This window comes from Peromyscus maniculatus, chromosome 7, assembly GCF_049852395.1.
Source record: "Peromyscus maniculatus bairdii isolate BWxNUB_F1_BW_parent chromosome 7, HU_Pman_BW_mat_3.1, whole genome shotgun sequence".
Lineage (NCBI taxonomy): Eukaryota > Metazoa > Chordata > Mammalia > Rodentia > Cricetidae > Peromyscus > Peromyscus maniculatus.
This window is the reverse complement of record NC_134858.1, coordinates 35,912,085-36,056,263: the sequence shown is the minus strand read 5'-3', so window position 1 is coordinate 36,056,263 and position 144,179 is coordinate 35,912,085. Positions and strand designations below refer to the sequence as shown.

The 144,179-nt window shown below is 36.9% G+C and overlaps 7 protein-coding genes and 2 pseudogenes across 8 annotated transcripts; 1 reads left to right on the top strand and 8 right to left on the bottom strand.

The window, feature by feature from the left end:
- Positions 1-8,747: 8,747 nt before the first annotated feature.
- On the bottom strand, positions 8,748-9,686 carry LOC102913555 (olfactory receptor 8D2-like). The gene has a single exon (XM_006992566.2). It carries the CDS (start codon positions 9,672-9,674, stop codon positions 8,748-8,750), a length of 927 nt encoding a protein of 308 aa, XP_006992628.1. The 5' UTR covers positions 9,675-9,686.
- An 8,483-nt stretch (positions 9,687-18,169) lies between these two features.
- LOC102913247 (olfactory receptor 8B3-like) lies at positions 18,170-20,999 on the bottom strand. Its single transcript, XM_076577458.1, has 2 exons — positions 20,048-20,999; positions 18,170-18,243 (listed from the first exon to the last, which is right to left on the bottom strand). Exons 1-2 carry the CDS (start codon positions 20,997-20,999, stop codon positions 18,170-18,172), a joined length of 1,026 nt encoding a protein of 341 aa, XP_076433573.1.
- Positions 21,000-28,728: 7,729 nt separating this feature from the next.
- Positions 28,729-31,688, bottom strand: LOC102912934 (olfactory receptor 8B8-like). Its single transcript, XM_076575575.1, has 2 exons — positions 31,394-31,688; positions 28,729-30,988 (listed from the first exon to the last, which is right to left on the bottom strand). Exon 2 carries the CDS (start codon positions 30,970-30,972, stop codon positions 30,037-30,039), a length of 936 nt encoding a protein of 311 aa, XP_076431690.1. The 5' UTR covers positions 30,973-30,988; positions 31,394-31,688; the 3' UTR covers positions 28,729-30,036.
- A 34,246-nt stretch (positions 31,689-65,934) lies between these two features.
- Positions 65,935-66,882, bottom strand: LOC102912625 (olfactory receptor 8B3-like). The gene has a single exon (XM_006992563.3). It carries the CDS (start codon positions 66,871-66,873, stop codon positions 65,935-65,937), a length of 939 nt encoding a protein of 312 aa, XP_006992625.3. The 5' UTR covers positions 66,874-66,882.
- A 19,095-nt stretch (positions 66,883-85,977) lies between these two features.
- On the bottom strand, positions 85,978-86,910 carry LOC121831084 (olfactory receptor 8B8-like). Its single transcript, XM_042282107.2, has one exon. It carries the CDS (start codon positions 86,908-86,910, stop codon positions 85,978-85,980), a length of 933 nt encoding a protein of 310 aa, XP_042138041.1.
- Positions 86,911-94,654: 7,744 nt separating this feature from the next.
- LOC102923141 (olfactory receptor 8B8-like) lies at positions 94,655-99,975 on the bottom strand (annotated as a pseudogene).
- A 6,489-nt stretch (positions 99,976-106,464) lies between these two features.
- On the bottom strand, positions 106,465-113,670 carry LOC102922826 (von Willebrand factor A domain-containing protein 5A-like; annotated as a pseudogene).
- A 7,342-nt stretch (positions 113,671-121,012) lies between these two features.
- On the top strand, positions 121,013-126,058 carry LOC102922517 (olfactory receptor 8G50-like). Of its 2 annotated transcripts, XM_015986233.3 has the most exons (2): positions 121,013-121,023; positions 125,131-126,058. In XM_015986233.3, exons 1-2 carry the CDS (start codon positions 121,013-121,015, stop codon positions 126,056-126,058), a joined length of 939 nt encoding a protein of 312 aa, XP_015841719.2. The 2 variants fall into 2 exon arrangements, with proteins under 2 accessions (XP_015841719.2, XP_006992654.2); XM_006992592.4 differs by lacking the exon at positions 121,013-121,023 and having other exon boundaries at positions 125,114-126,058.
- A 15,390-nt stretch (positions 126,059-141,448) lies between these two features.
- Positions 141,449-142,387, bottom strand: LOC102912308 (olfactory receptor 8B8-like). Its single transcript, XM_006992562.3, has one exon. The coding sequence runs from the start codon at positions 142,379-142,381 to the stop codon at positions 141,449-141,451; it is 933 nt and encodes a 310-aa protein (XP_006992624.2). The 5' UTR covers positions 142,382-142,387.
- Positions 142,388-144,179: the final 1,792 nt, after the last annotated feature.

The following is a 144,179-nucleotide window of genomic DNA, read 5'->3' as shown; positions in this document are numbered from 1 at the left end:
TTGGTTGCATAGGGTGTAGCATCAACTTGGGTTTTAGTGTTAAACTCTTTCTGAAAAACAAAGAAACAAACAACAAAAAACAAGCCAAGTGATTCAACCAAACATAATTTCAATAAAACAAATCAAGCAGGAATAAAAAGTTGACAAGATTATGGAAAATTCTAACACTGTTTCTCTGGTGTCTTTATACAGAGATTTCTTCAACATACTCACAAACAAAAAGGAAAGGTTGAATCCCCAATCCCACTGCACTGGAAACAAATTTTATATTCAGCTGGATGGAAGGTAGATATGGACATATGTAAAAATGATTAAGTTACTCCAAGAAGGAACATGACTCTAACCTGGAGTACTCAAGCAAATCCTCCTGGATCCCTACAGTGTTGGTAATGCCTTAAGATACTGCTCTTTTTGCACTGCACTAGGACATTGTTTCTTCCCCCAAGGTTATCAAGGAGAGTTTTCTCCTGCTCAACCATTCTCAAAAACATCAGCTGTTCATTTAGTACCCTAGTCATAAGCAAAGAAGCCATCACTTATAACCTTTAAAACAGATAGACAATCATTATAAGACAGGAGCATTTGCTGCTGAACATGCTAGGAAGAATTTTATTACTATAAACTTGACTCTTCTAGTAATTGATTCACACAGTGCTTTTGACCCTGGATCTGAACAAAAAAAAATCCTATGGTACATTTCTTCCCTTAAGAAACATCAAAATCCAGTGGGTTCACCCTTTTTGAGTGTGAAATGTTTTACTGATGGAGCCTTATTGAATGACAGAGTGTGTTTTTGGAGTACAGTTAAAAAAAGGCAGCTGGAGGTAATGATTAACCTCCTCCAGTCTCTCTTCTTCCTTTCCCTCTTTCCTGCCTCTTTCTTCCTCACACATTACCTGTTGTTTCCATGTGTTTTACCTACATTATGACATTGAATTCTTGGGAAAAAAAACCAATGGAAGGGTTTAGCACTTCTGTTGTAGAAATCCAAGATCAAATAATTTAAGTAGATTTGGGATTTGAGCCCTGAGTATATGTCTCCAAAACAATCATTTCACCAAATAATATAAGTCATGGTTGATATTTTACTGGCAATTGTCATTTAAATCATGACAAACCTGGGAGGATGAGTGATTGCCAATGTGAGTCATTTCAGATGTCAAAGGATGCGCCAGATTTTTAAAGCTTCCCACCAAGGGGAATTCTAGATGATGTGCATGAGGAGGCGCAAAGAGTCCCTTTGTAGTGAACTACTTGAGGATGGAGCTCATCCTAGATAACTTAACACATCTAGAGAATAATTGCAACAATGACCACTCTGTCCAAGAATTTTATCTAATTTGGAGAAAATTTGGTTTGGGGAAAACAGAAAAGGGAAAATAGATGTTTCCAGCTTTAACAAAGCTTATCAAAAGGGATATTAAATATTGGGAAAAATGAAATAATTCTCTCCCAAAGCATCTCTCAAAGGGAAGAACTACTTGTAATAAACAGCTTTGAGATACATGTTCTGCACTATAGTCTCAAGATGATCTGTGAAGACAAAGACAAAACAAGCAAGCAGATACTCAAGATTTCAAATGAGCCTTTCCATATTCCTTCAACAGCCAGAGTGAACATGTGTTTTTTGAAATCATTGAATAGTCCAACTGTAAACAAATCTGTCCAATTTCATAACCTTGGTATTTGACATATCTTTTGGAAAACAAAAAAGGCTGAAATTCGGATAGATTCAGATTCAGCAGAGGCTTAAATTCAAAGGGTGATCAGTTTGATTCTTTGGACAAATCATTTAATGAATTTTAATAAGAAGTGAGACTAACAATACAAATTTCTAAGAATCCTTAAGAAAAAACAAAGCCAGCAATGCAAACATTCAACATACAAAACAGTAATCAATATTTTCTATACAATACAAATTTGAACATTCTCATATAATGTGGAGAGGTGAAAATATACCAGCTTGAAATGAGGACTATAGATTTGTGTATCTCTCCTTCATCCTAAACTTTTCACCTAAATGAGTATGATGAAACTACACTAACTCTTTAGATTGTATAGATTTTATACATTTCCTAATTTTGGAAGTTCAGAAAATATCAGAAATATCAAGAAGTATTCTGGAGGCCTGAGAGAAATTGTTACATTGAACAATCTTTACCTCACAAGGGTACACTTCGGCTAGAGTTTCTGAAACCAGGAGGAAACAAAGGACAGTTTGGGGTGGGTGAATTAATGATCTCTCTTCACATGGTCTGAGATGACTGCTTCAACATTAACAAGGAATCAGGTATTCATGTTTAGCAAGGGATGATGTATTTAAGGTTGACTTTAGCCTTGCTTGCTTGTTCTGGGAGCTATGTGTAGGTTAATGAGCATGATACAGAGGCTCTAGTAAATACATGCTGTGGAAGGGCTGGGCACTTACCTAGGTCCTGCACAGCAAGCGAAGTTCTTAGAAATTGCTTGGTTTCTTTTTCATATAACAGATGATTATTATGATGTTCCAAGAAATGCCTCCTGCTTTCTTACACACGCTAGTGTTATGGGATGAATTAATATTTTGGCTCAAGTAAATTATCAATATTCATCTAATGGAATAAAGTATCAGTGTCCTGAAGCAGAGGATATCTAGCTTCCCAGGACCCATAATCATGTGTGCCGTGAGATATGCAGCTTTTATGTGATGCTTCTGACACTTGGTACTTACTGGGAATAGAAAACACTCATACCTACCCCAATGCCCTAGAGTCTCCAGCATTTAAGAAGAGACTGTTAAGAATGACTTCTGGGCCTCATATTACCATTTGTCCCAAGAGTAATGACGGTTGGAAAGAAAGCCATTATTATGTACTTACAAGTTATCTATAAAATGCAAAATTAAATATGATATGAATAGCTGGTTTTTTGACTAAGATTTTATTTTTTTATACAGAAGATAATTTCTTTTGTTTTGCTTTGAGAAACTTAAACAAAACAAAACAAACTGTTGTCTTAGTTAGGGTTTGTTTTGCTGCAACAAAACACCATGACCAAAAGCTGGGGAAGAAAGGGTTTATTTGGCTTACACTTCTTATTGCTGTTCATCACTGACGGAAGTCAGAACAGGAATTCAAACAGGTCAGGATCCTTGAGAAGGGAGCTGATGTAGAGGTCATGGCGGAGATCTGCTTACTGGCTTGCTTCCCCTGGATTGATCAGCCCAATTTCTTAGAGAACCCAGGACCATCTGCCCAGGGATGGCACCACCCACCATGAGCAGGACACTCCCCATTGATAACTAAAAGACTAAATACCTTACAGCTGCATCTTAAAGGGGCATTTCATCAACTAAGGCTCCTTCCTCTATGATGACTCTAGCTTATGCCAAGTTGACACACAAAACCAGCCAGAACAACTGTGAAGAGTTTATTTCAGTAGTCTTAAGCAAGGAGCTTTGTTCTTTAGGAGTAAGTAAACAAGGTCTTAGACACTCAAGGAATCATTAACATGTGGCTGGGGCTGAAACATGCAGGCTCTCCCATTGTCTCAAGAGCAGATACCCTGAGATTTTGAAAATTTTCCCTCAAGAGCATATTTTTGAGATTTGTCATACTGCCATTATACACAGATTCTTCTCCTTACCTCATTTTCTCATATTTGTAGCTTGTTGTGGTTGCTGTTGAGGAAGAATCTTGCTGTGTAGCCCAAAGACTCAGCTTGAAAATTATCTTTCCTCAGCATCCAAGCAATTGGATCACACACAGGCCTGGCTGATTTTGTTCTTGTTAATTTCACTTCCTAGAAATATATTTTTCCCATCTAATAGATCCTGATTAGGGTTCTCCTTCCCTCTACTCCTAACAATTCCTCCCCATTTCTCATCCTGTCTGGATTCACCCACTTGCTACCTCACATTAGAAAACAGGCTTCTAAGGGATAACAATAACAGGAGATAAGATTTTAAAAAATCAAATAAGACAAATTAAACAGAAGGGAAAGAGCACAAGAAAGGGAACAAGAAACAGATAAGAGATGCAGAGACCCACTCATTTACATACTCAGGAATCCCAGAAAAAAACACTAAACTGGAAGCCATTTTATATATATATATATATATATACCAATGACCTGTATATCTGTATGATATAAATTAAAAACTAAGTTTTAAAAGCCCCGGCACAGCATTATGAGATAAGACTGCCCAAAGATACAATTGAGTTCATTTTCTGTTAGCATTACTGCTGGGAAAGGGGCCTATATTCAAGAGTAGTTTGTTTCCCAGTGAGACTCCCTTGCCAAGACCAAATTTTCAAATTCAAGTGGTTGTCAACTGTAGATAGCTTTTAGGCTAGGGTGGGGCATGTGTCTACTTCTCCTTTCAGCTCTAGGATACCATCTGTTGCAGACTCCAACAGGCCTTGATCTTGCTACCTCAGGCTCTATGAGTTCATATGGGAGCTGATCCTGTTGATACAGAGGGCCTGATTTTCCTGGAGTTCTCCATCCCCTTGGGCTTTTCTGCTCTTTCTGCCTCCTCTTCCACTTCCAGGATGCTTTCCTAATACAGTGTTCTATTCAGTGTAAAGAGACAATTTACAAATACAGCTTTTACTTAGTTAACTTGTAGAATCCTTTAGTCTTAAATATTTTTTTTATTTTTAAGAAAACTTACTTAATTTAACCACACTATACATGTACTTTTCCATTTGAAACACAATTTGATGAGATTGAAAAGCTACAACATACACAACTCAAGGTAAACATGAAGGCTAAAAAACAACAGATGGCAGATGGGCTGCAGAAAACAATATCAGTTTTTCTCAATTTAATATGTGTAGGTGTAGCCATATAAACAAACTCAAAGGAAAAAACCACATGATCATCTCACTAGATGCAGAAAAGGCATTTGACAAAATCCAAAATCCCTTCATGATAAAAGTCTTGGAACGATCAGGAATACAGGGAACATACCTAAGCATAATAAGGGGAATTTACAGCAAGCCAACAGCCAACATCAAATTAAATGGAAAGAAACTCAAAGCAATTCCAGAGCAATAAGACAACATAAGGAGATTAAGGGGATGCAAACTGGAAAGGAAGAAGTCAAGCTTTCCCTATTTGCAGATGACATGATAGTATACTTGAGTGACCCCAAAGATTCCACCCAGGAACTGATAAAGCTTATAAACACCTTCAGCAACATAGCAGGATACAAGATCAACTCAAAAAAATCAGTAGCCCTCCTATATACACTGGACAAAGAAGCTGAGAAGGCAATTAGAGATGCATCACCCTTTACAATAGCCACAAATGACATAAAATACCTTGGGGTAACACTAACCAAGCAAGTGAAGGACCTATATGACAAGAACTTTAAGTCCCTGAAAAAGAAATTGAAGAAGATGTCAGAAAATGGAAAGATCTCCCATGCTCATGGATAGGCAGTGTTAACATAGTAAAAATGGCAATCTTACCAAAAGCAATCTACAGATTCAATGCAATCCCCATCAAAATACCAACACAATTCTTCACAGACCTGGAAAGAATAATACTCAACTTCATATAAAAAAAAAAAAAAGGATAGCCCAAAGAATCCTGTACAATAAAACAACCTCTGGAGGCATCACAATCCCTGACTTCAAGCTCTACTATAGAGCTACAGTAATAAAAACAGCTTGTTATTGGCATAAAAACCGACATGTGGACCAATGGAATTGAATTGAAGACCCTGACATTATCCCACACACATATGAACATAAAATTTTTGACAAAGAAGCCAAAAGGGTACAATAGAAAAAAGAAAGCATCTTTAATAAATGGTGCTGGCATAACTGGATATCATCATGTAGAAGACTGCATATAGATCCATATCTGTCACCATGCACAAAACTTAAGTCCAAGTGGATCAAGGACCTCAGCATAAATCCAGCTACTCTGAACCTCCTAGAAGAGAAAGTAGGAAGTAGTCTTGAACGCATTGGCATAGGAAATCACTTCCTAAATATAACACCAGTAGCACAGACACTGAGAGAAACAATCAATCAATGGGACCTCTTGAAACTGAGAAGCTTTTGTAGAGCAAAGGATACAGTCAACAAGGCAAAGCGACAGCCTACAGAATGGGAAAAGATCTTCACCAACCCCACATGTGACAGAGGACTGATATCCAGAATATATAAGGAACTCAAGAAATTAGACATCAAAACGATCAACAGTCCAATTGAGAAATGGGCTTTAGATCTAAACAGAGAATTCTCAACAGAGGAAACTCAAATGGCTGAAAGACATTTAAGGAATTGCTCAACATCCCTAATCATCAGGGAAATGCAAATCAAACAACTCTGAGATACCACCTTATGCCTGTCAGAATGGCTAAGATCAAAAACACTGAAGACACTTTATGCTGGAGAGGATGTGGAACTAGGGGAACTCTCCTCCACTGCTGGTGGGAATGCAAGCTTGTACAACCACTTTGGAAAACAATATGGCGCTTTCTTAGAAAATTGGGAATCAATCTCCCCCAAGATCCAGCTATGCCACTCCTGGGCATATACCCAAGAAATGCTCAATCATACCACAAGAGCACTTGCTCAGCTATGTTCATATCAGCATTGTTTGTAATAGCCAAAACCTGGAAACAGCCTAGATGCCCTTCAACTGAAGAATGGATAAATAAATTGTAACACATATGCACTCATTAGAGAAAAACAATGACATCATGAGGTTTGCAGGCAAATGAATGGATCTGGAAAAAATCATCCTGAGTGAGGTAACCCAGACTCAGAAAGACAAATATGGTATGTATTAACTCATAGGAGGATGCTAGATGTGGAACAATGATGACTGGACTGCTACTCATATCACCAGTGAGGCTACCTGAAAAACAGGACCCCAAGAAAGACACGGAGAAATGGATGAGATCTATGCACACAGCCTGGACATGAATGGGAGCAATGAAGGGCAAGGGTCAAGGGAAAGAGAGTGGGAGATCCTAGCTGGATCAAGAAAAGAGAGGGAGAACAAGGAATAGGAGATCATGGTAATTGAAGACCGCATGAGAAAAGGAAGAAACAAAGAGCTAAAGAGGCCAACAGAAATCCACAAAGATACCCCCACAAAAGACTGCTGGCAATGGTCGAGAGACAGCCAGGACTGACCTACTCTGGTGATGGGATGGCCAAACACCCTAATAGTTGTGCCATAAACCCCATCCAAAGACTGAGGAATCTGGATGCAGATATCCACAGCTAGGCCCCGGGTAGAGCGCTGGGAGTCTAATTAGTGAGAAAGAGGAGGGTTTACATGAGCGAGAATTGTTGAAACCAAGGTTGGATAAAGCACAGGGACAAATAACCAAACGAATGAAAACACATGAATTATGAACCAAAGGCTGAGGGGCCCCCAACTGGATCAGGCCCTCTGAATAGGTGAGACAGTTGATTGGCTTGATCTATTTGGGAGGCATCTAGGCAGTGGTACCGGGTCCTGGGCTCATTGCATGAGTTAGCTGTTTGAAACCTGGGACTTATGCAGGGACGCTTGGCTCAGTCTGGGAGGAGGGGAATGGATCTGCCTGGACTGAGTCTATCAGGTCGATCCCAGTCCTCGGGGGAGACCTTGATCTGGAGGAGGTGGGAATGGAGGGTGTGCTGGGGGGAAGGGGAGGGGGCAGGAGGGCGAGAATAAGGGAATCTGTGGCTATTATGTAGAACTGAATAGTATTGTAAAATAAAAAAAAAAAGAGAGAGAGAAAAATATGTGTAGGTGTAGAACATGCTTTCATATTAAGGACACCAAGGCTTTTTCCCACAATTCCCACTTCTATGTCATCATCTAGTACATTCTGTGATATTTCTTCAATCACTGTAACCCTTTTTGATTGCACAAAGCTTATATTGTGATGTGAAATGTGACAGAAACCACTCTTCATAAGAAAGTAATATCAAGCCGGGTGGTGGAGTATGCCTTTAATCCCAGCACTCGGAAGGCAGAGGCAGGCGGGTCTCTGTGAGTTCAAGGCCAGCCTGGTCTCCAAAGCAAGTTCCAGGAAAGACGCAAAGCTACAAAAACAAACCCTGTCTCAAAAAACCAAAAAAAAAAAAAAAAAAAAAGAAAAGAAAAGAAAAAAGAAAGAAAGTAATATCAAAATGACAAAGCATTGCCCTAAAGTCTGCAATGAATTTTTACAGTTCCTGTAATGATTTCCTTATATGTGGTGGCTTAAATTTACATGAAATTCTTAAGTTACAGTTCTAGAGACATGTTTAAAATTAAAATTAACTGATCCAAACTGGTGCTTATACTGCCCTTCACTCTTCAAACAGGTAACAAGGTAAGAGATATACAAATAGCTCTGGGCTTCTAGAAGATGCTGGGATGCCTTGCTGTGTGTTTGCATCACTCAAGCCTCTACAAGAAAGTATATGAATTGGTTCATTTGCCCAACACTCAGAAAGACATTTCTTCAAATATAGCAATGATATCTTTACTTTCCAGCCAGTGAGAGCACTATTTTTATTATAATCAAAATATTACAATGTCCCAACCCTTCCTCTTACGTCAATTTCTATTCCATTTCAACATTTACAAAGATTACACTATCCATTAGTAAATTATATTACTTGATAATGCACAAATTTGTCTCATACTCTCAAACATGAAATAATCGTTTCTCAAATAATGATGACTATTTTCTCTGGAGGAAAGAAAAATATACAAAGAAATGCCAAGGATATCTCATCTTTCATTGTTTTCATCTCTCAATTTTAGGATGACTGCCTTCCCCCAACCATCTTTTTCAATGCATTCTTTACATCCTTGTTCCGCAGGCTGTATATTAGGGGATTCAGCATTGGGATCACTGTGGTATAGAACACAGAAGACACTTTCTCCTCTTCCATATTATTACTGGAAGGTGGCTTGAAATACATGAATGTTATAGACCCAAAGAAGATCCCCACAGCCATAATATGGGAGCTACAGGTACCAAAGGCTTTGGAACGTCCTTCAGTGGAGCGGATGCGAAGAATACTATTTAGGATGAAAGCATAAGAGATGATGACAGCCAGTGTAGGAGCTAGGGTATTAATTCCACCAATAATAAATAGCAGTATCTCATTGATATGGGTACTGGAACAAGACAGAGACAACAAGGGCAAGATGTCACAAAAATAATGACTGACAAGATGAGACCCACAAAAGGACAACATTGTCATGCGTGTGGTATGGACAGTAGCCCCAAAGAAACCCAGTGAGTACACCACTGTCATCATTATGGAACAGACCCTTTGGGACATGACAATGTTGTAAAGCAGTGGGCTACAGATGGCAACATAGCGGTCATAGGCCATGGCTGTCAGGAGGTAGCCTTCTGCAATGGCTAAAAGGAGGAAGAAGTAAAGCTGAGTCATGCACTCCAAAAAGGATATGATGTTCTTCTCAGACACAAAGTTCACCAACATCTTAGGTGTAATGACAGAGGAGTAGCAGAGGTCAATGAAGGATAAATGACTAAGAAAATAATACATTGGAGAGTGAAGTTGAGAACTGATGGTGATTAGAATGATCATGCCCAAATTTCCCACCACTGTGATCACATATATTACAAGAAACAGGAGGAACAGAGGGACCTGAAGCTCTGGACGTTTTGTTAGCCCTTCAAGGATGAAGTCAGTCACTGAAGAGTCATTCATTGTAGCCAGTACTTATAAAATATTATCTATAAGGAGAAGGGAGAGAAAAGGTTGATTGTAACTATTAATTTCTGATTCTTACTGATAGATTGCATCTCCGATAACCTCATTTTCCCCATACTTTTTTGTAATTCAAAGAACAATTTTAGAAATTACTTTTTATTTTATGAAATTATAATATATTTAGAAAATTTCCTTTTCCATTTTCTTCTTGAAAGCCCACCCATATACTTCTCCTTGTTCTATTTAAAATTCATAGCCCCCATTTCATTAATTATTGGTACAAGATTGTATGGATATAACATAAACACAGTCACTAAACAAAAGAAAGGGTGTGTCTAAAGCTGGGAACACAGATACAATAGAAGAGGTTCTGGGTTTAAAAGCAATGATTATAAAAATTGCTCAATTCACCCTAGACTTTCAGTCTTTCACATCTCTTCTCAGAATCAAAAGCTGGAAAAGGTTAACTCATTCTCCTTGGTATGGCTGTAAGAAAGGAAAGTATGTTGCTACTGTTTTACAATAAAGTATAGTTGAGGCCAGTCCTGCCCTTGAGAGAGCCAAGTAGAGCTGACTTCCAGGTGTAATATCTGAAACACCAATAAATCAGTGTTTCCTCCTTGTATTTTCTTTCCTTGCACCATTTGAAGCCAACTTCTCACTGAAATTCTTTCAAATTCATTAGATCAGATTTCCATGCTTTTTTATTTAGTATCTCCTAAAGGTCAAACATAAATGAAATATGTGCTTCTTAAAAATTAACGTTGATAATTTTTATTGAGTAATTTTGCATTGAAATTGTTCCTGCAATCAGTTGAGTTGGCACAACATTTAAGAGTGCTCACTTTTCTTCACAAGGACCAGGGTTCATTTCCTTGTACCAACCCGCAAGCTTACATCCATTTGTGCTCCAGTTCAAGAGTTTTTTCTTCCAGCCTCTGTAGGCACCAGGCATGCATATCATGTATTGACATACATGCAGACAAAATACCTATTCACATAAATTACTATAATAAGTAATATAATATAGTAATGTTAGTAATATATACTAATAATATTACTATAAATAAAAGTTTCCAATTTTACGACAAAGGAAAATGTCATGAAATTGATGTGGTGAGATATCGTGTCACCCAATATATTGTGCACCTTAATAAACTTATCTGGGGTCAGAAAACAGTACAGCCACTAGATAGGCATAGAGGCCAGAAAACGGTGGCACTCACACATTTAATCCTAGCCTTCTGCAGGCAGAGATCCATCTGGATCTCTGTGAATTCAGAGCCACACTGGAAACAGCCAGGCATGGTTACATACACGTTTAAACCTAGCAAGTAATAGCAGGAAGCAGAAAAGGTATATAAGGCATGAAAACCAGGAACTAGAGTCTGTTAACTTTTATGCTTTTGAGCAGCAGTTCAGCTGAGTTCCATTCAGATGAAGACTGAGAGGCTTCCAGTTTGAGGAAACAGGATCGATCAGCTGAGGAATTGGCAAGGTGATGTTAGCTGTGACTGGTTCCATTCCTCTGATCTTTCTGTGTTCACACCAATACCTGGCCCTAAGTTTGTTTTTATTAATAAGACCTTTTAAGATTTGTGCTACAAATTGATGTGGTTTTAAAACACATTTTTTAAAAAAAAACGAGAAGAGTAAATTGAGAAAAATTTAATGCATACAATAAATAAACTACTTTTATTTTGTATAAAAACATTCTTAAAATCCAAGTAGTAGAGAAATGTGTTTCAATATATTTAAAGGCCTTCTACAACTTCTTAAGTGTATTCACTGTATCTGTGTATTTTAGAAAAAGGTTTGATGAGATATTAATGCACAGGATACAATAGGATATTATTTTCAAGAATAGAGTAATGAATCTGAATCATGAAAAAAAAAATGAATCTCTAGTCTGGGCTGCATAGCGAAAGCCTGTCCCAGAAAACAAAACAAAAAGGACCATACTTTTAGGATAATTTCAGAGTTACTAAGGTGTTCAGTCCTGTTAAGAGTGGAGTATCTTCAGATGGATGCTCTGAACTTGATCAGTTAACCATGTGAATGAGATTGAGAGTTTTTTAATCTATACCAATTGAAAGGCCATTACACCATGCAGCACAGCAGAAAGAAGCATACAGCAGTTTGTGGCACTTAATAGGTACCACAGTTTTGATTAGGTGCAAACATCACTGGCTGGATTTCCTTTTGTAAGGAAGAGTCATCCAGATAAACTACAGATGATTTTGAGGTTTCAATTGAGCATCTGATGGAGCAAACAAACCCATCACTGCATGTTTTGGCAGAGCTCAATAGAAGATGATCAGGAATATCTCCCTTATCTGGAGATGCTTATTTAGTGAGTTAAAAAACTCAGGGTTAGAAAACATTATCAGAAAATATCTATACAAAACCAATATAGAGATCATAACATCCATGTACTAAGATTCATTCTCTGAAGCATTCAAGCTTGTTCACTCTTAGCATTCTGCTTTCTTAGGAAATACTTTTGTTGCAAATGCAAGAGGTCAAAATAAAAGAGCAAACTTAGAAAGATTTAGGGAGACATGTGAAAGTACTTAAGCCCACCTGAGTATTGTAAGAAGGGCAGCTAAACAACAATGCAAAGGGGCTACTAAATCAATTGAAAAATCAGTAAAATCGTAAGTCCTCAACCTGCAAATTTATCTAGATATCAGAAATTTTGGTCCTGTTAGAGTACACAGAGGTATTTCCAAATAGTTCATGTAAATATAATTTATATGAATGTGTTTTGACATTGTCATCTCAAAGAGGTAGGAGAGATTGACACAATATTTAAACTTCCTACCTAAATAAACCATAGTGGAAGTCACAGATGAGCAGAGATAAGATATTATATATGCAATCTTTGATTGGCAATAAAATATTATATACAATGAAAATGAAAATGAGCAACTTCCATTTGCATAGGGCATGTGCTCTCTGTAGGCAGAAAATGAGATATTGATTTTTGGCTCTTATTTTTTCCTCCCCTGTTTGGGCACCCACAGTTCTCCTGTCTTTGTAGTTTAATAATATGAAATGCTATTAGACAGAACACTTGTCTGCTGCAATTCTTTATATACATGATGAGTATCCAAGAAAAGTAAGTGATATTCAATATGTTAGACTACAGATGCTCACGAGTTCTAATAAGTTATCCATGAAATAATCAACATTTATACATTTATATGATAGAGAAAGAGAGAGTAGGAAATATGTGTGTGACTAAAATGAAAACAAAAGTTGATGTTTTGTTTCTCTGTCTAAAATAAAATATGGAATCCATTTCTATAAATACCTAATCTTTAAACATATGACTAGCAGAGTGTATATTCAGGCAGACAATGAGCAAGTGAGAATATATTAAATCCTTGATTTCACTTTTCTACACTGTGTCTTTAGAGCAGTTTTTTTCTTATGCAATTGTGGTATTTTAAATCATGTAAAAACAAGTGAATATATCCTAATGAACAAATGCTACATCAGAAGTGATGTAACATAGTGTTAAAATTTTTAACATCACCGTGGAACTATACTATATGGCATCAAATTTTTGAGTTACTTCATTTTAGTCATTAACTACATATTAGTTACCTCAGTAGTAAATTTATTGTGTGGAATTCCTTTTAGATAATTAAATGAGACAATGTAGGTTTGAAATTAATTTTCAAAGTTTAGAATGCACAGTGTTATGATTAGCAGCATAAATCTACAGTATTGATGAAGTAATTATTGTTAAGACTATTTGAACGGTACCACTCAGATATCATTCATGACTTTTTGAACCTTCTGAGAAATTTGAATCTACTTACCTTAGGATGTTTGTTTGCTTCAATCACAGAGAACTTACATTGTTTGAAAATGTTGATCTTGGATTTAGAAATATACCAGTAATTCATTCCCAAAGGTGCACAGACTCACTGAAGATTTGGCCCCTGTGTAACACAATTAATAAAGAAAGCAAACAAGGGTTTTAATGATCTCAGTAACATTTCACTACCCCAAGGATTCAACACTATTAACAAAACTCAATAATATATCCCATGCTATCTTCATATAATAATCTAGAATTTACAAAATATTTGTATTTTATTCTTTTTTTTGTTATCTGCTTTCTACTCTAGTAGATTTCAGTCAGTCTTAAAGGGATTTACTCTCTCAGGAAATAATAGATTTTCCTATTCCCTGGTCTATATTTTTTTCTATCACAGCATCTGTGAAGATACACAGTGCCTCAAATACTATTGCCTAAAGACTAAATGCAATTAGAATATCCTTTCCTGTGAGACAAGACTTGCCTCAGGAATTTCATGTAGTTTAAATTGCTTGTTCAAATCCCAACTTTCTGCTTTATGACCTAGATCCACATAATCCTTAACGTTGTGTTAAAGCATTGGTTACTGAAAATATGTGAGATCTTGCTCCTAGTGTCCCTTTCTCATATTTTCTTACTTGGTTGAAACAAAGTAAAATCTGAGCCAGAATTTTATTTTATCCAAGCTCACCTGAAACTTACATTCCTTGCCCATCCTCCAAAGAAGGCATATACCACCATACTTAGCTTAAATTAAAAAAAAATTAGTTCTTTGAGATTGTTTTGGTCATAAACACACACCCCAAAAAATCTTTCGAATTGGAGTCCTCATTTCCTATTGACAAAACTTTGTGTCAGGTTTATTTATATTTATTTATTTATTTATTTATTTATTTATTTATTTATTTTAGCTTCAAGATTAATTGGTGATGTACAAATATTCTTGTGTGTTGCCTGCTATTCATACCAGGTGTTACATTCTTAGAGAAAACTGTCTCTCCCTCCCTGGCAGCTAACAATTGCCAATAGTTCCAAGGCTAGGGGTAGGAGTTTGAGTTTAGCTCCCCTCTCCAAGCTAGGATGTGGTCTGGCTTGGGTTTGCACAAGTCTTGCACATGCTTTCATAATCACTGTGACTCCCAGTGTGCAACTGTCCTCTCAACAGTTTTGTATTTTTATTTTTATTTTTTCATTTAAAATGTTATTATACCATTTCCCATTCCCTTTTCTCACTCCAAAATTTACCATGTATTTCCATTTTCTTCTTTCTTTAATTCATGGCATCTTTTTCTTTAATTATTGAATAGATATACAAACAGAAAGACAGACAGACACACACACAATATATATATATTCCTAAATTTATACATGAAATTGCTTGGTCCACCTAATGTTACTTGTGTATTTATATATGATTTCTGAGTTGATGATATTGGTAAATTTATTTTAAAAATTCAAGATAGCCAACATTTTTTAAACACATGAACTAATATTACTTTATAGTTATTTAGAAGTTCAATATAAGACTATGCATAGCATATGAGGCTAAGATCTAGGGATTATAAACCATCTATTTCTTTGTTGATTAGAAGTTTATTCAGATCATTTAAAATCATAGTTTGATAAGTAATGGTTTATTAAAACTTTTACATCTCATCTATGTTTTCCAATTTCAGAATATCCTAAAGAAATATGATGCAAATCTTTAATTCTGAATATGTTTCCCTTTTCAATTTTAATGTATATTAAAATCTGCTCAATTATTACTTGAATAATTTGGTTTTGTTTTTTCTTTCATTAGTTATTTTAATTATCAATTTTTTATTTTGTTTTTCCTATGTTTGACTTTTTATTATTCATATATGTATATACATATATGTATGCATGTATATTTATTTACACACACACACATACACACACACACATATACATACATACATACACCCATTTTACATCTGCTTGACCACACTGGGGATTGAATGTAGATCAGATATGTTCTGCCATTGACTATATACATACTGAGGTTTGTTTTTACTTTTTATTTTGAAGATGTAAATAAATTGCTGAAGTTGACCTTAAACTCACTTTGTATCCTTGGCTGTCCTCTACCTCCACCTCTCCAGGAACTGAGAGTACCACTTGGCTCAGCTTCTCCTAAATATTTATCCTTTAAATTATATAGCACATTTACTATTACATTGTTATTAAAGTATTATTATTAAAATATTAATACTATATTATTATTTTAGGATTATTTGATTTTATACTGATGTTTAAAATCCATGATTAACATATTAAAGTCAGAATTTTTTCTTAAATTATGAAGTTAACTCAAGGCTATAGTGACCTTGTCTTAGTTAGGGTTCCTTATTGCTGTAAAAACACACTGTGACCGCAGCAACTCTTATATAGAAATCATTTAAATTAAGGGGGCTCATTTACAGTTTCAGAGGTTCAGTCAATTATCGTTATGGCAAGGAGCATGGTAGCATGCAGGCAGAGGTGGGGCTGGAATTGAGACTGCTACATCTTGCAGGCAACAGGAACTCAATTGACTGTCACACTGAGGGTAACTTGAGAAAAAGAGACCACAAAGCCCGCCCCCATAGTGACACACTTCTTCCAACAAGGACACACCTCCTAACACTCCCTTTCAAACCCCCACATGCGCCAAGCACTACTTTAGCTGTGTCAAACAGTTTTGTCTCCCATGCCAGTTAGTTCTAAATATATTCTAATTTTCCTCTTTTATTGTAATATTTATTTGTCCTGTATTTTTCCCCCATTATTTATATTGGTATACTCCTGTTTTATGGTGAAGCTTTAGTTTTGTGACTCTTAGAGTTGTTTCATTCATTTTGTCACTGTTATTCATGTATCTTAGGTTCTAATAATATTGTGTTTTCTTTATGGTACTTTCTGTTTAGCAACCTTTTTTCACTTTTGTTCCTCTTATTAAATTAAATATGGCTTGTTTGTATCTCCTTTTTCATTTCACATTTGAAATTCTCACATTTCAGAGGGCTCCCCTGAATTTTTGTAACTGCTCTTGAATTAGCAATACTAAAAGCAATCTATGCATAACTTCCTCTCAAATAATTAAAGGGTTAGAAACTACTATGTCACTAATCTACCTCCTTTTGTGTGTTCTTGCTTTCTGAAAATGAATGTCACATTGTTGTGAAATATGCTTGGTGTTTCTGTTATTTTCTTGGGAAAATGCCTCTTGAAACTGACCTACATGTTCATCAAGTTCATCCCAAGTTTTGTCATTTTACCTTCCTTTCATTCCTAGCTCCTACTTGTAAAGTGTGCTTATCTGTTCACTGTTTCAGCAAGAAGGCCTTGTTAGTGAATAAATGCCCTAGTTTATGTATTAGAATGTCTATATTTCATGATTATTAATGAGTGTCAGCTTACCTGTGTGCAGGATTCTAGGTTGATACTCCTGTGAACAACCTAATTAAGTTCATTATATCAATAAAACAAATAACCAAAGAAAGAAATGAAAGTAGAAGGAAGAAGAAGGGAGACTAACTGGGAAGGGAAAATGATCCTTTGGAGCAAGAGGGGCAAACAAGAGTGTAGCAGGTCAGTAAATGTAATCATACAGAACATCCATGTATGAATGAGATGGTGTTTTCTTTCTAAACATTATAATTTTTATGATATCTATATAGCCTCATATAATTGAGGTTTATTTTTAACATGTGTAAGATCTATGTCTTTTTTTAATGTTTGGAACGACTCTTCATCATTACAGATCATGACTTGCCAATTTTCTCTGTATGGAGTTTTCAGATCTCTCTCTCTCCCTCTCTCTCTGTCGCTCTGTCTGTCTCTCTCTCTCTCTCTCTCTCTCTCTCTCTCTCTCTCTCTCTCTCTCTCTCTCTCTCTCTCTCTCTCTCATACATTCATGCAGGCACAAACACAGACACACAGACACACACTTTCATGCAGGCACAGACACACACACACACACACACACACACACACACACACACACACACACACCCTACTGTCATTTTGTTATTTTCGATACTCTGTCTGATTTCATTCTCTGGCCACTATATGCTCCTTAGATCCATGTTAAATTTTCCTATCTGCCTTTGAATTTCAATGATTACACATTTCTTACAACTTTCCATTTAGTTCTAATATCAACATATGTCACCTTTATATAGTACCTTGGTATTTTTATTGTCTAAGTATCTTTTTTATAATCATGATGATTTTAAACATTTTTCAGAGTGTAGCAGGCATTCAAGAACATTATGAATTATTTTTTCCTCAGATATGAAATGTGAGTCATAAGATACATTAAACACAAAATAGCACCTTTCAAAACAAATTCGGTGGTAATGATACTAACCTATCTTCAAAAGACTTTCTCAATCTTCCAATTACATGGGTAATAGTTACCGATCTCATGACCCATTCTCACCTCTTCCTAGTGCTAGATATAAGTGTGCTTTAACAGAGTAAATTCTACAAAAAGTAAACATTGTGCCTATTGTGGTATAAACTAGAGAATGGCCAACTGTTCGCACAGTGAAGGTAAGGCGAAGACCAGGGTTGGATTTGATTCATTTGATGCTCAAATATCCTTTGTAAATCCATAATCTATTAACAAAGACCCTTGGTGCCCTGATATCTTCCCTTATTGCATATACTTTTTACCACAGGTGGAAAATAATTTTCTGGTTTTAAAAATGATTTCTATATTTCTGAGGCAAAGCTCTGGATTTGGATTTATGCTAAGGCTTCTTAGAGAGAACTTTGGAATTTTTCATGCAACCTGTGTTATGTAGCGTGCAGAAACAATTGAGTTGCACAAAAATGAATGACAGGACAAAGACACATCGGAGAGGTGTGGGAGGCTCAGAACACGTATTCTTCGGGCCCTCCAAGGGGGTGCCCCACCATGAAAAAAATGTGAGAGTTTTGAAAGACACCAGATCCTACTGGCATTGCTCTCAATGTGCTTTCACACTGACCAAAGTTGAAAATGTTTTCCATGTTATTTTATTCTGTCAGTTATTAGTCTCCACACAAATATTATTAATTTGTTTGTTTTAAACAAGTGCAAGACTTTAAATTAGTAAAATAAAATGAAATGTTACATTCTCAAATAAGAAAGCAGAAGTGTTATTACTTTGGATGTGTTTTTCCTACTTGGTGAATGATAACATAGTTTAGACTTACAAATTATTTCTTCATGCCACAAAGATTTCCATTGAAACTCACTATGAGTATAATAAAGCATACTCCTTCAGTATCATTTACTTGAAGGAAATATCTTTACTCAGCATTACATTGCATATCTTCTTTTGATAAAACAAACTAATCATAGGATCACATTCCTATATTTACAAAAAAAAAAACAAACCTACTTTTAATTTCAAACCAACCCCTAAGGGAAAAAAGGCATTTTTCTACCATATAGATCAAAATAGAATTGTCTGTTTTTGTAAGTTAAACATTCTCATATTTTACATGTGCTGATATGCCACAGTAGCAATTTGAAAATGATTTCTAAAGGTTTTTTGTCATAAATCCATAAAATAACGTATCTACTCATGATTTACAATTTCTGAAAATTTTTAATTAAGGTACTCATTAAGACCATACATAAGAATAGACATAGCAGAAATTTTATAAACATTTATACCATTTACAGTAAGTAAATTTTCATTCTTGACAATAATGCCTCTTACAAAAGCAAAACAAACAGAAAATGAGTACTATGCCATGCAGTTTATCTTATGTTACCAAGTTCAGAACAAAGAGACTCATGATCTAGTAGTGGAAACAGAAATAATTTTTAATTAATGCCAACTACATCAACTGATAACTATAACAAAAAAATGTAAAGAACAGTAAGGAAAAAAATCTTGATGTTTCAGAGACTGTTTGAGATCAAATGTCGGAAGGCAATGTTCCCTGTGGTATTCACCTTGAGCACATGTTTACACTGGCTAACATTTATGTTTGTCATTAACGATCTCTTGAGGTAGTGGAAATTGGTGCAGATTTTGCAGCTTCTGCTAAAAACATAAAAGAATAATTGAAACATATTTTTCGAAAATGCTCACCAATTTTGTTCATTAGGTTTGTCTTTATGAGAACATCTGCGTCTGTGTCTGTGTCATATGAATTCTACCGACACCAAAGACACACACTGCTGAGTAGGGTGCAGAGACATAACCAACCTCCTACCTCACGTTGTAAGGCAACGATGTGCAATGTCATTCGATTAATTGCTTATCAAATCAATTGTATTTGTACAAGCAAATAAACATATTTCCATATAAAATAATTTTAAAGTAATATGTTTTAATTGGTTCTCAATGTCTCAGTTATATAATTATCTATGTAAAAGTTGAGAAAAGGGGCAAGGAAAATGGGTAAGCGTTGAGTAAAGCAAACATGGCTCTAAATTAACAGAGATGCTGAGTTGTGTTTGATTAATGTTAGGATCTAGTCATGATAAATACCTCAAAATAATCAAAATTCCTACCATTTCACTATATCTAATTAAGAAAAAGTTTTCTTTTCAGGGTTTTCTTCAGAGCAAGCTTGACATCCTTATTCCTTAAGCTGTAGATCAGGGGGTTCAGCATGGGTCCAACGTTTGTGTAGAATACTGAGGCCACTTTTCCTTTATCCATAGATTCTACATCTGATGGTTGCATGTACATGAATGCTGCTGCTCCAAAAAATAGTGAGACAGTCATTATGTGGGAGCTGCAGGTGTTGAAGGCTTTAGCTCTGCCCTGTGTGGAGCTGATGCGGAGGATGTTGGCAATGATGAAACCATAGGAGATAAAAGTGGTACTGGTAGACACCACAATGTTCATGCCAACCAGAACAAAGACCACAACCTCATTGTCATAAGTGCTGGTGCAGGAAAGCTGGAGCACTGGAAGGATATCACACAAATAATGATTGACAAGGTTTGCATCACAGAAGGTCAGTCTTGCCATGCAAAGAGTATGGGCCAGGGAACCCCAGCATCCCATCACATATGCACCAAGTACGAACACAGCACATATCCGTGGGGACAATATAACATTATACAGCAGCGGCTTGCAAATAGCAACATAACGGTCATATGCCATGGCAGTCAGTATATAACATTCTGTGATGACGAAGAAGCAAAAGAAGTAGAGCTGGGTCAAACAGCCTGCGTAGGAGATGGTGTTTTTCTCCACCACAAAATTCATTAGCATTTTTGGGGTAAAGACAGAAGAGTAGCAAATATCTACAAATGACAAATTAAAGAGGAAATAATACATGGGTGTGTGAAGGTGTGAATTCAATGAAATCAGTGTAATCAAGCCCAGATTGGCCACTATAGTAACCATATAGATTCCTAGAAACAGGAAAAACAGAGGCATTTGCAGTTCTGGCTGGTTAGTTAAGCCCTCCAGGATAAATTCTGTCACCAGGGAGTAATTTCCATCTGTCATTCTTCTGTAGATCTTCATCTACAGAGGTAAAGAGAGAGCCAATTAACAGAAAAATTGAACTTGCCTAAGATATTTCCCATCCATTTTCTGGACTCTGGGGTTCTCACTCAGACCCTTAGATGGGCTGCAACATCATCTAGTTTGAAGAAATTCTTTGCAGCAAGAAATTGTCCAAGACTGCCTGAATCCTATTTCACCTCTTAGTGTCTTTGTAGGTACAGTTCCCTTCCTCTCTACAGAGGTAGCCGTACACATTTCAAAAGTGGCTGAAAAATGTGTTATCACAAACATGTACCTTGCTGAGGGTAAAATATTTAGAATCCCATCAAGTAGATTGCTTACATAGGAAAACTTAAAAATACCGAGGATCCATCTTATTAAATGGTAACTAATCTTCCTGCATCATTTTCTGTGTGCCACCATCTCAGCAGATCTTGCAATGAGCAAACACTCAAACTTGGGATTCATAAAACAATTCCTGAAAAAGGTGCTGGTGAGAAATGGATAATTCATTTTATTCAAATGAATGGAACTGGAAATATCAACCACACTCCAAGGCAGACCTTATTCTCAAGAGCAGATAGCCAAGACAAACTAGACTCCATGAATTTCAGTGCCTTTTTTCCTCTCTTACTTTATTTTAAAGAGAGTCAGAGAACATGATATTTGGTGGATATAAAGGGGAAGAGGATCTGAGAAAAGTTGGGTAATGGGAAACACTATCCTAAAAATATACTGCATTTAAGTCCCAGAGAATAAATGAAACAAGTTTAAAAAAGACTTAAGAAATGCAAACTAACCAGTTAAATTTCTAAAGGTGTTAAATTAATATACTCACAGAAATGTTTCTGAGAACCCACTTTTACTCCTTATTTTATTTGATTAACAAGTGATTTTCATGAAAATAATTCCAAAACTTGAGATGGAAAGAGTGCTACTACAGAGTTGTCAGGATTCTGTAATGCTGGCAGTGTCAGGATATAGCTTGTAGCCAGGAGTGGTCCTGGGACTCCTCCAGAGAAGAAAATAAATTGTGCATTTTTCTGGCCTTCTGCAAGAAGCCCACTGCAGTCATAGAGAGGAAAGTTGACCATTTATGATCACACGAACAACCCAGGGATTCAACACAGATGATGTTGTCATGTTTTGACAACACCAATATCCTGAGACAGATTTTCCCCGGAAACTGATAAACTGTTTACATCTGAAAAGTAATGAGCCCAGAATCTCCTTAGAGACACCATCTTCCTCTCAGAATGCATCTCCATGCTCATTACTTCATACTCTAATTTGCATGCAGGGGGAGTTATCTGCAGTTACCTCTCTAGATACTCTTAGGCCTTGCCTTAGAAGTCAAGTGGCCTCAGGGCCAGTCACTTGCTAAATTATCATGTGCTGTATTTTATATTAAAGTAGAAAACTGTGAAGCTAGATATACAGAATCAAGATTCCCTAAGCATGCCCCATATGCAGATCAGCCCCATTCTGTTCATGGGCTGTTTAGCACAGCACATCTCATATCTTCACTGATTGCACTGGGATGAAATGTCTGCCCCTCGAGAATGCTTTGATTAGCTGTAGCCTCAATATTTCCACTTGAGAAGTCAAACTTAATTAAAAATTCCTCTTACTGAACCTAAATAACAATCACACAATTCTTTTCGAATGTCTAAATGTTCTTAGAAAAAAACAAAAACAAAAACAATGCAGTACTTTGCAGATATGTGAATCTTTCTGGTTAACAGTATAAAATAAAACTCATATAAATCTCAATGAATTACCATAACATTAAAAGCACCTGCAGTTGTTTTCTCACTAGGAGTGAAGTTTGGGATAGTTGGCAGGGGCATACAGGGAATGAAGCTCAGTAGGGTGACAAAGGCATACAGAAAGGCTGTTTTCCCCTTTTCAGTGTTCTACAAAGCAGTGCTCAACAATACAGAAATAGCTTGAATAACTATTGGAGTAATAGTGAGCAGTTATAAAACACCCAGTAAAAGGAATCTTAATAATATGCTGTTGTACTAAATTGCATTACCCATAACATTGCCTCAATGGGCGTACTATAGAAAGACAGACACACTTTTCAGGTTTGTTCTCATGATCCCTGTAATATCTGATGTCAGTTTTATAATTATAGAGTGGTTCTGCTTGAATTTATCAACATTACATTGTTCTCTAGTGAGCACAAGGGCTCGTATGGACACCATAGCTTTAGAATCAACCTAATAAAATGGTAGGAATTAAAATAAATTTTCCCTAGCTTAGAGAAGGAGGAATAACTTATGTCCACTTGCAAAATTCTAGATGAAACTTTACATTTAACACACATATTCATTTATCCAGATTTCTTGAAATATAATTGGTATTCAAAAATTATATAACGTTTATGTATATAATTTTGTGAGCTGGGATTTCTGTATATATTATGCCATCCCCACAATTAAGGTGATAACTCATCATCTTCCAAAATTTCTATGACTTTTTGGATTTGTTTTGCTTAGTTGTACGTGTTTTGTAAGAATATGTAGAATTAGACACACCTTCTTGTAAAAGTTTGAAATGAATATTTCCATATTGTCAACTAAATGTACAATGTTGCACAGTTGACAACTAGAAGCCATTGACTTTTGACTAACTTTATATTCATCCCCTTGCTTGTCCTCTGTTTTCCACTATTCTATTGTCTACTTCTTGTGTTCAGCTATCCTCAATGCCTTCTGGAAGAGAATCCATGCAGTATTTATACTGAAAATGATTTTTTTCACTTACCATGGTATTTTATAGGACCATCTGTGTTACCAATAGAATTTCTTCCTTTTTAAGCCTTCATTATATTCCTTGAATGACTATGCCATTCTTGGTTCATGTTTTTCATGATTAAACATCTGGTCACTTCAACATTTTGACTATGATGAAGGGTGCCTTCATTAACAGAGAATATAGGTATATTTTCTAGATTTAGATGCTTTTTGATTTTGTTTTATTTTTGTTGCATTTATAGGGGTGGAGTTGTGGGATAATAATAGCTGTATTTAACGATTTTTAGACAAGTTGTTTTTAATGTACTTACCCAATGGAGAGGATAATATGCAAATCCTATTAGCTGTATTGCCAAGCTGTGTACTGAAAAGAATACAAAACTGCATATCTTAGTCTCAACAGAATTTACAAAAACTTCATTAATTTTGAAGACATACAACTTGAAAAAATAATAAAAATATAATCTCTAATGTGCATAAAGATGTATAGCACACAAATTTAAAATGTACTGGTGGCGAGGGGATAGCCAATCCATTTTACCCAAGTCCTAGAGTACATGTAAAGAAAGCTGAAAATTCACAAAACTATTAGAAAAATTTCCCAGAGATTTTTTCATACTCATTTTCAAATATGGGCCTGAGTGCTATGAGGAGTCAACAGAAACAATGATGTGATTTGGGGATCAAAGAAAAGTTCATATGGAAAACAGGAATGAGAGAAAATAAAAACATATTTGGGGACCTTCAAACATAGGAAAAATGACATGGCATTGACAAAAATGTTAAGATACCCACAGGAACTACTCTATGAGGTTAAGTTAATGAATTTGCTCCCATTAATGGAAAATAGATAAACTTAAGTCATTTGTCACTTTTCATGCATAGACAGACACATGAAGATGCAGGTACAGAGTTCTACCCTTCCTATCCAACCATCTTTATGACTTTTCTTCATAATTAGATAAGCCTTTGCTTCATGCAGGTATCTGCATATTATCTATTATCTTCTTCAAGAAGCCTCCTATGTTTCCCATTAATATACTTGGATCCTTCTCCCTGTACCTCCATGCTTCTCACTGCTTGTAGAACTTACCACAATGCATTGAATTTTCTGGGGACATCTTCTAATGATTTTTATTTCTATACTAAAAGCTCCTTAATAAATGGAAACATGCCATTGTTCAAAGAATCTTAGGTAGCATTTTTCAAACCTGGGAAGCTTACTAAAAGAATACGATGGTGATGATTGTAGTGAAATTGTTTGTGGATATGGGAAAGTACAGTACCAGCAAAAAAAAGAATGAACAGTTTGCTTTGAGATGAGATCCCCATAGCCCAAATTGCCCTCGACTAATGCTTCAAGCTTCTAAGTGTTGGAAGTAGCCACGTGTACCAATGTGATCAGCGATATTTACTATAATAGAAGTTAATCTTTTTTGTTTGTTTGTTTGTTTGTTTTGTTTTGTTTTTCGAGACAGAGTTTCTCCACGTAGTTTTGGTGCCTGTCCTAGATCTCACTCTGTAGACCAGGCTGGCCTCGAACTCACAGAGATTCACCTGGCTCTGCCTCCCAAGTGCTGGGCTTAAAGGCATGTGCCACCACTGCCCCACTTAAGTTATCCTTAAAGGTAGGTGAGGCAAATAAGGTCATTTCAGGGGATATAAAAAGGACAAATGAATGGCCAGCAGAAATTGAGATCGGACCTATTTTGTAAGAGAATAAAATGCCCACTTTAACTTCCTGGTTACTTTTGGAAGTCCCATTTCTCTTCTTCATACAAAACCTTACCCATTGGAGAGGTTTAAGGTCTATTTGAGAAACCATGTACTTGATACAAGATTTAAGGCATGGACAAAGACTATTAAGAGAAACAACAAATAGTACTGTCTGTAATAAGTCATCAGGATAAGTACAATATGTACTCATAAGATGTTATTTCTAACTACAGTAGAAGATTGACATGAATTAGCTGTTTAATATGTGGAATTTCAAAACAAGTATTGGGTATGTCTGTTTCCATAATAAAAAATTGAAAAAAATGAATCTTAAAACATATATGTTTCCTAGGCACAGCAGAATTAAAAATAATTTACTAGGCAGACCTTTGAAAAGTTTGACCAATAATTACCAGCAGGTAAACTTGAAGGCCAAAAAAGGTACTAGCTTATTCATCATAATGTTTTAAAAACTGAGATTGTGTAATATATGAATATATATTGAGGAGTCTTGAGTAATTCTTTCTTGACAAACTAAATGAGTATACTTCAGAATCCTGATTTATTGAGATAATTTGCTTTAAAATGCTTTTTATAGATAAAATGATGGATTGATTATTTGTTGTTGTTGCCTTTTGAACCAAGCTATTCTTTCAAAAATATTTAGGCTACACCATCATACTCATAAAATTTAAGAATCTTTAGTTTGTTGCCAGACTATATATATATTTTTTTGAGTTTGGACTTACTAAATAAGAAGGAAAAGGTGATTAATTTTAATTAGAAAATTTACACTAGGTACTGACAGCTTAAAAGCATAATATGAAAAGACAAGAAAAAGTGGCATGTTCTCTAATACTCAATGCGCAAATGTGTAACTGTAGATTAGAAGTCCTCCAGAGCTTCAGGGTATCTTTCAAATCCCAAGGCTAATTCCCTACACTACTGAACAGAAGGAAACCCATAATTCCTCAATATGAAGACAAGAGAAGTCCCACCAGGTAAGCTTGCTTTTTGTCCTGAAGGAGATGAATTCTTCATGGGCTTATTAAAAATCCGTGTTTCCTTTTCGGGCTTTTGAGAATTCATATATAAATAACACAAAATATGGAGATAATTTAGTTTATCCCTCAAACCTCTCAAGGGATTTCTTCTTCAAGCAATCCAGTTAGAATCAAAAACTTCCAATTCTAAAGTTCAAATGATGTGAAAACTACTGTATTTTCTAGTTACTGATTCTATTCATTTTTGTTTTAGTTTAATTTTATAATTTTCAAAATTTCTTGGAGGAAGGATTTTGAATATACTTCCCATAAATAAATGATAGCTATTAAAGGTGGTGACTTCCTACCCCTTCTGTTCCTTCCTCCAAAAGGGCCGAGATTCTCTCTCAGTCCCACCTTACTACTTCCTGTCTCCTATCTGTCTACAGTCCTCCAAACCTCTATAGTTAATTTTAGTCAGCTTGTGTCTAGCTCTGCCCTTTGACTCCAAGCAAGCTATATTTGTCATAACAACATATCACACAATAGACCTCGACTGTGTACTTCAGCAAAAGTCCAGGAGGTGGAGAATGCCTTTCCATCTTCAAGAGTATTTTCATGGTGGGCAATGTTTCAGTGTCTGTTTATAGTTGTAGGTCTGATACGTTCTTTATCAATACATTAAAGAGTGTAAAAGGCTCACAGATATAAGAACCTAAGGATAAGTTAATATTTTCATTAGGGAATATAGCTGCTTTGTTACAAAGCTTTGTATCATAAATAATGTAATAAAATCATTGAGAAAAAAAAAAGACTAACCAAGTCCCCACATCTGAAGGGGTTTAGGATCTTCAGAGTATCGGCAATTATAGCAAATTCTGCTCTTACATTCCTCCCTGGTGTCTTGACCTATTTTGTATATAAAATAGTATTTCAGTTTTAATAAAGTATTCAAGATGTCATTTGGTTTACATTAAATGTTGTAATTATTGGTTGTCTTTAAATCACACTTATGTGATCCTTGTAGACTGTGTATTTAGAAAACAAAAATGAATCTGTGTTTCATGTTGGAAATGATGCGAGGGTAATTAATTATCTACTGAAAAGCAAAAGCCAACCACTCTATACTTATTGAATTTTTTAAACTATGTTCTACATTTAAAAATATTCTTTAACCTTTTCTTCTTAATGTTGTCATTGACTAAAAAACTGAGACATGATTTTAAACTATGCTTAATGTATATCAGAGACTAATGCTGTCCTGAATGTAGTAGTGTCCTACCACAGAAATACAGCGGGTATAACATGATGGAGGTTTATGTCAGTTCTGCAAATCCCATCAGTTGTAAATATTAGATGCCAAAGCATTATGTTTGTGGAAATGCTGAGTAGGTTATGACAGTTTGTATAAATATATGCATTTGTTGTATACTATATTGCCTTTATAGTCTTTTTATTTTACCAGGAAAATTCTGTATCTTTTTCTCTTGGAGATACAGTAGAAATTCATTGTTAGGTTTTAGAAAAACACTAGGAGCTCTAGGCTCTCTCTCTCTCTCTCTCTCTCTCTCTCTCTCTCTCTCTCTCTCTGTGTGTGTGTGTGTGTATTTTTCTGAACTTTTAGAAATATGATCTTAATTGCATCGGCAACAAAAGCAATGGTGTAGCCTATGCAATCACATCAAATGTAAAAGCTCTTCCCAGAAAAGGAAAATTCAGCAAGATGACAAGATAGCTTGCAGAAATTAAGAAAATATACACAAACAATACACACGATGAAGGATCGGTATTCAAACTTGGTTAAAAACTTAAGTGGTCACAGGCATGTGAGAAAAATACAGCACCATGAATCATAAAACAGATCAATGTAAAACCAATATTACATGCCACATTATAACTGTTAGATTAACTATTACTCACAAGGGAAATAAAGCAAGTGTTTGAGAGGATATCAGAGAAAAGGAATCCTTATATGTTGTGGGATTCTAAGTATATAGAGACATTATGCAGTACATATTTGTTTGATTTCTTTAGAGAGAGAGAGAGGGTATGGAGTGGGGAGGTGGGGAGGTGGGATAATCCAGAATGAGTTGGAAGACTGGAAAAACATGATCAGATCATATTATATAAAGAAAATTTCAATAAAAAGAACATTAATGAAACTACTATGTGAACTAACTGTGTGCATCTGCTAAGTATATACACAAAGGAAGGGAAATCTTTCTGTTAAAAAGACACTGCACTCCCCATGATATGTATAGAATTATTCACCTCAATCAACAAGTGCCATCAACTTTGATTTATTAACAAAAGATGAAGGATTACAAAACTTACATGGTATGACCACAAAATTGAAGTTAGTTAGCCTAAAATTACACAATATGGATGAACCTAGAGGAAATTATACTGAAAGAAAATGGTAATTCCAGAAAGCCAAACAGCCTAAGATAACAATTATATGTGAATTCTGAAAACATGGAAATCATATGGAATACAATAGTGGTTCCTAAAGGATCAAGATAGGTAGGAATGGGGGAAGTGTGGATCAAAAGACACAACGTTCAGTTACAGAACAGAAAAATAGTTAAAGACAAGTTACCCAAGAAGGTAAGTACAGTTAATGACACTCCAAGACAGGCCCAGGCCCAGAAAGACTTGATCAGCACCAAATGCACTACATGTTTGTTGTGGCATTTTTTGGTCTTGTTTGATTTTTTTCTTTGCTTTGATTTTTTTTGAGACAGAGAAATAAATAACAAAAAGGTGGGAGGGTAGGGAGGTGGGAAGGATCTAGGAGAATTGGAGAAACAGAAAATGCATGATTATAGCTTATTAAACAAAAACATTTTAATGTATTACATACCTGAAAAATCTATTCAGATATTTCATATATTATAAACAAAAAAGATTAATTACATGAAGTCATTATTATCATCATTAATTTTATTTGGCTACCCTACACTGAATATGTATTTCAAAATATCATTTTATGTACTATGAATATATACTATGGTATATAAAATGTTTTGCCAACATGAAAATAATAATAGTAAATGTTTACAAAATAATACATATTTTAAATATTATTTTTCATGTGTTGAGTTCAGATACCTAGAAAGAATTCAGCTTTGCAGCAATGAAACTTATATGTATGCAGTATATATAAAATTATTTGTCTCACAAGGGATTCTCTACATGGTAATAATATTTTAAACTATAATTAACTGGTAATAATGCTTTAAAAGATACGTAAACGTCCAGAAAATGTATGTAGGAAACACTGAGAACATAAGATATAATAAAAGAAAAATCACCAGGCATGGTGTATCATGAGTATAATCCCTTCTTTCAAGAGGCTGAGGTAGGAGGATTACCATGAGTATAAAAAGAAGAAAAAGGAAAAGAGAAAGGAGAAATAAGTCCCACAACCAATATGACCTAGTATTAACTTATTTTTCTAATAACTTTGTCAGATGATAGGATATCCTTACATTTCCAAAGTTTCAGACCAGGTCAACTCCAAGCCCACTGCTGTTTCTTTCCATATTTTAAGAGAAGCCAGTGTTTTCTTTAATAACTAATACTACTGTCAACTCAGGAGAATATTTTCTTACTCAAGGTTTTTCTCAGGGCAACCTTGACCTCCTTGTTCCTGAAGCTGTAGATCAAAGGATTGAGCATGGGCACCACAATGGTATAGAATACAGTGGACACTTTCCCTTGATCCATGGACAAGATGGAGGAAGGATGGAGGTACATGAATGCCCCTGATCCAAAGAAAACAGATACCACAATTATATGTGAGCTACAAGTGCTGAAGGCCTTGGATCTTCCTTCAGTGGAATGAATCTGAAGTATGTTAGAAAGAATGAATGTGTAGGAAACAATGATGGTGATGCTGGGCACACCTACATCAAAACCTACAACAATGAATACTACCAGCTCATTGATGTAAGTGTTGGTGCAGGAAAGCTCTAGCAGTGGAAGGATGTCACACATGTAGTGATTGATGATGTTGTCCTTACAGAAGGTCAATCTCAGCATGCACCCTGTGTGAGCCCATGCACCAATAAATGCTCCCACATATACAATGAGAGCCAGCAGAGAGCAGACCTGAGGGGACATGGTAACTGTGTACAGCAGGGGCTTACAGATGGCCACGTAGCGATCATACGCCATCACTGTCAACACATAGCACTCTGCACTGACAAAGAAGCAGTAGAAAAAGAGCTGAGTCATGCATCCTTCATAGGAAATTGTGTTCATGTCTGAAACAAAGTTTATCAACAGTTTGGGGGTGATAACGGTAGAGTAACAGAGATCAATGAAAGACAAATTAAAGAGGAAGTAATACATAGGAGTGTGAAGGGGAGAATTCAGTCCAATTAGAGTGAGCAAGCCCAGGTTGCCTGCCACAGTGACAACATAGATACCTAGGAAGAGGAAGAAGAAGGGGAACTGAGTCTCTGAATATTTTGTTAAACCCGCCAGGATAAACTCAGTAATGAAGGAAATATTCTTATTGTCCATTTTCCTCTATCAGGATCTGAAAGACAGAAGAGTCATGTTCAGAATTATGACAGAATGCTGTACACAGTCATTTTGCATCCAGGAGCCCAGAAAGTCTCCACAGAAACTTGCCTATTTTATGGCTTTGTTGCTGCTGATATGAGGGAGACACATGTGGAAGGTTAAGCCTAGTGTAAACACATGTGAGAAATGTGCCAAGAATACACACTTCCTCTGCTTCTATTTGCCTCTAGCATTCTAGTCTATGCTTGTCAACCTTCACTCACGACATGCCAGGTACTCTGCATTCAGAGTCAATTAAGATTGTGTGTCATTCTGGAAGGAGAACTTGAGGACCAAGCTAGAGCAGAGACTGACAGTGGTTCCTTGACTTCCTAAGCATCAATAGCAAGCATTAAGTTGTCAGGAAACCTGGACTCACCTTCACAGATAATTCTCTGATTTCAAAACATCCTGGAGAAATGGTCAACTTTGGCTCTACATTCCTCCTACAAGAACCTGTCAACCCTCTAACTTCATAGTCAAAGCTGAGCAAAGCAGCAAAGCACTTGAAAGAAAAAGAAAGCATAATGATGATTCTTACCCTTCTGTCTAGAAGGCTTGGGGCTTTGCTTATAGTCTGCCCTTTGCCTTCGCTCTCTTCAGAGAAACAGCTCTGCCTCTGAAGGAAATGGCAGTTTTGAATTAATGCCCCTCCCCTTTTATACAGAAAGGCTCTGAGCATTTGTGAATCTCAGTGTCTGACTTCATCTGAGAGTTAAAGACCATCATTTTTTGCTATCATTCTGCCCAACTATTTTCTACATTAGAAAACAGAAATTTAAAGATCTCTCATTTCTTGTCTCAACATAGTACCATGTATCATTATATAAATCATTTTATCTGAGTGCATTATCTTTGGTACTTAGTATAGAGACCTCTCCAGGATCCTCTTCCTTAATTAAAATGCTTTAGGAAGGACAGGTGTAAGGAATTATTTATACAGCACTGAAGATGATTTCACCCCAGTGTCCTTGGAGATAATATTCAACTAAAATTTTACTCCTGGGATTTACATTCCCCAGGGCAGATGAAGTAGAAAACTTTGCAATTCTCTCATATTTCCCATTGTGTTTCTTTGATTTATTTGATTTCATTGATTTATAACTACAAATGCAAACCTTTGACTACCAAAATATTAGAGGCTCATGAGCATCCTTCTACATATAATAGCATGTTGAATCATGTATGATTACATGATCCATGATATTCTATGACAAGTACTTTAATTTTGTCTTAATATTTTGCTTTGCCAGCTCCCTTCATACTCATCTCCCCCCAGTTATTACTGTTTATGTCTTAGCACATACATTCTGTATTTTCCTGTTTACTCATACAACCAAATATTTTTTTTACTGGATTCTGCACTTAATTTACAAAGTATACAATTGATCTTTTAGTTTTATGATCTAAGACAACTTAATCAAAGTGTTGCCAACATCATAACTTAACCAACTAATCTATGTCAAAATAGAAACTCTATTTTCCCTTTTATCATAAAAAATTTGCCCTCAGATTTTCCTAGAGACATCAATATGCCTATACCTGTATTTTAGTGTAATCAAGTTCCAGAATCTCTCAGTTTAATATTAAAGCACTTTTGTAAATGCAACAATCACATCACCAAAGGCAACATATGAAATTATTATTCATTCTCTTTGAACTTTTACATACAAACCTCAATCCTACACAAAGAACTACAGGAACAAAAGAATGCTGAGAGCAGAAGAAATAGTCTTTCCCAGGGAAGAGTAAACCAATTGGTTATCCACTACAAAATGTTCAACCCTGAAAACATACATTCAAGCAATATTATACATACTAAGCAGATTGTACATATGTATTTAAGAATATATACATATATATGTGTGTGTATGTATTGATATATGTATGTAACAACAGTTAATGAGAAAAAGAGTTAATAAATATTGAAGAGAACAAGCAAGGGTATATGACAGGGATAGGGGAGGAAAGAGATGAGAGAAATAGTGTGATTATACTATAATCTGACAAAATAAAAGGAAACATTCTTTAAAAGTGTGACAATCTAGTAAGTGACATATTGTTATTCCTTTACATCAAATTCCCCCATCTGTTACTAAGTGTGCATATTTTTTCATAAGTCTATAAACTTACAAAATGTTTTTATATGAATTGACTTCTTATGTCCTTTCCCCATTTCTTTAGGATCATTCTCTCTTTGTACAATAGAAGAATGAAAATCAAGGATGCTAAATATCATCTGCATTAAACTATATTTTCCTCTAAGTCATCATCAGTCCACAGAGTTACATAATCTTTCCTATGTTAAACAAAAGTTTTAAAACCCTAAAGTCAAATATATATGCCCTGAACCATTTGGAACATGCACATGATTAACTTAAAGTCACTTATTTAATAATAAAACTTCTATTTAATAGTTCATTGTATCTTGCTTACATTGCTGTAAAGCCTTCAAAACCAAATCACTGCTTCATGTATTGTTCTCTGTGTTTATTCCCCAAATAGCAGTCAGGAACCTTTTTTTTTTTTAAAAAAAAAATCATTAAGTCAGATCGTGGTTTAACCCCTGGCATTGCCATTCACTTCAAGAAAAAAACCCAAGTGTTACACCCAAAACTGCCTTTCTTACATCCCATCCCTGTCTCCATTCCCCTGACTCTCACTTACTTAATGCATTCAGAACAGAATTCACACAACTTCACCCTAGCTGTTTGTACTTTCATTACTGTTGTTAAAAACCATATTTTCCTATGCATCTGCTTTAAATGATATGTTCTCATTGGAAGGCAGACTATGTAAGACCTACCTTTACATTTTGAGCATGTAGTCTCTGGTGTACATTGTTCCTCTTTGAGGTTCATTTTCCTTCTCAGAGGACATAGGAGAATATAGAATAGAATTCTAGGGGATAGAAGCCTGTATCTTTAAATGTTAGCTTATTTGAGTATAAAATATTCTACTCTAGGATCTTACTTAAAAGCTACCACCAAATAATGTATTTTTATTTTATAATGAAAGGTATGTGGTCACAGACCTGTAGGGTTGTTCATTCCATTCTAATAAACCTCCAGTTCTTAATGTTTTCATCCAGGAGACAAGAGATGGGAAAGAAAGATGAAAAGTCCTTGATTTTCCTTTAAATTTCCTGCTCCAATCCTCTGCATCCTTGTGTATGTCAGAAATTTTAATTTCAGTTTTAAATAGGATCACACATATAAATACTGATCTGGCCTTTGTATTTGTAATGAAGTCCTCCCAATAGCTCAAGATCAAAGCTGAGAACCTGATAAGCATAAAATTAACAAATGACTTCAGGTTGTCTAAGTTTATATTTAAATAAATCATAAATACAAGGCCAGGGATTTTGTTTTCCTGTCACAGGTTTCTTAGATTTTATGACACCATGAAAAGGCTTCATGTGTGTGCTGACAAATTGACCTCAAGTCCTCACACATTTGTGGGAGGCATAGTACTAACTTAACTATCTCCATAGCCCTGGGTTTTCTTTTCTTTTCTTTTTTTTTTAAGTAAGTCTGGTACACTTTTGTCTCAAGGACTGGAACATTTCACTGTTAAACTGAAAACTAGAGGAGTGAATCATCTTGTAGCATGAATTTTAATTCTAAGCTAAATGATTAGAGAATCATAGCAGCCAGCTACTAGAAACACTTCTTAGCCCTAGGAATCCTCAGATTCAAAGGTGCTGAGCTCCTTTCTCCATCTTGCCTTATCACTTCCTCTTTCTGCCCAGCCATATCACTTCGTGTTTCCTCCTCCCAAGTGCTGGGATTAAAGGTGTGTGCCTCCCAAGTACTGGCATCAAAGGCATGAGATCCCAAGAATAGCTATAAATTTCTCAGGTCCTGCTTGCCTCCTCCCACTCTATGCTCCAGACAAATCTCTTTCACCCCACAGTCCTGCAGCTACTTGGACCCAAGTAAACACACAGGAACTTACATTATTTACAAACTGTATGGTCTATGCCAGGCCTCTTGCTAGCTAGCTATTATATCTTATATTAACCCCTTTCTATTAATCTATGTTTTGCTATGTGTTCTGTGGCTTACTGGTCTGCTGGCATGTTGTTCTTTGGGTGGCAGACTGGCATCTCCCCAGACTCTGCCTTTCTCTTTCCGGTCTCTCTCTTGGATTTCCCTCCTGCCTCTAAGCTGCCTTGCCAAAGGCCAAGTCAGCTTATTTATTAACCAGTGGGAACAACAGATATTCACAGATATTCAGAGCATACAGAAAATCATCCCCTAGTACTTCCCCTTTTCTATCTAATAAAATAGGAAAGTTGCCTTAATATAGTAAAATTATATATAACAAACAGTTATCAAGCAAGAATTACAGTTACAATTTCTAGTCTATTTGTATTTGGCAAAATTAAAGAAAATATGCTATCATTTATCCTATATTTGTGAGTCTAAAGTTTCATTTCTAATTTATCTTTTATCATAACCAAGGAAAATTATAACAGTAACTATTTAGTTTTCAACTTCATCAAAGACCCCAGAAGGATATAATATTAACTAAGTAAACAGGAAGAACATTGTAAGCAAATTCCAAAAATCTAGAATGACAGAGACAGCTGGCTGCCTGGACAGTGACCCAAAGTTCCTTTGCAATATTGGGACACCCATCTTCAGCCCACAGGCCAAGAGGTTTTTTTTTTTTTTAAGTCTCTTCTCCCTGTGTCTTGTAGAATGGCTGTCTGTCTTTACTACGAAGCAGGAAACTGAAGGACCATCTAGCCTTGTTTTGGCAAAATTTAGTGATCATTTTTCCATGGGTCCTGCATGTACAGTTGATATAACATTTTGTCAAGCAGTCCAGGCAAAAATAGTTTCTTGCCCAAAAGGGTAACTTTTGTCATAAGGAAAGCAGAATTCATATGAAGATTCTTTGATGTTCATCATCTTCTCTAAAGTAGATTGATACTGCCAGGAACAGACACATTTTAATGTCCAGAAAGGTCAAAGATCTTAAAATATTTTAAACACCATATTCTGTAGAGCTTTAAAGTGTTTGAAGATTACCTACCTAATTAAAATATATCTATGCATACCTAGATAACAAACATGATGATAAGCTTGATTATCATGGATAATTAATTATTAAACTGTATTTCTTAATTATATATTACAATTTCAAATGAGCTGCACAAACATAATACCTTAAACAAAAGTAGAAATACACATACAGTAAAACAAAATTAACTTTAGATTTCTATCAATAAATAAAATCCACGGCAATGTAAAACATTTTAAACAAGTTGTTGCTCTGGGGCTGGGAGGGGAGAGAACGAGGGAATCTGTGGCTATTATGTGGAACTGAATAGTATTGTAAAACAAAAAAAAATGTAAAAAAAATCCCAAAGACAACAACAACAACAACAACAACAAAAGTAGATTCTTGACTAATGCCAGTAGTCTATAATGGAGGTATATTTTTGGATTTCTGGGGACCTCTCTAGCACTCTGCTTCTTCCTATTCCCATAGGGTTTTCATTTATTATGGTATCTCTTCCCTTATTATCCCACTCTGTTCCTGATCCAGCTGGGACCTCCCACTCCCCTAATCTCTCTTTCCCCTGACCCTTGTCCTCCATTACCCCCATCAACTCCAGTTTGCTCATGGAGATCTCATCCATTTCTCTGTCAGTGGGAAATCCCTGTGTCTTTCTTAGGTAGCCTCTGTGGAGTTGTGAGTTGCAGTCTGGTTATCCTTTGCTTTACATCTAGTATAGATTTGTGAGTGAGTACATAACCATGTTTGTCTTTCTGGGTCTGGGTTACCTCACTCAGGATGATCTTTTCTAGTTCCATCCATTTGCCTGTAAACCTCATGACGTCATTGTTTTTCTCTGCTGTGAAGTACTCCATTGTGTATATGTACCAAATTTTCTCAGTCTATTCTTCACTTGAGGGGCATCTAGGTTGTTTCCAGGTTCTGGATATTACAAATAAGGCTGCTATGAACATAGTTGAGCATGTGTCCTTGTGGTATGATTGAGCATTCCATGGGTATATGCCCAAGAGTGGCATAGCTGGGTCTTGAGGGAGGTTGATCCCCAATTTTCTAAGAAAGCACCATATTGATTTCCAAAGTGGCTATATAAGCTTGCATTCCCACCAACAGTGGAAGAGTGTTCCCCTTGCTCCACATCCTCTCCAACATAAGTTGTCTTCAGTGGTTTTTTTTTTTTTTTTTTTTTTTTTTTTTTGGTTTTTCGAGACAGGGTTTCTCTGTGTAGCTTTGCGCCTTTCCTGGGACTCACTTGGTAGTCCAGGCTGGCCTCGAACTCACAGAGATCCACCTGGCTCTGCCTCCCGAGTGCTGGGATTAAAGGCGTGCGCCACCACCGCCCGGCAATCTTCAGTGTTTTTGATCTTAGCCATTTTGAAGGGTGTAAGATGGTATCTCAGAGTCATTTTGATTTGCATTTCCCTGATGATTAAGGATGTTGAGAGAGTGCCTGAGCTGACCTACTCTGGTGATTGGATGGTGGAACAACCAAACTGTCATTATAGATCTCTCATCCAGTGACTGATGGAAGCAGATGCAGAGATCCATGGTTAAGCCCCAGGTGGAGCTCTGGGAGTCCAATCAGCGAGAGAGAGGAGGGATTATATGAGCAAGAGATGTTGAGAACATGATTGGAAAAAGCACAGGGACAAATAACCAAACTAGTGGAAACACATGAACTATGAACCAATAGCTGAGGAGCCCCCATGGAACTGGACCAGGCCCTCTGGATAAGTGAAACAGTTGTGTTGTGGGATATTCTGTATGTTAAATGTGTTGCTCTGATTGGTTAATAAATAAAACACTGATTGGCCAGTAGCCAGGCAGGAAGTATAGGTGGGACAAGCAGAAAGGAGAATGCTGGGAGGTGAAAGGCTGAGTCAGAGAGACGCTGCCAGCCACCATGAGATGTTAAGATACTGGTAAGCCACAAGCCATGTGGCAATTTATAGATTAATAGAAATGGGTTGAAATAAGATATAAGAACTAGATAACAAGAAACGTGTTGCGGCCATACTGTTTATAAGTAATATAAGCCTCTGTGTGTTTACTTGCTTTGGTCTGAGAGCTGCGGGAGCTGGGCAGGAACAGGATAACTTCAACTACACAGTTAATTAGCTTGAACTATTTAGGAGGCCCCAGGCAGTGGGACTGGGACCTGTCCTTGGTGCATGAGCTGGCTTTTTGGAACCTAGGGCCTATGTTGAGACACTTTGCTCAGCCTTGGTGTAGGGAGGAGAGGACTGCACCTACCTCAATTGAATCTACCAGGCTGGGCTGAATCCTGAGTGGAGAATTTGCCCTGGAGGAGGTGGAAATGGGGGTGGATAGTGAGGGGAAGGCTGTGGGATGGGGGGAGGGAAGACAGGAATCTGTGGCTGATATGTAAAATTAAATTAATTATAAATAAAATATTTTTTAAAAATCTTAAAGGAAAAAAAGTAGATTCAATAATCTACCCTTTTATCCTATCACCTAAGAGCTGGGATTAAAGGTGTGTACCACCACTCACCTAAGAGCTGGGATTAAAGGTGTGTACCACCACTGCCTGGCCTCAAGTGGCTAGCTTTACACTCTGACCTTCAAGCAATCTTTAGAGCACATACAAAATATCAGTACATCATCTGCTGAGATTTGTTGTACAAAAAAACCTTTAAACACTGAAATTTTAGTTTTGAAAAGAATTACATTCTGAGTTCTGGGCCTCACTTTTCATAATAAAAATGTATTATGCAGGGAATCATGAAGTTGGCCTGGCCTAGCTACTTTGAGAGGAACTCATCATAGATTTTCCAGGTTAAAATCCATGGCTTCCAGGGCACTGTATGCCTTTAAATTCCTGAGAAACGGAGGCATTCCCCAAGGAAATAAAGCATTCAGCCCACTTTGTGTTTCTCTGTATGTTCTCTTCTTAAGTCAAGCAGACATCAAAGTCTGACAGGACAATTCGTCTTAGATATTAATCTTGTGTATCCTGTAAAGTTTGCAAACATCATTGTATCTTGGCAACTACATCTGTATGAATCCTGTCAATTGTCATCACATAGGTATAAAAATAAAAAAATCTGATTGTTCTCAATGAAATTGCACAGCCAAAGTCTTGCTGTGGCCCCTGTAATCAGTCTGGTTTATTTTCTTGAGGGCCTATCAGGTGACCATGGGCACTTACAAGTGATGATAGGAACAGAGACCTAAAATATGGGGATTTAGGAAAAAGAAGATAGAAAAAAAAGTAAAGACAAAGAATTCCCAGAAATCTATGCACATAAGAATCATAAGGCAGGAGAATTCATTGGAGGTAAAAAGATGGGACAGGTGGGTTCTGAGGAACATCATTTGTTTGCAGAAATTTTGGCAAACTTCAAAGCTGGAGGAAGGAGTTAAAACAGGACATCATCATCTGATGAAATTTCCAGAGTTCATTAATGAGTTTCAGCCATCTTTACCTGAGGAGGAAACTCTGGATCACAGAACTTGGTTCCAGTTAGGAAGAGCAATTCAAGGATTAGATGTAAAAGGAACAGAGAAAATTGATAGCAATGCTTTTCAGATTTGCAAAGAATTAAAAACAGTAATAGATAAAAAAAAGGGCACAGTTAACATTTTTTAAAAATGTTTAGGAAAAAGCAAAACTAATGCTGGGAATAGAAGGCAAATTAGAACCCGAAGACATATTATCTAGTGTCTCTGTGTGATGAGGTGGAAGGTTTTCCTCCTTATGCTGATTTTGCCCCCTCACCTCCAGCTCCAATTTCTTTGGGCCCTTAAATCTTATCCATCAAGTGAAGTTCCTGATAGCATGGAAACGTCTTTTCATTGCTTTGCGGCATTTCTTTCTGAAGTTGTTAGGGCAATTTCTCACTCTCTATAAGAGAATTAATTCCTTTAATGTCATGGTACAGGTCTCCCAGACAAGAGACTCTATTGAACCCAGGAGATGGGAGATGTAGGAGTATTTTCTCTTTTTCTGGTGAGTGAAATGCTCAATCCTGATAGCCTAGAGTAATGAGTTAAAAACTATATATCCATTTAAGATTGTTCAGGATCTTAAGCAGGCTTATGCTCAGTATGAACCAACTGCTCCTTTTACATTGTCTCTTCTTGATTCTATTTCTGGGAAAGTTTTTCTTCCCTCTGATAGGAGGATCTTAACAAAGGTTTGTCTTACTGGGGGTGAATGTTGACAGTGGAGGATTGATTATTCAGAAAGATTCCAGGACCATGCTATTAGAAATCAACAAAAAAATGTGCCTATAACTTTTGAAATGTTAACAGGATAAAGCATGTATAGCAATATTCCTTGACAGATCACAGAGCCTTCTGAGACTTATGGACAAATCAATGCATTGGTATTGCAATCATGGCATAAGGTATCAAATTCTGGAAGAAGAGACAGGGGAACTTTCTAAAATTAGACAGAGGCCTGACAAGTCTTACCAAGGTTTTGTTTCTTGTCTTTGTAGGCTCTCAATCACCTAAAGGTTGATAGAGAAGCAGGGTTGATTATTATTAAACAGCTGGCATATGACAGTGTTAATACTGCAGGCCAGGCAGCAATCTTTCTCTTTCAAAAGAAATGAGATACTAATTATTCCAGTCACCTCTATGCTGACATTGGGTCTCTTGAACTCAAGGGTTAACTCTAGCTACAGCCCTCCAAGGGCAGATGATGCCTCAACTATTGGCAGTCATTCAGCAAGGAAAAATAAATGAAAATGACAAATATAGTCCAACTTTATGTCAAAAGTTTGTTGCTACTGCTTTTAAGAGAGCTAGAGAGCTATGTCCTCTTGCTTTTATTGTACATTATACAGATAGTATTTTACTTTCTACTAAAAATAATAAAATACTAAAAAATCTACTTACAACAATAAAAATTTGATTGATTCTTTAAATTTGTATTCCTCAGGAGGAAAAAAAATAAGATTTTCATTCAGTACTTCAGATGACTTAGCACTGGCTTTTACTATTTTATGCCCCTGTAAAATATTAAAACATAATAATCCTCCCACATACCCTGCAAAGCCTTTTCAGAAAATTTGCCAACAGTTTGATATAATACATGCCACAGGCATTCCATATAACCCTCAGTCAATCTTTTGTGGAAAGAGCTAATGGACAATTTAAACATTATTTAAAAGTGCAAGGTAGTATGGCTTCACCTTACAATATTTTATCTTCTGTTTTATTACTTAAAAAATTTAAAATTTGGACAAGGATGGCATTACTGCTGCTGAAAGCTTACGGGTCCCTCTGAAAAAAAATTCAAGGTCACGGTCCTTTGGAAAGATGATGTGCCTGGACATTTTAATGGTCCTGATTCAGTAATTCACTAGAGGGTGTGGTTGTGTTTGTGTTTTTTTCTGCAGGGTGCTGAGAAGTCAATATGTATACCTGAAAAACTAACTCAATCTGTGGAATATAGACAAAGACATTCCAAAGCATCTACAGAGTCTACACTTGAAAAAAAAAGAAAGAGATATATGTACATGTGACTATATAACTTATTGAGTCCAGTTAGCTTCGTCATAAGTACATGTGCAAGGGATGATGATTTAGGATTGAATAACCTATGTGGGAATTCCTCCAGGGAAGAAACTGATTCTCTCATTACTCAGAAGTCACTAACAACCTATAACTCTTAATCCCGTGTTAGCATTAGCATATTATTTGCTGTTCTCATTATGCTGTTCTTGTTCAGGCAGTCATATTGTTCAAAGTTCATGGGTACATTTTTCCCTGCCATGTCTAGGGGTCACTTTCAGCAGACATCCTGGGTCTATTGATTTTACAATCTTTTTGCTCCTTCCATGAAGAAAACTTCCCTGAGCTGTAAGTTTTCTGTCACAAAATTATCGTTTGGGGCTGAACATCCCACGGTCCCTATTTTATGCAGTGATGCATCTCAACATTCTCCATTACTGCAAAGAGTAAGTTTATTTGATGAGTGTGTAAAAGCTATAGGTATAAAGATAAGCTCTTAGAAAACTTATATATATGGAGAGAGAGAGACAACTGTATACCCTACCAAAAAATATTTGTACTGTCATGTTTATTGATGAATTATACATTATAGCAATGAATTGAAATTAGCTTAGCTGTCCATCAACAGATGAATGGCTATTGAACATTGGCATTTTATATATAGATACATATATATGTACACACACGTGCAAACACTTATACACACTATTCAGCTCTAAATAAAAATACAATCACGAAATTTGGAGGAAATGGATGGTTTAGAATATATACTGTTAAGAAAGTTCATAAGAAAAATCTCAGAAAAAAATAAAAGTTCTCCCTCACATGTGGAATCTAATCAATAATATATGTACACATGTAAACAGAATTACATGTGAGTAAAATAAGCATGTTGAAAAGAGAAAAAGAAAGGGTAAATATTATAGGATGATAAAGGGTTGAATGCAGGTAATGGATATGAGTTATTAAAGGGATATTATTTTTTTAGTTTTTTAGTGGATTTTTCATTTTGGGTCATGAATAAAATAATAAGTGTATAAAAATATATTCGATGGTGAAAGCATAAAGTTCACTGCAGAGCTCTACAACATCTTTTCCAAATGCTTATTCTACCTGTATTGTTCTAGAAATGCATAGACTTTGGTTAATTTTGGTGTGTAATGCTTTTATTTATTAACAAGTTTTCTAATAATAAAGTTTATAAAATTTTTCAAAAGGCAAAAATTAGCTTGATTTAGGAACCTGGTAATAGTAGGTTCACTTCTCAAGTCTGCCTTCTTTCAGCCACAGGTAGTTATCGAGGTTTAGAGTAGCATACTTGAGTTCCTTCCTGTTGAGTGGACCTTAAACACAAATAAGCATCTGTTCATATCCATACCTGTAATCATGCGATACATATTATTCTTAGAAAGCAAAAGTGGTAAAAAGAAAAATCATGCTTATTTTGATCAAACAAAATCTATGATTAAATAACCAAAATGATTAAAATAACTAAATATAGACATTTTCATATTTTCTGATAAAAAAATAAGTAAAAACAAGCTACCATCAAATTTTTATTCAAAAGAGAAAACTCTTTTGATGATGCATATCCATGCACAGAAACAATATTTTTATTCAGAATACTTTTCTGATAAGTGTTTTTCTCAGAGCAAATTTAACAACTTTGTTTCCCAAGTTGTAAATTAAAGGGTTTGATATGGGAGCTGCAATGGTATTTAAAAAAAAAGATAGAGCATTCTCTCTCCTCTATAGATGCATCTGAGGAGGGCTTTAGATACATAAAGGCACCAGATCCAAATAACGGAGAAAGGTCAATTAAATGGCAACTATAGGTGCCAAAGGCTTTAGAGCACCCCACAGTAGTCTTTATTTGATTGGACAGAATAAAGCTATAAGGAATGAAGACAATGGCTGTGGGCACAATGATATCTTTTCCCCCTATAATGAACAGCTCCACCTCGTTGACATAGGTGCTGTTGCAAGAGAGCTGCAGCAAAGGGAGGAGGTCACAGAAATAGTGATTGATGGTGTTCCTATCACAGAAGGTGTGGGGCGTTTACCCACCACCCCCACAGTTCCCCAGAGTTTTCTTGAGTGCAATCAGCAGGAAATATTAGATAGAAGGATTTATAGCAGAGAATCTTGCGGAGATACACAGATAGAAAATAAAGGATAGCTTCGAGAGGGCCTGGAACCTATTCCAACGGGCCCGGACTGTCTCTGGCCCAGGGTTTTTATAGAGATGCAAAGGGGTGGAGCAAAAGACCTCCTCCCCCAGCGCAGCCAAGTGCAGACCATCTCAGACACCTGCACTCAGGCCCGTGGTCCTGATCATCCTCTATTCGGACCTGCTGGATAAAGCCACGAGGAACCCGAGAACGGGCTCCCACAAGAAGGTCAGTCTCAGGATGCATCCAGTGTGGATCATGGCATCATCACCTCTCATCGAGTATGAACCATGTCTAAGATAAGAGCATACCCTAGGGGACATGGCAATTTTGTACAAGTGTGGATTGTAGATAGCCAAATGTCAAACATAGATCACTGATGTCACAACATATCATCCAGAGACAACAAAAATGCAAAAGAAGATGAAATGTATCATACCTCTAATGTAAGATATAAAATTCTTCCTTAGGACAAAGTTCATCTACATTCTGGGTATGATCACAGAAGAAGAATAAAAGTCTGTAAAGGATAAATTAAAGAGGAAAGAGTATGTAGAGGTATAAAGGTGAGAAATCATCAAAACTAGAAAGTTCAAAGTCAGATTTCCTAGCATAGTTATCATACACACTAATCAAAAGAAGAATAGCAGGGGGACTTGGAGGCTAGGCTAGTCTGTAAACCTCCCCGCTCCCAAAATGAATTCTGTTATCAAATAGTTATTACACAAAGACATTCTCTAAGAAATCTGTGGAAACAAGAGTGGAAAGCATCCGTGGAAATTAAATGGCAAAGCAGGTCTTATGGGAATAGCTATCCCCACAGCATGGAGGTATGTGCTGTGGGTGTCAGAAAATGGACATCTTGAATTCACAGTACATGCTTTTCTTGCTACCATGATACTGAGAGCTGTTGTCTTCCCTATATTATAACCTTAAGCTAAATTTATCAGAGAATAGCAGCACCCTACAGAACTGAACCCCATGTTGTGAATTATGACATGACTAGGAAAAAGTCAGGAAGAAGCAGTCTGGGCTAGTAAAGAATTTCCTGTCTCTCAGCTCATCACTTCTTCATTCCATCAGCCCCTCCCAGATGCAGAAAAGAAGTTTTACCATCCCCATGCTGAAATCCCATTCACACTTCACATTGATAGATTTGGAATCACAGACACTGTTTCCAATATGAAATAAAAGAACCAGAGCCTGAAGATGTTTAAGACACAGCCTTCTGTGTTAAGAACACTAAAAATAAAAAAAAAGTGTGTGAGATTTTTCACAGAGAAGAAAAATGATGAAGACACTGAGACCATTGTGTTCATTGATCCCTGAGCATTTCCTACCTTATGTGGGACATTTATCTAGTCATTTCACTTGAATCTGTCTTTGAGTTAAACATTAAGTGAATGAATGTTGGAAAAGTCAATCAAAACTTATTTGTAAGGAAAAAGGATATAGATGAGCAGAGTTAGTCTTATTTAGGACACCTGAGACCCTAGGTTTCATAATTAGCACAGCAGTAAAAATTAAAAATTCATAGAGTTTTATGATATACTAGATAAGTTTTTATCATATTCAGGTAGACGTGTGTGTGATATTAAAGATATCATGTCTATAGTTCTTTTTCTTTGTTGCATCTTTGTTTGGTTTAAGAATCAGGGTAATTGTAACCTCATAGAAGGAGTTTGGTAATGTTCCTTCTGCTTCTATTGTGTGGGAAAATTTAAAGAGTATTGGTATTAACACTTCTTTGAAGATCTGGTAGAATTCTATGCTGAAACCATCTGGTCCTGGGCTTTTTTTGGTTGAGAGACTTTTAAGGACTGTTTCTATCTCCTTAGGGGTTATTGGACTATTTAAATCGTGTATTTGGTCTTGATTTAACTTAGGTATGTCGTATCTATCCAGAAAATTATCCATTTCTTTTAGATTTTCCAGTTTTGTGGAGTACAGGTTTTTGAAGTATGACCTGATGATTCTCTGGATATTCTCATTGTCTGTTGTTATGTCCCCCTTTTTATTTCTGATTTTGTTAATTTGGATGCTCTCTCTATGTCTTTTGGTTAGTTTGGATAAGGGCTTGTCTATCTTGTTGATTTTCTCAAAGAACTAACTCTTTGTTTCATTATTTTTTTGTCTTAGTCTATTTGTTTTTATTTTATTGATTTCAGCTCTCAATTTGATAGTTTCCTGGTGTCTATTCTTCCTGGGAGACTTTGCTTCTTCTTTCTTGTTCTAGAGCTTTCAGGTGTGCTGTTAAGTCACTAGTGTGCAATTTCTCCAACTTCTTTATGTGGGCATTTAGTGCTATGAATTTCCCTCTTAGCACTGCTTTCATAGTGTCCCATAAGTTTGTGTATGTGGTGTATTCATTTCTCCCTCATGAACATTGATGCAAAAATATCCAATAAAATAATGACAAACTGACTCCAAGAACACATCAAAATAATTAGCCACCATGATCAAGTAGGCTTCATCTGAGGGATGCAAAGGTGGTTCAACATAGGAAAGTCTGTCAATGTAATACACCATATAAACAAACTCAAAGAAAAAAAAAACACGATTATCTCACTAGATGCAGAAAAGGCATTTGACAAAATCCCAAACCCCTTCATGATAAAGGTCCTAGAGAAATCAGGAATACAGGGAACATACGTAAACATAATAAAGGCAATTTACAGCAAGCCAACAGCCAACATCAAATTAAATGGAGAGAATCTCAAAGCGATTCCACTAAAATCATTAACAAGGCAAGGCTGTCCACTCTCCCCATACTTATTGAATATAGCACTTGAAGTTCTAGCCAGAGCAATAAGACAACATAAGAAGATTAAGGGGATACAAACTGGAAAGGAAGAAGTCAAGCTTTCCCTATTTGCAGATGACATGATAGTATACTTGAGTGACTCCCAAAATTCAACCAAAGGAACTGATACAGCTTATAAACACCTTCAGCACATAGCAGGATACAGGATCATCTCAAAAAATCTGTAGCCCTCCTATTTACAATTGACAAACAAGCTGAGAAGGAAATCAGAGATACATCACCCTTTACAATAGCCACAAATGATACAGAATACCTTGGGGTAACTCTAACTAAGCAAGTGAAGGACCTATATGACAAGAACTTTAAGTCCTTGAAAAAAGAAATTGAAGATGTCAGAAAATGGAAAGATCTCCCATGCTCATAGATAGGCAGGGTTAATATAGTAAAAATGGTAATCTTATGAAAAGTAATCTACAGATTCAATGCAATCCCCATCAAAATACCAATACAATTCTTCAGAGATCTGGAAAGAATAATACTCAACTTCATATGGAAAACAAAAAACCCAAGATAGCCAAAAGAATCCTGTACAATAAAACAACCTCTGGAGGCATCATGATCCCTGACCTCATGCACTTCTATAGAGCTACAGTAATAAAAACAGCTTGGTACTGGCATAAAAACCAACATGTGGACCAACGGAATCTAATTGAAGACCCTGACATGAATCTGCACTCCTATGAACATATAATTTTTGACAAAGAAGCCAAAACTGTACAATGGAAAAAAGAAAGCATCTTTAACAAATGGTGCTGGAATTACTGGATGTCAACGTGTAGAAGGCTACAAATAGATTCAAATAGTCACTGTGCACAAAACTTAAGTCCAAGTGGATCAAAGACCTCAACATAAATCCAGTTACTCTGAACCTAATAGAAGAGAAAGTAGGAAGTAGTCTTGAACGCATTGGCATAGGAGATCACTTCCTAAATATAACACCAGTAGCACAGACACTGAGAGAAATAATCAATCAATTTGTCCTCTTGAAACTGAGAAGCTTTTGTAGAGCAAAGGACACAGTCAACAAGACAAAGTGACAGCCTACAGAATGGGAAAAGGTCTTCATGAACCCCACATCTGACAGAGGGCTGATATCCAGAATATATGAAGGACTCAAGATTTTAGACATCAAAATGCCCAACAGTCCAATTAAGAAATGGGCTATAGAACTAAACAGAGAATTCTCAACAGAGGAAGCTCAAATGGTTGAAAGACATTTAAGGAATTGCTACATCCCTAATTATCAGGGAAATGCAAATCAAAATGACTCTGAGATACCACCTTACACCTGTCAGAATGGCTAAGATCAAAAACACTGAAGACAGCTTATGCTGGAGAGGTTGTGGAGCGAGGGGAACTCTCCTCCACTGATGGTGGGAATGCAAGCTTGTACAGCCACTTTGGAAATCCATATGGCACTTTCTTAGAAAATTGGGAATCAATCTCCCTCAATACCCAGCTATACCACTCTTGGGCATATACCCAAGGAATGCTCAATCATACCACAAGGGCACTTGCTCAGCTATGTTCATATCAGCATTGTTTGTAATAGGTAGAACCTGGAAACAACCTAGATGCCCTTCAACTGAGGAATGAATTAAAAATATGGTACATATACACAATGGAGTACTACTCAGCAGAGAAAAACAATGATATCATGAGGTTTGCAGGCAAATAGATAGATCTAGAAAAAAATCATCCTGTGTGAGGTAACCTAGACTCTGAAAGACAAACATTGTATGTACTCGCTCATAGGAGGATACTAGATGTAAAACAAAGATGACTAGACTGCTACTCACAACTCCAGGGAGGTTACCTAGAAAACAGTACCCTAAGAAAGACACAGGGATCACCCAATGACAGAGAAATGGATGAGATCTACATGAACAACCTGGAGGTGAATGGGGGTAATGAAGAGCAAGTTTTGAGGGAAAGAGAGCTTAGGGGAGTGGGAGATCCCAGGTGGATCAAGAACAGAGAGGGGGAACAAGGAATAAAAGACTATGATAAATGAAGACCACATGAGAATAGGAAGAAGCAAAGTGCTAGCAAGGTCCCCAGAAATCCACAAAGATACCTCCACAATAGACTACTGGCAGTGGTTGAGAGAAAGCCCAGACTGGCCTACTCTGGTGACAGGATGGCCAAACACCCTAAATGTCGTGCTGGAAATCTCATCCAAAGACTGAGGAAAGTGGATACAAAGATCCATGGCCAGGCCCCAGGTGGAGCTCCAGGATCCCAATTGGTGAGAAAGAGGAGGGATTTTATGAGCGAGAATTGTTGAGACTAAGATTGGAAAAAGCACAGGGACAATTAGCCAAATGAATGGAAACACATGAACTATGAACCAATAGCTGAGGAGCTCCCAGCTGGATCAGGCCCTCTGGGTAAGTGAGACAGTTGATTAGCTTGAAATGTTTGGGGGGCATCCAGTCAGTGGGACAGGGACCTGTCCTTAGTGCATGAGCTGGCTGTTTAGAACATGGGGCTTATGCAGGGACACTTTGCCCAGCCTGGGCGAATGGAGAGGGGACTGGACCTGCCTTGATTGAATCTACCAGGCTGAGCTGAATCCCCAGGGAAGTCTTTGCCCTAAAGGAGATGGGAAAGGGGGATGTGCTGGGAGGAAGGTGGGGGAGGCACTGGAGGGAGGAGGACAGGGGAATCCATGGCTGATATGAAAAAAAAATAAATTATAAAATAAAAAGTAAATAAAGATATCATGTAATCATAAAGCAGAAATCAATAGTATCTGACAAACCAAATCTAGAAAAGATTTAAATTACATTAACACTAAACAAACAAGAAAGAAAAAAATAAATCTACAAAGAAAGATGACAAATTGGAAGAAACAAAATACTGCAAAAGATACAAAAGATGATGAACAAAATGGTAGCTCAATGATCAATGAGAAGCATTGACTGCTCAAAATGACTTAGTCACTCAATATAGTTTTAAATGAAGCACATATATTCTGTTGACCAGAAACTCACTTCAATGTTAAGAAAAAAAGAGGAGGGGGGGAGAGTGAATGATAGGAAAGAAATTGCCCTTTATTAGAAAACCCTCCAAAACCAACTTGTGCTGCCCATACTGTCTGGGATGTGTGACCTTTCACTGGAAAGTGATTAACTTACCAGGAGATTAGAGAAAACTGGTCCTTCTTTTCCTATCAGCTAACAATTATCAAACAGTCCTTGGCTATGGGCAGAGTCATGAGGCCAACTCCATGCCTCATGCTGGGTTTTTATATGGTCTTGCCTGTGTTAGCACGGATTTTGTGCATGCTGTGAATTCATAGATGGCAACTGCCCTACTGTATTCAGATCTTGCTTCCTTTTTGGTAGTCATCCATCACCTCTGGTTCTTACACTTTTTCTGCCTCTTCTTCTGATATTATCTTTCAGTCTTAGGATAGGATACCATTCTTCCATCTCTATTGCTTTACATCTGGGCCAGCTGTGGGTCTCTGGGTTCTGGGTTATCCCTAATCCTGTCAGATATCTAATATTATGTGTGCTAAGCAAAAATTAAAATTTAGTGGGTTGTACAATTAAAGAAAAAGGATTACCTGTGGCATAAGTTAAAGGAGATGGTAAGTTGCTATACATCAGAATAAACTAAGTCAAAATTAGTGAAATGAGATGTGAAATGTCACTTATATAATGACAAAGGTGATGATTCATCATTACTCTGTAAGACTATGTGTGTGCAGAGGCCATCAAAAGAGGGCATCATATCTCAATAGAGCTGAAGATACATGCCTTTTCATGATGTCTGACTTTTCATATGGATTCTGGAATCCAAACTCCAGTCCTTATAATGACTCACCAAGTAGAATAATGATGACAGTCTTGATGCCCCTTGTTCATAGAATCCCTCTTCCCTCTCTTTGACTGGACTCCTGGTGCTTGGCTATAGATCTCTGGACCTGATTCCATCAGTTACTGGACAAAGGCTCTATGATGACAGTTAGGGTATTCACCAATATGATTACTGGGGTAGGCTATCTCAGGTACCCTCTCCACTGTTGCTAGTAGTCTAAGCTGGGGTCATCCTTGTGGATTACTTCCAAGCAGTAGGTTTCTCCCTTTTGTCATGATCTCTCCCTCTTTCAAGGTATCTTCTTTCTTTCTCTACCATTCTGTCCTTGCTCCAGATCTACCTCCCATTCCCTTATGTTCTCATCCCCCTTCCCCTAACCTTATTGCCCCTCTCTCACCCACAGTTTACTCAGGAGATCTCATCTATTTCTCCTTCCTAGGATGATCCAGGTATCCCTCTTTGGGTCCTCTTTGTTAACTAGCTTCTCTGGAGGTATGGGTTGTAGTCTGATTATCCTTTGCTTTACATCTAGTATTCACTTATGAGTGAGTACATACCATGTTTATCTTTCTGAGTCTTGGTTGCCTCACTAAGGATGGTATTTTCTAGTTCCATCCATTTGACTGCAGACCTCATGATGTCATTGTTTTTCTCTGCTGAGTAGTACACCATTGTGTAAATGTACCACATTTTTTTTATCCATTCTTCAGTTGAGGGGCATCTAGGTTGTTTAGAGGTTCTGGCTATTATAAATAATGATGCAATGAACATAGTTGAGCAGGTGTCCTTGTGGTGTGATTGAGCATTCCTTGGGTATATGCCCAGGAGTGATATCATTGGTTCTTGAGGTACATTGATTACCAATTTTCTGAGAAACCACCATACTGATTTCCAAAGTGGCTGTACAAGTTTTCACTTCCACTAACAGTCAAGGAGTGTTCCCTTTGATTGGGAAATCCTACAGAGACAACCAAACCAAGCTAGTGGGAACTCATGAACTTTAGACCAACAGCTATGGAGCCTCCATGGGACTAGACTAGGCCCTCTGCATAAGCAAGACAGTTGTGTAACTTGATTTGCTTAAGGGGCCTCCTGGCAGTAGGATCAGGAGCCATCATTGGTGCATAAGCTGGCTTTTTGGAGCCCATTACATATGATGGGACATGTTGCATAGCCTTGATGCAGGAGGAGGGGCTTGGTCCTGCCTCAACTGAATGTACCAGGCTTTGCTGACTGCCCATGGGAGGCCTTACCTGTTTGGAGGTGGGAATGGGAGGGTGGGTTGTGGGAGTGAAGGCTGGGGGTGGCAAGAGAAGGAAAGAGAGGAGGATCTGTGATTGGTATATAAAATGAATAAAAATTTCTTAATAAAGAAAAAAAATGATGATGGTTGCACAGTATTAAAATGTATTCACTAAGGCTAGAATGCACATTCAAAATGGTTAAGAGTTTTCTTACCCTATGCCCTTGTCTCACCCACCACTACCTAATGCAGTCTCTATCCCTGGAAATTCTCTCGTCAATCTGGCCAGGAAACCAGGTAGGAGATTTTTACCTTCATTTCCATACTCTAATCATAATTCCCCAGGCTTATCACCAGGTCTGTAGTTGACCACCTTCTGTGGCCTCTTTTTCCTGTCTGTCCCCACAAACAATGAACTGAACTAATGCTCCCCTGCAGTCTCTCTTCCTCACCCTATCCCTTTGCCTTACCTCTCAACAATACCCAAAGCAGTCTCCCTGGAAACCCACTGGCCATGCTGGCCAAGGAAACAGGTAAGTGATGCCAGTCCTCTTTCATTCCTTCAATTCCAAATCCCCAGTGGCAGACAACCTTCAGGGGAATGTCTTTCCTCTCTTCCTCCATTCACTGTGGACTTTACAGATCCTCACGGAAAAGCCAACTTTCTTCCTTCCTACACATCCTCTCAAGTCTACTCCCTGCTCTTTTAACCCATCCCCATTCCCCAACAACTAAAAACAAACACTCCCCATACCTAGAAACAAGTTCTACCCAGTTGTCCTAGCAGTCACACCTGGCAAGGACACAGTAGCACTTCATACAAAGCAATCAACAGCCACCACATGCTCTTGAGATCCAGAGAGTGCCACCAAATCCAAGGATCAGAAAAGCAAACCAACAAAGACATGACCAGAAATGAACATCTAGAGTTTCAGTATCCCAAACCCAGATGACTAGACTACAGTTTGTAAACACAATCAACAGCCAGGACAACATGTCTCCACTAGAGCCTGGTATATACTACAGTGGTTTTGAGAAATGACATATAGCTGAAGCACAAGAAAAGGACTTCAAAACAGCTATTATGAATATGTTCAAGAACCTCAAACAAGATATGAACAAATCTATTAGTGAAGTCTGAAGAAACACAGTGGAATGATATGAAGAAAACTGTTCAAGACATAAAAATGGAAATAAAATCAATAAAGAAAACCTAAATTGAAGGAGAACTGTAAATAAAAACAAAACAAAACTAGGAACTTTTTCAAGAACCTCAGAGGCAAGCCTCACCAGCAGAATAAAAGATATGGATGAGAAAATTTCAGGCAATGAAGACATGATAAAAAAATGGATACCTCAATAAAACAATGTTAAATCTAAAAAAATGCAGGTACAAACCAGCCAGGAAACCTGGGACACTGTAAAAAGACAAAATCTAAGAATAATAGGAATAGGTGAAGAAGATGAAATCCAAGTCAAAGACAGAAAATATTTTCACCAAAATCATAGAAGAAAATTTCCCTAACCTAGAGAAGGAGTTTGTCTATCAAGGGATAAGAAGCATACAGGACCAAACAGAATAGACCAGAAAAGAAATTCTCTGTGACACATAATGATCAAAACAATGTATATACAGAACAAAGAAGGAATGTGAAAAGCTGCAAATGAAAAAGACCATGTAACATATAAAGGCAGATCTATTACAATAACATCTAACTTCTCAATGGAGACCCTTAAAGCCAGAAAAGCCTGGATTGATGTCATACAAACTCTAAGAGAACACTGCTGCCAGCCAAGACTACAATACTCAGAAAAATTTGCAATCACAACATATGGAGAAAGAAAGGCAGTCCATAAAAAATATATAAGCAATATATAGTTAGAAATCAATCTCGGAAGGAGGCATTAGAAATATATTTTCAACCTGAGGAGATTAACTACTTAACTACACCCCAAAAACCACAAGGAATAAGTAATCTCAGAGCAACAGTTCAAAAAGGAGAAGGGGACTCCACATGACAAAGACAAAATAATGGGAATCAATAAATACTGCTCACTAATAACTCTAAACATCAATGGCATCAATTCTCCCAATAAAAAGACACAGACTAACAGATTCAATATGGAAACAGGATCCATTCTTCTGCTGCATCCAAAAACCTCAACATCAAGAACAGACATCATCTCAGGGTAAAAGGATGAAAATGATATTCCAAGTAAACGGACCCCCAAACCAAGCTGGTGTGACCATAGTAGTATCTGATAAAATAGACTTCATATCGAAATTAGGCCAAAGAGATAGGGAAGGCACTATATACTCATCAAAGCAAAAAATCACCAAGAAGATGCTGTGTGATGTTCTCTATGACAAATGTGTTGCTCTGATTGGTTAATAAATAAAACACTGATTGGCCAGTAGCCAGGCAGGAAGTATAGGCAGGACAAGGAGAGAGGAGAATTCTGGGAAGTGGAAGGCTGAAGCAGAGAGACACTGTGAGCCACTGCCATGATAAGCGAGATGTAAGGTACTGGTAAGCCATGAGCCACATGGCAACTTATAGATTAATAGAAATGGGTTAATTTAAGATATAAGAACAGTTAGCAAGAAGCCTGCCATGGCCATACAGTTTGTAAATAATATAAGCGTCTGTGTGTTTATAAGTGGGCTGTTGGACAGCCAGGGCCTGGCGGGACCCGGAGAGAAAACTCTCTAGCTACAAGAAGATATTACAATTCTAACCATCTATGCAGCAAACACAAGGGCACCCAAGTTCTTAAAAGAAACACTACTGGTTTCTCAGAAAATTGAGAATCAATCTTCCTCAAGACCCAGCTATACCACTCTTGGGCATATACCCAAGGAATGCTCAATCATAGCACAAGGACACATTCTTAACTATGTTCTCAGCAGCACTATTCATAATAACAAGAATCTGGAAACAACCTAGATGCCTGTCAACTGAAGAATAGATTGAGAAAATGTGGTACATATACATAATGGAGTACTACTCAGCAGAGAAAAACAATAATATCATGAGGTCTGCAGGCAAATGGATAGAACTGGGAAATATCATCCTGAGTGAGGTAACCCAAACCCAGAAGGACAAACATAGTATGTACTCATTCATAAATGGATACTAGATATAAAGCAAAGAACAACCAGACTGCAACCCACAGAACCAGGGAGGATAGATAGTAAGGAGGACCCTAGGAATGGTGCATGGATTGCCCAGTAATGGAGAAATGAATGAGAGCTACAAGAACAAACTGGGAGTGGGCGTAATGGAGGGGGAAGGACAAGGGATGAGAGATTAGAGTGGTGGGAAGTTCAAGCTAGAATATGAACAGGGTGGGAGAGCAAGGTAAGAGATACCATGATTAATGAAGACACCATGGGAATAGGGAGAAGCAGAATGTTAGGAAAGTTCCTAGGAATCCACAAGGAGGACTCCACCATAGATTACCAGCAATAGTTGAGAAGGTGCCTGAGCTGGCCTACTCTGGTGATCGGATGGCTGAATACCCTAACTGTCATCATAGAACACTCATCAAGTGACTGAAGGAAGCAGATGCAGAAATCCACGGCTGGATCCTAGGCAGAGCTCTAGGAGTCCAATCGATGATAGAGAGGAGGGATTCTATGAGCAAGAATATCAAGAGCATGATTGGAAAAAGTACAGATACAACTAGTCAAACTAGTGGAAACACATGAACTGTGGACCAATAGCTGAGAAGCCCCCGTGGTACTGGACTAGGCCCTCTGGATAAGCGAAACAGTTGTTTGGCTTGAACTGTATAGGGGACCCCCAAGCAGTGGCATTGGGACATATCCCTAGGGCATGAATCAGCTTTTAGGAGCCTAGTGCCAATGGTGAGACACTTTGTGCAGCCTTGGTGAAGGGAGGAGGGCCTTGGACCTACCTCAACTAAATTTACCAAGCTCTGCTAACTCCCCATATGAGACCTTGCCTTGGAGGAGGTGGAAAGGGGGGTGATTTGGGGGAGAATGCTGGGGGTCAGGAGGAGGGAGGACAGGGGAATCTGTGGTTGGTATGTAAAATGAATAGAAATTCTCTTAATAAAAAAATGCAGAAAAAGAAACACTACTATAGTTAAAATCAGATATGGACCCTCATACAGAGATAGTGGATCTAATACATAACTCTAGCCAATAAACAGGTCATCCAGACAAAATATAAACATAAAATTGTTGGAGCTAAATAACATCATAATCCAAATGTATCTAACAGATATTTATAGACTATTTCACATCAAATCAAAAGAATACAACTTTTTTTTAGCAGCTCATGGAAACTTCTCTAAAACTAACCACATACCTGGACATAAAACAAAACTCAATAGATACAAGAAAATTGAAATAGATTCCTGCATCTCATCTGACCACTACCAATTAAAGCTGCATATCAACAAAAACAGAAACAACAGAAAGTTTATAAACACCTGGAAACTAAGAAACTTATTACTGTATGGAAAAATGTTCAAAACAGAAAGTAAGAAAGAAATTGAAAAATTTTTAGAACTGAATGAAAATAAATAAAATAGAGCATATCAAATTTATGGGACATAATGAAGGTGGTTCTAATAGGCAAGTTCTGGGCATTAAGTGCCTACATGAAAAAACATAAATGGACAGATTTCATATTAGAAACTCAATGGTATACCTAAAATCTCTTAAGCAGAAGGAAGAGTTAACACCCAGAAGGAGGAGACAGTAAGAAATAATGAAACTCGGGGCTGAAATCAATAAAACAGAAACAAACAAACAAATGAAATAATATAAAGAATCGATTAAGTAGTTGGTTCTTTGAGAAAATCAATAATATTGACAAAACCTTATCAAATTTACTAAAAGACATAAAGAAAAGATCCAAATTAACAAAAATAGAGACAAAAAGAAAAACATAATGACACCAAGAGAATACAGAAAATCATAAGAACATACTTTAAAAACTATATTACAAAAAATCAGAAAACCTAAAAAATTAGATTTTATTGCTCTATATCACCTATTAAAGTTAAATCAAAATCAGATAAGTTATTTAAACACACCTATAAATCCTAGCTAAATAGAAAATGTCATTAAAATCTCTTAACCAAAAAGAGCCCAGAAACAGATAATTTTAGTGCAGAATTCTACCGGACTTTCAAAGAGGAATTAAAGCCAACGCTCCTCAAATTATTCCACAAATTAAGAAAAGAAGGAACTTTGCCTAGTTCATTTTATGAAGTCACAGTTACCCTGACACCTAAAGCACATAAAAACCTAACAAAGAAAATTACAGACCAGTTTTCCTTATGACCATTTACACAAAATTCTTAATAAAACACTTGCAAACTGAATATAAGAACATTTCAAAAACATCCACAATGATCAATTAGGCTTCATCCTAGAGACACAGAGCTAGTTTATCATATGAAAATGAGTAAATGTAATCAACTATCTGAAAAGACTGAAAGAAAAAAACACATATCATCTTATTAGATGCAGAAAAAGACATTTGACAAAATCCAGCACCCTTACATGGTAAAAATCCTGGAGAGACTAAGGATGAAAGGAACATACTTCAATAAACTAAAGGTGATTTACAGCAAGCCCAAAGCCAACATCCAATTAAACAGAGATAAAGTCAAAGTTTTTCTCCCTAAACCAGGAACGAGACAATGGCTGTCCACTCTCTCTATACCTATTCCATATAGTACTTGAAATTTTAGTTATAGCAATTAGACAATTGAAGGAGATCGAGGAAATACAACTAGAATGTGGGAAACACACTCCCACTTTGCCCCAGGGTACACTTGAGGAGAGAGGGATGAGAAATATTTGGATAGAAAGATAGAGGGGAGAGAAGACAGACAGAAACACGGGATAGCACCAGGAGGGCCTGGATCAACATCCCCCAGCACCTTCTGTCTCTTCTAAAGGGATTTTTCCCCATCTTTATTTAGTTTATTTCTTTTATAGTACTTTACTCCATTTTAATGATTTTATTATTATACAAATATACATTTTTTGTTTCTCTTTTGTTTCATTTTTAAATTTATTTTAAATTTAATTTTACATATCAGCCATGGATTCCCTTGTTCTCCCCCCCTGCCTTCCCCCCAGCCCACCCCCCATTCCCATCTCCTCCAGGGCAAAGATTCCCCCAGGATTGAGTTCAACCTGGTAGATTCAGTGCAGGCAGGTCCAGTCCCCTCCTCCCAGGCTGAGCCAAGTGTCCCTGTATAAGCCCCAGGTTCCAAACTGCCAGTTCATGCACTGAGGACAGGACCCGGTCCCACTGTCTGGATGCCTCCCAAGCAGATCAAGCTAATCAACTGTCTTATTTATCCAGAGGGCCTGATCCAGTTGGGGGCTCCTCAGCAATTGGTTCATAGTTCATGTGTTTCCATTCGCTTGAATATTTATCCCTGTGCTTTTTCCAACCTTGGTCTCAACAATTCTTGCTCATACAAACCCTCCTGTTTCTCACCAATTGGACTCCTGGAGCTCCACCTGGGGCCTGGCCTTGGCTCTCTGCATCCATTCCCTCAGTCATTGGATGAGTTTCTAGCACGACAATTAGGATGTTTGGCCAGGTGGCCTTCAAATACTTCAGAGATCTATTCAGAGGAACACATGAACTATGGACCAAAGGCTGAGGGGCCTTCTAAAGGGATTTTTATAGGAATGCCAAGCGGTGGGGCAGAAGATGTTCCCCTAGCTCAGCCAAGTGCAGACCCTTCCAGTTACCTGATAACCATGCATGTTGTCAATCCATCTCTTAATGCAGGCCTGCTGGGTAAAGCAAGCTCAGATCTTACTAGGAAACTTCTGTGGGTCTCCACACTAGATGAGGAAGAATACAAAGTAACTTTATTTGAAGATGGTATGATTGTATGCATGGGTGGCCCTAAAAAATTCACAAAGAAACTCCTATAGCTGGTAAACACTTTCAGCAAAGTACCAAGACACAAAATTAATACACAATAATCAGTAGCAAAGCAAATCATATGTATAAATGAAAAACAGACTGAAAAAGAAATCAGGGAAACAATATCTTTCACAATATCATCAAAACATAAAATGTCTTAGTGCAATGATAACCAAACAACTGAAAAACTGATATAATAAAAATTTTAAGGCATTTAAGAAAGAAATTGAAGGTGGTATCAGAAGATGAAAAGCTCTCCCATGCCCAAGGATTGGTAGGGTAAAAAGGGCCATCCTACTAAAAGCAATCTACAAATTCAAAGCAATTCCTATCAAAAGCCCAATACTGTTCTTCACAGATCCTGAAAGGACAATTTTCAGCTTCATAGAGAAACAAACAAACAAAAAGGAAAAATAGCTAGAAACATTTGAATAATAAGAGAACTGCTAGAGGTATCTCCATCCCTGAAGGTTGTAATATGAAGCTATAGTAATAAAACAGCATTGTATCGACACAAAAACAGACATGCTGATCAATGGAATCCAATTGAAGACCCAGACATAAATCCACACACATGTTTTTGGTAAAGAAGCCAGAAATACACTCTGTAAAATAGACAGCATCCTCAAAGAATGGTGCTGGATTAACCTTATGGCTGTATATATTTGAATCGAAATATCTATACTTATTACCCTGCACAGAATTCAACTCTAAATGGATCAAAGACCTCAAAATAAAACCAAGTACAGTGAATCTGATAGAGTAGAACGTGGGGAATAATCTTGTATTCACCAGTGCAAGAAAGGGCTTTCTGAACAGAATACCAATTATACAGGTGCTAAGAAAAAGTTAATAAATGGGACTTCATGAAACCAAGAAGCTTTTGCACAGTGAAGGACACCATCATTTGGACAAAGTGGCAGCCCATATTTTGTTTTTACCAGCTACACATCTGTTAGATGGCTCACTTTAAAAATATATAAAGAAATGAGGCCGGGCGGTAGTGGTGCACGTCTTTAATCCCAGCACTCGGGAGGCAGAGCCAGGCTGATCTCTGTGAGTTCAAGGCCAGTCTGGGCTGCCAAGTGAGTGCCAGGAAAGGCGCAAAGCTACACAGAGAAACCCTGTCTCGAAAAACCAAAAAAAAAAAAAAAGAACTGAAAAACTGGATTTCAAGAATGTAAATAATCCAATTTAAATGGGGGTACAGATCTAAACAGAGGAAACTCAAATGGCTGAGAAATACTTAAGTTGTTGAAAATCTTAGCCATCAGGGAAATACAAATAAAAAAAAACTACTTTGAAATTTCATCTTACACATATCAGAATGCCCAAGATCAACAAAACAAGTGACAATTCACGCTGGCAAGAATGTGGACTAAGAGGAATACTCATCTGTTGTTGATAAGAATGTAAACTTATATAACCATTTGGAAATCCTTATGGTGTTTCCTTAAAAAGAAGAGAGAAGAGCCAATATATCATTCTTGGGAATATACCAAAGTATGATTTATCCTATCACAGAAAATCTTCCTCCATCATGTTCCTTTCTGCTTTATTCATAATAGCCGTAAATTGGAAAACATACTAGATGTCCATCAATAGATGAATGAAGCAAATAAATATAGTACCTTTGCACAATAAACTAATACTCAGCTGTGAAAACCAATGAAATTGAGATTACATGTAAATTGATGGAGCTAGCACAAATCATGCTGGTAGAAGTAACCTGGACCCCAAAAGACAAATATAGAATGTATTTCCTTATATCTGGATTATATGGACGTTAGCTTCCAAGTCTTTGATATAAAGGCCATAATCCATATAACTACAGAGGTTAGGTATACAGTAAAGGGTTTGGGGAAGGACTGGATCAACCTAAGAAGGGGAAATAGAATAGATAATTGTGAATGGACAGGGAGGGTTATGATGGGAGGATCCAATGTGGATCCAGATGATAAAAGTAGATAAGGGAGATAGTACAGGAAGGGAGAGCTAAAACTAAGGGCCATTTGAAGATTTCTATGAAAACCTAATGTAGTAGAAGCTCATTACAATATGCACATATATGAAGGCAATTGTCTTAGTTAGGTTTTTATTGTTGTAAAAAGACACCATAACTATGGCAATTCTTATAATGAAAACATTTAATTGAGGAGGCTCACTTATAGTTTTAGGGTTCAGTCCATTAACATCCTGGCATGCAGGAAGACATTAACATCCTTGTGGCATGCAGGAAGACATGGTACTCGAGGAATAGTTGAGAGCCCTACATCTTTCAAGAAACAGGAAGTTGACTGAAATACTGGGCAGATAGGTATAAATAACAGAGACCTATATCAGGGCAGTGTCGAGTGAGAGACCATGGAACACTCAGTCCTAAGTGGGATGTCTCTGACAGTTCCTTACCCTCACTGCTCAGGGCACCCTGGGGACTCAGAGGCAGAAAGAGTGTAAGAGCCAGAGGAGATGGCATTAGAAACACAAAACAAAGTCAATATTATTTATTTGCTTGCTTGCTTACTTACTTATTATTCTCATAATGCTTTGAGTATGTTTTACTTACCATATATATGTTTTGCTTACATACTATGGTTTCGCATTTTGTGTTTTAGGAGATATCTGTGCATGCCAATGTGTGTTGTGTGTCTATACATCTATATGTTCTTCTTCTGATTTTTCTTTGGCTCTTTGTTTTTCTGTTTATTTGTTTGTTTTGTCCTATGAAGGTGTGTTTGTGTGTTTTATCTTATTTTATTTTTCCTTTCTTTTTAAGATGCCTGCTTGTTTTCTAAACAGAGAGAGCAATAAAGGACATGGATTTGGGTAGATGGGAAGTTTGAGGGGGCAAGAAGGAGTTGGTGGAAGGGAACCATAATCAGAGTATATTATATGAAAAAATGTATTTTCGATAAAATATCCAAAATAGTTCAGATTGTAAACTTTATGAAGTGTGTGTGTGTGTGTGTGTGTGTGTGTGTGTGTGTGTGTGTGTGTACTTTCACACTATGCAATTACAAGTTCCATATGGTGGCACATATCAAGAATCTGAGCACTAGAACATTTAGGGCAGGACAATTTTGACATGACAAGATCCTGGGTAATTAAAATAAGCAAACAACAACTACAAAGTGAAAATAACAGATAAAAGAGAAAACAATAGGCAAAGGTTAAAAAAAGCTTGGAGCAGTTGCAGACAAAGTTTGTGTAAATTCATAATGAGACTTATCAAGTATGTTGAAGAGGTTAAGAAAATATAATCATAGAATATGTCGCAACACCGTCTTTGTTATATCATTGCTCTAAGCATGGTACAAATCTACAGCATGGGTACACCGACCTTCTGTTATAGAATCCTCATGTCCTGTGGAAATGCATACCTGACATGGTACAAGGAATAACCCAATGCCTTTACTCAGTGTAGCTTTCTCAATGGGCTTTCTCTGTTGTTGTTTTCCAACATGAGACAAATTCTATTAGATGTTTATACAATTCAAATATTGGTGCCTTTTTCTGTTATCTTGGATTTATATGTTGCTCAGTTGAATAGATTTCCAAACAAAGCTTTAACTTTATTGTATGGTAACAAATATTGTAAGTATAAAATTATTTAAAATATAAACACATTTATATGTAGAAGATGAAGACTTGTAACCACCCTTCAGACTTGTAAACAGAATAGTACCATCATCCCAATATCCTCTCTGTGCTTCTCTGTGAACATAGCTGAATCCATTCTTTTTTTCCACCATGCTGATTCTACTCAAAAACTCCTCTGGATTTTTTTATAGCCTCACCACTCAAACAAGCCTGATTGTCGTTTGTCTTTATGTTACAAAGATAATGTGGGAAAGACACTAGTCTTGGAATGGCATCTGTGATGTGTATGACTGTTGTAGGCCATATCACTATAAGACCCTTGGAATAAATATGTGCTCCAGAGGAAAGAGAGAAGCAGCTACCTTAGCCTCACTTGAACTGATCATATGGCTGAGATAACTGTGATATGAAATTAAGTGAAATATGGTACTCAAGCATACATTGATGATTCTGGAACAAGGTAAGTACCCCAAAAAAGGATGATGACAGATGTTACCTTATATTTCCATTTACTATGTCTGCCAGTGTAAATTATGGATATTTAAATCATCAAAACTTAGCAATAAATCTATAAAATATGATAAATATAAATATAAAAAAATTATAATAAATATAAATATATATATAAACATAAATATAAAATATGAGTTACTAAAATGCTTTCTGAACATTTTTTTAGTTTAGTATTTGTTCTTCCTGTGTATATAAGCACTTTTACTCATTAAACAATTATTGTTGCACTTATTTATTCTTTTTGTAAAAGGTTGAAACTTTCATATAATGTATGTTGACCATGTTCACTGTTTTCCCCAAGCTCCACTACCTGTTCCTTACCCCCTCAATTTCCCCCTCTTCCTTTGTATTTTGTAAGTCCATCACATCCAATTTGTGCTGCCCATAGATTCTTAGGTACATGGCTTTCCACTGGAGTAGAGCCACCCCCTTAAAGAAAACTGACTCTGCCTCTTTGGACAAGAGCAGGACTTCACATCTACTTTCCCTCTTAATATTCAGATTGTGTCTGGCTTGCACTTACCTAGTTCTTGGGCATGCTGCCACGACTAGCTGGAATTAATATGTGTAAATGAACTGTTGTGTCCAGAAAGCACTCTTTCCTTGTGGTCATATACCACCTCTGGTTCTTAAAATCTTTCTGCTTCTGCTAGAACAAACCCTGAGCCTTAGGAGGAGGGGTGTGATACAGTTGTTCCAATAGGGTTGTACATCCCATGGTCTCTTATTCTCTGGACTTTCACCACATGTGGATTTCTGTGTTAATCATCATACTTTTGTTTTGTTTTATAATTATTGATTTTGAATGAAAAGTCCATGTATCAATCACATCACTTTCGATTGTGATTTGAAGCAACTTGGTGTCATCTCTGAGCATCAGCATCAGCATCTACGAAGCTGGAAGAGACTCTCTCCCCCTTTGGCTTCTGAAATTTTCCTAGTTATAACAAAGATTGACAGATCGCTGCTGAAAAGGAAGCAGTGCCTAACAGTCTTCCTGAGGCAATATGTTAACAAGCTGTGTAGGTACTACTGATTTTGTCAATGGTTAAACTATTGTCTGAGATAGTTAAATGGTTAAAATGGTTAAAATTTTGTCTGAGAAAAACTTTAAAACATGCAGATGATTACATCAGATTCCTCACTGAGGAAAACAGTGGACCTGCCCTCAGGATCTTTGCAGGGTGGGATTTCAATGTATAATGGTATATATTTGTACATCAGAGCCCATCTAGTGACCTGTTTATCCCCTTAAAATTGCTGGAATTAATAATGAAATGTCCCAAAGCTAGAGCCAAAAAAAAAAACCCAAATGTGTCAGAATCATAGTGAAATTCTATATTAGTCCTTAACCTATACATTTAGGCTAACACAATCAATTTGAAGACCAATTTTAACTTAAAGCCATTTGGAATTTACCCACTTTGAGATATAATTCTACTATGCAGCATAATGAAAATGATTTTTACCAAAAGTTATGGTATATAAAGGAAAAAATGAAAAGATACTACTTTGAAGTTAAACTATTTTAGATAAATAAAATTTGTGAAAAATATTGGAATAACTTCACACAAGTGAAGACTTGAAATCAAAAGCCAGGAATCAAAACGTGCCAAACACTCTAAACCAAGCAAATGAAATGACAAACCACCTACATAAACTTTCTGAATCCCCAATCTTGGAAATAGAGAACTTGAGGAAATGGCATATGTTATTATTATATTAACAAACAAACAAAACACAAGCATTTCAACTGAGCCATGATATCAGATTGGGAATTTCACTTTTGTCATCCTTTGCCTGTTTTCTCTTAAGAAAACATACAGCATCCTTTCAAGAGGACTGCCACTAAGTTTTTTATTTATGAATCACATATCCCAAAAGTCTTATTACTCTTTCAAGTGACATGAAGTTTTACCTTAAAATTCATTAGGAATAATGCAGGAAAACAAGACTGATGCAGTAATTCAGTTGTACACAAAGCCTTCTGCCTGCTGGAATTAGTCATTCTTTAGTGCTAAGTAACATAACCCAATATCTCCAGAGAAATTCTATAGCCTACATTTTTTAGAGTCTTCTACAAAAGAGAAACAGAGGTTCCACTTCCTCCATTGTTTTGTATCTGAACTGATTTCTTTCCACCTTGAGTTTCAACAACCATTCACTGCTGTGTGTCCTGAAGTTGACTCCTTTCTTCTTCATTCCTCACAATGTGCCCATAATATTTTCTCTTAATCTTGAAACTCTGTTAAGCAATTTTCATCATGAATAATAAGAATGACCAATGTTTTATGAGTAAAGAAGAGAAATTACAGTAACTAAAGATTCACAAAGCAGCACATCCATCCTTTTTCCCAAGAAAAGGGACCTCCAATGAAACAGTTTTCTTCAACAAAAAGTGATGGAACTTTTTCCCTCATCAAAGTATAAAGTGATTTTTTATGATTAAAAATATATTCTTCTATTCTCTCATATAATACATCCCAACCACAGTTTTTCCTCCCACCACTCCCCCAAGCTCTCCTCACTTTGGTGCAACTCTTATGTGGATTTATAGAACAAAAAGAAACAAAGTACAGGTAAGTAATAAAGTGAAAAATGTTACAGACATTTTAGTGAAATTCACCTTATAAAACAAAGAAGTTAAATTATTAATTAGAAATATTATTCACACTGTCTTTTAATGGATTTTCAGGAAAAGCAGACAAAAAGTGTGGTGAATAATATGGTGTGCTTGAATTCTTGATTTTTGTCATAAGTAGATGTGGGAGATAATGTAAGCTACCAATCTCTCTAAGTTTCAGAATCCTGTTTATAACATAGCTATATATTCACATACTAATAGGCATTGTTTTATTTCCACAAGGCAAGTATAACACATCTGACAAAAATATTTACTGCACAGAATTTACATTTGCAGGATATGCTGTATTAACTGTGAATCAAGAAGGATTGGTGTTAATTCCTTTCTGGTATTTGAAAGCAACATATTCTTCCCTCATGAAGGAAAGAAAGAGAATGGTACAGACAGAATGTCTGATCTTGAATTTATTTCAAATAAAAATAAAAACTGTCCACAGTAAAGTGATGGCAACCTATTGTTACTTTAATCAAAGTCAGATTCTTTCATATTTTCTAAGAAACATTTTATAATAACAGTAAGAAATATCACTTATAACTATTCCTAAACAGGCAAAAGCTAAAAGGAACAATAATGATAGAAACATCTATGAATCCTGTACAAAACTGTGACTAAAAAATATGTATGCAACACTAAAAATCTCTATGTTGTAACTATAAAAAAATCTTCTTCTTATTCAGGATATTTCTTAGGGCAATTTTAACATCTTTGTTTCTCAAGCTATATATTAAGGGGTTCAACATTGGAACCACAATGGTATAAAAAATGGAAGATATTTTTCCTTGGTCTATTGATATAGCAGAAGAAGGTTTTAGGTACATAAATCCACATGATCCAAAGAACAGAGAGACAGCAATTATGTGGGAACTGCAGGTGCCAAAGGCCTTGGATCTACCCACCGTGGACTTTATTTGGAGGATGCTGGAGATGATGAAGCCATAAGAGACAAAGATGATGACACTGGGCAAAATGATGTCTTTCCCCCCTACAATGAAGATTTCCGTCTCATTGACATAGGTGCTGGTGCAGGAGAGCTGCAGCAAAGGGAGGACATCGCAGAAATAGTGGTTGATGGTGTTTCCATCACAGAAGGTCAGTCTGAGCATGCAACCAGTGTGGATCATGGCATCAGAAAATCCCATCAAATATGAACCAAGCATAAGATAAGAACACACACGTGGGGACATGGCAGTGTTATACAAGAGTGGATTGCAGATAGCTACATAACGATCATAGGCCATTGACATCAGTACATAACATTCAGAAATTATAAAAAAACAAAAGAAGTAGAGCTGGGACATACAACCCATGTAAGAGATAAGATTTTTCTGTAGTATAAAATTCATCATCATTTTGGGTGTAATCACAGAAGAATAACAGAGATCTACAAAGGACAAATTAAAGAGGAAAAAATACATGGGGGTGTGTAGATGAGCATTTAACATAATTAAAATAATCAAAGTCAAGTTCCCCAGTACTGTGATCATATACATTAATAGAAACAGTAAGAAAAGAGGCATTTGGAGTCTGGGATCATCTGTTAATCCCAAGAGAATGAATTCAGTCACAATAGAGCCATTTGCCAGAACCATTCTTCTCCAAGACAATTTGTGGACCAAAAATAATATAGAAAAACTGGAGGACAGTATAGATCTTCCCACAGTAGCTTGTCCCAAAAATATAAGGTATAACTTGACAATATCTGAAAATGCTCAACATGAAATTAAAGAATTCCTTGCTAAGTATAGTAGTACATGCCCGTTACTCCAGTACTTAAGAGGTAGATACAGGAAACTCAGGCCTTCAAAGTTATCCTTGGATATATAGTAAGTTCAAGTCCACCACAGGCTACAAGAGATCCCATGTCAAAACAAAAACAAAAAACAAAAATGAATCAATGGAGAAATCTTTCATGTTACATATTAATATATAATGTCTTACACCCTATATTAGAGTCTTAAAATTGAAAATAACAGATTATCACTAATTTCACCATCAAAGATGATCCCAGTGTTGCCATTTGCCATATTCTAATTTAACTGTTAGAAAATTCAGGGGAGAAGAATGAAGTAGGATTGTTCAAGACAAAGTTGCCCTTATCTATTTGGTGTAGGGTGCTGGCTTCAAAGAATACTATCCATTACTATCCAACTAAGAGAAGCTGTGGTTACCCGCAAAAGATCCTCAAGTTTCTGCCTTGATATTCCCTCACAGAAGAAGGTAGAGAGGTTCAGTAGACCACCACATGAGATCCCAGGTATTCACTCTGTTCTAAATTCTCAGCTGTATGTAATTTTGCCTCAGTTTTACATGATGATTTGAGGTGCTGACTATGTAGGGTATGGAAGGTTAACTAAAGGAGCACTCCACCTGCACAGCTATGGGGAAGTCATCATCCATCCTGGGATAAGACTCTTCCCTGATGTAGATATTTTGGGATCATCCATATTCCTATTAGTCACACCTCATCCATGTTGCAGTAAACTCAATAAACTCATTGTTTCTTCAAATTAAACTTTAGTAGATTAATTTGGTTCAGTTTTGGTATCCTAGCTGAGCTAAGGAGCCATTTGTTCACATCTCCCTTGGAAAAGTTCATATAGTTCTCACTTACCATGTCTTCATGAATTTGCTTCTTCCCTAGCCCAGATATAAATTATAGAAACCTAATGATGAGGTGCCAGATTGGACTCAGTAAAGTTGGAAGCATGAACACTGATTTTAGGAAAGGTTAAGGTGTGTCTGACACAGAGAAACTCTTAATTGTGGAATAGCATGAGAAATGTTCATGGAGTTGATTGCTGGTAAAACCCTTGCAAGCACTCTGTTCAGAATCTGAATGTTCTCTGCTTACCTTCAAGATGCTCCCAGGGAAGTCACTGAATTTTAGGACTGCAAACACTGGAAAGAAAACTGTGCATCCTAAATCACGGTAGATCGTATCAGTGTGGGACTATTTTGCAAATATAAAAGGCAAGAAATTGAGGGAGAATACCACATGAAATATACTGAATTGCAGTCTTAAGCAGTTAGATTCACACAAGCAAAGAGTAGAATGTTGGTTGCTGGTGTCAGTAAGGAAATCAGTTGATGCAAACCAAAGTTAATATTTTCAGTTATGCAACATAATTGGGTTCTAATGTTCAACATGCTGACTATGGTCAAAATGTTATATTATATACTTGGAATTTACTAACAGGACATTTCTTCAAATACCTTCTCACTGACTGTATGCACACAAAATGCATAAAAAGCATCTTATAAACAGGGAAGCACATTTGAATTAGCTTCATTGTTGAGTCATTTCACAATGAATATTTTAGTTAATATTAGTTAATATTTTAATTAAAACATAATGTTTTAAATGTCATATATATATATATATAATTTTAAATATACCAATAAAGTTGTTAAATAAAAGCAAAATAATTAGTATAATTTATTAATTGAAATTATTAATTGAAAACTTGCTTTTTTATGAGACCAAACTTTGATATTTCCTTATAACTGAAATTCACTCCTATCATTCTAGAAGTGTGATATTAGACTATGAGGCTTTAATTCCTTTAACTATAAAAGGAAACAGAATAAAAATAATCTTTTCTATCCTGGGTATCTTTTTGAGTTATTAGTCATAACATCTAAGAAAATTATTAGTCTTCTGAGGAATCACAGGAAATATGAATAGCCTTTCTTATCACAGTTGACAGTTTAGGCACCCCCCAAAAAATAAAGAGCTCACATGTGTTTAAAAACCTAATGTACCTCTTAATATGAGAAAAGTAGATGTATGGTTTTTGCCTTCCAAGAGAAGAGATGCTTGATATAGACAGAAAATGAGGCAATTGCATTTATGCACTGGGCAATTGCATCTCTTTAGTTCCCCAGGGACTCAATATTTTAATCTGGACTGGCCTTCTCTTCAGGGATTGTCCAACTTTGAGCAATAGTGAACTTCAGTCTTCTATTATATTTTATCTATTAAGGAAAATTGGAAATGCTCCGGAGTCTATCCCATATTTCCATATTGCTTCATCAAAGTTTTCTTTCCAGCAATATGGTAACACATTTCAGGTATCAACTCACCGATTATTCTCAAAATCAACTTTAAGTTAGATTTGTTGTTGTTAGCTATGCGTTTACAGTGTTCAGGATCAAATTTGATTCCTTAAATGTGCTCCTTCTATGACTGGGTCACATGCCCAGCCCTCCAAGATCATATATGTTTTTTTTAGTTAAAAATATTTTTGTTTTTATTTTTTAAACATTTTAATTAAAATATAATTACATTGCTTTCCCCATTCCCTTTCCTCCCTCCAGTACCTTCCCTCAAAATATCCTTCCTCATATATAATTATAACCCACTAAGTGTTTTTTGTTGTTGACAACTTTGTATTGGACAATCAATTATTAGGGGTCATGGAGAGCACTGAGACTTGGCACTGTGAGAGGCCAGAAGAGGCCATTGGTGAAGGTAGAGTAGCCCCAGGATGGAAGGGGCCCTACAGAGAAGTTGAGGTTTTGAACTATGAAGAGAGCACAGGAGAAGCTATTGGTGAAATGCAGCCTAGTTGCAGCACCAGTACCATGGGACAACATGGCTACAGAAAGCAGTAGACATGGAGTATAGCCTGCCTGAGTCTATCAGACATGTGTATGCTGTGGAAAGCCATTTAGAGGTGCTCAGACAGCAGTAAATGAATCTAAGTCTGCAGTAAAGACAAAGTATTGTCCTTATCATGAAGGAAGTAGTCCAATGCAGTCACCTGCAATCAGGTAATTGGCTTTTTTTTTTTAATGTCAATTTGACACAAACTAGAGTCATCTGAGAGGAAGTAACCTCAATTGACAAATTTCCTCCATAAGATCAGGCTGTAGGCAAACATTTAGGGCAGTGGTTCTCAACCTTCCTAAAGCTGCAGCCCTTAAATACAGTTCTTCATGTTGTGGTGTCCCGCAACCATATAGTTTTTTTTTTTTTGAGTTTATTTTTTTAAATTTTATTTTACAATATAATTTAGTTCTACATATCAGCCACAGATTCCCTTGTTCTCCCCCCTTGTGCCCCTCTCCCCTTCCCCCCAGCCTACCCCCCCCATTTCCACCTCCTCCAGAGCAAAGCTTCCCCCGAGGATTGAGATCAACTTAGTAGACTCAGTCCAGGCAGGTCCAGTCCCCTCCTCCCAGGCTGAGCCAAGAATCCCTGCTTAAGCTTGAAGTTTCAAACAGCCAACTCATGCATTGAGCACAGGACCCTGTCCCACTGCCTGGATGCCTCCCAAACAGATCAAGCCAATCAACTGTCTCACCTATTCAGAGGGCCTGATCCAGTTGGGGGCCCCTCAGCCACTGGTTCATAGTTCATGTGTTCCCATTCGTTTAGCTATTTGTCCCTGTGCTTTATCCAGCATTGATCTCAACAGTTCTCTCTCATTTAAACCCTCCTCTTTCTCGCTAATTGGACTCCTGGAGCTCCACCTGGAGCCTGGCAGTGGATCTCTGCATCCAGTTCCCTCAGTCATTGGATGGGGTTTCTAGCATGACAATTAGGGTGTTTGGCCATCCTATCACCAGAGTAGGTCAGTTCGGGCTGTCTCTTGACCATTGCTAGCAGTCTATTGGGAGGTATCTTTGTGGATTTCTGTGGACATCTCTAGAACTTTGCTTCTTCCTATTCTCCTGTGGTCTTCATTTACCATGGTCTCCTATTCCTTGTTCTCCCTCTCTGTTCTTGATCCAGCTGGGATCTCCCGGTCCCCCAAGCTCTCTTTCCCTCGACCCTTGCTGTTCATTATCCCCACTCATGTCCAGGCTGTTCATGTAGATCTCATCCATTTCTCCGTCATTGGGTGATCCCCATGTCTTTCTTGGAGTCCTGTTTTCCAGGTAGCCTTCCTGGTGATGTGAGTAGCAGATCTTGATGCTACTTCCTAACTGTAATTTTGCTACCATTAGGGATGTAATGTAAATATCCGATATGCAACCCCCATGGGTCTTGCGACTCACAGGTTGAGAACTATTTGTTTTTGTTTTGTTTTATTTATTTATTTATTTTTTTAGTGATTCATCTGAAAGGACCCAACTCATTGTGAATGGTGGCACCCCTAGGCTGGTGGTTCTGAGTTTTATAAGAAAGCAGGCTGAGCAAGCCTTGAGGAGGAGCAAGCCAGTAAGTTCTGCAGGTGGCTTAAAGGAAAAACAGAAGTCAGAAATGAAGAGGCCTCTGCACTTAGGCGGGCCAATGCTTATTGGCAGACACACAGACATGATTTCACCCATGCGGATGGATGGATAGATGGATGAATGAATGCCTCACCCCATGCAGGCAGATGAGCGAATGACCCCATGCCATGGCTAATGAAAGAAAGTCCACAGGAAGAAGATGGCTACAATCTTTATACTGGTGGAAATGATTACCACTATTACATTACCTCCCCACTCACAGTACCTCCCTTCTGGAGTTGCCTTGCCCCGCCACAAGGGAATCTGGGAAGTGTAGTCTCAGCAGGAAATAGTCATTCCAAATTCTAAGAGGATATGGAGAAAGACAAGTCTGTTTTCCTGCTGAAGAGAACCTTTGCTGGGGAGGGGGCCGGCGATAGTTCTGGTTCTCTGGAAGACCTATGGTGGAGGGGGTTCTTTGGCTAATTAGCAGAAGTTTTAACTTGATCGGCTGGGCTGGATCATGCAGTTGCCATTATGCATTCCTGAAGAGACTGGAAAAATAATTGTTAGAGGGATGTAAACAAGCGATTTGGTTACAGAACAAAACTAAGTGATTGCCCAGTAAGTTTATAGGAGGCAAAGGGATGTAGAAAGAAGAGACAGAGTGGGCCTGAGAGAGGAAGTGGGCAGAGAGTCAATTTAGGGTGATGATGACTGGTCCCATTACCAGGACTGCTGCACCAAAGTGAGCTAGCAGAAACAGGCAGATTCAGAGACTCAAATGAAGGAAACAGGACAAAATAGAGGACTGTTGTAAAGAACTGTATCTGGCCTGAGGTGAAAAGGATAAAGGTCAGTTTAAGGCAGTTTATCCACAGCATCTAAAAGGTTATTTTGCAGAGGAATCAAGTCAAATGGAGCTAGTATAGGGTGAGAACTATTGAGAGAGCTTACGTGGTACATTTTGTTGGGGTAGAGGGTGAAGTTCAGTAAGTAAAACATTTATAAGACAGGGTAAAAACATATGTATGAGGAAAGTAAGAAGGAAAGGTAAAACCAGGGAAGGAGCCAGAGTGAGAGGGAACCAGAAGCCTATACATAGGAGGAGGCTTGTGGTTGAAGTTTAGTATGACCTCCTCTTATTAGGCACCATCTTAAAACTTTTAGGACTTGTGGGTATGGAAGCAGCATGTCAGAAGAGGTGGGCACACATCTCTTCCTTATCAGTAGTCAGATCTACTCTTTTTAATTGTGGAGTACTGCTGCGGTCAGGGACCCCAGCTGGTCCTGAAGAATGCTAAGATGATCTGAGCTGGTAAGACAGAGGGGTTAACTGATGCAAAGAAGTTTGCAGTCCATCTCTCTTCATTCTGAGTCCCAAACCAAAGTCCAGAGTGGCAGAAAAAGGGATGAGTTAGATGGCCCTTGGGCCATTCTTCCAATTTTCTTAAGTCACCCAAACTGCTTTTAGAGGTTTGGAACCACTAATCTTTCTTGTAGTTGCTTTGAGGCTAATGAAAGTTCAATGAGAGATGCAGTAGTTAGAGTGCCTCAGAAGTGAGTCCATCCAAGGGGTCATGATAAAACTTGACAGCTGGTAAAAATACATAACATAAGTCAGGAGGTAATAACTGTTCAACTCTGTGGGGAACATTAAGAGACAAAGTTATATGAGGGAAAATTTTACATCAAAATTAACATGAGTTTAATATAAGATTAAACCAAGTTAACATAATGTTAAATGCAATTGTACAGCTGGCTGGAACATGTACCAGAATTCTATAGAACGATAAAGTAACTGTAATTAGCCATTTGTTTACACTGGAATGCTGCATAAGAAACAAGTACATGGAACCTTTATAAAAAAAAGAAAAAAAAAGAAAAGCCAGTTGAAATCAAGATCTAAGGAATGAATCTGAAGAAAAAGCATTTAAGTGATATTCGTTGCTTCCAAGTATGATTAAACATATATTTGTTTTAAGTATTAAAATATTTTTGGGGGTTAGAAACAAATTGATTTAAAAAATTTTAAAAATTGGGACTATTATCTTAAATGACCATATCTAGTATTTTAAAAATGACTTAGTTCATATTTTGCTAACTTTAAGTTGTTATACTTACATTCCAAGATTGTCAGTAAATATATTTTATATTGTCAGGCCATGAAAAGAGACAATTTAATTCTAAGGTGTGTTTCCCTAAAATAAATGATATTCAATTTAAAAATCATACTCCCTGAGAAAGGGACTGCTTAGCTTCCTCCTCAATATGCACTTCTGTAGAACACTCTAGAACACCCTAAGTTACTGCATGAGTCTGTGGCTGCCAGGTCAAAAGTAAATTACTCATTATACAAAGTTTATACTAAAGAACCAGAATTTGTTAATTAATTCTATTACCAGAACTTTTCTTAATCTCTATAGTCTCATTCTATACACTCAACCAACAGATGAAAAATAACAGCAGCCATGTCAGATCTATCATAAATAAGTTACATATTACATAGCCTGAATTAACAAAGAATGCCAAATCCAACTCTTCAGTCTTTCTGCAGATGGACAAATCTCTAGGTCAACACATACTGACAGCAGTAAGCACATTTCTTGATATCATTCTGTTTGAAAAGATTGGATGTTTAGAGGCATAACTTGTAAAGTAAAATAACCAAATAAAATGAGCTTTAACAAATATTGATGTGATGATTTGAGTAAAAATAGCTCTGTAGGCCCATATATTTGTGTGATTAGTTATCAGGAAGTGAAATTGTTTGAAAGGATTAGAGGATTAGGAGTTGTGGTCTTTTTGGAGTATATATGTCACTGGGAGGGGGGTGGATTTTGGTTTTTCAAAAGGCTGTCATCCTCAGTGACTCTCTTTCTGCCTGCTTGTCTGCAGATCAGAATGAAAGCTCTCAGATACTGTGTGACACAATTTTCCCCACAATGATGATACTGTACCAACCACTGAAACTCTAAACAAGATCCCAATTAAATTCTTTTCTTTTATAAGAGTTGCCTTGGTCATGGTGTCTCTTCCCAGCAATAGAATAGTGATGAAGACAATTGGCTTATGGAAATTCTTAGAAAACATACACAAGCATTCATGCCAAAGCCTGTATACTCCTTGTAGGCTTCAAGGCAAGAGTGCAGGCACTGGCCCTGGTGTTGCATGATATTTTGTTTGTGCTCTGACAAATAAAGCTTGCCTAGAGATCATAGGGTAGAGCTAGCTGTAGTTAACCATAGAGGCCAGGCAGTGGTGGCACACACCTTTATTCCTAGTAATTGGGAGGAGGAAGCAGAAAGATCAGGTCACCTTGTGCTACAAGAAATAAAACCAGTCTAAAAGAAAAATGGAGCCAATTGGTGGTAGCGCACACCTTTAATCCCAGTGCTTGGGAAGATCATGCCTTTAATTCCGGCATATGGGAGGCTCAAGTTTTTTATCCCAGCACATGGAAGACTCATGCCTTTAATCCCAGCACTAGGGAGGTAGACACAAGAATATAATGCAGGTGGAGACAGGATCTCAGCCCATTCAGTCTGAGTATTCATAGAGACAGGGGCCCATTCAGTTTGAGGATTCATAGAGACAGGAGCATTCCATTCAGTCTGAGGATTCACAGAGATGGGATCACCCCTCCTTTCAGTCTGAGTTTCATAGAGGTAAAAAGTCACTAAGTGCTTGGCTATTCTGCTTCTCTAATCTTTCTGCTTTCACCCCTGATATCTGACTCTGAGTTTTATTATGAAGACTAATTAGAGCCCCCACTTTACCCTGGTGCTCTATATCTAGATAGAGACTAGATTTTCTTCTCAAAACACACAGGTGAGCCCAGATTGTAGAGAATCTTCCTCATGCCACTCATCCTCTCCTGAAGATTCTGAAGGCTTAGGACAGCACTTACTAGAACTATTTGTTGGCTCTGCAGATACAAAAAGCAACTGTCAACATTACTACTTGAACATTCTGAATAACTTTCCAAAGCTGTGAGTTTGATGACAGAGTATCTGGCAACCTCCTTTAATCAGGGGACATGGGTGGTTAGTGTGTTGCCCCTGAAGTAGCTTTTGCTAAGAGGAAGAATTGACCAATTAAACTAGCTTGCAGGTCTCATACCAGCCAGGTAGTAGGCTTAGATACAAGGTTCCCCTGTCCACACATCTTCATGTGTCAGTTCAGGAAACATTAAGGTCAAAGTGATTGTTATTTGACTCTCTGTTGTTTGAGACATTTGACATATGGGTACAGACTTTGAGATCCTCCACTAGGAAAGAGAAGCCAACCCTCTGTTGTGGGAGACATGAGGAGGAATTCAACTTTGGATAAAGAGAAGGTTGATTCTGGCTTGGCCAACATGGTTGGAGCTATTCAGGGCTGCACAGCTGGAGCTATAAACAGTAGACTTCTAGCAGATCTTATTTTCCCTGCATCCTTGAGGCTAGCAAGCAAGTTACTCTGTTAGATGGTGCCCTCCTTCAAGGGAACCACTTGGGCCTGGGACCATCCTGTCATCCAAATGTATTGTAAATTTAACCAATTTTACTCAACAACTCAAAATTTCATAACCAATTTATGTATATATCCCCAATTGTCTTATTTAGGGTTACAATTGCTGTGATGAAACACCATGACCAAAAGCAACTTGTGAAAGAAAAGGTCACATCACTGTTCATTATCAAAGGAAGTCAGGATAGGAACTCAAACAGATCAGGATCCTGGAAGCCTGAGCTGATGCAGAAGCCATAGAGGATACTGATAACTGGTTAGCTCCTCATGGTTTCTTTAGCCAGGAGCCCAGGTTGGCACCAGGCAGAATGGACTGGGCACTCGCCTATCAATTACTAATTAAGAAAATGCCCTATATGTTTCTCTACAGCCCAATCTTATTTGGGGTATTTTCTTAATTGAGATTTTCTTCTCTCAGATGACTTTAGCTTGTGTCCAGTTGACATAAAAACTATACAGCACACTGATCTAAAATATTATTTTATATTAAACCTATTTTTGCTTTACTTTAAACTTGTTTTGTTTTATGTGGGTTTTTTTATGCTGACAATTAAATGAGAGGCAGAAAGGCATAAAGAGAGAGGCAAGTCTGACCTTAGATAGATGAGACCATGTTTATTGGTAGACACACTTCGAGGGAGCATGATATCTTTCACTTGGATAGTTGAGCCATAATTCTCATGTCATTCAGACAGATGAGAGAACGCCACAGCCATGTTGGTGGGATGAAAGGATGACCAAAGGAAGAAGATAAATTTTATAGGGATGGAAGTGACTACCACATTATATTATATTCCCTCTCATTGTTCCTCCCTTCGGAAATTGCCTAGGCTGGACACAAGAGAAGGTAGGAAGTACAGTCTTTCAGTAGGAAACTATCATGCAACACTCCTCAATGATGTCTGCATCAGCTCCTGCCTCCAATTTCTTACTCTGCTTGAGTTCCTCTCCTGACTTTCCTCAATGATGGACTATTACCTGACAGCGTAAGTGAAATAAATCACTTTCTCTTCATGTCATTTTTGTTCATTGTCACTACAATAGAAACTAAGACACTGACAGAATCAAAGATGAGTTGTAGAGGAGCAATTGTATGGCTTGTGTGATGAGTGATACTATGTGCACCTGAGACTGATCTGCCTGAGGAAGGTACAATTACCCAAAATTCCGATATATTACCACTATATTTGTTTTTAAATGTGTCTCCTTGTTGTAGACATACTTGCATGTCTCTTGCTATTGATGATCAATCAATATTGAGCTGTCTGAACATGAAGCATCCTTCAGGGGATCCTAGAGTGGCTGTCTTCTATGCTGTATGAAGATGCATACCTCATGATCAATGAAGTCTGCCATATGAATACAGATATATCCTCTAAATGGAAGATGTGCTAGAAAACGTTTTACAATCACTAAAAACAGTACCTATTGGACAAGATAATAAGCAATCCATGGCAGCAGATGTGTGGCCCCTGATGTGGACAATAAGACATGCAAAAGAATCTGCCCAGCTCTGCCCAGCTCTGCCCAGCTCTGCCCAGCTCTGCCCAGCTCTGCCCAGAAAGAAGTTATCTCATAAGGGGACATTGACAATAAGGGGAAAATAGCACATAAGGAGTATATGATCTGTATCAGCTACTATTTTATCAGAAAGGTAAGCAAAAGGTGAATGAGATTGGGGATGTTGCTTTATTTTTTCTTATATATGGTAGGAGGCAAATGAAAGTGTCAACAGATAAGATCTTTTGGCTAGAGAGATGGCTTGATAGTAAAGAGCACATATTGCTGTTACAGATGATCCAAGTTAGGTTCTCTTACCTTCATCAACTGGTTAACAACTGCCTGTAACACTAGTTACAAGAGATGTGACACTCCTTCTGGCCTACATGTATGTAGTGCACATAAACATAAAAAGGCATGAACATACACATATTTCTTTTTGAAAAAAATATCTGTGCTAATGATCCTTTCTAGAAATCCAACAACTTGAAACCAAAAGGTATTAAATATTAAGGAGAAAGAGTGAGGAAGGGTTGCTAAAAGTTCTGACCTTTAAAATAAAAGAAGAAAAATCCATGGTACAGTGTGCCTATGGGAAATATAACAATGACCCAGTGTAAGAACTTTTAATAATCCCAGAATAATCTATTTCCAATCTGTTTGAATTGAGATAGAGTTTTAATAAAAAAATTAAAATGAGCTCACATACTCTGATTCATGAATTTCTGGGGGCATGGGGAGAAATGAAGTAAGTCTTAGTATCATGGGGGTGGAGAAGTTGACAAATAAAAGTCCTTGAGACAAAGGCTTTATACCTTATGCCAATGTAAGGGAAACTAACATCTGACATTGTTGTCTCAGAAACAATTAAGGATACTGGGTTATCCTGAGCTGAATTTCCCATGAGTATCAGAGTCCATAGACAGTGGAGGAATTTTAGGCACTACAGATGGAACTTGGCATCTGAGAGGTTGTATTGACTTATAATCTCTCGGGATAGTTCAGGGACTGTGTGATTAAGAAAGTAATAAGCTGAGAAGAGATCTAAAGACTATTATGGACCTTTAGTAGATTTGATGAGTCATGTGGCAGAATGTTATTTTAATGAGCTATAAAGGATGTGGTAGAGCTGAATGATTTAAAGCAGCATGTCAATTGGGTTCCTAAGGTGTAACCATTCTGTTAGAAACTGAGAAATTGGAGGGGTGGGTAGTAGAAGATGGGGTCTGTAAGAGTTATTTGAATGCAATTATGGAAAGATTTTGATTGATCCAGAATTTCTGGTGTAAAAATTACTGGAAAGTAAAATGTAGAAATAGTAAGTCAAGTAAGTTGGAAGGATTTAAAAATCTTAACAGCAGTTTACCACAGGATGATAGAAAGAATGAAATATGGGGATGTACAGGTGGTACCCACTGTATGCCATCCTACAGAGGAAACAGTTCTGAGGGGCTAAATACAAGCACAACTATTCCTGTAATGAAGTTCCATGGTGATATATTGTGTCCCTCAAAATATTGTATACCCTAATAAAGCTTATCTGAGGATCATAGGAAGAAGCCAGCAGCTATATTAAACATAGAAATCAGGCAATAATAGCAAATGCCTTTTATCCTAGCATTTGGGAGGCAGAGGTTCATCCAGATCTCTGTGAGTTCAAGGTCACAATGGGGAACAGAGCCAGGCATGGTGACACATGCCTTTAATGCCAGCACTAACCATAAAGGTCTGGAAGTCTGTACAGACAAATTGAAAGTGACAGAGCTGGGCAGAAAGATGAAGTGATGTAGCTGGGTGGAGAGAGGAAATGAGATGGCAGAACAGAAAGGCATATAGGCATGGGTATACAGGAAGTAAGTCTCTTTGGAGACTGAGGTGTAGGTAAGGTGAGGTTAGCTGTGGCTTTTCCTACTCCTCTGATCTCTCAGGTTTTAAGCCTAATCTGGCTCTGGGGTTTTTGTTAATAGGACCGGTTAGCAACTCGTGTTACAAAGTTACCAATGTTGCATCTGAAAAAGGACCATATGCAGAGATGAAGGCCCCACAGTGAGTTGTGGTTTTTTTTTTAATCCTCTATTGCTGTGCAAAATACTTGAACTTCAGTGGACACCTAGTGTACCTTAATTCATGATGTCCTCAAAAGTACTAGGATGAATAGGTAGCAGTAGACGGATATAATACCACAGCAGGTGAAAAACTTAAGTTTCCACACTGAGAACAGTTACACTCAAGAGAGCTACACTACAAATTTCTCACATGTAGGAGAACCTTAGGAGGCTGGGGAACATACTCTACATTACACCTGAAAGTGTGAACTCTGATGATGGGGAAGATGGAAAATTGCCTACCCTAGGGAAAGTTGTGCATATGAAGCAGTGTACATGGCTTGGGAGCCATGATAGAATTGTAAAAAAAAACATCAAAAATTGGAAGTTTAGAAATTATTTGACAGTTCAAAGCATTTTCTATGTTTCAATATGGTTTGTGGAAAAGCCAGCTGAGCCATAGAAATATTTTAGATGCCAGGAAATTAAATAAGACAATATGCCTCCTCCACCCTTATAACAGTACACACAAAATAGAGAGAGTACCTTTGAAAGGAAAGGTGATGTAAGTTATGGGAGATATTTTATTGGCATTGGACCTTGGTAATATTCTCTCTAATACTTTCTTAGATCCTGACTACCAAGAACAACATTTATTCACTTGGCACTGGACCATCAGAGTATCCATACAGAGTTACCTATACAGTCCCATTCTTTGGTGTGGAATGATGTCTTCAGTATTACTCTGCTAACATGCCTACCCAGTACAAAAAGATTTTGTTGCAGAGATTATATAAATGCTAACCTTTGAATACTTTACATTTTAGAAAAGCATCTAAAAACATACAAGTTCATGTAAAGGAATGAGAATGGGGAAAGAATTCTAATAAATGAGAAAAGCAAGACATAGCTTTGAAATTTGGGGGAGTATTATAGTCAAATAAGACACATCATGATGGGGATTTAGAAAATCCTTCCAGCAGCTAGAGAGCCTGCATTGGATCAACCTAGGCCCTCTGCATGTGGGTGGCAGTTGTGTAGCTTGGTCTGTTTTGGGGCTCCCTAGCAGGGATCTATCCCTGGCACATGAGTTGGTTTTGTTTTGGAATCTGTTCCCTGTGGTTGATGCCTCCCTCAGCTTTGATGCATGGGGGAAGAGCTTGGTCCTGCTTCAAGTTGTTATGTCATGCTTTGTTGACTTTCATGGGAGGCCTTACCCTTTCTGAGGAGTGGATTTGGGGGAGAGAGGAAGGAGGTGGGATGAGGGAATGGGAGGAGATGAGGGAGAGAAACTGTGGTTGGTATGTAAAATAAATTTAAATAATTAAAAAAAAGAAAATTCTACAGCAGCTGGTACATGCAAATGTGAACAAGTTGCATGTGTTCTTGGAGATCCTAGGATGTATGCAAATTTTCATACTCCACTTTACATCAGTTGCACTTCCTTTCAGTCTTAGTTAGGTTTTCTATTGCCATGCTGAAACATCATGATCAAAAACCATGTGAGGAGGAAAGATTTTATATATTCTTAAAACTCTCGTCATATCTCATCAATGAAGAAAGTCTGAGCAGGAACTCAAGGCAGGAACCTAGAGGCAGAGACTGAAGTATCATGAAGGGAGGACACCTACTGGCTTGTTCAGCCTGCTTTCTTATGCAACACATATAGTTCTATAGGAGTGTGATATATGGATGGCACTAATAATGACAGCAAATTGAAATTAGTATCTAAAGTGATATAAAAGAAGACTGATATCATGTTCCTGAATACAAGAGAGTGAAATAATAACTGGTGGACTGAGCTAAACAGCAGAATGAATATTAATATTTCAAGAGACTTGGCCCATAACAATCTGTATTCTGAGTTGGTTGTATTAAAAGGCCTGATTTTATGAATGGCCCTTCTGAGAAAGGAGAACTAGCAAGTGCTCATCAGGAACTATGGGAACAACAGATGTGGAAGGAAATACATAATAGAATTCAACAGAAATCAGAATGCCTGATACTTTTCCATATAGTAATCCACAAACCACTGAGTGTTCCTAGGAGTCAAGAAACAAAATTCTCTTGTCAAAATATAGGTCATTTGACCTCATGTAACATTGTAGGATGATCACTGATTTAACAGAAAGTCTGCTATCAGGGGAGCCAGCCGTGGTATTGTCTGAACGCTCTCCTGTTTTGAGGTTTCTTCATCCTAACTAATTAGTCCACTACATTTAAATTCCATTTCACTCAAGTTTTCAGCACAGGGTCGTGGGTCTCCACACTGATGTTTGACATAATTAGTCAACCAGATTCTCACTTTTGGGAAGATAGAAATTGCAATGATCTAAGTTGCATATTCTCTATGCAATCAAAATATATTGCTTAATCAACAGAAATGTCACAATATTGGAGACAAAAAACCAATATTAGTGTCATGATGACTAAGACAATTTTATGTCATCTTTTAGACATTATTTCAACATTGCAGTCTTTAGAGAAATTTTAGATAAAAGATCTTGGAATTTGTTCCATGTATAACGCATCTTTACTATACTCCATTGTGAAAATTGGCATATTATCTTTCAGAGTGCCTGCATATGTTAGTGACATATAGGATACTTCTAGAAGTTGCTAACACATTAACTGTTACAAGGTAATAAAATATTATAACATTTTGTCTATATTGTTTGTGAATATATGTTTAAATATGCAAATGAGTAAATAAATCAATATTTTTATGTGATAAATGACAAATACCTTCTGCAAAGCCCAGAGACTCCAATAGTGAAGAAAAGATACGTCTACCTGAATGTACTTTCACAGGAAAAAAAGCAGGACCACAGAAAACATAATTAATGTTATGAAACAATTACATAAAATCATAGAAGTTGATGTTTATATGTGTATAGTGTTGTGTTTGTAGTGTTGCACAAGAATTCTGGTAAAGAGGAGTAAAGAAAAAGGGCTCAAAAATGGATAGGGGTAATATAGGGAAATATAAAACACAAAACTCACAACTGTGTCTACTTCTTCAATTTTCCAGCGGGGTTCATAGGGCCTTTGTAGCACTAGCCATGAGCAGCAATAGCAGGTTACTAAGGGAAGTCAGTGAATGAAATCCATAGATTCATCATGGAATTCCCTTTGCTGTCTTTATATTAGAAGATAATTTTTTAATTATAGACCTAAAATTCAAAGCTGTCCCAGTAGAGTAGAAATACCCATCTCCTAATACACTGACAAAGGTGGATTCTATGGTTTCCAGGTCTAACACTCAGTGGTGACAACTTCAGTACAATTATATTGTTCTCTCATATTTTCCATACTGCTGTTCACATACAACCAACAGCAAACATATACTCATCATTTTTTAAAACAAGGCTATGAAGTGCTTATAAAAACTAATACCTCCTTTGAAAAATCTAATACATGAAATGATGTTGACTATTGAGTCAGCTAAGCTTTTTTTCCCCAAATGTTTCTCCCTGAAAAGGTTTGTAAACTGTATTTATACTTCTAAAGTTAAGTTTACAAACAAGATTAAAATTTGATAGACTCCAACAAGATTATAGAATTTCAAACAAGATTATATAATTTGATAGACTCTAAATAGGAAACATAGGATTGTGATGGTCTTTGAATGATACATTAGTGACCTATTTAAAACTAATTTGTGTAATACTAAAATAAATATCTAAGTAATATTGAAATCTATCGTGAGTGAACACATCCCTGCATTGTCTACAAAGGCTCTCAAAAGACAGAAATATTTTGTTACTGAAATTGATTTTTATTCAATAAACAAAACAATTTTCCAACAGCTATTGTACATTATAAAAAAGAATAATATATTCCCCCTGGTTCAGTTCTTTTACACAAGTAAAAATCATTGAGTAAAACCAAGAATGTTGATGGTAAAACATTTGTTTGGGAAATAAGTGATCAAACCAAGTGTTAAACCTCACTCTGCATCCAAAACCAATCAAGAGACAGAAAATCAGCTAAGTTCAATTTCTAATACCTAAATATTTAATGGATAGTAGATAAACAAGTGTATATAGTATTACAATTATCTTAGGGAATATTTTAACTGTGATGTGTGTATTAGATGAGCAGTCTTCAGTTCAGTCATTTTTTTGGCCTGCTTTCTCTGAAGAAAGCAAAATCTACTATTCTCTCCTGAGAAACAAAACACCACAGTTTGAAACACATATTTACCAAATACAACTTTCAAATGCTTGTTGCCCTCAAATCAAGGAGTATTTTATTGCTTTATATTGCATATGAGAATTGCACATGAGAACAAGAAAAGCAGGGTTAATTTAGTTCTATCTAGTTTTTCTGACCCTCTGGACTTTTTCCTTAGCAAGTAGCATATACCAACATCATATCTAATGAATCCTACTGTATTTTTATAACTTAGCACATATATGCTATGTATTGACCATTCTCACTCTCAACACTCCTATCACCCTAAAACACGTTTGTTACATATAATTTTACTATATTAAAGCTAAAACCTTCTTAACTTTCTCATATCCATGTCAATTTACTTTGCCTGGTGGCCAACAAATATTGACCAAGGACATCACTGTGATTATCAGGTTAGGGTTAACCATTAAAGCCTGGTGGGCTAAACAGTATGAATGCAATTAAAGGCAGCAATCCCTCTTGTTCCAGAATCATCAGTAGCCAATAGTTGAGAGTAATAGTAAGTTCTGTGAACTCTTTTCTGTCCTTGACTCATTTTCTGGTCTTGTGTGGGCCCATTGAAGATGAAGCAGTGGCTGGAGTACATCATTATGTAGCACTTTACCCTATCTGCTGATACACACATAGTTCCTGCCCCCTCTCCTTCAATGCTCCTGAGCCTTCAAAGGGGGATAGACATTTCTTATTTAGGTCCAGGCCAATAATCATTGACTATTCTCTGTACCCTATACTACCATGAGTCTCTATTTTATCATTACCCATTGTAAGAAGTGGCTTCTCTGATTAAAGCTGCAAGCTGGTTTTGTTTGTATTTATAAGCATGAGTATTTAGGAGGCAGTCTGCTATGTCAGGTTAGTTAGTTAACTATCAAAATTATGTGCTATGCACAGACCTAACACTTCCCCAGACTGCAGTTGTCAGTCAGGCTTACAGTATTAGACACTGTGAGATATTCATCACCACCAAGACAGTCAAGACAAAGTCTGCCACAAAAGAATCTTAAGAACTTCCATTTTTGCATTATTTTATTCACAAATTCCTTCTGCTTAATGCAGTAACAATTATAACTCACTATGAAAACTCCTTAAGTTTTTCTGTCTTCTTCATTCCATGCAAAAGGATCCATATTTTCTGTTTTTTTTCCTGAAAATGCTGTTGATGTATATTCATCAGGACAGTAAGTTCTAGCAAGGATTTATGAACAGTGGAAGGTAATGACAATTGTAAAGCTCTGGAGATCAAAAAAATGATAACAAATTCCTGTAGAATTTTCATTAATCCTCCTTCATCCTAAGATCCTTTATTTACTTTTTATGCTTTGAACTGTGCCCTATTTGTTTGGCATTCTTCTCAAACCATATTCTTTTAACAACAAGACCTGTAAAATATTTAAGATTTTTTCAAATGAAGTCAGTTCTGAAACCCGATGACTGCCACCTACACTGCCACAACAGTCATGCTATTTACCAATAGAAAGAACCATCAAAAAGTCCTCTTGAAGAAACACTGATGCAACAGAATTCCTCTACTGGATTTCTATACCATGCAGAAAAAGTAAAATGTTTTGATACATCAATTTTGTGAAATAAAATGAACAAAGTAATGTAGACAGAACGTATGATAGAATGGATGCAAGACTTGAAAATCAGAATATAATGTATTATTCCGGAATCTTTATTCTCAGAACTGTGTGCCATATAAATTATTAAAATAACTAAACTTAAGAATCATCATAATATAATAAATATATATTGCTGATCTCTAAAACATACTATTGTCTTTAAATACAAAGTATTAGACATCTGACAAAAATGTTTAATTCATATTATTTACTTCTGCAACATGAGTTGTATTTAATTTAACAATAATGCAGAAATGGGCTCATCTATTAAACATTGGTATTTTAAAGTGGAGGATAGAAGACATGATATCATGCTCATATTTTATTTTGAGTGTCAAATGATACCTGTATGCTAAAAGGAATCCAGGCCACCCTAGTATTGTATTAAACAATAACTGGAATTATTCACTATTTTCAAGAATACTGTCTATCACAAAAAATGAAAAGGTAAAATAAACTCTGCCCAATTATTAAAAGAAGAGAAATGGTTAAAGGAGATATTCTACCCATGGTAAAGAAAAAAAAGCTACTATAAAATAAAAATAAGAGACTTCCAATTTCTCTCTCCATAGTTAAAAAAATCTGATATGAAAGATTATAACAATAAAATGCATAAATTCTCTGTGGTATAACTATAAACAAAAAGAAATTCTGATTATAAGATTTTCTTGTTCAGAGTGTTTCTCAAGGCAGCTTTAACATCTTTGTTCCTCAAGCTATAAATTAATGGATTCATCATGGGAATTACAGTGGTATAAATAATTGAAGATATTTTTCCATTATTTGTTGGTCCAACTGAGTTGGGCTTGAGATACATAAATGCACCAGATCCAAAGAACAGAGAGACAGCAATTATGTGGGAACTGCAAGTGCTGAAGGCTTTTGACCTGCCTTCAGTGGACTTCATTTGGAATATGCTAGAGATGATGAAGCCGTAAGAAATAAAGATGATCACAGTGGGCACAATGATGTCTTTTCCTGCTACAATGAAAATCTCTATCTTATTAATATAGGTACTGGTACAGGAGAGCTGCATCAAAGGGAGGACATCACAGAAATAGTGGTCGATGGTGTTCCCATCACAGAAGGTCAGTCTCAAGACACAACCAGTGTGGATTATGGCACCAGAAAACCCCATGAAGTATGAAGCAAGCATAAGATAGGAACACACCTTGGGAGACATGACAATATTATACAAGAGTGGATTGCAAATGGCCACATAGCGATCATAGGCCATTGATGTCAGGACATAACACTCAGAAATGACACAAAAACAAAATAAGTAGAACTGGGTCATGCATCCCACATAGGAGATAAAATTTTTCTTTAGCATGAAGTTCATTAGCATTTTTGGTGTAATTACAGAAGAGTAACAAAAGTCTACAAAGGATAAGTTAAATAGGAAAAAATACATAGGGGTGTGAAGGTGAGAATTCAGCACAATGAGAATAATTAAAGCCATGTTCCCCAATGCTGTTATCATGTACATTACTAGAAAGAGCAGGAATAGGGGTATTTGGAGGTCAGGCTGGTCTGTTAACCCCAAGAGAATGAATTCAGTAACCACAGAGTCATTTGCCACAGCCATTTTTTAAAAATAAGACATCCTGTGAAACAAAATTAAATGGTGCTTTGAGAGGATCATGGAAGACTTACCACAGCTGTTTTACAGAACTAAGAGCAGGACTGTCAAATCCTATGATGACTTCAATAGAAGTCAGGGGGAAAGGGAGATGGTGGGTGCTTATAACAGCATTGCTCTAATCTCATCTCACTATTTCTTTTTGTTTCATCTCTTTCCCAATACAAACAAAAGCTCTAATGAGCTGTTTTCACAATACATCCAGACTGAACTCTGGTGAGTTAGGGCTATGAACTCTGTTTCGGATGTAAAACAAAAGAACCAGAGTCTAGGAATGGTGAGGATTCGGCTACCATCACATTAGATTCCAAGTGAGAACTGTACATGCAAAGTGAAGTTGCTAATTAAATATCACAACACAGGTATCTACTGACTTTGAAAAAGACTGCTTGTTGTCCAAGATATCCATGTCGAAACATCTCTTGAGTTTTAGGACTTTGCCAAATGAGAAGGAAATGGCAAAACTCTGGTCCTGGGACTGTGTATCAGTGTGTATCACTATAACAAAACATATTTGGGGACATATTACATGAAATGCACTCTATGTGCAATCTCATTTATATTCACACAAAGAGAGAGTATGAAGCTGGCTGCTAGAATGCAGGAAGTGCAAATTAGATGATTTAGGTCAAAATGAAATAAAGTTCAATTATATAGCATGATTAATTTCTAGACTTTCCATGTATTAATGAAAATTAGCTAGCCATGTTACATTATATATTCAAATTTCCTAACATGATGCAACATAAAATAGTGTTCTCATGCAAAAGATTCCCAGTATCAAAGGAAGCAAGTGCCATTTAGCTTCATTTTAAAGTTATTTCACAACAAATCAAAGGAGCATATACCAATTAACCACATTGAAAAGTTATTTCCCAGTGAATTGAAAACAATAAATTATACATATATACATATTTATATACCTTCAAAGATAATATAGATATAATTACACACACACACACATATATATATATATATATATATATATATATATATATATATATATCTCAAGTTGTAAAGATCAAAAAAGTAATATGGCTGTTTACAAAGCTTATCTATTCCTTATCATTGTTATTTACTGCTGAGGTCCTTGATGGACAGTTTTGGGCTCTGCTAGATTGGTTATTTTTATTCAAAGAGCTTGTGTCACAACAAATGCTCTAATTCTCCAAACTTGCTCATAGTTTTTAAAGGTAACCCTTAATCCACTAAAGTATCAGAAGAAAATGAACATGTTGTCTATTATCATACCCACTGAGAAAACAGACACTTCAAATGAGTTTAGTAAAATAATGCACTTGGCTACATGCAAAGTAGAAGCTTACTCAATATCTTCCCAGGATCAGACAGCTGATGTAAAGAGGTAATGAGCTGATAGCACTTTCATACTGTGTTCTGATGGGTAATTCACATGTTGGGAATTTGAGTGGTGCACATATTTCTCTATGGGGATTTACATACTCTGTGCTTGAGCCATTTCTGAACCCTCATCTTCCAATCACTTCCATCTCTTCAGGGACATCTATTATTGTTTTGGTTCTTTCAGTCATTGTTCACAGTCTCTAGTGATAATGGTACATACATGCCCCTAACCATTTGATGCAAAATATATCAATTAATATATTAACACAGTTCAGGTATTATCTCTTGCAACATTTCTCTCAAATCATATATTTTTTTAATCATGTTCCTCTGGGAGTGAATCCATGCTAGGCAAGTACTCTACCAGCAAACTAATTTTCTCAGCCCTCATAATCACTGAAATACGTTGTATATTTTTTAAAGTTTTACACTTTCCATAAATTCCTGCTTGAATGCCCCTTTTACTCTCCTTAAACACAACACATTAATGATTGGGTCTGCAATTTCTGTACCCGCTGTAGAGCAGAGTGAGGACTAAAACTTAAAAGGTCTGTATTTTATTCCTCTCTCATACACTTCTTTACTATGATAGTTTAGAGAGGTTATTTAGCATCTCCATGCTTCAGGTGTTACTTTGAAAAACAGGAATTGTCAATTTAGCATATCTTCTTTTGGAATGGTGTAGTGATTTAGAAAAACAATGGGGAAGTGATCAAATAATGCCCTGCCTATGGGAAATGGTGAATATCGTCTCTGAGTACATGTAAAGATGGATCTATAAAAAGGCTCTGTGCATATTAATTCATTATTATTTGGTAATATCCTAAATTGAGAGACTTAAAATACAATGCAAAAACTGGGTTACCAACACCCCAGAGATTACTGGCTTGATGAGAGTGTGTTTAAAATATGTACACAGTAGCTTCATGTTGGAAATATCTATAAATATTAAAACCCAGTGATGGGTGTTGCACTGGCATTAGTTATACAAGTGAGACTCGTTTTGAAACATACCTGCAACATCTAAATTGTAGAAGGAAAATATCTGAAAAAAGTCATCCTATGTGTTACCTTTATGTATTTATTATTCACAAAGTCTGTTGTGCAAGTCAGAACCTTATATTAGTATATTAATATTGCGTATGGTTTACATGTGGAATCCACGTTCTGCAATGTTCAGTATGTTGAGCAAAACATATTAAATATTCTGTCAAGCCAGTATCAGATTCTCCTATTTCCAGTATTCAGGAGACTAAGGCCCGAAGATCATGATTTATGGGCCAGTTTATCTTGCCTGTCTACTATATCTTTGCCCTTTCTCAATTTCATAGTTTCCTTTTTCCTTGGTAATTGTTGCAAGCAGAAATATATGTCTATACAAATATACTCCTAAATAAAATCTGGTTAGTATGTATAATATTATTTTATAAGTATATTTTTAGGGCTGATCATTCGATAGTGGATAACTAATTTGAGTGCTCTCCTTTGAAGGAAACTATTTCTTCCACTTTTGGTATTCTTTTTTTTTTTTTTTTTTTTTTTTTAGTAAATTTATTTTACAACATCATTCAGTTCAACATAATAGCCACAGATTCCCCTGTTCTCCCACTCTCGCCCCCCTCCCCCCTCCACCCCACCTCCCATTCCCACCTCCTCCAGATCAAGGTCTCCTCCGAGGACCGGGATCGACCTGGTAGACTCAGTCCAGCCAGGTCCAGTCCCCCCCTCCCAGACCGAGCCAAGCGTCCCTGCATAGGTCCCAGGATTCAAACAGCCAACTCATGCAACGAGCCCAGGACCCAGCACCAACACACAGCTGCCTCCCAAACAGATCAAGCCAAATGACTGTCTCACCCATTCAGGGGGCCTGATCCAGTTGGGGGCCCCTCAGCCTTTGGTTCATAGATCCTGTGCTTCCATTCATTTGGTTATTTGTCCCTGTGCTTTATCCAACCTTGGCTTCAACAATTCTCACTCATATAAACCCTCTTCTTTCTCACTAATTAGACTCCCAGTGCTCCACCAGGGGCCCAGCCGTGGATGTCTGCATCCAGATTCCTCAGACCTTCCTTGGATGGGGTTTATGGCACAACTATCAGGGTGTCTGGCCATCCCATCATCAGAGTAAGTCAGTTCCTGCCGTCTCTCGACCATTGCCAGCAGTCTTTTGTGGGGGTATCTTTGTGGATCTCCATGGGCCTCCCTAGCTCTCTGCTTCCTCCCCTCCTCATGTGGTCTTCATTTACCATGGTCTCCTATTCCTTGTTCTCCCTCTCTTTTCTTGATCCAGCTCGCTTTCCCTCGACCGTCGCCCTTCATTGTTCCCACTCATGACCAGGCTGTTCATGTAGATCTCATCCATTTCTCCGTGTCTTTTTTGGTGTCCCGTTTTCCAGGTAGCCTCACTGGTGATGTGAGTAGCAGTCCAGTCATCCTTTTAGTTACCTGCCTTGTGGACTTTTCCCCATTTATTTTACACTTTAAGAATTTATCTATCTTGTGTAGAATGTAACTAAATATATCATGGTATAAAAATTAATGTGTATATCTTTGTCTTAGTGTGTCTACATTGGTGGTAAACAAGATATAACTAGAAGTTGTTAGGCATGTAAATAATATGAAATACTAAAACAGTATAATTTTTTGTCTATGTTGTACATAGATAGATGTCATTTTAAATCTGTTTAAATATGTAAATGAGTGAATGAATCAATATATACTTCCTCATGCCATAATGAATAAATTCCTCCTTCACAGTCCAGCAACTCAAAGCGTAAGAAGCTCCCTATAGCTGAAAGTGTTTGTATAGTTAAGAGGAAGGACCAAAGCACATATGATTATGCTATGTATTCATTGAATAAAAAGAGGATTTGAAGTCAGTGCATGTATGCCTGGTCTGTCTACAGCATAACATGGGAATTCAGATAACTATAAATGAGTTAATCTAAGACCAAGGGTTGAGAAAATTAAAAATATAGTACTGAACACACTGAAATGCCTATTCTGACTTCATCAGCCTTCCTGTAGAGTGTATACCTCATGGCCATTGCAGTCAATACTGGTTCTGAGTAGCAGTAGCAGCTTACTTATGGAAGCGATCAACTTAAAATTTACTCTATTCAACTAGGTAAATTCAGTGTTTTACCAGGAAATTTCCTTTGCTATCTTTTTATAGGATACCTACTTTTTATTACAGTCTTAAAATCTAATTATGGAGAGAGGAAAAGGACATGGGAACAGATAAGATATGTGATTATATTGTAATCTCAAAAGTTAAAAGAAACATTTTAAAAAGACCATTTTGTTTTAAAATGACAAGACTAGGAAATGGCTGTAAAATCTATGACTTGGGTGAGTGCTTTTCAAAAAATACAAATACATGAATAAAGACTAATTTTTGTGCTAAATGAAGTCAATTTCTTCTTTTCAAACTTTTCTCTGTTTGATATTTATAAAGTAAATTTTTACTTTTAAAGATTAATTTTATAAAGAAACTGAAAATAGGAAACAAAATTATACAAGGACTTGATTTCTGAAAAAGCAACCAACTTTTTTGTATTTTTAGGGCATTTTGCACTTTGTATTTTCAAAGGAGAGTTACAATCCTGCTGGTAACTGAATATCAATGAAAGCCATCAAGAGTTGCCCCTGAGATTAGTGTTGCAAGGGTCTCAATGAATATTATTATACCTCTTATTTTCTTATTAAAATGTACTCTATTCAACTAAGTAAACGATTTTACTAAAAGCTAGCACATATGGAGGCAAAAATGAAAAAAAAAAAAACTGCTTCAAGGCAACTATTTCGTAAGTGTACTAAACTTCAAAGAGCAGACACTTCAGTTGATCTTAGCTAAAAGGTCAAGAAACTATAACTTAAGTATTACTGTAACTCCTCTAATAAAAACCAAGCATACAGCAAGAGCCACTCAATGGTAGCAAGTCACTACTGATGTACATCTTAAAACAAGCCATACTTGATATTTGAACCAGGCAATTGAGACAACAAATGACTTAGGATCAATTTTATAAAACTAAACAAATATTCAATGGAGACTAAAAATAATTGAAAACAGTACATGCTGCTACAACTATAATAGGAAAGACTTGTTATGAAATGATAACAGATGAGTATTTCTTAGTTCACTTATGTTGTGTCTACACACACACCCAGACCCTCCACCAAAAGGGTAAGTCCTCACATGGGGGGGGACAGCAAAGCCTGGAACACTCAATTGAGGCAGGACCAAACTCCTCCCCCCTGTATCAAGGATGTGCAAGGTGACCAACCAACCATAGGTAATGGGATTCAGATAGCCATCTCATGCACCATGGATAGATCCTGATCACACTGCCAGATCCAGCTATGCAACTGTCTCCCATATGCAGAGGGTCTAGTCTGGTCCTATGCAGGTTCCACAGCTGTTGGTTTAAAGTTCATGAGTTCTTATGAGCTTGGTTCAGTTGTCTCTATAGATTTCCCCATAAGACTACAACCCACAGCTCCAGAGAAACTAGGAAACAAAAAGAACTCTAAGAGGGACACATGGATCACCTTGGGAAGGGGAATCAGAGACCTCCATGAATAAACTGTGGATGAAGGAGGCAATAAAGAGGAGGGGATGGGGGATGAGAACATGAAGGAACAGGGTGGTCAAGCTAGGAGAAGGATGGAGTGGGAGAGAAATGAAAGAAATATCTTGATGAGGGGAGACATAATCAGGTAATGGGGAAAGCTGGTGCTAGGGAAATTCCCAGGAATCCACAAGGATGACCCAAGATTAGACTACTAGCAATAGTGGAGAGGTTTCCTGAACTGGCCTCCTCCATTAATCAAATTGGTGAATACCCTAACAGTCACCATAGAGCCTTCATCCAGTAACCAACGGAAGCAAATGTAGAGATCCACAACCAAAACTAGGCTGAGCTCTGGGAGTCCAGTTAATCAGAAATGTTGTTTTTTGTTTGGTTTAGGTTTGGTTTGCTTTTCTTTGCTTTGGTTTTGTCCATCAGAAACATTAACAATCATCCCTGTTAATTTTTATCAGTTCATCATGGAAAGTTTAACCAAAACTTCATCAAAATTTAATGGAAGTTAAAGTGATTAAATCTCTATAAAATAAAATCAAATCAGAAAAACTTTCTATGTAATTTTAATGGATCATTTTCCACATTGACATCTTTTGTTTCTTTGACATGTCTTGGATCCCTTCACATGCTCCCTTAACTTCAAACCTTTTAAAAAAGACTTCAGATATATCTTTTATTCAAACAAATCAGCCCCAATTTGATACAACTATTACCTGCATATCAAATATGCAGGCACAAAAGACATGCTCCCTTTAAAACAAAAAAGCAACAGTATATGTTAACAAATACTGAAGCTGCAACATACCTGAGCTCAATTATCAATTTATACATCATTAAGAACAAAGGACACACAAACCAAAAATTATGAAAGCTACTCTTTTTACTTGAATTAAATATCATTAACAATATAAAGTAGATAGAAATACAGAAAGAGTGAGAGTAGGCATAAATGACTAAAGTTTGTTTTTTTTTTTTTTTTTTACTTAATGGTCATTGAAAAATCCTGTGTCATTATGTACACTATCAAGTTATTTGAGTTTCAATATGTTATTTGCATTAGAAATATGTTTTAAAAATACAACTGAGCCTATTTATATTCAGAGAGTAAATATCAAACATCTGAGCAAAGAATGTGCAATGAATACTCCTTAAAGATGTGATATGGATTGTATTCAGTAACTGATACAGAAATATCTATGTTTGTTAAACAATGGCTTCTGAAACTTTCATAATTTTGTTAAGAGGCTATAAATACAAGTGAACATAGAATGGCAAAATGATATATTACTCGAATGGTAATTATGACTGTTCCTTCACAAAGACCTATGTGCAACCTATTAATGCTATAATCAATGAAGAAATACTATTTATATTATTGGATAAGACTCATAATGATATCATGTAATATAATATATATAGTAGGATAAGCCATATATATGTATATACATACATGTATGTGTGTGTGTGTCTGAGAGAGAGAGAGAGAGAGAGAGAGAGAGAGAGAGAGAGAGAGAGAGAGAGAGAGAGATATTAAATGATTGGAGGATGAACAGTGTATGTCGTAAGGAAAAATAAAGCATATATACAAATCAGTAAATTAAATTTCATCCTGTAGTAAGAATGGAGTCTAGCAAGAGAACTCCAATGGAAGACATACTGCTCACAGGATCAACCTGCCATCTAACAATAAGCACAAAGAGGGCTAATGTCTGCTCAAAAACTTCTGCTCAGAGTTTTACTCATAGGAATTTAACATCTTTGTTTCTCAAACTGTAGATTAAAGGGTTCTTCATGGGAACCATGATAGTATAAAAGATGGAAAAGACTTTTCCCTCATCCAGAGTCCCTGTTCTAGAAGGCTTAAGATACATAAATACACATGATCCAAAGAACAATAAGACAGCAAGAATGTGTGAACTACCAGTGCTAAAAACTTTAGACCTGCTTTCAGTGGAATTTAGTTGGAAGATGCTGGAGAGGACAAAACCATATGAGGTAAAGATGATGGCAGTGGGAACAAATATTTCTTTTGCCCCTACAATGAATCCTCCATCTCATTGATATATGTGCTGGTACAGGAGAACTAGAACAGAGGACAAAGATCACAGAAATTATTGTCCATGGTATTTCTGTTGCAGGACAAACTCAGAACACATCCTATACGGATCATGGCATCAGAAAACCCCACCAAATATGACCCAAGCACAAGATAGGAGCACACCTTAGAGGACATGGCAACATTATACAAGAGTGGATTGCAGATAGCTACATAGTGATCATAGGCCATTGATGTTAGTACATAACATTCAGAAATGACAAAAAAAAAAGAAGTAGATCTGGGTCATACATCCCATATAGGAGATAATGTTCTTCTCTAATTTGAAGTTTATCAGCATTTTTAGTGTAATAACAGAAGAGTAACAGAAGTTAATGAAGGACAAGTTAAAGAGGAAAAAGTAGGGTCCTCTTTACTAGGTAACACACGCACACATACACATCCTTTCTTTGTGTCGTTTGCACGGATTTCTACCCAAATCTACTGAGAGTAAAGACTGCAGGCTCAGACAGAGCAGCCAAAACTTTCGCCTTCTTTCTCTCTGGTCTTCAAAACAAAAGTCACAACCCCTTCATTTATCTCCTCTCTGGAGTTACCACAGTCAGATGCCAGTCTTTAGATATTAGACTGGAACCCTTTTTAACAAAGTATCAAGTAGACTCACTAAGTGTGCAGCCTGAGACTCATCAAGTGTGTCCTCCAGGAGAGAGGACCACCTGTCTTTGTAGCAGTGCCCTGTCCTGTTCTATCCTCACTCTGCATTTGCAACTCTGAACACTCAGCCTGCTCTCACCTTGGTCTGCATCCTGTCCTTCCTTGTGATAAACTCTGCAGAGCCCCCTGATACCCGGGCAATGCCTTTGATTAAACTGGTGGAGGCTCCTTCCCCAATACCAAATGAGAAACATTTGCAACAGTGGAATGATGAACATTAGAGATGAGTTCTCCATGGCAGAATTATTAGTTAACAAGAGCTAACTAAAATATTTAAATTATTGTTTATAGGTCTCTAGTTCTCTCTGGCTTCAATTACATAGTCTAGTATTCTGTAAGTAGCACTCATAGTTTATTTTGTTTTGATCCTTGTATTTGAGTCCTTTAATGTCACAATCTCTAAAGAAGTTGTGTATTTCAACTCTAGGTTGTCCATATGACAAATGTATGAAAACTCCCCTAATCTTTCTATCCAACTTGAAAATTCTAAAAACCAATAGTGACTGCTTATAGGTTATTGAGAGTTGAGATAGACTAAAACTATGATATAAACTATGAAAACAAAGAACTGTTGGTCCTAGTCTAGATACCTATTGAAAGCAAAGAGTAAGACCCATCAAGGGAAACATTTAAATACCAATAGTACAAAAACACCTAATAAGTCCACTATATCAAAATAGCACATTGGCCATTTCTAACAAATATTTAACAAAGAAATTTTTTCACAAAATAAGAAAAGAGAAATGTTTCCAGTTCATTTTGTGTGTGCATGGTTACTAAAACATCAAAATGCGATTAAAAATCATGGATTTACTTCCTATGAATAAATACTCAAAATCCACAGACATATGGGCCAATTAAATTACATAATATGTAACAGAGATTGTTCATCTGTACTGAGACAGGTTTACTCAAAAATGCAAGGTGGGACTATGCTGTAATAATATTTAGCATTTCTACATAAAATAATAAAAGATAAAATCATCACTTACCTCACAAAGAGGATGACCCTCTAATTAAATTCACCTATCATTTACTTCTCAAATGCACACACTCCAGGAGCCTGAACTACATGTCAGTATGGACATACACACACAAAACACACACACACACACACACACACACACACACACACACACATACACACACACACACACACTCACCCCTCAATCTTTTGGAAACAAAAATAATAGGGAGCTTCTTTAGACTAATTATGAATAAAATCAGAGTAAAGAGACTTATAAGGAGGAGGGGGGATTACAGGGGAGTGAGGAAGATAAGAGATAAGAGAAGGTAGGTTGAGAGCAATCAGAATGCAATATACATTGGAAGTTTCAAGTAATAAGTTTAAATATAAAAACATACAAAACAACAACAGCAAAAGACAATTAAAAATCCTTACGTCAATCATTATACTCAGTGGTATAATTTTTAATCTGAAGCATAAAATAAAGAATGATAACTGGTATGATAACTTCTAGTCTGATACTTTCTTTGTGTCTTTCTTCCAGGAAATTCAGAAAAGAAGTAATAGGAAAGTATAACAACTTGGGAGATGAATTTTAAAAATGAATACATTTATTACAGAAAATGTAAAAGTAAACGAACTTGAAGTACATACTTATAAACTCAGGATTTGAGGAGCTCAGACAAGAGGCCCAAAAGACTTAGACCCTGGGCTTTGTAGAGAAGCAATGGTTTCCAAGCCTCACAAATAACGATAGCTGGGACTGTTGGAGCATGCCTGGAATCTTAGCACTGGGGAACATGAGGCTGGAAAATGGATCTAACGCCAATGGAAGTCTAGGCTGTGTAGCAAGAGTGAGGCCAGCTTGGTCTATGGAGGAAATGTCAGGAAAGAAGGGAAGAAAAGAGAGGGGGAGGAAGAAAGCAAGGAAGAAGGAACTAAAAAAAAAAGAAAGAAAAGCTGAAAGAAATATCTACAAATACCGCACTGGAATTAGTGAATTTATTAGACAAAGCCAATGACCATAAAATAAAAATAAGGATAAAAAGCTTGTGTTTAGCCCAGTGGACTTTTGCTGCTCAGGTGCAGGCCACACAGGTCAGAAGAACAGGTGAGTGACCTGCCTGCTAGCTGAACTGCCTGAATACCCAGATTCTGTTCCGCAAGGTCAATCCAATAGCCTTTGCCTCCCACCCACTTGAAGAGAGACTCCCTAACTTGATCTGAGGTGAAGCCAGGTCCTAGGAATCCAGGCCACAAGACTCAAAGAGGAAACAGAAAATAAAGAACAAAACACCCATCCAACAAAGACAAAGTCAGAAATAATGACCTACAACTAATAATCCCAAACTAAAATGCCTAAACACTGCTGTAAGAATAAAAACAACACCTAGGGTAATATGGCATCACCAGAAACTAGCTATCACACAACAGCAAGACCTGAATATTCCAATGCAGCTGAAGCACAAGAAAATGACCTTAAAATAATATTATGAAGATGATAGAGAGCCTTAAAGAGGAAATGAAAAAGTCCTTTAAAGAAATTGAAGGATGCTGGGCAGTGGTGGCACACGCCTTTAATCCCAGCACTTGGGAGGCAGAGCCAGGAAGATCCCTGTGAGTTCGAGGCCAGCCTGGTCTCCAAAGCGAGTTCCAGGAAAGGCGCAAAGCTACACAGAGAAACCCTGTCTCGAAAAACAAAAACAAAAAAAAGAAAAGAAAAGAAAGAAAGAAAGAAAAAAAAGAAATTGAAGGAAAGATGAAAAAAACATTGGAAGAAATCACTAAATCCCTTAAAAATGCCTAGAAAACCAAGAAAAAATAGACAAAAGAAGAAAATTTCTCATGACCTGAAAATGGAAATAAAGAAAAAAAAAAGCTGAAGGAATTCTGGAAATGGAAAATCTGGGTACATGAACAGGAACTACAGAGGCAAACATCACCACCATAAAATAAGGGATGGAAGACAAAATCTCAGGTGTTGAAGATAAGATACAATAGGGCAATGAGATTCATTGATTTAAAAAAATCATTAAATCTAAAAAGCTCCAAAACAAAACATCCAGTAAATCTGGGACACTCTGAAAATAACAAACCTAAGTATAATAGGACTGGAGGAAAGAGAAGAAACCCAGGTCAAAGAAAAAGAAAATATTTAACAAACTCTTAGTAGAAAATTTTCATAACCCAAAGAAGAACATGCCTATAAATGTACAAGAAGCTTACAGAATGACAAGTTGATTGGACCAGAAAAGAAAGCTGCCTCGCCACATGATAATCAAAACACTAATCATGCAGAACAAAGAAAGAATATTAAAAATTGCAAAGAAAAAGCCCAAGTAACATATAAAGGCAGAACTACTAGAATTACACCTGACTTCTCAACAGAAACTCTAAAACCCAGAAGGGTCTGGACAGATATCTTGCAGAATCTAAGAGACCACAGATGCCAGCCCAAGCCACTATATTCAACAAAACTTTCAATCACCATAGATGGAGAAAACAAGATATTTTATAACACAGTCTAATTTAAACAATATCTAGCAACAAATTCGGCCCTACAGAAGGTAGTAGAAGGAAAACTTCAGTCCAAAGAAGTTAACTATACCCACCTGATCACAGACAATACAAATCTTATACCAGTAAAATCCAAAGAAGGGAAACATACACACACACACACACACACACACACACACACACCACACCACACCACACCACTACCACCAGCAGCAACAACAAAATAACAAGACATAATAATCCATGGTCATTTAATTATCTCAATATCAATAGATTCAATTTGCCTTTAAAAAGACACAGGCTAGTAGGCCTGGCAGGCTGTGCAGGGCCAGCACATCTCCCCTTAAGTCCCTAGACTTAATTCACCCATGAGCCAGTCTGCTGCCTCTGGTGCCTAGTTGTCTGGCACCATTATGCTCTCTAGGCAGAGACACCTCATCAGTCCAGATAATCTAGATAAATAGCTTTTGTTGGAAGGTTCATACTGTGGCCTGAAAGAGAAGACAGAACCTGCATGGAATAAGTAGTACTGAGTGGGAGACAAAGATCTACATGCCAGTCCTGGAATCTCTGCCCTGGGCTTGGAAGAGAAAACATGGGCCTACCTGGTACCTGATGGGCTCTATTATGGTGAACAAATATATGGTGGTGTATAGAAGAGAGGAAGAGACAGAATGGTTCATGTTCTGTGGAGAAAGGCAGATCTGAAGATGTGAAGTTACTGAGGAGTATGGGCTGAAGTGGGTGACCTATTTGTACCCTGGGGCCATGGTGCTGTTCAGGCTGGAGCTGAGGTGAAGGGCCATGTCTGTACCTGTAGCCCTGTTGAATCTGGTCTGTGTTGATATCCTTGGGTTCTGTTACCACTGAAGGTCAAGAGGCTAGAGCTGCACAGAGCTGGATCCACCTTCCCACTAGTACAACACTAAGAAGAACTGATACTTACTACCCCACACCCCATCTGCTACATCACTGGAGAGAGCTAGTGGGTCTTACACATTATCTGAGCAGCATGACAGAGCTGACCATATTGGTGGGGGCATGGGCAGGCTGGTCCTGAAGAGATAAGAGTGGGAGGGCTGGCCCTGCCCCCACCTTGTCTGCCATGTGGGGATGAGGTAAAGGAAAAGATGTCCCGCCATTCCACTCTTCACCTGTGGCAGATGGGAGAGCTGATCTAACCCCTCACCAGCTTCAGCACTAGGGATAACAGGCCCTGCACCTTCCTTAACCAATACAGTGGAGCTGACCCAGAGAAGCTAAGTAGCAAGAAGGGCTCAAGGTTAGACTCAAGGATCCCACTGTTATGGGGAAATAGAAAAGATATTGCCATTGAATGGGAGAAAGAGTCTCTTTAGGAGTCAGGATCAGAATGGGAGGGATCACGTGGGGGAAGGATGGAGGGAGAGATTACTGGGAGGGAAAGCTGGAATTGTAGGGCATCTTTGAGAAGAACTGGAAACCTATTGCAGCAGAATCTCTCAGGAATCTATGAAGGTGACCCTAGCTAAAACTCCTAGCAATGGTGGTTCTGGAGCCTCAACTGGCTATCTCCTGTAACTAGGTAAGACTTCCAGTGGAGGTATTGGGACACCAACCCAGGCACAAACATTCCATTTACTTCTGCCATGGAATAACCCTGCTGTACACTGCAAACATTTGTCACTCAATTTGGTTTAATAAAACACCAATTGGCTGCTAGATAGGCTGGAAGTATAGGCAGGATGACCAAATTAAGGATACTGGGATAAAGAAGGTGGAATCAGGGGACATGCCAACAGAAGCACAGGAGACAAGATGTATAGAAAATGAGGTAAACCAGCCATGAGCCATGTGTCAGAAGGTAGATAAAATTATGGGTTAATTTAAAGTGTTAGCTAGTAACAATCCTGAGCTATCAGCCAAACATTTACAATTAATATTAAACTTCTGAGTGGTTATTTGGGAGTGCTGATGGGACAGGAAAATGCTGCCTACAAATAGTATCCAACGATTCAGCAAGAATTTCCACATAAACCCTGAGAAAGCTTTTTAAAAAAAGCTTAAAAAATACAGAACCAAGCACACCTTCCTAGGCTCATGTCTCTCATGCCAGCCATGGTACAGAGACATGTATGATGGGTAATATCGCCCTGTATGCTGTGAATGTGTTGCTCTGATTGGTTGATAAATAAACTGCTGATTGGCCAGTAGACAGGCAGGAAGTGTAGGTGGCATAAGCAGCCAAGGAGAATTCTAGAAAACAGAAGGCTAAGTGAAGAGATGCTGCCAGCCACCGCCATGAGAAGCAAGATGTAAAGATACTGGTAAGCCACGAGCCATATGGCAAAGTTAGATATATAGAAGTGGATTAACTTAAAGTGCAAGATCTAGCTAGTGAGAAGCCTGAGCCAGTAGGCCATACAGTTTATAAATAATATAAGCATCTGTGTGTTTGCTTAGGTCTGAGCAGCTGTGGACTAGGTGGGACATGGGAAATCTCTCAGCTACACATATCTCTCAGCCACTGCCTGTGAGTTTGAGCTGCTGCCAGAGCAAGCCCCACCACACCATGAACTAAGCTGCATCATCGGTTCAAGTTTTTCTCATGTAGACAGAAAAGAATGCAGATGTGCAGTAAGGACAGATTCAGACAAAAAGAGCTTCTAAACAGTTCACAGAGTATGTGAAAATGTGTGTAGGCTTGGAAGAGAGAAAAGAAAGGTTATATAAAAATTAGTTAAAAATAATAGGTTGAAGCCCTTAAATAGAGAATAAAGAAATATAAAAGAAAAAGTCACATAAAGTTGTAAAATACACCAAGTCTGGGTCCTACCTGTTATTGTGTTGTCTTTGAATTTACTAGATGCTAGGACACACTGGACTGTGAGTGCTGCTAGATTAAACTAGCCTACACATTTTGAAAATGTCTTGACTTCAAAATTTAAGTCAAAAGTTGTATTCCTTTGGGGAGGAATTTCTTATTTACACTGGAAATGAGGGGCTGTAGATTTATTCCAGGCTAAAGAAAATCAGGTTTGATGGAGGAAGACACCCTGAAATCCTGACTGCAGACACAAAGAAATAAACCTAAATGAACTAAAAGACATGTGATACATATTTTACCAGCTCAAACACATAGCAAAGATTAATATTTGTTTGACTTGTATACAATGCACAGTCTATATTTATTGATACAAATGTGTTTGTTACCTTTAAAGGTTTATGTATTTTCAGAACAAGGGGACCAGCCCCCAATAAAAATGGATGATCCAATTGATCCAGCATTCTGACCAGTTTCAAGGCTTCTGGATGAGATGGTTTCACCTCACCAACAATTCCCAGCAAGATCTAACAATTACTGTGATCTAATCAAGGTTCCTCCAAAGATAACAAGGCCCACACACAATAGGAAATAGTCTGGAGAATGATGCTCACATGCACAAAATGCGGGTAATGAATGTTTATTATCATTTAAGGGGGTTGGTAAAGAGTTGTTGTTGGTATTGGTCAGAAAAAAGGCTGAACAAAGGAAATTAGATTTAATGATCTTGTTCTCAGGAGAAAAAGGGGGTAAAGAAATGATGGGACAAAAGGATTGATTATTGAATCTATTTCTAAACTAAAAAAATCAACTACTAGTCTTAACTATTTACATTGGTATGGATTGTGGTATATTGATACATATTTAAAGATAATTTTGTTATACTTTATGTATATTCTACTCTTGTTTAGGGTATTATTTTATGAAACTCATTTAAAAATGTATAATTAAGAAATACAGGTTAATAGTTTGTCATCTATTATAGTCAAGTTAGGTATATTTTCAAGGTCATAAACAGATATATTTAAATAGATAAATGGTCTTCAAACACATCCAGAATATGGAATTTAATATGTTTAATAACCTAAGGCTTTTATGATAATGAAATATATCTGCTCCTAGTAGCACCAATCACTTTAGAGAAGATGTTGGAATTTGGAGAATCTCCATATGTAGTTTACTTTATTTATGCAAAAGCTATCCATTTGGGAAAAAAAAACTGCCCTTGCCTCAATTGCTGAAAATATACTGTCCAAACTGGATCAACACAACACAAAATAAAATGATTACCAAACTTTGCCAAGATAAGGTAGGACAACCCTTTAAAATTCTCTGCTTCTCAGAAAAGCCTGTCAATTACATTAGGCCTATGGGGCTAAAGATGGATGCCCCAACATTACAGAAGAACTTTGGATGACTTTCCAGGCAGCCAGATGTCCCTGTCATTAGGTAACATTTCGCCCTTCTGGGTCTTTGTTGGAGTTAAAGACTAAATAATTAGACTTAACATTTTCCTTAGTTAGGATAAAAGGTAAATTATGTACAAAACTTTAGGCTCACCAAGATAAGGTAGATACTTGGGTATTTTCTCTAAATTTGCCAAATAAAATGGACTGGATAGTGCTATTATAATTCTTACTTGACTGTTTTTGTTGTATATAACATTATTATGTTAAAATCTAAAACTTTTAAATTAGACAAAAGGGGGAAATGCTGTGGAATAATTCTTTTGTACACTGTAAAGATATGTCACTTGATTTGGTTTAATAAAACACTGATTGACTGGTAGCCAGGTAGGAAGTATAGGCAGGATGACCAAACTAAGAATGCTTGGAGGAAGAAGGGTATAGTCAGAGGAGACACAATGAGATTCAGAGAAAACAGGATATATAGAAAATAAGGTAACAAACTATGTGTCAAAGGGTAAATAAGAAATATAGGTAAATTTATAGTGTGAGAGTTAGCTAGTAACAAGCCTGAGCTATTGGCTGCGCATTTATAATTAGTATTAAGTTTTTGAGTGGTTATTTTATAGGGCTGCTAGGAAAGGAAATCTCTGCTTACAGCCTACAAATTGTTCTGCATAGAAGATGTGTGGGGGTAAAGTGGTGCAGAAATTGTGGGAGTGCCAACAGACAACTGATCTAGCTTGAGCCCCACATCTTGAGAGTGAGCTCACCCAAGACATTGCCTTTAGAGGTAAGAACCAGGGGTTGGATGGCCCAGAGACTGAATATAGAACCAAAGTTGACTGACAAAATAAAGTCAATGAAATAATCCTTAATGATATTCTGCTTTACTCATAAATTGGTGCCTAGTCCAATGATCATCAGAGAGGCTTCACCTAGGAACTGATGCAGAGACCCACAGGAAACATTAACCAGAGCTGGGGGAATGCTGCAGAAGGTGAGGGAGGAAGGATTGTAGGAGCCAGAGGGGTCAAGAACTGTGGTGATATATTGTATACTCCAATATATTATGTACCCTAATAAACTTATCTAGGGATCAGAAGACAGAGCCAGCCACTAAATTAGGTATAGAGGCCAGACAGTGGTGGCACATACCCTTAATCCTATCACTAGGGAGACAGAGATCCCTGTGGATCTCTGTGAGTTCAAGGCCACACTGGGAACAGAGCCAGGCATAGTGGCACACACCTTTAATCCAAGCACTGGAGATTTTATATCTTTGCTTGGGAAGCACACATGCCAGGAAGTAAGATGGCAGGGCAGAAAAAGGTATATAAGGCTAAGGAAACAGGAACTCACTCTTGAGACTGAAGATTTCGTAGAGGTAAGAACTTGTGGCTGGCTTGTTCTGTTTCTGTGATCTTTCAGCTTTCACCACAATATCTGACTCTGGGTTTTTCATTAATAATAACTTTTTAAGATGCGTGTTCCAATCAGTTACTAACAAAAAACCAATGCCAGGAAACAGATAACCACTTATGAGATGTTGCATAGAGAAGCCCAGAAAACAAAGTAAGGTACTGCCATTGCTCATGATTGGAAATCAAAGAGAGATAAGACCCTAATGCTGAATCCACCACACAACTTGATTGTATGACATAGAGAAATCAAGAGGCACTATAAAGGCTGCTGAGGGAGAATAGGCATCAATAATCTTAACCATCTGTGAGCCCTACAAACTATTATACCATCTGCTGGGCAGCATATACTCACTGATGCAATAATTACATGACTATTATGGGAGTACCATCCTAAAGTTTAAAGAAATATGGATTTATAGCTCTCAGTTGTATTCTCAAGGGTAAGCCCACCAAGATTCAATGGAGAGTTCCAATGCAATTATCATAGAGATGGCCCTAATTAAACAAAATGGCTCATACTATAAAACAAAAACTTATAAACATTGGAAGGGAAGATTGATGGAGATAAGAGGCAAGAAAGGGTGAGAGGAGATAATAACCAGAATGTACAATGTACATATATGAAATTGGCAGAGAACCAATATACAGAGACAGTAAAATCCTTTGAAAGGAAAAAGCATACTATTTGCGTAGCTTGAATAGTAAGTATATTTAACAGGGTACATACAAAAGTAGTAATTACAAACAGAAACTCAGAGAACAGAAATTGAAATGGATTACTTGAGTCGGATGGTAGCCTGTGGCTGCAATCTCAGCACTCTAGAGGCAGAGGTAGACAGACTGAATGCATTGAGGCCAACCTGATCCAGTAAAAGAGTTCCAGATCAGTCAGGACTGCATAGGGAAGCCTATTTTAACTAACAAAAGAGAGGAAACAATCTTGATAGTGAAAATGTAAGCTGCAGAGTAAGAAGATTGTTATCAATGTATTCATATTCAAAAAATAAAATCAAATATATCTCAGTAAAAAAAATCTGCTAGAGAAAACAATGACAGTAGTATAGAAATTTGAAGGAATATCAAAAAGACCACTCTAATGGCTATTAAATATTAAAAGGTATATGAAGTAGAGATACCAGGAAAATAAAATTTAAATAAGACACTACATTACTATGCACAAATTGACTAATACTGAAAGACACAAATGATCAATTTAATTAGGAAATAAAGCAATTGGAAACCATTTCTAAAGTTGATGTGAGTAAAATTAGTACAATCTGGCAAACTGCCATTCCACAGAAATTGGACAACTCTGTCTACTTAAAGAATGGGGCATTTGTGTAAGTATGAAGACATAATTCAATATGTCCTTCAGAGCTTTAGAAAAATAAGAAACATGGGCTGGAGAGATGGCTCAGCCGTTAAAGGCTAGGCTCACAACCAAAAATATAAGAATAATAAGGAACAATGACTTTGTGGTATCAATGTAAAGTGGAAACAATTTTTAAATTTTAGAGAAAATAAGTGTTCAGCTAGTTAACTGGAAAATCCTTGAGTCACTCTGTCTCTTTAAAAACATGGAATGCCATGATACCATGTAGAACAAGTCATATGTGTCCCTGCTTGGGGTGCAGGCAGCACAATATAAACCACACTATCCTCCTATCTACGCTTCTTGCTGTTTAACTGAACTTCTTTAATGACACTAAATGTGTCACTGACTTCTCCATCTGTGAAGAAAAAGACCTGTAAACAAACAAACAACATATTCACTGAGCTTCTATTGAGTACGTTAGAAGAAAATAGCATTGGTCCTCATGGACCACAACTATTTACAGTCTTTATAGCTTCTTCACACAGGGGTGGGGACCCTAGTGCTCCAGTGTCACTTGCTCCATGTGCCATAGAGACTCTTCAGATCCCTGGAAAGCTTCACATTCTCCCTGTGGAGCTTTCATCTGAACTTTTGTGTTACCACAAAAGAGGGCAGACTGATCTTTTATTTCCTCACTATATGATAGACAACTGAACTTTACACATTTTTTTTCAATTATATACAGGAGAGCTAGGGACTAGTTAGTGAAAATTTCACAGTTTGTCCCTCTTAGCTTGGTTGCAAAGCCCACCTGTAAGGGATGGCCAGGAATGGAGGGCACCTTGTAAATGTTGAGGAGTGGTGTCAAGATTTCAGTGCCCCCTAGGTCTGCTTCTAACTCCTTCCCTCTTTCCACTGCCTCCTCCATTGTTTTCTCAGTGCACTTCACACTTTCCCTTAGAGAAACAAGTATGTCTAGTCACATGGCAGTCACACATTGCTATTCCTATCATGAAATTATTATCACAAAAACTGCTTCCGAACACCCCAGTGTTCAGGACTACTCTTCATTAGTCAGTTTAAAAGTGAAGACCCTCCTTTAAATTACATTCTTTCATAGCCTATGGTATTCCTAGAAACTTACAGAAAGAATTCTTCATGAGAAGATCCAAATCCACAGATGTTGAAATAACAACCTATAGGTAAACTTTTCAGTGACAACAACAGAGTTTCCTTAAGGTGAGAGAAGATGAGGAAATGCAGTAAGAGAGAGTTCTACCAAACATCTAGACCCCAGTCTAGTTCCTAAGGGTAGAAAAAGTCACCATCTTATGTCACCTTTTATTTCAAGGCTGAGATCAGAGTGGCCGTGCTTGTTATTGCTCAGATGGAGAACAGACCTTCAGCTACAAATGGGCCATATTCGTGCCCTTCCCAGTCATCCACACATGGCACTGCTGAACAATGAAGAATCCCCTTTACCTTGGCAGCCAATATGTATACTGAGAATCCTTCTCATAGCTCAAGTGAGATTCCATACTTATAGAACTTGAGCGGTCCATGAGGATCACAAATTCTTCACAGGCCCTTGAGGCCTCCACTTCTGGGAGATCTACATAGAAGCTCACCATTGCAGAAGGAACTCCCATCAAACTATCTGTACAGAAAGGAGAAGAACCCTGTAAGTTACAATGAAACTCAGGTGTTCTAAAGTATCCAAGAATCAATTCAATAGAGAACTGAGAAACTCAAATATAAAACCCCTTGTTTTCTCCTTTTGTGTTATGTTCATAGGAGTAATATGAGTTGTCAGCATAAAAGAGGAAAAAACAAAACAGAAGGTAAGGAAGGAAGTCAGGGTAGAGGTTAACAGAAAATAACACAGCAGTATCAGTGTGTGCAAATTCTAGGCATCTTAATAACTGAATAGGGCACAATAGCTTAGCAGCTTCCAGTCTGACTTAAAAGATACAGCCAAGATTTCTAACAGAGGTAAATCTCTTCAAATCTTATTTGAAGAGTAATCCTCATGGGGGAATAATCACATGGGTCACCGATTATGTCTTCAATTGGACCATTAGGGGTAAATGATGCTCATATGTATAATGCTTAAAATGACAAATTTCATGAACAAGGTACTCAGGAAAGTTCCCCTGGAAAACTGGGTCAAAACATTATAAATGTGAACCAGATCCAGATCTTGAGACATACATCTTATGCAAGAATAGTGTTGTTTTGAATGTGTAAAGTAGATTTCTTCCCACCCTAGGATACAGATGGCTATCATGACATTAGCACTCTTCTGAGAATCCAGAAGTGAATGATGGGAATGGATGCCCACACTGTTTGGAACAAGGTCATGGAGATATCAGCACTCCTTGTATGCTGTCTACTAGTTCTTTCAAACCAATTCATAGGATTTCAATTTCATAAGTCAGACCTTCCTTGTTTATAAATGAGCAATTTTACTTTGTAGTCACAGTTTCATCTTCTGAAATATCAAGGTAGTAAGTACTACTATAGAGTTATTGTAAGGTAAGTGATACAATATACAATATGCTTACACCATTCAGGGTAAGGCTCTCATACTGGGCTGTTAATTATAACATTCTACATTTTTCTCCTTTTAAATTTTGTATAATAATACATTCTAAGTTTAATGTATCAGTTAGGTCATGTAATGCTATGGTTCATGATCACATTAAAGGGTTTTAGTGAGCCAAACCACCTCTTAAGCTTCCTTTGGGTTTCTGAAGGATATGAGAATAGGAAGTCATATAGCAAAGTACATGCCCTGGGAAACAGGAACTAGGAATCACAGACGGAAGGAATTACCAAGACTGAGATATGACCAACTATGTCCCCTGAATGCCTACAAGCTTGCTTACAGATAAGTGATGAGAAAACTTTCATGGAACCAAGAAGATGTCACAGAAAGGAAGAAATTGAGTCCTCAGTTATTACATATTAAGTTGCAGCATCTTGAACTTCTATATTATGGATTAAAATATTCTTAACTGAAGACCAAATCTGAGCTTGAATACTTCATGAGAACACCAACAGGAGATCAAGAAGTCAACAATAACAAAGACAGAGAACATAGAGCTACAGGGGATATGAAGCAGTTACAAGAAACCCAAGGAAGCTGGGATTCCCTTCAGTGACCTCAGAGAGGAGTTGCCAAATAGTGGGGGAAGACTATAAAGTCCCTACTTGTGGTTCAGTGTGAATTCACCTTTGTCAAATATTGATAACGTGATACTATTAGGAGCTTTGTATAGAAACCCAGCTTTGTGGTAATGTCTTCACAGTACTTCAATTACAGCAACATAAGCCCAAGCCCAGGTGTCACACTGTGAATACCACTGGCCACCAAAGAGCTTCTATATATTCAACCTGGAAATGAAGAGTTGCAGCACCCTTCTTGGGTTGTGTGATGACCTCTGCAACTCAGTGCAGAATGGATCAGAAAAGCCAAAGAAAGCAAAATACCCATGTGGCCTGTGCCAGCTTTAATTAAAGTTAAGTACACTTATAAGAAAATGTTTTAAATGACAAAGATGTAGTAAGAAACAAAAGTCACCAAGAAGTTCACCTTACTTTAAGGAAAAACCAAAGAAGCTACAAAAAGAGTTTTAGGTGGATTCTTATGATTATTTTGAAGTTCAATTTCTACAGGACACAGGAGACCTGAAATTAATTCTGTATTAAACTTGGCTACTCCTATTAGTCATAAGACAAAAAATAAAGACGTGGTAGCAAGATGACATCCAAGTGTGATGAGTTAATCAATAAAGCATATTTTCTTAAAGTGTCATTATTATTCATTTATCTCATGTATTGCATAGATTATAGTACTGTTATTTTCCTAATCCAACTCTTTTTTTATAGTGCTATTAGTAGGAATTTTAACTTCTTTTTCCTTTACATTATTCAAAGATCTTCTTTCTAAAGTCTTCTAAATTTGTTAACGTACATTATTTTAATAATGTCATTATAAAGCACCATGTAACTAATGACACAAATTATGACTCTATTAAATATTAAACAATTAATAATATTGGATAATAATATGTTAATATCATCATATCATATAAATATTTTGATTTATATCAGGGGAAACATTGTACAAATTTAGAATTGCCAAAAGGAGTATTTAATATTTGCAGGCCAAATACTTTGAAAACAATTGAAACAAATTGATTTGCTTCATCTTTATCTGACAATTTAAAACTCACCACAGCATGTAAAGCATGAGGCTTCATCAGATTTGGATACCACTGATCCAATGAAAGGAGTAGTCACAGGACCATTTTTTAACTTACCATTTTGTTAAGACCAATCATTGTTGTACATTGATAATAGGCTGCATATTTTATTATAATTTATTTGAACACATTTTTCCTTCTAATTATCTATTAATCTATGTAAATTAGCCTATAAGACAAAAAAAACAAAAAACACCTGATTACCAATAAAGCCTAATCATTTTTCCACGTGAAGTGAAAGTCAATATTTCAATGGCCATATACTGATCTTGGATAGAGGGTAGACAATCAAGGATAACTGGGAGTTACATCTTACAGAGGGACTATAGAGGGAGGTAGAACATACCTGGCTTCATGTGGCATCCCCATCTCCACAGCTACACAGGGGCTGTGCACTGCATTGTAGTAAATCAGGAGTTTCACATCCCGGTCAAACATGTGTCCTTCAGCCAAGGAAACCTGAGTGGGAGACCAGCAAAGTAGCCATGATTGCCACTGATTGGTTCTTGAGATAAGGTCAGAGTTCAGTGTTTCAGGCTTCTCACTTCAGGAACACAATCAGAAGGACAGGAAAACTGGTTGAGAGAGTCTACACTTTCCCCCGAATAGGGAAGAAGCATGGCCAGAAAAAACAAAGTAGATGTGGGAAGGTTGAGAACCAAGTCAACAATGAAGACAAAGGGGGGTGACAATAGCGTTCTCTTACTACTCACCTGAGCAGAAGTCGTGTCATCTGCAAGGTACCAAGTAGGACTCAAGGAGCAGTTAGATTGGATCTTCTCAATGCCATGCTGGCAAGTGATGGTGGCAACCATGCTGAATGTGTAGGGCAGGTCCTCCAAAGGTACTATGGGGGGGTCTCTATACTCAAGTAACTATTTGTTGAGTGTTCTACAAAGAAAAAGTACATTTATTAACTTTCCATATCAACCATTTCTAACACAACCATAATTTAGTGTATTTCCCCAGCCTTTCTGCCACTGGTTTTCAAAGGAAGGAATTACTTACCAGACAGCTGATATCTTGGATTCAAGGTTGCTGGGAGTACATATGTAGGTAATTTGCAAGACAAGTGTCTGTCCAAAGGAATTATTGATCAATGAAGATGGATCTCAGTGCTGTTCATGTTGACAAATTTATTATTATTTAGATGGAGTCATTCTATATCCGGACCATTTATTATTTTTCAAAAATACTTTATTTATTTTTATGTTACATATTGCAGTGTCTGCATAAATATATATATATTTATGCATATATATATATATTTGTATATTTCATGCAAGCATATAGTCTTACACATAACAAATACACATAGCAGAGGCCAGAAGAGAATGTTGAATCCCCTTAGACTAGATTTACAAATGTTTTCTGAGGTGCCATGTGGGACCTGTGACTTGTAAATCTGGTCATCCAGAAGAGAAGGCAGAGCTCCTAAAGACTGATCTACCTCTTAAGCCCCTATTCCCAGGTCTTCCAGTGAACACCTGTGTGATTCAAATGGCATCATATATTACATTACTCTTACTTAGTTACTTTTCTTTAATAGTTGGTATTGAAACTATTCAATGTTTTGTTTTATATATTTATTTTCAAGATATTGCCACATGTCTCATTACTGGTCCAACGCAGAGAGTAAGTAAGTGACTGTGGAATAGTTAGTTCTAAATGACCATCTATTTCATCCAATCTGCCCCACCAACACTTATCACATTGCTACCATTGCTCAGAGAACAGAAAGAAGTGAAAAAAATTTTCAAAGAACCAGAAGTCAGGGAGGACTACCGTAAGTGAGTGTATTCTGTCCATGACAAAGCCATAGTACTCATGAACTCAAAGCAGGTGTTGTTACCTACACAAAACATGCATAATCAAGCCAATCATGAATTACAATTTTGTCCAAATCTTGCATGTAATATGAAGAAAGATAGATTGATTTTACTACATGATGATTTACGTGATTATTTTATCCACAGAGTCTACAGATTGGGTTAATGCCAATCATGGTACTAATAAGCCTGGAAGCTGCTCTGGGCCTTTCTAAACCTGACTGTGTGTTAGCTTGCCATATTCTCCTCTGTACAAAAGGAGTACAGAGTACCTTCCAGTACCAAGAACACTAATTACTAGAGGTGAAGGCTCTAGTGTCCCTTAATTTTGGTTGATTCCTACTGCATTTAACCAGGGTGGCCTGTGTGACCATAGATTTGGAAATAGTCATTGGAGTCTGGTGAGCTGCTCAGTGGGTATGAAACTGAACGAAGTGCCTGCCTCTCTACTGCAATCCATCAGTAGCTAATAGTTGAATGGAAAGAGATGCAAAATTGATGAATAGCTTAGCCTTGTAAAGGCCTACAGGAGGTATTAAAAGTTGCTATGAATTATCATTTCATTAGCTGTGCTCTGCACAGAATACAGCATTTTATAGTCCCACTTCACATCTTCTGGCTCTTACATGCTTACTGCCTCTTTTTCTCCCCAATGGTCCCTAAGGCTTAGAAGAGATGATGATGTAAATGCCCTGTTTAGGATTAAGCAACCTACTGTCACTGATCTGAATCACCTTGAGCAGCCATGTGTCTCTGCATTCACTACAATTCATTGTAAAGAGCCTTCCCCTACTAAAGCTGGGATTAACACATGCCAATGGTGTAAGCTGAAAACTTTGTAGGTCAGTTTGGCACCATGATAATTAAGATTAACAGCAGTAAGTTTTTCTCTTACTTACTAAGATCCACTCAACATGGGTTTTGTAATTATGTACAATATAGTGCATCATTTGCCTCTTGTGGAGTGGAACTCAAAAACAATGAAAGACTATTGGTTACCCTTGTAACTATGGCAAAAGTGGGTACATCTTGCCTGTCAGTAGATACTGGACTTTTATGCACTTGGTTATTTACATGAGAGTTGTGGTTAAAAAATACTTAACAACCGGCTGGTGGTGGCACACGCCTTTGATTCCAGCACTCAGGAAGCAGAACCAGGCAGATCTTTGTGAGTTCAAGGCCAGCCTGTAGTAGAGTGAGATCCAGGACAGGCACAAAATTACACAGAGAAACCCTGTCTCAAAAAACAAAAAACAAAAAAAAAAAATTAACAAACTTCAGGAATGATATTGTAAAGTTGACCTTCAGAATGTATTCATCTTCCAGTCTTCTATGATTCAACATTATACCTGATATTTGACAATCTCTCATTTTCCCCTCCACTCTATGACCAGTGACCATACCTCTCTGTGATGCTACTGTTCAAATCTTCTTCCTCTTTGCCCTCCTCCTCCATCTACCCTCCTTCTCTTTTCCTCCTTCCCCCTCCTCCTCATTTTTTTTTATTATTATTTAAGTAGAAATCGGTTATTGAATATGCACAGAACTTAAAACTGCCTTGGAGTCTGTAGTCTGTTGTCCTCTGTAAAGTTCAGCTTTAACATTCTTATTAATCATACAGGAAGAGATGCAGCATGGGTTGTGGTTTTATTTTCATGATTTATGCATAACTTTTGATAATGCCAATAAATGACCACTTTGTTGGCTTTTATGTTTAACATATTACCAAATTTAATTTTAATATTTAAGAATTCAATTTCTATAAAATAAGATTCCATTGTGCCACAGTAGCTTAATTCAATGAGTGTTAATGTCTCATTTTGCATCAGAAGCCTCTATGGAGTGTCTGTGGCCAATTTTAAGCCTTATCTTTGATTCCTCCAAACTCAAGAGTGGACTCTTTATACTTTGCCTGTTGTCTTCTTTGTTTCTCAGAAAATTAAAAACAAAAACAAAAACAAAAACCCAAAACAAAACAGGGAGCTCTTATAAGAACTCCCTAAAGCTACAGGAAACTAATCACATGTCATTTTCTCTGACCCATCAGAGAAAACAGTATTCTTTCCTTTAAAGTATTTCATACAGCTTCATGGTTAGAAAATTTCATTATGGAAATGGAGTATATCTCTGGCCGTAGCTCTTTACTCCGAAGGACTTCATATTACATGTATTTTTCATTTGTGGCATTAGTCATGTGGATACTAGAGGTAAATTACTTTATACAAATTTTCAATGTGTGGATAATATTTTAGGGGTGATAAGTCATCAAGTTTTATTCATCATTTTCATAAACATTTCCTTTCTATAGATCCATGTGTTTTTAACATGAAAACAGGATTTTGTTCAGCTTCACTCAACTTTCTAGCTAACCTCCAATGTAGTGTCCTCTCTATAATTTTTTGTCTGACCCACTGAGTTCAATTTGTGTTGACAGTAAACTCATGGGTGTGTGGTCATATACTGGAACTTGATCAACTTTCTGGTGGTCACACTCGTAAAGAAAACTAATTCTACTTTCCCTAGAAGCTCTCATCAGTCAATAGTTCCTCAAATGGAGTCAGGGCTCATGATCCCCTCCCTCATCCTTCTGGAAAGTTCCCTGCTTTGATCTCCTGCAGGCACTGTGCAGACAACCACAGCTGCTGTGAGTTCCTGAGTGCAGAGGTTCTGTCATGTCTATAAACACTTTTCTCCCAGTCTTTTCTTTGTCTACCTCTTAGAATTTTTTTTACTCCCTCTTCCATGATGGTCCCTGAGCTTTGGGGGAGACATTGTGATACAGATTTCTATTTGTACTAGAGAACTCCACAGACCTTTATTCTCTACACTTGAACAGTTGTGAGTCTCTGTGTTAACTGCCTTCTGCTTTGCAAGGAAACATCTCTGATGAAGACTGAGAACAGCAGCTAATCCATAGGTAAAGAGTTAAGAACTTATATGGCAGTTTGATATTTTGTCTATTTAGCACAATAATAATATAGGATTCACTGCTGGGGCCTGTGGGGTTCCCAACCATGTGTTTAAGCCTATATTTGCTATAGTAAGAATGTGTTTTCTCCTGTGTAACAGGCCTTAACTCTGACCAGAAAGTAGTTGTTTATGTCATAACATTCTTGCATCCATGGCATATATGGACAGATTTCCATGCCAATTATAGTTCACTGATAAGCAATACTACTGGTGGCCTTTCTCTGGGCTTGCTAGTTTTTTGTCAACTTGACACAAGTCAGAGTCATGTGAGAAGTGGGAACTTCATTTGAGAAAATGCCCTCCCCAGTTTTGCTTTTAGGTAAAACTAGCATAAATTTTATTGATTGCCAATTGATTTGAAAGGGTGTAGTGCACTGTGTGTGATGTTACAGGTTTGCTAGTAGTTCTGGGAAATATAAAAATATAGGCTATGCAAGCCATAGGGAGAAAGCCTGTAAGTCACGTTCTTCCATAGTCTCTGCTCTAGTTCCTGTCTCCAAGGTCCTGCCCAGACTTCCTGCCCTGACTTCCCTAGATGTTGGACTTATAATCTGTAAAATGAAATAAGCTTTTGATCATGGTGTTTAGCACAATAGAAACCCTAACTAGGACACTCCACAACCCACCTACACAGTACATCTTATGTACTGTAAAAGCTAGCATGTAAGAGGAAGACTTTAGGGTTAGTATTGTGTTTATTTCTCCAGGTCCTGGGACAAAACTGTGTGTTGTCTTCAGCAGTAGAATTGTACCATCAAGTTCTGGTGGGCAACCAAGAGCAAGTGCAATACCCTGTAACATTGTAGCCTGTGTTTTAAGTATAGCTTCAAATCATTTTTTTTTGTATTCAGTTTCATATTTTGTACAGCAACATTGATTTTAGGAATCTTATCTAAGGATTACTAAATCAAATATTATGATGATTTACACTTTTGAAATACTCACAGTATTTCTCTGGCTTTGGTTTTTAAATTTAGTTCTACTATTCATCTTGAACTGGTTTTGGTACTTATATGAGATAGGCTTTGTGTATTATTTACAAGTATGTAATTGTTCTTCTATTTGATGCATAAAGTGTGTATTCATTGATTTTTGAAAATAAATGTTTATACCAATCTAATTCTACACAGAAGTAAGGTAATTTTTAGGAGGCTGGTTATGTTTCATTAATCTGTATACCTGTATTAATGCTGATACTACTCAATCTAGTTCACTGTAACATTGGGTTAAATTTTAAGTAGAGAAATGTGAAGCTTTAAAGTTCATTACTGTCATACAAGCTTCTTCTGATCATTCTGGGCCCCACACATATTTATGGGGAATTTATGCTCCAGAGATCAATAACTAGAAAAACAGAATTTGAATTCTGATAGGGATTGGACTGAATTTGAAGCTCAATTTAGGAAGTATTACAAGTTTCATAATGTTTAATCTTTTGACTTATGAACATGAGATATTTCCATTTATGTGATTCTTTACTCTCTTTCAGTAATGCTTGATAAATGTGAGGTCTTATAATACTTTCAAATTATTAATGAACATTTAATCACTTTTCATAATTTTAAAATGCATTGCATGATTATTGAGTTTTCATATTGTTCTTATTGATATTTAAAACTAGTTCTAATTATTTTTCAATAGATTAGTTGGAATTTCTATATACAAGATTATGACATATAGTAGAAACATGATTTTTTCTTGTTTTACAGTTAGATATATTGTAGATGGACATTTCTGTCCTGCCAACAACTCCCAAATACCCAGCGGCTACTTCCCAAATTACCACACAGAAGATTACTAAATTCTACAGTCTAATGACTTCAGCTCATCATATTCTTTTTATCATCTCTCAAAATTCCATATTTGTGTGTCTGGTCACGTTAATTTGTTTATGTTATGTGATAAATGTATAAAGTATCAAATGCCATTTAAGAAAAAAAACAGGAAATCATGTTTGAATGATTAACAAACAAAAGAGAGTGTATTATATCAGAAGGTATCTTTTATATTATATCTAGGATTTAATTTTTGAATTTAGCATTTTATTCATAGACAATAATAGTATTAAGTATGATTAAATAAAATGTGCCAAGCATAAACAGTATGCACAATATATTAATAACTAGTAAGGCCTACTAGAAAGGTGCCTATTATGTGGGATGGAGCAGTCCCTTGAATCACAATGATTCTGAGTTCATTTCTATTCCCTGTCTTCATTCCAAAAGCCTTGCCACCTAGGAAAGTCTTCTTGACTCTACCTTCTTTCAAGCATTTCAGGGACCAATGCATGTCCCACCACACCTAGTTCTAGTCAGGCCCACCACTACATCATCACACAGACTGTAGTAATGATGTTTCTTCTCATTGTTAACAGATGATTTAAAACTGAGCCTTGTATTGGATCACATGTCTAATTCTAAGCTATGGTCATTATTAATGAGCAATGCATACCACAATTTATTCTATTATGGCCTTATTCTTTAAAATTTAAGGGGTAGATTTAAGAAATTTGAAAAAATGGTCATCTTAATGGAGATGAAGGTCTCACATCTGACAATTTAAAATAAGCCAAAGTAAATTTAGTTTAAAATTTTATTGCAACCCTTATCTGAAAATTAATTTTGCATAAAACTTTTGATATAATTTATTTTCTAAAGTAGTGTGAAAATCACTTCTATAAGATATATGTTTTCATTTTTTCTCAATGTTGTTTTTCCAGTTTTCAAAGTGTTAAAATATGATCTTCCCTCCTTAGTCTTCTGAGAAATTCCTCATGAATCCTTGACAGCATTTCTTACCACTTGCAATGAGATGTATAAATACTAATAGACATGATAGGCTTTATGCTAAATTAAATAAGTCAGCCTCTAATGTAAAGTAAAAGTACAATTTTTGTTACCACTCCCATGAGATGTCTAAAATACGAAATCTTATGGTTAAAAACAGAACAGTGGTTCCAAGCCAAGGGAGTGGGGAATATGGACTGCTTCCATAAATACAGAGTTATAATTGAGAATATAAATAAATGTAGTCTAGGTGTCTGTTGTATGACATAATAGTAGTGATTAAGAATACAGTGTGCTATTGATAAGGATTTTTCTTATCACAAATGAGAAAGCAGAGAAACCAAAAGAAAATAACAAAAGCAATAGAATAATCTATGTAGAGGATGGATAGGTTCATTATGGCAATTGCTCCAATTAATTAATTAATTAATTAATTTTTTGAGACAGAGTTTCTCTGTGTAGCCATGGCTGTCCTAGAACTTACTCTGTAGACCAGTTGGCCTTGAACTCAGAGATCCACCTGCCTCTGCGTCCTGAGTGCTGGCATTAAAGGTGTACGCCATCACTGACCTGCTTGCTTTTGTTATTTGAAGAAACACATTTAGATAAATGATCTGAGGTCTTTCTGTGTTGTCAACCCCCAGTTTAATAAGTGTTAATTGCTACACTTGTTATATCCTACTACTAATATATTTATTCTGTAAACATACTTGTTGCAGCTTGACCACTGGAAATCCCTCTCTATCAAATTTATCTCCTTTTTACTTACTCAAACATTTTGTTTCAGCATTTCTTTGTTATCTGTCACAAAAGCATGAATCACACATGTCACATAGTTTTTTTTTCTTATCTTTTCTTTTTTCAAGACAGAGTTTCTCTATGTAAAAGCCCAGACTGTCCTGGAACTCACTCTGTAGACCAGGCTGGCCTCAAACTCACAGAGATCTGTCCATCACTCTCCCAAGTGCTGGGATTAGAGTCATGTGCCAGGACTGCCTGACATGTTAAACAGTTTTGGCCAGACTTAATATTATTCATTTCTTCAGGCTGCTCTGGTTATTTTTACTGAAGGATGAAGGCAGTTTCCTCACTGTTACTTGGGTCCATTGGTTTTAATTCTCTAAGCAGTTAAAGTAGAAAGTATGTGTATGTATGTGTTCACCTTCTATAAAAACACATTTTCAATCATATGTCAATAATTTATGTATGTTTATAGTGAGCTAATCACCATCAATACAAGCATTTTCTACTCTTATTTACTACAGTATAGTTTACTTCACAGAACCACATTGCTTGTCCTTAACTCTCCAATTCAAGAAAAATAGTTACCATCCTCCACTGTGCATTATTTTCTTGGTGAATCCATAGTCTCTGGTTATAGTGCATGCAGAATTTTTATCCTGCACTATTATGAAAATCAACTCCAGTAGTAATTTATTATGTAGCCTAAAATAATTACAAAAGCTCATAATATGTTTTTCCCTGAATTTCCATTTAGTTCCAGATTTACTTACATCATCATGTTGTTCTCCTGACCTTTCCCTGACATCCTTTAGGAAACCTTGAAATCAATATACACACATGAAAGGAACAACATTTAATGATAATTAAAAAATCATTCTTTACCCAAACCTTAAATTAACAGAAAAATATTGACCTGGTTCACATATTTTTGAAATAATTTTTAGTTTGAAAGTCAGTTTCATACATTTCCACCAGGGCTTAGCTTCTAACCTTAACCTAAAGATCACTACTATTTCAAAACAGAGAGAATTTCACACCAGGGAGAATGTCACATGGGAAATAGAATAGGAAATTTTAATTGCTTTTAGTTCACCCCTCCTTAACTCTACACAGCTCACACTAATGATAAGAAATCTTGAGAGAATATATATATATATATATATATATATATATATATATATATATGCTGTAATGATATATATTTATTTATGACACCAAGAGTTTATCAAAACTACCTTAACTTCATTCCAATAAGCAATTTGTGAAGTTAGGACATGAATCATGTCACTTGATTCATAATATATGAATTACATAGAACTTGAAATCTATGTCCTGATCCACTGAATAGAAGAGAGTGGGAGGTTTTATTTTGAACTATCATCACCTACTACAGAACTGTTTCATGTCAAGGTTCGTGGCTCTAAATCTCACACAGAACTGGGACAGGAGTTTCCAAGTAGAGAAAAGGTGAGCAGTAGAATTCAGTTTCTTCTGGAACCATTCCACATTGGAAAGAGATAGATTTTTCTAAGATCCAGTATCCACACACTATAGAAAATTATCTCAAAATAATCACTCATATTTTGAGGAGACATAGTAGAAGGCAGGAAAAGATATGTTTAAATTTTAATGGTTAAATTGGTTTTGATGTTAACACAAAGTTTATCTAATTGGCTGTACTATGTCCTCTGAGGCAACATAATAAATGCAATCCCCTTTTGTGCTACTGGTCAGGTATATACTAGGTATAACTAACTTTAATATAAACATTCAATTTGCCTGGATAGGTTTAACATATAATGCTCTATCCAAAATGCACCACCAAATTAGCACAAGACACCAAGGAACTCTATATCTTTTATTATCTCTTACTTCACATACACACCTTGTCTGCATCAATCAAACATTTAAATGCTTCATATGTTTTGATGATTTTTAATAGCACTACATATTTTGAACATGAAAACCATAATTTTAACACTTGACTTTGAATATCAGGTAACCAGGCAGTCTCCCTCCCTCTCCCCTTCTAGACTATAGTAGTCTGAGAAACAGAGATTCTGTTATGCTTCTCTCTATACTCCACACCAGAAACATAATTTATGTTTATTACTTTTGAATGTTTTTTACTGTAAGTTTACATTCTCATCCAAACTATCCTTTTGAAGCAGTATAATCCTGCATGTATTTATTATTTTCCATAAATTTTAAAATATTTTTGTATATGATTATCAGCTAACTTCTTGATATAATGCTTTTTTTTAAAAAATAAGCTTCTAACTCTAGGACAAATTTTAAATGCTCGCTGGGTCAACATAACTATGGGATATTTTCCTCCATATTTATTCCCAAAACATAAGTGTGTATTGCACATAGGATGATTATAAAATTGAGCAAAGATTTTGTTAAGGAAATGCAGAACTGTTTAAATGCTTTCTAAGAATCTGTTAAAAAATAAAAATTTAAAGTCTAATTATAGTTTAGTGACTTCATGGGTGTTATTGTTTGGCATTACTAACTTCTTTTAAAAGAACACAGTATTTTTTTTTTCCAATGGAAATTTTACAATTAGAATCAACATAGACAAACTTGGAATACATTATACAAAACCAAACTAAGCCAAAAACAAAAAGAAAAGCACTGAATTATTCTACTTAAATATTGTAAGTATTACAGTAAAATTCTTAGAAAAACATATCTGCACATGTAAAGGAAGGTAGAAAGATAGAATTGATTAATATAAAATCTTATGTTGGGAAGGTAAATTATCAATACATTCTGTGCAGGCTGTGCCTGTCATTAATAACTTTGCAAAGTACAACCAAAACTGAAGAGGCTAGGTCTCAAATTAAGCATTGTAAATGGACATAAACTGTAACAGTAAACAAGGAGCCATCAGGAGATGTCACGTATATTTATTACCTTGATTATTGTAGTGTCATGACTGTTTGAATATGCACGATCTGAAGAAATTGTCCATCATAAATGTTTAAAATTTGCTGTATGTCATTTCTGCTGCAGGAGCACTAAAGGACAAGCAAAACTGGAGACTCACTCATCACTAAGACTTACCAGGCAAAGCAATAGTTCTCAACCTGTGGGTCAGAGCTCCTTGCCAAACCTCGAACACCAAAAATATTCACATTATGATTTATAACAGTAGCAAAATTACAGTTATGAAGTATCAATGCAAAAAATGTATGATTGTGGGTCACCATAATATGAGGAACTGTATTAAAGGGTCACAGCATTAGGATGTTTGAGAAACACTGAGATAAAGGGAGGCTAACACAGCTGATATACGGGAGGGTGTTTGGAATTTTCCACCAAGGTCAAAGGCATGCAACCATGAAGGTGCTGTTAGAGGAGCAGGAAGCAGAAGAATTTATAAGAACGTATCAGACTTGAAGGCAGTTAGTCAGTTTGGATCAGCCAGACACCTGTGACTAGTGTCAAGTCTACAGTGACATAGTAAGACACAATGGGACTTGTATGCTAAGAACTTGTTTCCAGGAACAGCCTTGCCATAGGCAAGGAATGGAGAAAGTGAATCAGAAGGCCAGTGAAAATAGAACTTTAAAAGCATGTGTTTTAGTATGTGTCTTAATATGCTTTATACTGGAATGGCAAAATGCTATATTGTACAATGGTTAGTATATAGTGAGTAGAAGTTTACTTGTCTCAAGATCAGAGAGGTTTGCAAGTTTAAGGTCCAGAACCCTCCTCTGGCCTGGTGCTTAGTTACTGACTGTGCTTTCTGAATTTTATCACAGTGAAGACACATAAAAAGGGCTCTAGATGATGTGTCACCCTTCCATCCTCAGCTCTTCAATAGAAGGAACTGTTTTTCTTTATTTTATATTTCTTTATTTAGAGGAATAAACACACCCTGTGATTGTACTAACCAATGAGTGAAGACAACAGTTGCTGTTGACTGTGTGATGAGAAGTGCTCCAATACTGAGAAAACCTGAATATTTGGTATAAATAAAGCAGTACATACCAGGTAGACAGTAGATGGGAAGGGCTTCCAGCCATCTGTGTTGGAATATTTCTCTTTTGGTACTCTAATTTTGGTTAAACTTGCATAACATAAATTATAGTATAGCATATTATGAAATATGTTATAAAATATGAATTCTTCAATGTAATTCAGTATTTTTAATATATACATTGAATTACAAAACCTTCATCATATTCTATTGTAGAACATTTTCATTTCCATCCTAAATTTAACTCTGTTACTATAAGCAGTCATGTTAGTACCTCCTTTTCCATCCTGTAATATCTCGAAGACATTAAACTGCTTATGTTGGTATGAATGACCTGTTCTTGATACATCATAAAGGGCTCCTGGCAATCTGTTGCCTTCCATTCTTGGTTCCTTTCACTTACAGCGTTTTAGGCTCTTTGAAGACATAATCTATAATCTACTCAGGGGCTTTAAGTTTCTTTATTGAATAACAGTGTTCCATTTTATGGAAAAGGTTTACCTTGTGTCTCCATTCACCAGTGATGAACAGTTGGTGTTTTTTTTTTTTCAACCTTGTGATGTCACAAGCACTTCCATTTAACCACTCTGCAGATTTTTGTGTGAATGAATGTTTTCAGTTCTTGTGGTATATCACTAGATTAAAATGTCTGGGCTACATGATAACTTCACAGTTTTTATTTTGAAGTGCTTTAAAGTGTTTTCCAGGCTGTACTCTATGAAAACCCTATCCAAACATATGAGGATTCCAATTTTTTTCATCCTAATAATACTTATAGCTTTCCTTGCAATCATCCTGAACACTGTGAAATTTTATTTCACTGTAACTGTGATTTGAATTTCCTTAATAGTGAATTATAGAGCACATTGTTTTCAATACTTACTGGCTTCATGTGCATCTCCAATAGAAGAATGGCTGTTCCCTTCTTCTGGCCATTATTAATTGCATCATTTGATCTTTATTTGTTAAACTGCATTAGTTTTTATGTACACTATCTTAAATTTGTTCTGTGGATATCATACTTTAGACTTTTTTCATCTTGTATGCCTTGTTTTCAGTCTTTATACAGTGCTCACTTTACAAATTCTGTATGACAGCCTTTGATTTTAGCAACTTATTTCAGAAATATCAGCAAATCCAAATTTGTAAAAGTTTGCTTCTGGTTTCCCTTAATATCAACATAGTTTCATCTGTTATATTTACTTCCAATGGCCTATTTTGAATTAATTTGATTGAAATGTATGAGAGTTACATATTAATAACAAGTACATATCTAAATACCCCTTGTAGGGCTGGAGAGATGGCTCAGCCGTTAAAGGCTAGGCTCACAACCAAAAATATAAATACCCCTTGCCATGTAATAAAAAAAAATTCCACATTGAATTATCTTGAAGCCCTTATTCGTAAAACTTATAAATGTAAGCTTCTTTCTGGGATGTCAAATTCATCCCATTGATTGGCACATCTACACTTATAGCAGTACTACACTATACAAAATGTTTCAATATTGTAGTGGGATTCAAGAGGGAAGAGCACTAGGTCTTCATCCTCCCACTTCAAATTGGTTCTGATTTTCTTGGGTCGCATAATTTTCATGAGAATATGATGATTCCTGTGTAAACAAATTAAAAAAAAAACAGGAAATTGAGAAGTAGAAAGGGATAGCATTGAGTTTAATGATTGAACTGGAAAATATATCCACTGTTCCAAATATTTTCATTGACTCATGAGCATGGAAGCCTGTCTGTTAGTGTCTGTCCCTAATTCCTTTCCACTGAACTTTGCATTTCTATGAACAATGTCTTATATTACTTTCATATAATGTCCATATATGCAAATTATTTTTATTGAATAACAAATGAATTTAATCATTGTTAAGTTTGTCATTGATCTCCTAACATTTGCTGACCATTTAAATGTTTCTTCAAATTTCTTGATATATTAATTAGAATTTTCTATACAGAATATTGCATTATTAAGAAGTAGAGATATTCTCATTTTATCCTTTACAATTAGAAGAGCTTTATATTCAGTGTCTTGTTTAATGGTTCTAACTAGATTCTATACTACAATGCTGAATAAATATGTTAACATTGCTTCATTCATTAGCTTACTGTGACAGTTTTCTAAAAGAATTGTTTGAGAATTCCTAGATGATGTTGATTGATATTTTAAATAAAACTATACTTATGAGGTAGGCACGAGGAATTGCTAGAAAATTTAATAAAATTTGTTATATCTGTTCTTTGGGGAGGTTCATGTCTCATGTTAAAGTCTTTAAATGGTAACACAAATGAAGGGCTGTTAAAAATGGGAAACACCAGAATGAAAAACTTAAGTTCAATGTCACACATCAAGCAGATGTTTGATAAATAACTTTTTTCTCACTTCGTACATAGAAAATCCAAGGAGAAATGGGAGAAAGAAATATCTCCACAGTGACTGAGTTCATCCTCTCTGGGTTAACAGACCAACCAGAGCTACAGCTGCCACTGTTCCTCATCTTCTTTGGAATCTACTTGTTTACAGTGCTCGGGAACCTGGGCATGATCATCCTGATCCTGCTCAGCTCCCACCTGCACACGCCCATGTACTTCTTTCTCAGCAGTCTCTCCTTCATTGACCTCTGTTACTCCACTGTTATCACCCCCAAAATGCTGGTAAGTCTTGTGGGAAAGAAGAATGTGATCTCCTATGAGGAATGTATGACTCAACTCTATTTCTTCCTTGTTTTTGTTATATCTGAGTGTCACATGTTGGCTGCCATGGCATATGACCGCTATGTTGCCATTTGTAATCCCTTGCTCTACAATGTCACTATGTCTTACCAAGTCTGTTCCTGGATAGTAGGTGGGGTGTACGGCATGGGCATCATTGGTGCAGCAGTTCATACTTCCTGCATGCTAAGAGTGGTTTTCTGTAAGGCTAATATAATAAATCAGTACTTCTGTGATCTTTTCCCATTGATGGAACTTGCCTGTTCCAGTACCTTTGTCAATCAGGTAGTACTCTTGTGCCTCAGTGCTTTTAATATCTTTATTCCAACCCTGACCATCTTGGGTTCTTACATCTTCATCATTGCTAGCATCCTCCGTATCAAATCCACTGAGGGCAGATTCAAAGCTTTCAGCACCTGCAGCTCTCACTTCTCTGCTGTTGCTGTCTTCTTTGGTTCCTTGGCATTCGTGTACCTACAACCTTTGTCAGTCAGCTCCAAAGACAAAGGCAAAGTGTCCTCTGTGTTTTATACTACTGTTGTGCCCATGCTGAATCCCATGATCTACAGCCTAAGGAACAAGGATGTAAAACTTGCTCTAATTAAGTTATTTCAAAAGAAGAAGTTCCATATGTAAAGAAATATTTATCAGAGTAAAAACATATTACTTATAACCAATAAATTTTATTTTCTAACCCTCGTCCAATTAATTTCCAAACAAGAAACTTTAGTTCTGAGTCAGATAGCATCATCCACATCAGAAAGTCTCAGTATCTTCTGGTGGCATCCACCTTTCCATTTTCTCCTGAAGACTTCAGCAGTAGCATGGCTTTTCTGGCCTATACCTAGAATAGATTCTTTTGGAATAAGACACTTCCTCATTGCTTTAGAAACTTCTTGACTTTGGGAATCCTGTGAGCTACAAAGCCTTTAAACATGTTGCATTATGGAGACAGGTGTGGAGATTTCCAAACAGCACATGGTACCCTGCTCACTGTACTAATCTGTGTCCAGAAGCACAACACTGGAGTCTTTATTCCTCTTCCCAGCATTAACTTTTAAACCTGTTACTTTGCATCTGTTATTTAAGCCTAATCCTGTAGTAGGCACTGAACATTGGTGGCTTTGTCTTCAGCTTGCCTTCAAATATATGGCAAGACACCTCTTTGACATCTCTCTTCTACCTCATTTTGCAACACCCAAACTAGAAATAAGAGAGCATTCATTTTGAGAAAAAAGAAAGAAGGCCCTTGATTTTCTATTACCCTCGACTTCTCTTCATCTTAACTTTTTCTGTTATCCCACACTATTCTATGTATGTACGTCCATTGCAATTGTTTACATTAGATGACATGTGGGTCACTTACCATATGCCAGTACAAAATAACACATATCATCAACAGTTTGAATAACTGAAGAAAGCACAAGTGGGACAGAAATTCCAAGTTAAATACTGTGAGTGCCAGAATTCCATTTCTCCTAGTACCATTCCACCTAAGAATGTGTCAGGCCGGAATGAACTCTAGTCTGTAGAAACTATAAGAACATAATCACAGTAGCTGAAAATGGTCACCAATATTCTACAATATAGCTCAGAAGACAGGGAATGATCTTTCTCCTATTTCAAGCCATACTTTTTTGAGGCTTGATTAATGATACTCTTATATTGATGTTAACACAAAAATGAATATCATTAACTGTGTATGTCTCCTCTCTTGTAGCATAGGGGAAATGCATACTTGATTTGTGTTATTAGATTCGGAGAGCCAGGTGATGGTTGCACATGCCGTTAATCCTAGCACTTGGGAGGCAGAGCCAGGAGGATCTCTATGAGTTCTAGGCCAGCCTGGGCTACAGAGTGAGTTTCAGGAAAGGTGCAAAGCTACACAGAGAAACCATGTCTCAGAAAAAAAAAAAGATATATAGATATTATGTGTAAAAAATATCTGCATGTAAATGCTCAATTTTTGGTGGATACTTTTTGTTTATAAACCTCTGACATATAATACAGCCTCAAAGTAACACAATTCACCAGGTTTTTTAATCTTGTTGCTCTCATTTTAGATATCTTGTTTGTTTTAATAAATCATTTAAGCTTATCTTTATGTTTCACTGATTTTTGTTGCTTCACATATTTTTAAAATGAAAATCTATTGCTCTGTTGCTTCTAAACTATGAAGATTGTGCAGAATTGTCTGTACTTATCCTAACAGACTCTAAAAAATCCTTCCTTGACTGTCCTCAGCTAGCATGTTAGAAGCTCTACTGCTGTGGACCTGCCAATTATGGTATTTGTCATAGGGTCTCCCTGCCATCTCTTTCTAGTTTGTACTATTCTGAGGATCAAGGACTATACATCATGTATCTCTCTACTCTGAATTCCCACAAGGCATTTTGGCTTGGCACTAAAAAATAATTTTGGTGCCAATTCACACCCATATTAGCTAACTTCTTGAAGCATTTTCAACATGGAAGTATTTGTATTTATTCTCTATAAATCTGTATAATAATTATCAGTATATATGGCAATATATTGATAAAATGCTTTTATTAGACAAGGTGAGATGGAATGTCCTACAACAATATTTATAATTATAGAAATAATTTTAGATGATTCCTGGGTTAGTATATCTATGAGATATTTTCTGTGTTTTAGCCACAAAGGAACTATGCTTTGTGCATAAGGTGACTGTAGAGATTTAGCAAAGTTCCTATGAGCTAATACAGAACTATCACAATATTTTATTATAATAACCTAATAAAAGTATAATGAAACAAAATATACATAAGCTTCAGTAATCATATTATTAAGAGTCATTAATAAATTGTTTTGGAAGAGTACAATTTTGGTTTCTTCTTTGAAGAAAATCTTTTTTGAAACAACCTAGATAAATGTTGAGTTCACTGTGCAAGATGAAATGTCAGTCAATAAAAGAAGAAATACTGAATGACCTTAATTGCATGGAGTAATTATGTCAGTGTTTGCCTGGTTCAAATAGAGAACAGAATAATGTTTACCATCTGACTAGAGGTATAGAGACAGGAAGTAGCTTTTCACTTGGTATAGTTATGTGATATTGTTGAATGAATAACTTGCAAAAATGCTGTATGATACCATTTATGTAGTAAGCAATGTGATAAGGTTTACTGAAAACTTAATGAGATAGTTTTCACAGACTTGGAAGGAATAATACTCAACTTCATATGGAAAAACAAAAAACCCAGGATAGCTAAAAGAATCCTGTACAATAAAACAACCTCTGGAGGTATCACGATCCCTGCCTTCAAGCTCTACTATAGAGCTACAGTAATAAAAACAGCATGGTATTGGCATAAAAACCGACATGTGGACCAATGGAATCAAATTGAAGACCCTGACATTAATCCACACACATATGAACACATAATTTTTGACAAAGAAGTCAAAAGTGTACAATAGAAAAAAGAAAGCATCTTCAACAAATGGTGTTGGCATAACTGGATATCAACGTGTAGAAGGCTGCAAATAGATCCATATCTGTCACCGTGCACAAAACTTAAGTCCAAGTGGATCAAGGACCTCAACATAAATCCAGCTACTCTGAACCTGCTAGAAGAGAAAGTAGGAAGCAGTCTTGAACGCAGTGGCATAGGAGATCACTTCCTAAATATAACACCAGTATCACAGACACTGAGAGAAACAATCAATCAATGGGACCTCTTGAAACTGAAAAGCTTTTGTAGAGCAAAGGATATGGTCAACAAGGCAAAGCGACAGCCTACAGAATGGGAAAAGATCTTCACCAACCCCACATCTGACAGAGGACTGACATCCAGAATATATAAGAAACTCACGAAATTAGACATCAAAACGACCAACAGGCCAATTGAGAAATGGGCTTTAGAACTAGACAGAGAATTCTCAACAGAGGAAACTCAAATGGCTGAAAGACATTTAAGGAATTGCTCAACATCCCTAATCATCAGGGAAATACAAATCAAAACAACTCTGAGATACCATCTTACACCTGTCAGAATGGCTAAGATCAAAAACACTGAAGATACTTTATACTGGAAAGGATGTGGAACTAGGGGAACTCTCCTCCACTGCTGGTGGGAATGCAAGCTTGTACAGCCACTTTGGAAATCAATATGGCCCTTTCTTAGAAAATTGGAAATCAATCTCCCCCAAGATCCCGCTATACCACTCTTGGGCATATACCCAAGAAATGCTCAATCATACCACAAGTGCACTCACTCAGCTATGTTCATATCAGCATTGTTTATAATAGTGAAAACCTGGAAACAACCTAGATGCCCTTCAACTGAAGAATGGATAAATAAAATGTAGTACATATACACAATGGAATACTACTCAGCAGAGTAAAACAATGACATCATGAGGTTTGCAGACAAATGGATAGATCTAGAAAAAATCATCCTGAGTGAGGTGACCCAGACTCAGGAAGACAAATATGGTATGTACTCACTCATAGGAGGATACTAGATGTAAAACAGAGATGACTAGACTGCTACTCACAACTCCAGGGAGGCTCCTTGAAAACAGGACCCTAAGAAAGACACAGGGATCGCACAATGACAGAGAAATGGATGAGATCTACATGAACAACCTGGATGTGAGTGGGGGTAATGAAGGGCAAGTTTCGAGGGAAAGAGAGCTGAGGGGATTGGGAGATCCCAGCTGGATCAAGAACAGAGAGGGAGAACAAGAAATAAGAGACCATGATAAATGAAGACCACATGAGAATAGGAAGAAGCAAAGTGCTAGAGAGGCCCACAGAAATGCACAAAGATACCTCCACAATAGACTACTGGCAATGGGTGAGAGAAAGCCCCAACTGACCTACTCTGGTGATAGGAGGGCCAAACACCCTAATTGCCATGCTAGAAATCTCATCCAATGACTGAGGGAATCGGATGCAGAGATACATGGCCAGGCCCCAGGTAGAGCTCCAGGAGTCCAATTGGCGAGAAAGAGGAGGGTTTGTATGAGTGAGAATTGTTGAGACCAAGGTTGGATAAATCACAGGGACAAATAGCCAAACGAATGGAAACATATGAGCCATGAACCAATAGCTGAGGAGCCCCCAACTGGATCAGGCTCTCTGGATAAGTGAGACAGTTGATTAGCTTGAACTATGAGGGAGGCAACCAGGCAGTGGGACTGGGACCTGTCCTCAGTGCATGAGCTGGCTGTTAGGAACCTGGGGCTTATGCAGGGACACTTACCTCAGCCTGGGAGGAGGGGACTGGACCTGCCTGGACTGAATCTACCAGGTTGAACTGAATCCCCAGGGGAGTTTTTGCACTGGAGGAGATGGGAATGGGGGGTGGGCTAGGTGGGTTAGGGAAGGTTGGGGGGACAGGAGGGAGAGGACAAGGGAATCCATGGCTGATATATAAAATTAAATTAAATTATAAAATAAAAAATAGATCATTGCCTACATATCAAATAAAGTTACATGTGGTCAAGTGAGCACCTTCTTATCTGACACACCAGACAAACACCAAGCCAATTTCCATCGAGATGAACCTGTTCCTTACATTTCCTACACAGGGCACCACATAATGTATGACCGTCTCTGATTCCTTTCTCCTGGCATGCTTCAGGCCATTTGAAGATGCAATCTATCTCAGAACTGCTGGGCTCTTTACTGCAGAACATTGCTCTATCGGATGAGGTGCACTTGTCCTGTCTATGCATCACTGCATGGATGTAGATGTAACCAACCGTCTTATTAAATAAGAAACACAGAAACAATGTAAAAGAGAGAGCCGAGAAGTCAGAGCTCAGAGCTAAAATCTCACCCTTCCTCCTGCTGTCCCAGCTTCGCGAAAAGAGACCTACTTCCTGTCTGTTCGTTTTTTTAAAGTATGTTGTTCTGCCTTCTCATTGGTTGTAAACCCAAACACATGACTGCCTCGTCACTGTCTGAATGTACAGCCCCCTAGGTCTTAAAGGCATATGTCTCTAATGCTGACTATATCCCTGAACACACAGAGATCTTATGGGATTAAAGGCGTGTGCCACCACCACCACACTCTTGCTATGGCTCTAATAGCTCTGACCCTGAACACACAGATATCTATGGGATTAAAGGCGTGTGCCACCACCACCACACTCTTGCTATGGCTCTAATAGCTCTGACCCCCGGACAACTTTATTTATTAACATACAATCAAAATAATATTTCAGTACAATTAGATTACCACCACACATGGACACTTGGATGGCTTTTAGCTTTTAATTAGAAGCATTTCTGCAGTAACCACACACAGGTTTGCTTGATGTGCACATACTCAGTTTGGGGTTGTTTTGTAGCACTGGAATTGCCAGGTTATATGGTAAGTTGAACAGTTTTATTTTTAAGCACTGCCAAACTGAATTGCCCTCATATACTAATGAGCTTTGTGGCAGAAAATGATGTGAGCCACATCTCTGCTCTCTTCCTTTCTAGTCTTTGTTATGATGGTACACATTGGCTACAATGATATATGGCCAGTGTGTTCCCATCTGCATTCCCTTGATGATTTCACCAGTCTTCCTAAGTCTGTTTCTGGAGGATAGGTGGAGTGCATACCATGAGCTTCACTAAGGCTACAATTCATACTCTGCGTTCTGATAGTGCTTTTATCCAAGGCTGAAGTAATCCATCACTACTTCAGTGATTTCTTCCATTGTTGCAGCTTGCCCACTGCAATACTTTTGTCAATAAAGTAGTACTTCTGTGCTGCAGTGATTCTAATTTCTATCTTCCAACCCAGACCATCCTGGCCTCTTACATCTTCATTGTTATCAGCCTCCACTGATGGCGAGTTCAAAGCCTTGAATCAGGAGCTTCAATTTTTACCTCTCTGCTCTTGGTTTCTTATCAGCTCCTTTGGGTGGAATGAAGTCAGGTGGAGAGGCCACAGGGCTACTGTATATGATGTGCCTCCTAGTCTAAGCCTAGAGGGTGGGGGTAGAACTGGATGGATGGACAGGTTGGTTGTGAAATGGGAAGAGTCTATGGAGTAGAAGATAGGTAGTGAGGATCCTGGTAGAATCCTAGAGGTTGGTTGAGGCACAATTAGGGGTGTGCCAGACTAGCTGGTGAACTGGATGGGGCACTTGGACTACATACGGTGGGTTAGGGACCAGGCTTGTATGAAGAGATTGAGACTCTCCTGGCCAGATCTTGGAGAAAAAATTGGGAAGTCAGGATTAGTAGAGGGGATGGATGTAGTTCAGAAGGGACCCTTTGATAGTTGCATGTAGGGAAAGCCCTGACAGAAGCCTATAGGTTAGCTGCAATGCAGGCAGGGGTACACATAAAAGCCTGAGACATTGGATGTGGGACCTGGTCTAGATGTGGGGGTTTGGAGAGATGGCATGAATAGGAAGTTCTTATTCTTTTGAAAATATTGATTTATTCCACACAAATTAATTAATGAATAATTCTCAAAGTTATTTTCTGTTATTTTCAGCTACTTTTACAGACTAATTGACTTAGTACATATTGATCATTAGTCAGATCATCATGACACAGATCTTATTTCAGACTACACCTTCTGCTCTCCTTCAGAAGATAGTGAATCCTAGTTTAACCATAGTACAATAAGGGGTACTTCAAAGTATTTGACTCTGCAGTCATGCATTAGCAAAATAAGGTTTATATGTCCAAGTTCTTCTCAGGTGCTTCTACTGGGAGAATTAAGGAGGTTTAAGAAACCCTTGCTTTGACACCATTAAAACACAACAGAAGTAATGGGAACAAGGCACCGTTTGGGGGTATTGATTCCGGGTCTACAATCTATGCTATTGGATACCACTACTGACTAGAGAACATGTCTTCCCATCTTAGTTACTCATCACAGCAACAATCACTAACACATTATTCACAATTTTTCTTATTATAATAAAAGCTCTATTGGGATGAGTTCAAAATAGTCATCAACAATTATGAAATTTGAAGAAACATTGAAGTTTAAAATTTGTTGTCAACTTCTCTGAGGGATTGTGCTGGAATTTTAATGGGAATTGCTTTGAGTCTGTAGATTGCTTTTGGTTGGATGGCTATTTTCACAATATTAATCCTACTTACCATGAGCATGGGAGGTCTCTACATTATCTTCTAATGACTTCTTAATTTTCATTCTTCAATATCTCAAAGTTTTTATTATAAAAGTCTGTCACTTTTTTAGTTCAAGCCATCCCAATATATTTAGTAATTGTTTTTCTTCTCCCATATATTAAATCCACAACTACAGTTTCCCCGCTCTCTCTCTTCTCTCCAATCTCTCCCTCCCAACTCCCACTCTCCTAAATCCACCGTCCCACTTTCTCCCCTCAGAAAAGATCAGGCCTCCCAGGGACATAAACAAAATGGGGCATAATATGCTACTATAAAGCCAGGCACATGCTATCAAATCAAGGCTGGATAAGGCAACCCAGTAGTGGGAAAAGGGTCCTATAAGAAGGCAAAAGAGTCAGCAACTATTTCTAATTTTTCCAAGTTCTATCCATTTGCCTGCAAATTTCATGATGTCATTGTTTTTAATAGCTGAGTAATACACCACTGTGTAAATGTACCACATATTCTTTATCCATTCTTCAGATGAGTGACATTTTTGTCATTTCCAGGATCTGGTTGCTATGAATAAAGCTGCTATGAATATAGTTGAGCAAGTGTCCTTGTTGTATGATTGAACACACTTTGTGTATATGCCCAAGAATGGTATAGCTGGGTCTTGAGGTAGATATATTCCCATTTTTCTGAGAAACCACCACATTGACTGCCAAAGTAACTGTACAATTTTGCACTCTCGCCAGCAATGAAGGAATGTTCCCCTTGCTGCACATCTACTCAAGCATGAGCTGACAGTTGTGTTTTTGATCTAAGCCATTCTAAAAGGTGTTAGATGGGATCTTAGACTCACTTTGATTTGCATTTCCCTGATGGCTAAGGATATTGAATATTTCTTTAAATGTTTCTCAAACCATTTGAGTTTCCTCTGTTGACAGTTCTCTGTTTAGATATGTACCCCATTTTTAAATTGGATTATTTAGTTTATCGATGTCTGGTTTCTTGAATTCTTTATATATTTTGGATATTAGCCCTTGTCAGATGTAGAGTTGTGAAAATATTTTTCCATTCTGTAAGCTGTCGTTTTTGTCATATTGATGGTATCCTTTGCTTTATAGAAGCTTTTTATTTTTTATGAGGTTCCATTTATTAATTGTTGATCTTATTGCCTGCGCTATGGGTTTTCTGTTCAGGAAGTTGTCTCTTGTGCTAATACATTCAAGGCTATCCCCCAGTTTCTCTTCTATCAGGTTCAGTGGATCTGGGTTTATGTTGAGGTCTTTGATACATCAAATAGACTAGATCCAAAAAAGTACCCTTGCCACATAATAATCAAACCTCTAAACATACAGAATAAATAAAAAATCTTAAGAGCTGCAAAGGAAAAAGGCTAAGTATTATAGAAAGGCAGACCCATAAGAATAACATCTGACTTCTGAATGGAGACTCTAAAAGCCAGAAGGTCCTGAACAGACGTTATGCAGACACTAAGAGACCATGGATGACAATCCAGACTATTATACCCAGCAAAACTCTCAATCAACATATATGGAGTAAACAAAATATTTCATGATAAAACCAGATTTAAACAATATTTCTCCACAAATCCAGCCCTACAGAAAGCACTTGAAGGAAAAATACAACCTAAGGAAGTTAGATACACCCATGAAAACACAGACAACAAATAGTCCCACACCAACAAATATCAAAGAAGGGAAACATACAACACTATCACCAAAAAATAACAGGAATTAACAATAACTGGTCATTAATATCCATCAATATCAATGGTCTCAATTCACCTATAAAAAGACACAGGCTAACAGTGATCCATCCATTTGAGCATAGAAGAAACACACCTCAACTTGAAAGACAGACACTACCTCAGAATAAGAGGCTGGGGAAAGACTTTCCAATCAAATGGATTTAAGAAACAAGCTGGTGCAGCTATCCTAATATCTAATAAAATAGACTTCAAACTAAAATCAATAGAAAGAGATCTGGAAGGACATTACATATTTATCACAGGAAAATCTGATGAGATGAAATCTCAATTCTGAATATTTATGCCCCAAATACAAGGGCACCTACATTCATAAAAGAAACATTACTAAAGCTTAAATAGCACATCAAACCTCATACACTAGTAGTGGGAGACTTCAACACCCTACTCTCACCAATGGACAGGTCTGCCAGACAGAAACTTAACAAGGAATTAAGGGAAATAACAGACATTATGACTCAAATGGATTTAATAGATATCTACAGAATATTCTACCATAACACAAAAGAATATACCTTCTTTTCTGCACCCACTGGAACCTTCTCCCAAATCAACCACATTCTTGGTCACAAAGCAAATCTCAACAAATACAAACAATTGAAATAACCTCCTGTACCTTATTGGACCACCATGGCTTAAAAGTTAGATTTCAATATCAATAAAACTTACAGAAAGCTTATGATCTTGTGGAAACTGAATAATGCTCAATTGAATCACCAATGGATCAAGGAAGAAATAAAAAAGAAATAAAAGATTTCCTAGAATTCAATGAAAACGAATGTACAACATAGACAAACTTATGGGACACCGTGAAAGCAGTCCTAAGAGGAAAATTCATAGCTCTAAATGCCCACATAAAGAAGTTGGAAAAATCTCACACTAGTGACTTAATAGCACAACTGAAAGCTCTAGAACAAGAAGAAGCAAACTCACCCAGGAGAAACAGATGCCAGGAAGTAATCAAATTGAGGGCAGAAATAGATGAAATAGAAACAAAGAGAACAATACAAAGAATCAATGAAACAAAGACTTGGTTCTTTGAGAAAATCAACAAGATAGACAAGCCCTTATCCAAATTAACCAAAAAGGAGAGAGAGAGAGAGAGAGAAAGAGAGGGGGAGGGGGAGAGGGAGGGAGGGAGGAAGAGAGAGGGAGAGGGGGAGAAGGAGGGGAAGGGAGAGGGAGGGATGGAGGGAGGGAGGGAGAAAGAGAGAGAGAGAGAGAGAGAGAGAGAGAGAGAGAGAGAGAGAGAGAGAGAGAGAGAGAGAGAGAGAGAGAGAGATGAAGACTGGAGAAACATGGAACCTGCCTGGAAAGAATTAGAACTCAAAAGTAGCCCCAGAAGATTCACTTAGCAATTGTAAAATATATTAGATGTTTAAACAAAGTGATTCTCAGATATGTGTCATATGAATCATAGATAATCATTATTACTGATGACTGTTGACCTTGTGTTTAATAGATGTAATATTAGAAATTAATAAACTCACCAAAGTTGGATAAGAAGCACCATGTATATGTACATATGAGCATATTGCTAGAGATGGAGGCTCCAGCACTCATCAAGTCTTAGAGAAGGTCCTTGACTCATGTCCTCAAGGTTATGAATCAAATGAAGGATAATCATTTATAAAATGTTTGAACTTCTAGAGTAATAGTCCTTTCTATGCTTGACATCTATCTTTTATAATATCTTTTCCATCTTTCTCTTTTTGATAAGGCTAAGTTCATGATAATGCAATCAAATCTGACTGCATGAGAGTTAAGAAGTGGATCTGGAGGAGTTATTCAAGAAGATCCACTGCAAAAGGCCTCTTTCCAAATGCAATTTAGTTGATCTGTTCTGCACCTGACTCCTAAACTGGAGTGCAGGAAGAAGGTTACTTGGCTAGAAGTCATGGAAAAAAGGGCTTAAGCTGACCACATAAATGAGTATCAATTTTACATGCAAGACAAGGGATTTCCCTTTTGATTGTGTAAGACATGATAAATAAGGAAAGCCATTGCCAGACTGAATACTCCATGAACTATTTATCTTTATAAAGTGGGCAGAAAAAATTGACTGACCTGGTGGGTTAATCACTGTTCTGAGCAATGGCATCATTACTTGACAATTCAGTTCCCAAGATTTATATAGGTCCTGCCTTCATTAATAATATAAATATTTCTTTAAAATAATATTTTGAGATTGAATGCAGAACCATAATAAGATTCTTCCTTTCCCAAAGTGCTAGCAATTGATTCTCACTCACACTTGTAACTTGCCAGAGACTCTAGCTTTTATAAAAGCTAGAAGTTTCTTTTAGCACCACTTAGAAATCTCCAGAAACAGACTTGGATTTGAAACAGAACTCAGAATAATTTGGACTCCAAATGGTGCCCTTGAATTTCCCAATGAATTCCCAGTAGGAACCTTGATGCTAGTGTAGGAAAGCCCTCAGTTATGGATAGATGTGCTTCTGGGAGTCCGTGTGTAAATTATGGACACATATATAAACAATGTAGTGTAGATGAATTTCTAAACAGTCTTATTAAATAAGAAACACAGAGCCAAATACAGGGGTAATAGCTGAAGAGATCAGAAAAATAGCAAATAGCCACGACTAGCACAAGCTTACCACCACGCTGTAGCTTCCCCAGAGAGAGAGACCTTCTTCCTGTCTTACCTGCACTTTTATTGCCTTCCTCTTCTGCCTTCTCACTGGCTTTAAGCCCAGCCACATCACTTCCTCATCATTGCCTGTCTATACAGACCTCCAGGTTTCTATGGTTGGTACTGGGATTAGAGGCGTGGGTCACCATGCTTGGCTGTGTCCTTGACCACATAGAGACTCTGCCTGCCATTTGATAGAATTAAGGGCATGTGCTACCATTGCCTCACTTCTGTTTATGGCCCGCTATGTGACCTCTGATCTCCAGGCAAAATTTATTTATTAACATACAAATAAAATATCCCATTTCAGCACAAATAAAATATCACCACAGTGAAGATTTGAATTAACACGGTATAGCCACTAATGCAAAATAACTTATTATAATATGAATATTCATTTTGTAGTATGAATACCACTATTGGTATTTAATGTAGGTACTGATCTTATGAGTTTGTTAAAACTGAATTTTATTTGCATGTGAGTCCATGGAGCTGCTAATTACTATCTTCATGTGTATAGGTTGAGTGGGTAAATATTTTTACAGGGCCTTTCTAATTTTTTAAGTTGGAAACAGATTGTCTTGGTATATGAATGGTAAGTTGTGAAAATTGAGCACATATGTAAAAAATAGTATTGAAATCAACTAAAACATGTTAAAATGTTAAAAAAAAAATAACACTGCTATGAACACGTGTGAGCAAATGTTGTTGTGGTATGGTTGAGCAACTATTGGGTATATGCCCAGGAGTGGTACTGCTGTGTCTTGAGGTAGGTGGATTTCTGATTTTCTGAGATACCACCATACTGATTTCTAGAGTGTCTGTACAAGATTGCCTTCCCACCAGCAGTGAAGGAATATTCCCCTTTCTCCACAACCATGTTCATGAAGAATAATGGTATATAGTATCCAATTTTCTTGAGTCTTTGTGTGATTTTGGCATCAGGGTATTAAAGTGGCTTCATAAAAAGAATTTGGAAATGTTCCTTTATATTTCTTTTTTGTGGAATAACTTGAGGAGATTAGTGTTAGATTTTCTTTGGCTGTCTGGTGGAATGAATTCTGCAATGAATTTGCCTTGTTCTAGGTTTTTTCAGTTGGGATATTTTTAACTACCACTTCAACATGAGTTATGGGTCATTTAGGTTTATTTGTTGACAAGATATGGGAATCAAAAATGGTCTAGCCACTCTTTGAACAGACAATGTGACTACAACTTTGTGAAACAATCTGGTAGTTCTGTAAATGGGTAGAAATTGAGTTAGCACATGATATAGCAATTATCCATAAATATATACTAAGGAGTTGAACATAAATAAACAAAAAAAAATGAATCTTGTTTGTAAAATAATCACTCCCAATGCATTAAGAGTAAATTTAACCCAGGTATGCATCATTTAATAAGTGAAAAAAAGCACTGTGGTAATGTCATATATAAGAATTTTATTCTGGTTTTAAAACAGTAAGTTCAGAGGGAATAAACTTTAAAAATATATTACTACCTATAATGATAAAATTCAACATGTATTATTTAACGTTGTAGATTTTACACAATAAGAAAATACATTGATGAAATAAATAAATAAAATAAAACAATAGTAAGATTTATCTTTGATACAGGTTGGTAGTGGATCACAGTAGATAAGTAAGACATGACTTCAAATTAACCTCAAATGCATCTGATTGGTCATTATAAACTCTGAAATTATAGAACAATAAAGTTTGACAAGTATGTAAGTATTCTAAGTATACCAATACAGTTTGCAATTTGGCAATAGGGAGGGGAAATGAGGAACTTCCATTCCCCACATCATGACTAACATATCCCTTTGTCTCTCCTCTCATTCTCTATCTCTGTCTCTGTCTCTCTGTCTCTGTCTCTCTCTCTCTCATGCTCCCTCCAGCCCTCCCTCCCCCTCTTTCTTTATCTTTAATTTTCTTTTTGTCAGTTGTTGCCCAATCCCTTCAAGCTATAGGAGTCTGGTCTCTAAGAGCAGCTGTTGTCTTAAAATCCCATCTCTAACATTCACAGCTGTTTGCTTCCTGCCTAATCAACCTTCTTGCAGACTACACCTGGTTGTTCCAACACCAACCCTGAGCAGAAAATCACTTAAAAAACTTTAATTACTCAAATTCAGAGTTTCATTAGGAAATTGTCTTTGCGTCTTTAGTACTCATATTTTTATTGAAGTTCAGAAGCCAAAACTTCCCAAATAAAGTAGAATCACTCATCTCTGTGAATGTAATTGTCTTCACAGTTTTTGCCCCAATAAGCCAAATCCAAACATCCATTCTGTAAATGTCAATTATAAGAGCCAAATTATTATCTATGTACTTAAAAACACAAATATGCATTTACTAAGAATTAATGAATAAAGATTCCATGAATTTGAAGGAGAACTGGGAGGCATTTAAGGCTGAGTTTGGAGAGGGGAAAGAGATGGAAGACATGTTGATATAATAGTATCTCAAATGTAAACAGATAAAAACCAAATTAGTAGTGAAAAGCAGAATATAGAGATCACCCAATTTGCTCCCCAAGGCCATTTTCAGGGAAACCTGACTTGATGGTAAGATTTAAATAAAAGGCAAAATCATAAACAATTATGTGGTCTGGCTAAGATGTGGTCCTATCCATCATTGAATTAATTCTATGTCTCTCCTGAGAGATCAGTCCTTCTCACAAAGTGATCTGAAAGTTGTTAATCTTTCTACACGAGACAAGATCCTCTTCTGGCAGACAAATTGTCCCTAATGCTTTGGTCTATCTCAAAGCATTAGATTCATAGAGAAATAAACATTTATTGTAGTCTATTCTTTCAAATATTCTGATAGCCAAAGGGATAGGCACAGGTGTCTGTTTAGAATGCATTCAGAGGGTAATCTAGAACTCCTAATTCTTCTCTCTCCACCTATTTGACATTCCTGATTAGGCAGGCTGGGTATATTTCCTTATAATCTTGTCAAAGGTGAAATATAATTCTGATGTAACACTCAGTTGGGACAACTTCAGTATAATTATATTTTTTTCAGATCTTCTATATTGCCATTCACACAATGAAACACAACAAAAAGATTATGAAGTTCCTGAGAAGTGCCTGAGACTTGGCTGTCTACTTTTGAAAAGACTCTAAAAATATGAGATCAAACTGCTAACTAATTCAAGTCAATTGATTCTTTTAACATGTTTCGCACATTAATGAATGAATGTGTGATCCTTTCTTTACACCCGCAACAGTCAAGCCATTAATAGCTTTATGTATCAATCACCAACATTTGAAAGTAACATATCTATGCCCAGGAGAGGAAGGAAAAACCACAGGCATAATGAAGGATTCATATTTCATTTCAGGTGGCAGATAGAAGTGTTATAACCTTAAGAGTGAAGAGCCTGCAAACAATATAACTTCAAACTTAAGAACCCATGGCAGAAAGAAATGTGACAAGAAAGCTGCTCTCACAAAGCACTAGCCATTGATATTTTCTCTGGGGTTTGACTACAGACAAAGGTTAAATCGAATTCTGATCAATACATTGTCCTACTCAGGGTTTTTCTTAGGGCAACTTTAACATCTTTGTTCCTCAAGCTGTAGATTAAGGGATTCATCATGGGAACCAGGATAGTATAAAAAATGGAAGAAATTTTCCCCTCATTCATAGACCCAGCTGAGGAGGGCTGAAGATACATAAATATGCTTGATCCAAAAAACAGAGAAACTGCAAATAAATGTGAACTGCAGGTACTGAAGGCTTTGTATTTGCTCTCAGTGGACCTTACCTGGAGTATGGTGCAAAGAATGAAGCCATAGGAAGTAAAAATGACGGAAGTAGGAACAACAATGTCCTTTCCTACTACAATAAACAGCTCCATCTCATTGACATAGGTGCTGGTGCAGGAGAGCTGCAGCAAAGGGAGGAGGTCACAGAAGTAGTGGTTGATGGTGTTTCCATCACAGAAGGTCAGTCGAAGCATGAAACCAGTGTGGATCATGGCACCAGAAAACCCCATCAAATATGAACCAAGCATAAGATAGAAGCACACCTTAGGGGACATAGCAATGTTATACAAGAGTGGATTGCAGATAGCCACGTAGCGATCATAGGCCATTGCTGTCAGCACGTAACATTCAGAAATGCCAAAAAAGCAAAATAAGTAGAGCTGGGTCATGCAGCCCATGTAAGAGATAACATTCTTCTTTACTAGGAAGTTCATCAGCATTTTGGGTGTAATCACTGAAGAATAGCAGAGGTCTATGAGGGACAAGTTAAAGAGGAAAAAGTACATGGGGGTGTGAAGGTGAGAGTTCAGCACAATTAGAATGATCAAGGTCAAATTTCCTAATGTGGTTACCAGATATATTACTAGAAAGAGTAAGAAGAGGGGTACTTGGAGGTCAGGCTCTTCTGTTATCCCCAAGAGTATGAATTCCATCACTAATGAGCCATTTGCCACAGCCATTGCTTTGCCAAGAAAATCTAGGGAGACAAAAATGGCAAAATTATAGGAAGAAGCACAACTGACAACTATCTCTGATAATCTTGAGGAATGTCCTGGGAATGCATGATCCACTTGAAAACAGTGTATCCACCTATGATGTTACATGATACAAAGTGGCATTCTTCGCTACTAAATGAATATAATGCCTGTCTTTAACCCTAGCTCTTGAGAAACAAAGGCAGATAGACCTCTGTGAGTGTAAGGTAGCCTGTTCTACAGTGACACCTCCCACTCTACATACACAAACACACACACATGGAAACACACACACACACACACACACACACACACACACAATATCACAAGTAGACTACACTATTGGGTTAATTATTCTCATTCTACAATGACTGCTAGAAGATTCAGAGAAAAATGCAGTAGAATGGAACAGGACAGAAGTGCTCATCTCTCTTCTCATCCTCCAAACCTTTATCCTTTTAGGATGTAGAAGGAAGGTATAGCAACCTCCTACTGATGCAAGTTTGCACTCTGTGGAGTGCAAATCATAAGCATTGTTTCCACACAAAATAGAAGATAGAGAATCTAGGAATAGTTATGGTACTCAGGAACATGCATGGTCTCAAGGAATTTTAAATTTTTCATGGAAAGGTAGATTACTAAATAAAAGCACTGCAACTTAAATATTTACTGAATCTCTGGATGGTGTCAATTCACCCTTCTCAAGCATTTTTCTTTGAATTTCACTTGAATCATAAGCGTGCCCTAAAGAAAGGGAAAGAGGCATAATATAGATTCTTGGACTAGTCTCAAGCTGAAGTTACTGTGCAAACAGAAAAGGCAATGCAATTCAGGAGAAAACTGACATAATCTTCCTTGCATGTGAAATTTGTAATGGTCACATTCTCAGGAGGAGAAAGAAAGGTGTTGGTTGTTGGAATCTATAGGAGAGTAAAACAGGTGAGGCTTTGCCAAGTTGAAGAATATTCAATTATGAAACAAAAAAAGGTTCTTGATTTCAAATGTTCAGCAATGATAAACAAGTTAATACTACTATATTTTAGATCTTTGTTAGATTTAAAATGCCATTATATTATCATATTATATATACACAACTATATCCACAAAACACACAAACGTACAAAGGAAGTAGATGAATTAACTTCATCATTGGCTCATTTTAACAATGCATTTTTTGGCCAAAGCATCAAGAATTATATGACATATATACTATCTGCACATTAGTAGTAATTCAACAAACAAGCTAAATAAAAATTAAAATATTAATGGGAATAGATTTTAAAAGTTACCCCATGTAGAAGAGAAAAAAAAAAAAACCATGGACTCATTGTCGTTATTACTTACTGTTTTTGTCTTAGGAAGCCAATACCAGGTCCTGAGTCTTTGATTGCTTTGATTCTATGAGAATGCTTAACAAGTTATTTTCAGGTATTTCCCAGACACCTTTCTAAATTATGGCACACAGGTTGTAATACTACTTCTTAATCCAGTAAAACAACAAGAGGAAAAGGAGCCAATTTTCTTTTCTCACACCTGCCGCTTGAAACTCCATTTTCTTATGGGTTCCATTTCATAATGCACTCAGAATACTCCAGATGATTTCTTGGGCTCTTGCAGGTGACAGAAGACAGATATTAAAAAGGACTGGATTCATGGCTTGTACATGCTAGACCAATGTGTATCCTTAGTGCCTTGGAGATTCAATCAATGCCTGTCTTGGTCTTTTGGGATTGTTTGTCCTCAGTACTTGAGCCAAAAGTAAATTCCCTTCTCCTAATCACCT

Coding starts and splice junctions, on each gene's coding strand:
- LOC102913555 (XM_006992566.2), bottom strand. CDS start 9,674: ATGAATGACTCTTCAGTGACTGACTTCATCCTTGAAGGGCTAACAAAA.
- LOC102913247 (XM_076577458.1), bottom strand. CDS start 20,999: ATGAAGATCTACAGAAGAATGACAGATGGAAATTACTCCCTGGTGACA. Junction 18,244..20,047: donor GAAAAGAAAACTTTTTCTTA/ATTAGATATAGT, acceptor ATCCAGAGCTTT/GCCTCAGAAATATAGAAATC.
- LOC102912934 (XM_076575575.1), bottom strand. CDS start 30,972: ATGGACAATAAGAATATTTCCTTCATTACTGAGTTTATCCTGGCGGGT.
- LOC102912625 (XM_006992563.3), bottom strand. CDS start 66,873: ATGGTTCTGGCAAATGGCTCTATTGTGACTGAATTCATTCTCTTGGGA.
- LOC121831084 (XM_042282107.2), bottom strand. CDS start 86,910: ATGGCTGTGGCAAATGACTCTGTGGTTACTGAATTCATTCTCTTGGGG.
- LOC102912308 (XM_006992562.3), bottom strand. CDS start 142,381: ATGGCTGTGGCAAATGGCTCATTAGTGATGGAATTCATACTCTTGGGG.